This window comes from Vombatus ursinus, unplaced genomic scaffold (assembly GCF_900497805.2).
Source record: "Vombatus ursinus unplaced genomic scaffold, bare-nosed wombat genome assembly UNPS02009994.1, whole genome shotgun sequence".
In the NCBI taxonomy this organism is placed as follows: domain Eukaryota; kingdom Metazoa; phylum Chordata; class Mammalia; order Diprotodontia; family Vombatidae; genus Vombatus; species Vombatus ursinus.
Window position 1 is genome coordinate 24,979 of NW_020949772.1, and position 124,608 is coordinate 149,586.

The 124,608-nt window shown below is 40.2% G+C and overlaps 1 pseudogene; it reads right to left on the bottom strand.

Moving 5' to 3' along the window:
- Window positions 1–51,164: 51,164 nt before the first annotated feature.
- Window positions 51,165–102,682, bottom strand: LOC114036793 (annotated as a pseudogene).
- Between the last annotated feature and the right edge of the window lie 21,926 nt (window positions 102,683–124,608).

Sequence of the window (124,608 nt, forward strand, 5' to 3'; positions counted from 1 at the left end):
GGAGCTTACTGTCTAATAGGTGAGGCAACATGTGAGCAGTTATATACAAACAGTATAGAGATTGGATAAATTGGAGATAATCAACAGAGGGAAGGCAACAGAAGGAAGATTAAGGAGGACTGATTCTCATTCAACCATGAATTGAGTTGAAAAGCCAAGGTTTGCTTTTGCAGTCTTTCTCTTTAACCCTAACCTATCCCACCCATCTCACCCTCTCCATATCTTATTTTTCCTCCAACTCTCCCTTCCCCTTGTTTTCCCCATCTCTTTTTCCTTCTCCTCTTCTCCCCCTTCCCCTTCCCTCTTCCACTTTCTTCTCTACCCTTCTTCCTTTCCCCTCTTCCCTTTTTCTCCCTCTTCCTTTCTCTCCTCACTTTCCCTTCCTCTCTCTACCCCATTTCACCTCTCACTCCCTCCTTCTCTCTCTCTTCTCTTCCTTTTCTCTTCCCTCTCACTCTCTCCAAGCTGGGAGTCAAAATGACTGAATGTGCAGGCATGCCCAACTGGGCTTAGAAAAAAATCATTAATTCATTGTAATCCTCTTTGCAGGGCTAATTAACTGTATACCTCACACATTTAGGATCATTGCTAAGCATTCTATTTTCATGATACAGCAGTCATTTAAAGATATTTTCATGTTCATTTTTGAATTAATAGCTTATCTAGCAGACTGCATGCTTGGTACTTAAACTATGGCTAGATTGTTTTTTTGTTTTTTTTGTTTTTTTGCTAGGCTGAGAATTCTCCCATAATCCTTGTCTTCATAATCCCTTTTAAATTCCTCTTTTTCTTAAACATTTTGTGGGGTTCAGCTTTCTAGGCACATTAGGAGCAAGACCCCAAACAATTCCCAGAATAATGGCTACAACAGTTTTGGGGGGGCATCAAACTTAGCAGCTGGTGGAAGTTTGAGGGTTTTCTCTCTTCTAGCAGGCTGTTTTCGAGGTTTCCTTTCAGTTCTAAACACTATGGTTGTGATTTCATTCAGTTCCATTTTCTCCAAAGATGGTCCCTGTTTCTTTCTGTCCCTATGGACATTTAGCTGCTCAACTACTTTGCTATGGATGTCTCCAGGGTAGGGGTGTGTTACTTTCTATTTTTTTGTGTACCTTCCAGTTTGCCTTTAACCACACAGTTAGTAAGCATCAGGTATGGGATTTAAACCTAGATCTCTCCTGACTTCAAGACCTAAGTAGAGGAAGGATGGCTTGGGAATCAGAGAGCCTGGGTTCAAAGCCCAGGGATGCTACTTCCTATGTGACCTGGGACAAATCATTCAAACCTCATTGGTCATAGTTTCCTCATCTGTAAAATGAAGGGGAGAGATTAACTGACCTCTGAACTCTCACTTCTAATCTGACCCCTTTGAGCTCTAAGATCTAGGTGTCTAGGTGGCACACTGGATAGAGCCAGGATCTGTATTCAGGAAGGCTTGAGATCAAATTTAGCAAATCACTTAACTCTACTTTCCTCATCTATAAAATGAGGATAATAATAGCACCTATGATTCAGCGTTGTTGTGAGGATCAAATGCGATAATATTTGTGAAGCACTTTGCAAACATAAAGTGATATATATATATAAATACTAAGTAGTAGTAGCAGTAGTAGTAGTAGTGGTAGTAGTAGTAGTAGTAGTAGTAGTAGTAGTAGTAGTAGTAGTAGTAGTATCAGTAGCAGCCAGCTTTTTTCAGCACACCACATTGTCTCTTTATTGTAGACATGCTTAGTCCTTTCTTTTGTATTATGGATTCCTTGGACAATCCTGTGAAGCCTATGGACTCCTTTTAGCATAAATATCAGCATAAATTTTAACTATCAAAAGTAAAATACATAGGATTATAAAAGAAACCAATTATATTGGGATACAGTTGTCAAAACATTAAAAAACAAACAAATAGAACAAGTTTATAGACTTTGTTCAATCAAGAAATGACAAACATTTATTAAGCACCTACTATATACCACACATTGTACTAAATTCTTGTTATTCAGTCATATCTGACTCTCCATGAGTTTTCTTGGCAAAGAGTGGTTTGCTATTTCCCCCTCCAGCTTATTTTACAGATGAGGAAACTGAGGCACACACAGTTAAATGACTTGCCCTGGGTCACACAGCTAGTAAGTGCCTGAGGCCAGATTTGAGCTCAGGAAGATGAGTCTTCCTGGTTCCCAGCCTGGTGCTCTATCCCCTGAGCCACCTAGCAGTCCTTCAGAAAAAAAAGAAGAGAAGCAACCTCTCTGAGAGTTTTGTTTGTCTTCTCGATCCTCTTGCTTCAGCGGGAATCCCCCCGAAGCGCTGGTCAGTGAGCGGTGTGCTAGAGTCTGCTGGAATGGGCTTTCAAGCCAATTATTAAATTTCCATTGTGAACACTGGTTGTTGTCGTTATTGCTTGTCCACTGCTCTCAAACAGGACCAATGCCATCGTGAGGCCGATGCCTTGACTTGCCTAGGAATTGGATTTAAGTGAGGCAGAACTTGCATCACACTGTCGACTTCATTCTGCGTCAACAAATCACAAATCAGGGCTTGAATTGTTGTTTTGTTAATTGCCTAGACTTATGAAAAGGATGGAGAAAATGTTAATAATGCAGGCTAAATGGGGCAGCTAATTGGTGCAGTGGATAGAGTTGGCTTTGGAGTCAAGAGGATTTGAGTTCAAATCTGACCTTAGACACTCATTAGCTGTGTGACCCTGAGCAAGTCACTTAACCCAGTCACCTCTAAACAAACATATAATGCAGGTTCAACTTAAAAGTATGTCTTGTATACAGTTTTATTTTGGAGAGCCTATTGTTAAACATTTACCTGCACTTTACCTACTTTACACTCTGTTTAGAATCTTTGAGGTAGTTGTTTCACTGTGGGTATGGTAGTGAGGTATGTCAAAATGAGGTGGGAGTTGGAGCAGGGGTACGCTTAGTATTGGTACTAAAAAAACAAACAAACACCAGAAATAGGAAGAATGCAAAGGAAAAAGGGCCAAGGGGTAGCCTGGGGGTGCTTTTCCTCTCCTTCTAACCCCGCCACTACCCTTCTCTCCCCCCTCCCCCCCCGCCCCCACACCCTGCCGAGTTTTTCCAGAAGACAACCTTTCAGCCACTGAATAAAGATATGAGAAGCCACTAAGAGATCAACCTTGATCTATCCCAGCATTTGACAAATAGTTTCAGGCAGACTTGTGAAAGTGACCACTCCATGAAAGATGCCCCCTGGGCCCCTTTATAGAGTTAACTTTCCTGGATTGAATGTTCCTGCCTTCTTCTTTTGATTATATGGGGAAATCTAAAAGCCCCACGGAGACTCTTTTTCCTATAAAATTGGCTGACACCCCATAACTGGCTTCTTTCAAGTGGTTGTAAAGAGTCTTCCTGTTTCTTATTGTTTTTTCTCTAATTGAGGTTAAAGTGAGTCTTGTCAGTGGCTTCAAATGTTTGTCCCTCTCCCCAGCTTTGATCTGCTAGGCCCTTACATTTTCCTTACATCTTGCTCTCAAAGAGCCTGATGTCTTTCAGACACTCCATTTCAGCAGAGAACAGAGCAGAAGTGGACAAAAGGCCAAGGTAGCATTAGACTTCTGGTGGGGAACCTGTTGAGGGCAATGGGGAAGATTAGAGCTGGGGTGTGGCATGGCGTTCTTGTTTCTGAGAAGGTAGGTCTGGGGGAGGAGGGGATGATGAGATTTGGGCAGAAGGATATTTCTTTAGCTAGCAAAGCCTTTATATGTAGTTGATCCCCTCATGAAAACCCTGGGAGATAGGTGCTGTTATTACCCTCATTTTACAGATGAAGAAACTGAGGCTGAGCAAGGTTGGTGACTTGCCCAGAGTCACACAGCTAGTACACATCTGAGCCAAGATTTGAACTCAGATCTTCCTGACTCCAACACTCTAGCCATTGTACCATCTAGCTACTAAATTATGAAAAGCTTGATCTCAGGTCACCATGCACAACTGATTGTATTCCCACAACAGTAAAGGCTCTGATTCTCTGCCCACCAACTCATGTTTTGAAAACTCAGTAGATGATTCTCTCCCTGCCTTCCCACCCTAAACCAGTTCCACTTATCACTTCTCCTTCTGGTGACCTTTTAGTCAACAAATCCAATGACCTTTTCCAAGTCCTAATCCTTGGTGACCTCTCTCAAGTATCATCTCAAGTGAGATAATATCGGTAAAGTGCTGGTTACAGTGCCTGGTACACAGTAGGTGCTATATAAATGCTTATTTCTTTCCTCCCCCTCCCTCTTTCTTCTGACACCATTGCTTCACCATCTTGAAATTCTCTCCTTCTTTGGCTTCCAAGACACCAATCTCTTGGGTCTCCTCCTACCTCCCTGGTCACTCCTTCTCCAACTCCTCTACTGGTTTCTCTTCCCCCTTCCATAATTTTATAGATTCTCGCAACATTGTAAGACATGATGGAATAACTCTGAGTCTACTCAATCAATCAATTAAAAAAATAAATCTTTGAAGTGACTACCATGTGTTAAGTGCTATGTTAAGTACTAGGGATACAATGGTAAAACTGTCACATCCTTGATCTCAAGCAGCTTATATTCTATTGGATGGATACATGTGCATAGATAAGTAAATCTATAAGGAATTAATATAAAGTGATTTTTTGGGGGGGGTGGAAAGAAAATAGGGAAAGGCCTGAAGCAAAGGGGATAGAATAGAGACAGAAGACCAGCTATAATAATTTCTGAGACACAATGAGGATCTGTCCACTGATGGTGGTTTTGTGAGTGGAGCAAAGGGGACAGATAGGAGAGATTTTGCATGTGTGTGGCTAGAATCTAAAAGACCAGGCTACTCATTCAATGTTGGGGAAGGGAAGCAAGGGAGAGAAAAGAAGGATGACTTCCAATTTTCAAATCTAGCTGACCAAGAGGGTGGTAAGGTTAGCGGCATAAACTGGGGAGTTGGGCAGATTGTGGTGGGAGGAGATGCTGAGTTCTATAGTAGAATTCAGGAATACAGTGACTCATTTTTGCTTTTCTTTTCTCTTTTTTTTTGGAAAAGGAGGTTTTTCCAAAGCTCTGTTCCCTCTCCCGGTCTTATCTTTGTCTTCCCCAAACCTCCATGAGGTCATGTTGTTTGTTGCTACCACAAGGGTGAGGATTGCTGACTTTGAGAGTTGGCAACACTTTACACACATTATTGCATTTAGATCTCACAACAGCCCTGTGAAAATGGTTGCTATGGGTATTTAATGCTAAGGACTAGACTTGTAATTTCCTTGATTCAAATGAAGAGATTGTCTCTACCAAAGCAGATATGCACCTTTCCTACAAGTTGTGAACAGAGCAGTTAACATAATCACAAAATCAGAATCAAATAACCAGAATGGGCCAGGGATGGGACTTGAACCCAGGTCTTCCTGGCTCCAAACCCAGCTCTCTATCTACTATACTGTGCTGCCTCTCAGGAATATTATGTCTGCAAGTATCATTATTCCCATTTTGTAGGTCAAGAAACTGAGGTTCTGGTGGATTGAATGATTTGTACAAGGTCACGTGGCTAGTAATTAGACTGTCCCAAGATTTTTTATAAATGCATGAAAAAATGCATAGAATTGTAACAAGAGGGGGCAAAACATGAATACAGTTGATGTTCTCCTTTTTAAAAAATTCTCCTTTAAAGGCAGTGTGGCACAGTACTAGAGAGTACTAGGCTTAGACCACAGTTCAAACGCCATCTCTTACTATGTGAACCTAAGTGAGTTGTTCCATGTCTCGGAACCTCAGGCAACTCCCTAGGATTTATATAGGCCAGTTAGGTTGCTACCCCACTTAGTGGAAGGGAATTTCCCAGCACCTGGAGTTCCCCCAAATTAATCAAAACACTAATGTTGGGTGATCTGTGAACTGGTCTTTCCATTTTGGAAAGCAATTCGGAAGCACTCCCCAGAAAGTCACTAAACTGTGAATCCCCTTTGACCTGTCAATACCACTACTAAGACTATACCCCAAGAGATTAATGAAGGAAGAAAAGAACTTGTATGTACAAAAACAATTATAGAATCTCTTTTTGTAGTAGCCACAAACTAAGAAAATGACCATCTATTGGGGAATGGCTAAACAAGTTGTTGTTTAGTCATTTCAGTTGTGTCTGACTCTTCATAACTCCATTTGATATTTCCTTGACAAAGATATTGGAGTGGTTTGCTATGTCCTTCTCCAGCTTATTTTACAGATGAAGAAACTGAGGCAAACTGGGTTAAGTGACTTGCTCAGGATCACACAGCTAGTAAGTGTCTGAGGCTAGATTTTAACTCCTGAAGATGAGTCCTCCTAACTCCAGGCCCAGCACTTTGTGCACTATAGTGCCACCCAGCTGCTGCTGCTAAACAAATGGCATATGAATGCAACAGAATACTATTAGGTGTAACAAATCATGAACTAGACGGTGTGAGAGGAAATTGGGAAGATCACTGTTGCTGAGTGAAAAGAGCAGAACTGGGATAACAGTTTATACAATGACAGCATAATTGAGAAAAACATCACTGAAAGGCTTTAGAACTCTGATCAATACAATGATAAGCCATGAGTCCAAAAGAATGAAGATGAAATGTGCCACTCATCTCCCACCAGAGAGGGGATGGACATAAAATGCAGAAAGAGATATACATTTTTGCACATGGCCAATGTGGGAATTTATTTTGCTAGACTATGTATATTTGTTATGAAGGTTTTATTTTTGATTTTTTTGGTTTTTATTGTTCAATTGAGAGAACAGTGAAAGAGATCATAAACTCCTGTAAAGATACACATATGCCTATATAGAAAGAAAGAAAATGCATCAAGTTTATAGTGGTTAAACTCTCACTTTGAGGTATCAGTCCTGGAAGACAAGCCCCACCCTGGTAAGCCTGAATTTCTTTCTTATTTGGTGTCATTATCCTGATCTTTGCCCCTATTACCCTAGGGACAAGTTAATCACAGTCAGACAAAAGATTTTAGAGCCAGAAGAAACCCTAATACCATCTACTCCACGATTTTCATCTTATAAGTGAGGAAATCGTCCTACCCAAGGTCATAAAGGGATTAAGTACCAGAGGCAGCTTTTGAACCTAGGTGCTCTGATGCTGGAGCCAGCCCTCTTTCTACTGTCCCATGCTGCCTCTGCAATGGCCAAAGTCAGCTTCTGTAGAGTAAATATGGCAGGAATGAGGAAGTAGTCCTGTATATTGTTAAGAGCCTTGGATCTGCGAATAGACTTTGTTAGTCATTTTTGAGACATGCTCAACTCTTCGTGAACCTATTTGGGGTCAACAGGGTTAAGTGACTTGCCCAGGGTCACATAGCTAGTAAGTATCTGAGGCTGGATTTGAACTCAGGAAGATGCTGAATCTTCCTGATTTCAGGCCTGGTGCTCTATCTCCTGTTCCACCTAGTAGGCAGAGGACCTGAGTTAAAAATCTCACCTCTGATCCTTACTCCCTGCTTGATATTGGGCAAATCACATAATTTACCTGGGCTTTGGTTTACTCCTTTGTAAAATGAAAGAATTGGGCTAGATAACCTTCCAGCTCTAAATAAATGATCTTATTATAAATTGAGCATTTCACACACATCCCCCCACTTCAATTAATGTAACATAATCAGTATGAGAACTGGTTTTTTTTTTAGCCTATATTTTATTTATTTTTCAATCAGCAAAAATCTTCCTTGCCTCCCACCCACCTTGATCTCCATCCCCCAATTTAGAATGAAAAACAAAATCCTATGACAAATCTGTATAGTTAAATGAAGCAAATTTCTGCATTGGCCATGTCCAAGAAATATGTCTCACTCTGTACTCTGAGTCCTTCCCTTCTTTATATGGAGGTGGGAAGCATGTTTCATCATCAGTCCTAGATGTAGGTTGGTCATTAGCTGCTGAGAGTTTCTAATTCTTTCAATGTTGTTTTTTGTTAAATCATATTGTTGAATTGTATGTATTGTTCCCCTGGTTCTACTCTATTCACTGTATAGAAGTCTTCTTCAGTGTCTCAGCAACCAAACTCTCCATTATTTCTTGTAGCACAAAAGAATTCCATCACATTAATATGCTACATTTTGTTCACCCATTTTCCTAACTGATGGACACCTCTTCAGATTCCTGGGTTTTTTTTGCCACCTCAGGAAGAACTATAAATATTTTGGTATATCCTTAATTAGAGTTTGTTTTGGACTAAATCTTTTGTTTTTTGTTTAGTTGGTTCTAACTCTTCATGACTCTGTGGATCATAGCATTCCAATATTGTCAATGGGATTTTCTTTGTAAAGATACTGGAGTCTTTTGTTAGTTTTTTCTCCAGTGAATTAAGGCAAATAGAGGCTAAATGACTTTCCCGGAGTCACACAGTTAATGAACGTCTGAGGCCAGATTTGAACTCAGATCTTTGTGACTCCAGGTCCAGCACTCTATCCACTGAGCCACCTCAGTGCCTTCTTCCCTTTCCTTCATATTTCCCTGCTGAGTGAAATGTATTTCTATACCCAACTCTCTCTCTCTCTCTCTCTCTCTCTCTCTCTCTCTCTCTCTCTCTGTATTCTGCCCTCCTTTGACTAATTCAGATGAGAGTGAGGTTGAAGTATCAGTGGCTTCCTCCAACCTCCTCTTTCTTGCTTATAGATGACTGCTTGTGGACCCACATTATGTGAGATAATTTTCCCTTACCTTCCTTTCCCTCCCTTTTCCTTCTAGTGTATTTTTTGGGGGGCAATCAGGGTTAAGTGACTTGCCCAAGGTCACACAACTAGTAAGTGTCAAGCGTTTGGTTTGAGCCCGTATTTGAACTCAGGTCCTCCTGACTTGAGGGCTGGTGCTCTATCCTCTGCACCACCTAGCTGCCTCCCTCCAGTGTATTTTTCTCCTCTCTTTCCATCCTTTTCTTAAGTCCTCAAGACATAACAGAACCACTCACAGACCTTATCTAATTAGACTCCCTCTGTGACTTCTGAAGATGATAAGGTTCAGAGGAGACAAGTATCATCTCCTCACATTTGAATAAAAGCAGAGTATCCTTGTTTTTCTTTATCGGACAGCAAGGTGGCACAGTGGATAGAACAACAGGCCTGGAGTTAGGAGGACTCATCTTCAGGAGTTAAAATATGGCCTCAGACACTTACTAGCTGTGTGACCCTGAGCAAGTCACTTAATCCTATTTGCCTCAGTTTCCTCATCTGTAAAACAAGCTGGAGAAGGAAATGGCAAACCACTCCAGTGTCTCTGCAAGAAAATCCGAGATGGGATCACATAGAGTCAGACACAACTCAAAAATGTCGGAACAATAATAACAACAAAGTCCTTTGTCATTGTTCATTCAGTTTAACCTCTTTATGGTTCTTTTAAATTCTATGTTTGAATTTCAAAGTTTCTTCACAGCTCTAGGAGTTCTGGAAGTCCTCTATTTTCATTAAAGGCCTACTCTTCCTCCCCCCCCCCCCACTCCTCACTCTCCCGCCCCATATCCTGTAACACCATGCTCAGTTTTTCTGGGTAAATTATCCTTGGCTGTAAGCCTATTTCCTTTGCCTTCTGGAATGTGGTATTTCAAGCTTACTGATCCTTCAAAATGGTGGCTGCTAAACTGTGTGTGATCCTAACAGTGGCATCTCAGTACTTGAATTCTTCTTCTTCTTCTTCTTCTTCTTCTTCTTCTTCTTCTTCTTCTTCTTCTTCTTCTTCTTCTTCTTCTCCTTCTTCTTCTCCTCCTCCTCCTCCTCCTCCTTCTTCTCCTTCTTCTTCTCCTCTTCCTCCTCCTCCTCCTTCTCTTCCTCCTCCTCCTCCTGGAATTTCTATTTTGAGGTTTCCTTTAGGAGGTGACTGGTATTATTCTTCTTATTTCTACTTTGCCCTCTGGTTCTGAAAGACCTGGTAGTTTTCTTTTAAGATTTGTTGAAATATCATGTTTAGTCTTTTTTTTTTCTTGGCCATGGCATTCAGGTAGTCCAATGATTCTTAAACTTTTCTCCTTAATACATTTTCAGGTCATTTGCATTTTGTATGCCTTAATATTTTCTTCAATTTTCATTCTTTTGTTTGCTTTAATATTTCTTGTTGTCTCATGGTGTCATTGATTTCTATTTGGTTCATTCTAATACTCAGGGAATTGGTTGCTTGGGCAAGGCTTTGTGCCATTTATCCCAAACTATTGATTCCCTTTCCAATTCTTTCTTCCATGGCTGTCATTTCTTTTTTTATTTTTTCCCTCTAGTGCTATCATTTCACTGATAATACATTTTTAACTCTTTACAAAACTTGCTTTATCTCTTCTAGTATTTCTAAAATTTATCCCCAAGCTGTGTTTTTCTTTGAGACTTTGCTTGCAGATATTTTGTAATCTTTCTTTCTGGGTTTGTATCTTGAATATCCCTGTCATCATAATTTTTGTTATTATTATGTTGGGATTCTTTTTGTTGTTATTATTTGCTTATTCTTCTAGAGTACCTTGTGGTACTCTTGTGGAAAGACCACTGGCATGTCACCTAGAACTTCTATGGAGGGGACTTATACAATGTCATGGACAAGCATTGGCTGGAACTAGAAGGTGCGAATGTCTTCCAATCTCCCAATGCAGATCATGGATTGATTCATTGAGGAATCAGCACATTAATCAGCACTTTGGATTTGAATTTTAGGGCTGAGCTCCACATACTTCTAGGCTGGTCCTGTTGCTGTTTTCTTGGGGTACCAAATATTGTGTTATTACAGGATCTCAGGGACACTTAGGCTGGGCACCCAAAAGCTTTCAGCACTGCTAAAGTAGTCTGATCCAAGGCAAAATCTTATCACTGCTCCCCCTGTTCTGAGCTCTGCAAGTTCTTGACCTGGGTTTCGTTCTGAGCAACAGTAGACTACTGCTAGACAAAGTCCCTGTTAGCCAGCTGGAAAACTCTGTTGGCTCAGACCTGCAGAATTATAGGATCCTCTTTGGATCACACAATTTATTTGATTATATAGCACTTACTATGTGCCAGGCACTAAGCCAAGAACTTTATAAATATTATCTCATTTGATCCTCACAACAACCCTGGGTGGTCGTTGAATCATTTTTCAGTTGTGTCCTACTCTTCATGACCCCATTTGGGGTTTTCTTGGCAGAGATACTGGAGTTTGCCATTTCCTTCTCCAGCTCATTTTATAGAAGAAGAAACTGAGGCAAATAGGGTTAAGTGACTTGCCCAGGGTCACACACCTAGTAAGTGTCTGAGGCCAAATTTGAACTCAACGAGATGAGTCTTCCTGACTCTAAGCCTGGCGCTTTATCCACTGTACTACCTAGCTACCTAGGTGCTATTACCTAGACAGCTAAGTGGTATAGTAGTTCCAGTCCAGGAGGCAGGAGGATCTGAGTTCAAGTTCAGTCTCAGATACTAGCTATGTGATTCTGAGCAAGTCACTTAACCTCTATTTGCCTCAGTTTCCTCATTCATAAAATAAAGAAAATAATAGTACCTACCTTCCGCAGTTGTTATGAGGATCAAATGAGATAATTATAAAGTGCTTAGCACAGTGCCTGGCACATAGTAAGCATTATATAAATGTTAATTATCATTATCTCCATTTTAAAGGTGAGAAAAATGAGGTAGAAGACTGAAGTTAAGTGATTCACCCAAGGTCACACAGCTAGTCAGTGTCTGAGATGGGATTTGAATTCAGTTCTTTCAGACGCTAGGTCCATCATTCCACCTAGATGCTACAAAAGAAAGACCTCCAAGGGGCAGCTAGGTGGTGCAGTGGCTAGAGCACCATCCGTGGAGTCAGGAGGACCTGAGTTCAAATTCAGCCTCAGATACATAACACTTACCAGCTGTGTGACCCTGGGCAAGTCACTTAACCCTATTTGCCTATATTGCCTAGCCAAGAAAAAAAAAAGACCTCCGTCATGTCACCTAGAACTTCTATGGAAGGGACTTACACAATGTCACAGACAAGCATTGCATAGGACTAGAAAGTGCTGATGGCTTCCAGTCTCACAATGCAGATCATGGATTGATTCATTGAGGAATCAGCATGTTAAATTATAAAATCTGACATTTAATGAAACTGTAGCATGTATATTTTGGTTTATATTCCCCAACTCTGGTGTTTCCAAGAACTCTAGACTAATTAGTTCTTAATTGTAAAATTTAATGAGCAGAAAATGTGAGAGAAATGGGCCAATATTTATAAGAAAGGGGAAAAAACAAAGTGTTGGGTCAATATCGAAATCACATGTTTCTTTCTGATTCTACATAACCTCCTTTATTCATTTTACTGCCGTTTTTTCAATCCAAGTGCCATTTTATGAGGCAAGATACAATATGAAAGTACTCGATGTATTTTACAGAACAAGGCACTATTGACATTCCAATATATTAGATGCTGAGAGAGAAATGCATATTGATGATGGTGGAGCTGGTACAAGGGAATGAGGGAGAAGAATCCATTTAAGATTTTATAAGATATATTCAGGGTATTGGTTTACCCTCTTCGAATAAGGACATAAGGATTATATGCAACAGTCGATGACCAAGAGAAGAATGGGACTGGTACAGATGGTAGGCCCATGCTAGGCATAACATGGGACAATAATAACATTAGTAATGATGATGATAGCTCACATCTCGACAATGGTTTAGAGTTTGTGAAGTGATTTAATTATAACTGTCCTATGAAATAGATTATTCAACTATTATTTTGCAGATTAGGAAAGAGAAGGGGGAAAAAAACCAATTTATTAAGTACCCACTACATGTCAGGCACTGTGCTAAATGCTTTACAAATATCACATCTTAAGGAAGAGAAAGATGAGAGGCAGCTAGGTGGCACAGTAGATAGAGTGCCAGCCCTGAAGTCAGGAGGACCTGAGTTCAAATCTGGCCTCAGACCAAACACTTGACACTTACTAGCTATGTGACCCTGGGCAAATCACTTAACCCCAATTGCCCCCCCCCCCCAAAAGGAGGAGAAAAATGAGTAAAAAAAAAACAGGGTACTGGTAAGTCAAGGCTAGTAAGAACAAAGGAATGGAAGTTGGCTCTTTCAAGGTGATGATGGACCTGATAAAGAGGGAAAGCGACAATTCTGAAAGTGAAGACACCCACAAGCAGTTTGCCACATCTATTCTGTAGAGAAGCTACCAGTAAAAATGACCAGTTCTGGGGATCTCACTTTTGGTAAATATGGAGATAAAAAAGACTTTATGCCATGGTCAAGGGACTACTTTCTCTGCTTAGAGGTCAGGCTTCCCTGGAAGATAAGGTAAAGAGATTCAAGGAGAAATTCTGCTTTATTCTCCAGGTAGGGGCTTTCAATTTGAAAACAATCAGGAGACAGATAGACAAAGAGAATATGCAGGAGAAGAGAGGAGAATAGAACAAAGGAGAGAGGAGACTTCTGGCTATCTGTCTGCTCACCAGGAGATGCAGAAGGCAGAAGTTTCTGCTCTATTTTCCCCCAGGAAGAAAGATAAAGAAGAAAGCAAGCCAAAAGCTTTTGGTCTCCTGACCATGCACAAGGCAAGAGAGTAGAGTTGGGAAAGAGAACCCTAAAAACATTTGTCTTTTGAGTGCCTTCTCTTATTATTTTGGTGAAAAACAAGACCCATTCGTTCATAGGATCATAGATTTAGATCTGGAAGAGACTTTAGAGACCACTGAGTCAACCCTCACTTTATGGTCAAGGAAACCAAGGCACAGATGTTAAGTAGCTTGTTCAGGATCATGCAACTAGTAGGCATCTAAGGAAGGATTTAAACCTGAGTTTTCCAAGTGCAGCACTCCATTCATCGTGCTCACAGATGCCTTGAATTCTCAAGGGTGACTATGTCTTTCAAAACAAAAGTAGCTTGAATTTACATAATATATTATGCATATTATAGCATATTATTTTGCATAAATTATCTCATTTTATACAACAATCCTATGAACTGATTGCAGGCATTTCCATCCCCATTTAACAGCTGAAAAAACTGAGCTTCAGAGAGGCTAATTCCTTGCCTATGGTCATTGAGTAAGCATCTGAGGTGGGATTCAAACTCAGCTGTTTCCTAATACCTTTCTTACACTGATCCCCTAGACCAGCCCCCTTTTTCAGTACACCATGCTTCCCCTTGTGGCAGTGGCTTTTTCTTCCCTTTGATCATTTTTAATCAGAAGGGAAATGTTCAGGTCCAACAGAGTTCCCGAACCATGACGGTGTAAATGCCAGTGCTGACAAATTGTCCCGTTTTCTTCAGTTAAGCAAGAGCGACTGTCAGGATGTGGTTACATTTATCTCACAGCCATGAGTATTAATCTTTTTGAGTCGAGGGGTAATCCTTCTGGGCCACGAATGATCAAAAGTGACAATTTTCTTCAGTGGACCCATCTTTTCATAGCATGACAGGCACAGAAGCATGACTGACTAATTTTAAAAAACAAACAAGGCACCAGAAGCATTCCCATCAGTCAATTTTGTTCTAGGTTGCCCCCCGGGAAAAGATATGAAGTGCTTATCCCTGAGATCCTCTACTACCCTCATGCCCTATCCTGGCTCCAAGAGCCCCAGGGACATAGGTGACTTTTGGTACCCAGGTTTGGGTCTGCCGCAGAATGAATGTGTCCTGGGGATAATTAATACAAGACGTTAGTATTTAGTGCAGGGGTATGTATCTTGAGATATTCTTTGGGAAAACAATTTAGTAATCTACAAAAATGGCATCAGAACGTTATTGGAGAACTCATTATGGTTGCTGTTCCTAAGTCTTTCTCCCTCCGTGGGCCTCACTGACAGTTAATACCTGTTTTAAACCCCATCAAGGGAGTTCAGACAACTCTTGATTAGCTGATCTGATGGATATATGAGAGTATAGAGGACCCCAAAGCACAGAAAATCTAGAGACCCTTTCTGCTAGACTTTGAAATGAGTCCTTTGATCTTTAGAGGCAGAAATAATTCCTAGCCATGTTTTGTATGAGTTTGCATTCAAATAAATTTACATGACTGGGTCACAAGACCAGTGACACACAGCACTTAGAGACAGCCCAGGCATTTACTAGGTGACATGACATAGTGTGGTCATACAGAGAATCTCTGGTTTGGGGACCAGCCCTTCTTGAAGTTAGTTGGCAGTGCTCTAGATGTCCCCCCACCCCCATTCTTTTTCTGAAATTCTCCAATACTATAAACTTCCAGGCTAGAAATTTCCTAGACCTGTGACAATAAAATCACATTTGTATAGCATTTTAATGCTTACAAAGGAGTTTACATGCAATATATCATTTGATTCTCATAACAACCCTCCGAGGTAAGTATAATTTTTACCTCTACTTTACAGACAGGGATATATAACCAATATGTGTCAGAGGTGAGATTTATTTAATTTATTTTTTGGAGGCAATCGGGATTAAGTGACTTGCCCAGGGTCACCCAGCTGGTAAGTGTCTGAGGCTGGGTTTGAATTTAGGTCCTCCTGACTCAGGGCCAGTGCTCTATCTACTGTTCCACCTAGCTTCCCCAAGAGGTGGAATTTAAACATGTGACTCTGAGGCTGGATCTCTATCCATTATACCACACTACACTCAGTATAGTGAGTACTCAAGAAAAATATGTTGAATTTAGACCAGCTACTAATGTCTACCCTTTCCCATGACCTTCATTTACTTTCTATGTATCTAGCTACCTGGAATACAAGCTGCTTAAAGGCAGGGACTGTATTTTTTCCTTTCTTTGTATCCCTAATGCTTAGCAAAGTACCTAGAAAGCATTAAACATTTTATAAATGCTTATTGATTGATTATTGAATTAAGGATTTAATAAATTGAATGAGCAAATGAAGTGAGTAAATGAATGAATGAAAATAAATGGTCTTAGTTTTCCTCTCAGGTGAAGTTGCCCTTAATATATCTATCTATGTCCAGATTCACCTTTTATCTTCTGAATTTCCTTTTAGCTCAAGAGTCAGAAAGGAAGTCTCCATGACTCTCATGTTTTGTTGTTCAGTTGTTTTTCAGTCATGTCTGACTCTTTGCAATGCCTTTTGGGGTTTTCTTGCCAGAGATACTGGAGTGGTTTGCCATTTCCTTCTCCAGCTCTTCTTGCAGATGAGGAAACTGAGGCAAACAAAGTTAAGTGACTTGCCTAAGGTCACACAGCTAGTGAATGTCTGAGGTCAGATTTTAACCCAGGTCTTCCTGAGTTCAGGACTGGTGCTTTATCCACTGAGCCTCCCAGGTCCTTGTGTCTAGTCTGTGGCAAGTGCTTAATAAATGTTCATGGATTGATTGGCCGGTGGAAGGAGTTTTGTACTTGAAATTAGAACCTGGGCTCGGTTGTCAGCATTTCCACTCACTACCTTCCCTTGTTACTGTGGGCAAAGAATCTCACCTCTCTGAGCTAGTTTTTCTTACATTTGATACACATTCCCAATAATCACCTTGGTAGAACACTTTAGAGTTTATGACAGGCATGATAATCCTTGTAATTCCTACCTCAGAGGCTTTTGTGATGTGGAAAATACTTTGTAAGCTGTAGAAATGTGAGTTCTGATAACCCCAAGTTCTGGATGCAGAGCACATCAAAGGGGGCATTTAGTGTGTGTCTGATTCATTCTGAGAGTTGCGTATCTCACCTTCAATTCCTGGCTTAATCCCAATCCCTAGAGGGGGGACATCTAGCAAGGCAGGGAGGCATCAAGATATAAGATTTTCCAGCTACACATACATTACTCCATTTTCCTTGTAAGAGTAAAGTGACTTTAAAAAAAACATTTTTAAGTGCCTGATGTATGCAGAGCACTATATATCAGGCTTTATACAGAGCTTGGATAGCTCCATTGGGAGTGCCTTCTTGTTTTTGCTGTTTGTCCTTTGTTCTCAAAGAGGACCATGACATCAGAGAAGTGATGCCAGGGCTTGCAAGTGAATTGGATTTAAGTGAGGGAGGGCTGTGCAGAGTCACCAGCCTCACTCTCTCCTCCAGAACTATCTGGTTCAGTGGCCGGGCTAGATCAGGACAACTAGAGATGGCCCAGGATGCAGTGGGGGACATTGGCCTTTTCAAGCTAAGGGCTTTAACAGGTCTCAGGCTGATTGAGGCCACACCCATTCAGTGATAACGGATTAATAAAAAATGAGGCAGAGAATGGCCTCTTAATCCAGTCCAAAAAAAAAAGTTGGTCCAGGGTTTGAGTCCTTAATGAGGTGGGGGTAACATTTTATTAGAAGCAACATGGCTCAATCCTACCCCTGCCCCTTACTATCCCTGTGACCTTGGGCAAGGCACTTTCACTTTCTGAGTCTCAGTTTTTCCATGTCTATAAAATGAGGGAATTGGGCCAGATCGGTGGTATCGAACTCAAATAGAAAAGAGCATAATGGTCTCTGTAGGTCTTATATTGACTTTTCATATGCATTATCTATCTCCACCATTAGAATGTGAGCTCCTTGAAAACAGGGATAGTCTTACTTTTCTATTTATATCCCCAATCTTTAAGCCTTAGCACAAAGCTTTGCACATGGTAAGTGCTTAATAAATGCTTCATTCATTCATTCATTCATTCATTCATTCATTCATTCATTCTCTTCTCCAGCCTACAATTGCCTCCTATCATTAATGAGAAAATTGAGGTCCAGTGATGGGAATGGAAGAACCAGGGCTAGAAGCCAGGTGTCCTGTCTCCCAGGCGACTACACAGTGCTGCTTTGACATTCATTTCATAAGAGCTTCTAGTCCCTTTTAGCTTAAGATCTATGATTCTATGATTGTCCACCTGCCCAACTCCTGGAATCACAGAATTGGGGGAGACCTCAGCAACCTTCTAGGGCAACTGATACCTAAAAAAGAATCCCTTCTAGAACACATCCAAAAGGTGCTCAACTAGCCTTTTGTAGCAGCCAGAATTTAACGAAAAAGGACAGACTGAAGCAATTGTCCAAATGAGATAAACTTTGTTAGCAGGGGCATGTAGCCTGGTATCAAAGGGGTCTTATGGTTAGCCTTCATTTGTGCCAAAAGACATTGAGTGAAGGTCAACAGCCTTTTATACTTTGGTGTGCCTTCCTTCTGATTGACCTGACAGTACATCATTTAGACCTCCCCTGGATAACTTACAGTAACTCTGACCGGTGGACACTTTAATGAGGAGGTGGGTTAATAGTTTTGAGTTCCTACCTATTAAAAGCTGGCGCAAAAAATATGACCCTGGGGAGAACCTAGCTGATTCTCTTTATAGGGTAAACTAAAGCCAGAGTGCCTGCCTAGGTAGATGTCTTGGGGGCTAGGTGTGATTATCTTACTCAGTTATACCTTTCAGAAACTTCCTAACCTCCAGGTGTTAAATGTTGGAGGAAATGGATAGATTCACATAAAAACATTGGTAATAAATAATACAATCCAACAGAAATTTTCCTCACTTTGCTTGAAGTTTTCCAGTGAGAGGGAATTCATGAATTCCTGAAACAATGCAGTGTACTTTTGGCTAGCTTTCTTTGCTTGGTAATAGGGATTTTCCCCTATACACATTAAGTCTAAATTTGATTCTTTGAGACTTTTCAAAGCACTTATTGCTTGAAGACCTTCAATAGCAAAAAAAAACCCAAGAGGGAATTCTGCGGCTTCCCTGCACATAAGGATTATTCTCATGTAATTGATGGCAGCCTTATAAATAGTAAACAAATTCATCTTCCTGGCACCAGGAAAGGTGCAAGGTTACACTTCAATTTTTATGTTTTTTGGGGGGGCTTGACTTTGCCAAACCTCACAGGAAGGGGTACAAGCAAGCTAAAGAGGCAAAAGGACCCTTTAGTAGTTTTAGTGGTCTGGAATCATCCTTGGGCCCTTGTGTCAAGGGCTCAATGTGCTCAACTCCCAGGGGCCAAGGGGATGCTGAGTTTTGTCATTCTTTGGACTTAATGGACCTATGCTTTTATTTCTGATTTTAAATAAACATTGATTTATTTTAGTAAATAGAAAAATTTATTCATTCATCTTTTTCAGTGAACAAAACTATCCCCTTATTTTGATGAAGAAATGGATTTCAAGGTCCCTGAAGTCCCATCATCTTCGTTTATAGATGAGGAAGCTGAATTAAGTGGTTATGTGATTTACCAAAGGTCATACAGATTCTTTCAGAGACTGGATTTGAACTCATATCCTCTGACTCCATGCCAGTACTCTTTCTAAGGGCTTGCTGCTTCCCTTCTAGATTGGCAGGAATGGCTTCCTGGTTGAGTAGAGATGATTCTTTTGGCTTGACACCATCACTCACCTCTCTTTGTCTCAGTTTCCTAAAATGAGAGGGTAGTTTGGGCTAGATGATTTCTAAAGTCCCTTACAGTTCTAAATCCTATGATCATAATAAGAATAGCCAACATTTATGTAGCACTTTAAGGTTTTCAAAGTACTTTTGCAGACATTATCTCGTTTGTTGCTCACAATGAGTGAGCACCTGAGTGGTACCACCTGGAGGGCCCTAGCCAGGGCTCATGATAATTGGGCTGACTTTCCCTTTCCCTTGGTTGTCCTATAGCCCATTGGGATACCTGATGACTCCAGCTGTTTTGATGACAAGCAGAGCTTCCCTCTCCCACCCTAGGCCACCCAGATGTTACCTCAACTTTACTGACAATGTCCTCTTCCCTATTGTTTTCTGCCTGAACATTAACCACCCTCCCCAATTCCTAACCCTGCCTGAGGGAACCCTGAATCCCTGTTCTACTCCGATCTATAGGGACATTTGTATGGGACTCTCTCATCAATGACTGATATTGATTTCTTAATGCCCTGAATCTGTGTGAGGGGTGGGTAGAGTGAGTGAGAGCTAGAGAGGAGAGATCTTTCAGTGGAGGGGGGAGAGAAAAAGGGAGGGAGAGGGAGAGGGGAGAGATAGGGGAGAGAGAGAGACAAGGAGAGAGAGAGAATGCATGATCCCAACTTCTCTGCAGGTCTCTGAAGGGAGAAAGACACAGGGAAGAAGCCTACACTTGGAACTCTGATCATGTCCGTTTTCCTAGCTTGCAACACTAAAGACCTCAGGGAATTTCCCATTGGGTGAGATCAGGCACCCTGTTGATGGAACTGAGTGATCTTGCTCCTACGGGAGAATTCCTTCAGTCTTTATTGTCTGGTTTATAATCTTCTGTGTATACTTTCTCAGATTTCTGTTTTGCCATTGACTTGGATAAATTGATTTCTTTGTTATTTGCTATGTGTGTTCATTGTGCAAGTGACATCTGGTGCGAAGGTCAAGCCTCAAATATATCACTTGGGACCTTGATTTCTGTGAACAAAGACCAATCAGGAGCGTGGCTTAAACCTGAAAGCTATTTGCCCTAGACTAACAATATTTAACAGAGCAGATAGATATAATTCTAGCCTAGTTCCCAGGCAGCTAAGTGGTTCAAGGGCTACAGTGCTGGACTTGGAGTCAGGAAGACTTGAGTTCAAATCTGACCTCAGACACTAACTGCGTGATTACGGACAAGCTATTTAACCTGTCTGCTTCAGTTTCTTCAACTATAAAATGGAGATAGTAACAGCACTTATCTCCCTGTTGTGATGATCAAATGATATAATATTTGTAAAGAGCTAAGCAAGTGCCTGGCATGTAATAAGTGCTTAATAAATGCTTATTTCCTCCCTTTCTTCCAGTATCCCCTCTCTCTGAGGAGAGCAGAGTTGGCCAACCTCTGGCCCTAACCTTATGTTTTCCCTCCTGGCAGCAATCAAAGTCTCCCTTCCCTTGGAGAAGGGTGGGAAGGAGATGTTAGAGACCTATTGATTCTTGCCTCACTTTGAGCCATCTCCAGACTGACCCATGTGGACATATGTAACCTACATGGGCAAAAACAACAGCCTGCCCCACCTCCTACATGTGGGGGCTCCATGTGGAGGGATAGAGACGTGACTTCTGCTTGCTTATTTTTGCAAGATGTTCTTTGGGGCTTGTTGGTTGTTGCTAACCTTACACTAACAATGCCTCGGAAGAAACTAGCCTTGCCTGGATTTGAAATTTGTAGGTAGGATCCAATTATTCAGCACCATAGTAGACCATCTACAGGTACTTGCATAATCTCTCTCTCTCTCTCTCTCTCTCTCTCTCTCTCTCTCTCTCTCTCTCTCTCTCTCTCTTTCCCTGTCTCTGTCTCTGTTTCTCTCTTTGTCTCTCTCCCTGTCTCTGTCTCTCTCTTTTTCATTAGAAATATCCCCCTCTTGATTAGGTCATGTTTTGCTATCTGGCATTGCAAATTGTAAAAGTCCACATTATCCTCACAGCAAACAGGCTGGTAAGTGAAGCTTTGGGCCATCAGTAATTGGCTAAATTGACCCTTCCAGGAGGAAGATGCTTATTCTGCCGGTGACTGATAAAGTCTCGTCGTTCCCAGATCTCTGTGATTCCTGCAGGTTTTTTGACAAGGAGACTTCCTAATGTTCTTTCTTGAGAAGGGAATTAGGACAAAGTTGGGTTTGGGGGATAGTTTACATCTGCCACCATGGTTGTAAGAACAGAAGACCTTTCCTTGGAAGGAGAGGAGCAAGAAGGACAGTCACTCTGTGTAACTGGCCAATTTGTAGTGGGCATCAGTTTATTCCTTACTAAGCAAGAAAGTGAGCCTAATACCTCTGCCTTTCTTGCTATGGTGATGAATAGAAAATTAGCCATGGCAGCTGGCTAATGGTTATCATCATTTAACATCTGTGCTCAAAAATCTTTAGTAGCCCCCTATTGCCTATGGAGGACAGCTAGGGAATGCATTGGATAGGACACTGGGCCTGGAGTCAGGAAGACTCATCTTCTTGAGTTCAAATCTGGCCTCAGACATGTATTAGCTGTGTGACCTTAGGCAAGTCACATAACCCTGTCTGCCTCAGTTTCCTCATCTGTAAAATGAGCTGGAGAAGGAAATAGCAAACCACTCTTGTATCTTTGCCAAGAAAATCCCAAATCACAGATTTGGATACAACTGAAAAACAACTGACTACCACCACTACCACCACCACCACCAACACTTCCTATGGAATAAAGCTTAAATACTTTTCTCTGGTATGGTAAAGGGGTGCAACATCGTAACCTCTGACCCTGTGTCAGTTAGACTAGTTTTTCCTTAAAAGGTATTAAAATAATCCATGAGACTTTATTTGGTTTAGAGGAACATAGATGGCACAGTGGATGAAATGCTGGGCCTGAAATCAAGAAGATCTGAGTTCACATTTGACCTTGGACACTTACTTGTTTGACCTTGGGCAAGTCACTTAACTTCTTTCAGGTTCAGTGTCCTTATTTGTCAAATGGGGTTAAAAATAATAGCTACCTCCCAGGGTTGTTGTGAAGATCAAATCAGGTAATATAAGGGTTTAGCACAATGTCTGGCCCATTGTAAGTAATTAGTAGTAGGTGCCACTCTGCTCTTCTCAGAGAGAGGGAGTACTGGAAAAAAGGAAGGAAATAAGTGTTTATTAAGCACCTACTATGTGCTAGGCACTTGCTAAGATCTTTACAATATTATCTCACTTGATTCTCACAACTACTCTGGGAGGCAGGTGCTATTGTGTATTATATTAACAAAAACTTCTTTCCTTCCTTCTGAGGATTAAAAGTCAGTCAATTGATGTAACTTCTTAGTTACTTGAATACAAACAGAACAGTCACAAGGAACTTCAGACCATGATGACCAATTCAGGAAAGGAAGCTTATTTGGCTGAATCCATTCTGCATGTCCTCAATGTATATCCTAGTTAATATCCTTCTCCTGTTATAGTTAAGTAATCTCCTATCATTAATTTTTTAAAGTCCATTTTATTTTCATTTCAGAATTCTCTTCCACTATCTACTGAGAAAGCAAACAAAAAATAAACTAAAGACCAATACAAATATGTATAGTTGAGCAAAACAAGCTCCCCCATTAGCCATGCCCAAAAAATGTGCTTCAATCTGCACCCTGAGTTCAACATCTCTCTGCCTGGAGGTGGATAATAAGCCTCATCAAGAGTCCTCTGAGAAGGTGGTTCATTCCACTGTGCCAAGCAGAGTTCATGAATCTTTCAAAATTGCTTGTTTTTAACAGTATTATTGTTATTGTAGAAATTCTTCTTCTGATTCTGCTCACTTCACTTTGAATCAATTTATACAAGTCTTCCCAGGTTTTTCTGAAATCATCCCCTGCATCATTTCTTACAGCAAAATGGTATTCTGTCACATACATGTACCATGAGTTATTCAATCATTCCCCATTTGATGAGCAACCCTTCAGTTTCCAATTCTTTGCTACCACAAAAAGAGCTGTCATAAATATTTTTGTACATTTGGGTAATTTTCATCTTTCTTTGATCTCTTTGTGGTGTACATGTAGTAATTTTAATAGTTTTTTTGGGCATAGTTCCAAATTGCTTTTCAGAATTACTGGACAAGTTTACAATTCTACCGATAGTGGTATTAATACACTTGTTTTCCCATAGCCTTTCTAATATTTGTCATTTTGCTTTTTTTTTAAGCAGCTTTGCCAATCTAACAGGTGTGAGGTGATACCTCAGAGCTGTTTTAATTTCTGTTTTTCTGATTATTACTGATTTAGAATATTTTTCATATGGCCAGTGATAGCTTGGATTTCTTCCTTTGAAAATGGCCTATTTGTATCTTTGACCAGTTATCAATTGGGGGATGGTTCTTATTTTCTTAAATTTGACTCAGTTTCCTCTGTATCTTTGAAATGACATCTTTATCAGAGAAACTTTTCCCTGCTTGTTTTCTATTTTTAGTTGCACTGGTTATATTTGTGCAAAAACTTTTTAATTTTATGTATTCAAAATTGTCTGTTTTACCTCCTCCCTCCCTCCCTCCCTCTCTCTCTCTCTCTCTTTCTCTCTCTCTCTCTCTCTCTCTCTCCCTCTCTCTCTCTCTGTCTCTGTCTCTCTCTGTCTCTCTGTCTCTCTCTCTGTTTCTCTCTCTCTCTCTCGCTCATGACTTCCCATGTCTATAGGTAAGACAGGCAATTTCTTTCATGTTCCTCGAATTTATTTATGATGTTACTCATTACATCTAAATCATTTCCTCCTTTGGAGCTTGTCTTGGTATACAATGTGAGATGTTGGTCTATATCTAGTTTCTGCCAGATTGCTTACCAGTTTTCCCAAAAGTGTTTGTCAGATAGCAAGCTCTTGTCCCAATAGCTGGGATATCTGGGCTCATCAAACACTTGTTTAATGTACTTGTTTGTCAGTCTTTGACCTATGAATGTCTTCTGTTTTTCCAACATTGAACAGGCCAGGGGATTGGCCTGAGTCAGGCTCAGGCCAAAACACTTGGTATTGAGGGCCCTCCCTAATATATTTCCAGTCTGATCTCATATTATTGCCATCATTTACTCTATGCCAAGCCAAAAGATACAACTTTTTATCCTCCGATAGATCCTTCACTCAGTTTTCCTTATCTCTCAGTTTCCTTATCTCTATAGTATCATCTCATACAGAACTTGAGTTAGAAGGGAGCTCAGCAGCCATCTATTCAAACCCTCACAGGAAAGGGCTCCCCACTATAATATAACTGATATCCTCTTCGTCTGTTGAATTCCCCCCCACCCCCGGAACATCCATTATCCCCTATGGTCTTCTCACCCTTGAATATCCCTTCACTATTTTGGCCTCTTTCTTCCTTCTCCCATCAGTGAGTTCCTTTCAGAGTCTCCATTACAGAGAGGAGTCCAAGCAGGCCAGCCTTCATTCTCTTCTTGGCTACACTTGTGACTTTTCTGACTTCAGTACCATGCCTTCCTACCAGATACCTTCAACTCCCACCCTTAAAAAACCCCCAAAACCCTATTATATGTTGTCTTCCCCCATGATAATGTAAGCTCCTTGAGGGTAGGAGCCTTCTTTCTTTTTTCTTGTATTTTGTATCTCTTGTGCTTAGCCCATTACTAGACATATAGTAAGTACTTAATGAATGTGTGTTGCCTTGCCTTAAACAATTAACCAATCAAAAAACATTTCTTAAGCAGCATGCCTTTATAATCCAGCTCAAATACCCCAATGGCCAGGACACTTCCTCTGATATGCCCTATGAGTGACAACCTAATTCTTTGGACCTTTATTTCTTGTTCCTGTCTCTCTGATGCATTTATCATGTGATATTGTGGATTAAAGTTGAATGTGTTTGTGTCTTCTGCCCCTCCTAGACAGTGAGCTGCATGAGGTCAGAGAATGAGGTTTAGCTAAATTTAGAAAGTTCATAAGTACTCCAGTACTGTTGTGCTCCATACACAGGAGGCACTTAATAAATGTTTACCAAAAGCAATTTGTTGAAGGAAACTAAGAATATAATGGAATAGTATATGGGTACAAAGAGAAAGTTACATTCTGATGACTTCAGCTGTCATATTGAATCTGTGACACACTCCATCCCTGCTTAGATCCCCCCTTTTTTATGCACTTGATACCATACTGGTTAGCTGTTTTTGTTTAGATATCTTCAGTCCTGTCCAACTCTTTGTGACCCCATTTGAGATTTTCTTGTCAAAGATACCAGAGTAGTTTATTTCCTTCTCCAGATCATTTTATGGATTCAGAAACTGAGGTCAAGTGACTTGCTCAGCGTCACACAGCTAGTAAGTGTCTGATGCCAAATTTGAACTCAGGGAGATGAGTCTATCTTTCTCCAGGCCTAGTGCTCTATGCACTATGGTGCCACCTAGTAGCCCATAACCATACCAGTTCCACTGTACATAAACTAGGCTTTGAAATTCTAGAGCATATCACAGTTTACAAAGTGTTCTCCATTTCACAAAACATTGTGAGGTCTGGGAGACAAAAGGAGACAGACACATTGGGAAATACAGATGATGTAAAAATGTAACATATCAATAAAATATTATTTTTTGGGGGAAAAATCCTATGAAACAAGGAGTACAAGGATGTGATACTCATTTTAAACCTTAAAGTGTTACAGAAAATTGAATTATTATTTTCAAATATGAGGAAATTGCTTGGAAAAGAGAGCTAGGCTGCCCATGGTCTCATAGATTGTTGTTGAGTCATGTCTGACTCTTTGTGACCCCATCTGGGATTTTCTTGGTAGACATTCTGGAGTGGTTTGCTATTTCCTCCCTTACAGATGAAAAACTGAGGCAAACAGGGTTAGGTGACTTACCCAGGGTCACGCAGTTAGTAAGTGTCTGAGGATTTGACCTCATGAAGATGAATCTTCCTGCTTCTAAGCCCACTGCTTTACTCTCTGCACCACCTAGCTGTCCTTATCACACAGATACTCAACAAAAATTGCTAGCATTTACACAGCACTTTGAATTTTCGAAGCATTTTTACAGATCTTAACTCATTTTATCCTCACAACAATCCTGAGAAGTAGATACTGTTTATTATCCTCATTTTTGCAGTTGAGGAAATTGAGGCACAGGAGTTAAGTGACTTACTCAGGGTCACACAAACTAGTAAGTGTCTCAGTTATCTTTGAACTCAGTTCTTCCTTACTCCAGGTTCAGCGTACTATCCAATATGCCACATATATATCACAAATCGGAGGTAATCTCAGAGAAAATGGTAGGGGGAGGTGTTGGGGGAGAAAGGGACCAGGAAAGGACTCTGGCAGAAAGTATGATCCTCGCTAAGCCTTGAAAATAGGCCAAATGAATTGACTACTGCATTGATTTCAAGACCAATGCTTACATCACTAAATATGTAAACACGAAATTAGGATAGTCCTAAAGCTTTATCAACTTTCTGGAACTTGGCCAACCAGAATTACAGAATGTTAGAGTTGGAAAGGCCCTTAGACATCACTTAGAACAGGGATTCTTAACCCTATTTTGTGTGTGTGTGTGTGTGTGTGTGTGTGTGTGTGTGTGTGTGATGGGCCCCTCTGGCAGGTGTAAAACCTATGGGGCCCTTCCCAGAATCATGTTTTTAAATGCATATGACTACAAAGGAAACCAATGATATTAAAATATAGTTATTGAAATTTTCATCAAATTAAATTTAGTGGCATTAGAATTAAAAACTAAATTGAAAACAAATTAAAAAAATTTTTAGGCAATTGGGATTAAGTGACTTGCCCAGGGTCACACAGCTAGTAAGTGTCAAGTGTTTGGTCTGAGGCCAAACTCAGATCTTTCTGACTTTAGGGCTGGTGCTCTATCCACTGCAGCACCTAGCTGGCCCAAATTAAACAATTTAAAGAATTTAAAGAAGCCCTTTAAAAAAAAACAGAAGGAAACTGAGAGCAGTCAAAGGGAAAAGAGATGGTTGAGAGACAGAAAGTGATTACCACAAGATCTGTCTATGGACCCACACAGACTCCTAAGGAACATAGACACATGGAATCCTCACCCTCTCTTTCAGCCCATTGGCAGCCAAGCTGCCACCAAGTACCACCTGGTGAGACAGAAGGAGATATGAGGTATCCTTGGACTCCTGCAAAGGATCTGTTACTCCTCCATTCCTTTTAACCTTATCTGTATATTTGCTCTCTTCTCTCCCACACACACCTATACTGCAGAGTACAACACATTAAAAAGTGTCTGATCTGATGTCCCCCATACCAGCACAGTGTAGTGGAAAAAGGGCTACGCTGGAATTCAGAAGATTTGGATTCTTCTTCTGCTTCTGACACTCATCAGCTGGATGACCTCAATTCCTTAATTATACAATGAGATTACATTGGACCTCCAAGCATCTTTCCACCTCCAGCAGTCTGTGAGTCTATTAATCAATACAGATAAATGTAAAGTCTTGTACTTGGGTACAAGCAATTGTATGCTGTGGATAGACAATAGTTTTTCTGGGAAAAAAAAGGTCTGGGGGTTTTAGTGGACTGAAAGCTCAATAAGAGTAAGCAGTGTGACATGGCTATTGTTGTTTGTCCTTCATTTTCTAAGAGGACCATGACATCAGAAAGGTAATACTTTGACTTGCAAGTGAATTCTATTTAAGTGAGGGAGGGCTGTGCAAAATCACCAGCCTCACTTTCTCCTCCAGAACTATCTGGATCTACTGGCAAAATATAGAGCAGGATGACTAGATATGGCTCACCCCTCCCAATACGATTGCTAATAAAGCTAATGCAGTTTTGGGTTACATTCAGAAGATAACAGCCTTCAGGAATAGGGAGGTGAGAGTCCCATTGAACTCTGCCATCATCAGAGGTCATTTTGAGCATCATATTCAGTTCTGGGTACCACCATAGAAGAGACACAATGATTAGATGGAGATGGATCAGAAGAGGACAAGCGGGAGGGTGAAGGTCCTGGAATCCATGTTACCTGAAAATTAGTTGGAAGAACTGGGCATGGTTATCCAGGAGAAAAGAAGAATCTGGACGACATAATAGTTATATACAAATATTTGAAGGGATTTCATGTGGAGGAGAGACTAGAATTGTCCTCTTTGGCCATAGGCGACAGAACCAGGAATTATGAATAGAAGTTGCAAAGAGTCAAATTTAGGCTGAACTTCAGGAAAAATTTCCTAACAATGGTAGCTGTCCCAAAGTGGAATGGGCATTCCTAGAATGGGTGGTGGGTTCCCTCTCCATGGAGGTCTCCAAGCAGAGTCTGGACAATTCAGAGGAAGGAATATTATAGTATATGGAATCATTTCATGTATGAATTGGCCTACATGGCCATGGAAATCCCTACTAGCTCTCAAATTCTGCGATTCTCTGACTATGCTCAGAACCCTGGAGAGTGATAGAATTGCTTATAAGTACTGGTACTTCCAATCCAATGATTCCATTTCCATCATCCAATTCTACCCAGTTGTTCCCCATCCAGGGGGTTCTCTGATGTGCTTTTGCTCTCAACACTCTGCATATGCCTCTGTTCCTAAATACTACTGCAATTTTTCTCCAATGGAGGCTTGTATTTTAGTATTGTTCAACATGAACAATATTCCTTGATTGATTGATTCCTTTATTCCTCTATTTGGTAATTTGTTCTTCAATCTATTTATACAATTCATTTTCCAATAATTTCTGACATTTTTAAAGGAATGTTTCACAATTATAGCATGATGAAAAAGAAAGTACTCTCAGGATGTACAGTGAGCACCTAAGCAATCCTCGTAGCAGGTCATGCCCTCCTCAATGTAGACTGCCTTGCTCAGAGATTTCAACAAAGCTCTAGCTCCCGACATTATATCTGAACATCTTCTGTTACAACAAACACAAGTGAGAGAAACAGTGATACCTACATGGACTTCTTAATGGAAGCTCAATTTCTATTTCAAGGTGGCTGGTGTGATTGATTAAGAAAAGTACCCTTTCAGATCAGTGTGCCCCCCACTAGATATTAGGATAGACTAGAAATTTCTAAGAAATTTTCAGCAATAAGCAAATGCTATAGACCTGCATAGAGGGGGAGGGGACCTTATATATACATCACCCAGTCACGGAATTGCGCAATCTCAGTAAGTCTCATTATCAGAAGGCATCGCAGAATTCCTATATCTATTTCTGAACAGAAATTTCCTCTACAATATATCTCCTAAGGGGTCATACAGTCTCTGCCTGAAGCTCTCCAGGGAGGAGGAACCTACTCCATCCTGGGCCAGACCATTCCTCTCTCAGGCAACTCTGATAGTTATCAAATCTCTCCACACTACATTTAAGTTTTGCCCTCGAGAGTTAAGGAGAACAAATCTAATCCCCATTCCATATGACAAGGCTTCAAATATTTGATAACATTTCTCATTCTTAGCCAGAGTTTGAATAGCTCAGGGAATTGGTAGCACAGCAATCATTTAATCTAAGGCCTTATCCAGGTAGGGATGTCCTTTGATTAGAGACTGTGTGGTCCAGTCCTAGCTATACCGCTAATTAACTTGTGTGTCCTTGAGTAACACATATCCTCTTTCTCGGTCTTAGTTTGCTTGTCTATTAAATGAGGGGGTTGGACCAGATGGTCTCTGATGGCTATTTTAGTTCCAAAGTTATGATCCTATGGAGTCTTCTCTCTCTAGCTTAACTGTAGCCCAACGGCCTCATATTACTAATGGGGAGATTAAGGACTAGAGAGGAAAATGGACTTGTTAAAGCTAGTTCAGGGCAAAACCAGAACTGGAAATCCAGTCTACTGAACACTCCCCTAGTCCAATATTCTTCCCTGTATTAGGTGTTGTATGGATAATTATTTCATGTGAATTGGGGAGGGGGAACATATAAGGAGAGCTTATTTCTAAGACTACAGTGAGATGAAAGGACCATAGATTTAGAGCCAGAAGAAACCTTAGAGATCATCTAGTGAAACTCAGTTTGCACATGAGGAAACAGAAAAGTAAAGTGACTTATCTAGGGGCATACAGCTAATAAGTGGCAGAATCAGGATAAAGTTCACGTCCTCTGAGTCCAAATATAACCCTTTTTAGAGGCAGGTAGGTAACACAGTGGATAGAGCACTGAATTTGTACTCAGCAAGACCTGAGTCCAAATCTGGCCTCAGACACTTAACTAGCTGTGTGAGCTTGGGCAATCAATCAATCAATAAACATTTAAGTACCTCCTATGTACCAGAAACTGTGCTAAGCACTGGAGATTCAAAAAGAAGCAAAATACAGTCCTAGGCTCAAGGAGCTTACAATCTGAATGGGGGAGACAGCATGCAAATAAATACATATATATGTATATACATCAAGCTATATATGGGATAAATAAGAAATAATGAATAGTGAAGGCATTGGAATTAAGAGGGATTGGGAAAGGCTTCCTGTAAAAGATGAGATTTTAATTGAGACTTAAAGGAAGCCAAGGAAATCAGTGGGCAGAGTTGAGGAGGGAGATCAATCTAGGAATGGGGAAAGTCAGAAAAAATTCCTGGAACTGAGAAATGGAATGTCTTGTTCATACAACAGCCAAGAGACCTGTGTCACTGGATTGAAGAGTAAATGTTGGGGAAACTGGAAAGGTAGGAGAAGGCCCAGGTTATCAAGGACTTTGGATGCTGAAAGAGGACATTTTGCATTTGATCCTGGAGGCAACAGGGAATCACTAGACTTTATTGAGTAGGGGGTGTGGGATGGGGTGACATGATTGTACTTGTGCTTTAGGAAAATCACTTTAGGGGCTGAATGGAGGATGAATTGGAGTGGGGAGAGACTTGAGGCCAGCAGAACCACAATCAAGTATTGCAATAGTAGCAGCATGGGACGATGAGGGTCTATGCTAGAGGGGTGGCAGCATCGGGGAAGAGAAGAGTGTATTAGAAAGATGTTGCAATTGACAGGCCTTGACAACAGCTTAGATATGAGGGAGGAGAGATAGTGAAGAGTCCGGGATAATTCCTGTGGTGGGACCCTGAGGGATCAAGAGGATGGTGTTGCCCTCTATAGTACCATATTTCACCACATAATCACCACTACCTTACACCCTGTTTTTTCAGTCCAAAAATTGGTTTGTAACCTTTCATTGCATAATCGTCACATGGTATAATTCTGTTCATCACATCACTTAAAAGATAAACAGAGCAGCAATGTATTCACCAGTGGCATATGGATACACATTTATCTCTCGTGCCTTGAGCCTAGAATTCTCAGCACAGGTGCATTGTCAGTATATTTTTAAAAGCCGACTTGCATGGTTTGTTTAGAGCACTGCAGTATGGCGAAGACAATGGTATTGTCACTCAAACCAATGAAGGCGCGAAGCTGCTCATGTGATATGGTGAGACTTGCATCTTTCCAATTTTAATGTATATTCATGAGTATTCCATGCATCCTAATCTTGCACCAAAGACAGTTTAGTAATAAATGATTTTTAAGTAATATCAGCACAATTTTTAAAGCCTCACATAATGGTTGCACCCCATTTTTTGCAAAAAAAATTGGCATAAAATATGAGACGATTACGTGGTGAAAATGGTAATAAGCTAGGTAGGAGTGGGGAATGTTTAGGGAGTAAAGAAAATAAGTTCCATTTTGGATATGATTAGTTTAAGATGTCTACTGGACATCCAATTTGAGACGTCTGAAAGGCAGTTGGAAATGTGAGATTGGAGGTCAGTAAGGAGGTTAGGGCAGAATAGGGCAAGTCACTTAACCTTTGTTTCTTCAGTTCAAAACTGTAAAATGGGGATAGTAACAGCACCTACCTCCCAGGGCTGTTGTGAGGATCAAATACGATCATATTTGTAAAGTGCTTTGCAAACTTTAAAGTACAAGAAAAATGCCAGCTATTATATTTAACGTGCGATGTTGCCCTGGCTCCTATATAGAATAATGGGAATGTTCAGCTAAGGGACAGATTCCCTAGCTGGGGCTTTTCTTTGCCTAGATTTGGGAACATTTTGGAACATGAGGCCCCAATCACTAGTTCAGCCAGAGAGGGAAGCTAAGCTGTATTGCCAGGATGAATTCCCCATCTATACATCACAACTTCCTGCATTTCATATTGCGCCCAAATCCATTGAAATCGAGGGAGGGATGACCTGCATAGAGCTGGCCAACCAGATATCCCATTTTACTATGTAGTTCTTAGAACCTCTATAGACAGAGAGCTGTTTCCGTTGGGACAACCGTGTCATTGAACTCATCTCCTTCGATGGGGTGATTTTAAAGGTCACTGTTTGGTACCCTGCCTATGGACCTCATAACTCTGATCCAAATAACCCTAGAGTCAGACTCTACCAGAAAGAACCCTTAAGGGAGCAATTCAATTCAATTCAATTCAATTCAATTCGATTCTGAGGCAACAAGGTGTACTGGACTTAGGGTCACGGCTAGGTTCAAATTCTGATATGTGGCTTACTTAACCTCTCTGTGTCTATTTCCTCATCTATAAAACAAAAGGATTGGATTCCATGGCCCCTATTGTCTTTTCCAGCTCTAAATATATGATCTTACGTATTCAATCAACAGGCATTTATTTAGTGGTTGGTTGGTTGTTGTCCTTCATTCTCAAAGAGGACCAGAATGGTATCACCATTAGAGTCAAGTTACGGTGTGTCTGCCTGTGGCTGATCAGACCAATATGAGCTCAGAATGCTCTACCACAGGTCAGGCACATAAAAGTGCAGGTGAACATTTGGGTGACTTCTCTAAATTTGGGCATCTCACATTTCTTTTGAGCCACTTCAATTCTGCTTTGCTCATAGAGAACAGCCCCTTCTCTGATGAGCGCATGCCATGTGTGGAAACCCATGTGCTTAGTGGATATGAAGACAAAATGAAAACAAAGATAAAACTAGTGGTTGACCTAGAGGAACAGATATTCTCCTGGGTTGATATAACATATACATAGGTATCATAGATAAGTAAATATTTTATACATAGATATATGCATACATACATACGTACATGTACCATAAGTTCAGTCCCAGTTCCTATCCTATACTATGTGTGTGTGTATGTATGTGGGTACATGCCTATGCCTATATGCATAGGATCCTATTATATCTTATATGCATAGGATAGGAACTGGGTCTGAACCTATGGTTTCACTGATATAGGAGATTCCCACATGAGGAAACTCCTTTTAGAAATAAAAGTTGGCATCTCCTTTACATCTTATAGTGTTAGAGAATTAATTGCCTAGAGCACCGAGTTATGACTTGCTTGGGGTCAAACAGCCCAAACAGCCAGTAGGTGTCAGTAATACTAAGTAAAATGAAGTCATCTCAAGAGGGAGAGAATGCTAATGACTGAAAGAATGGGGAAAGGCTTTTTTTTTTTTTAACAAGGAGACACAAATTGTGCTTCGAAGGATGCTAAAACATTTAATGAGGTGGAGGGGAAAAGGGAATATATGCCATCAGACTGTGAGATCCTTGAAAGTGGGGACTGTCTTGTCTTATTTTGTAAGCCCGGCACTTAGTACGCTGCTTAACACATTGTTATTCAGTCATGGCCAACTCCTTGTGACCTCATGGACCATACTGTCCATGGGATTTTCCTGGCAAAGATCCTGGAGTGGTTTGCCATTTCTTTCTCCAGTGGATTAAGGCAAAGTGACTTGTCTAGGGTCACACAGTGAGTAAGTGTCTGCAGCTGGATTTGAGCTCAGGTCTTGCTGACTCAAGGCCTGGCACCCTGTCTACTGAGCCATCTACCTGCCTCCTAGGCAAACAGAGGTTAAGTGACTTGTCCAAGATTTTACAGCTGGTAGAAGTCTGAGACTAGATTCAAATTTGGCTCTTCTTGACTCCAGGCCCAGAGCTCTATCCACTGAGCCACCTAACTGCCTCATGACTGGCACATAATAGGTGCTGAATAAATGTTTATAGATTGATTGATTTCAGACATGGGAAATAATTTATGCGAAGGCATGGGGTTGTAGATAGCATGTCCTTAATGGAGACAGCTAACAGGTCATTTTTATTGGAATAGGTAGCCTACAAAAGGAAAATATGAAATTAAAACTGGAAAGGAAAGGGGAGATCTGGAGTATAGTGGACTTTTATAGGGATTTGGTATTTGATCTTGGGGGATATGTGTTAAATATTGATATGAATGCATTTTCTATGCTACCATTCAGTTGACTGTTCTTTCCTGCATTTGCTACTGCTTTCTCTGAGATCATAATTGCTAACCCTTTTTCTTGAATTCATCTGGAATATAGTCAGTTTTGCTCTGACCTCTTTTTTAATTTTAAAGGCAAAAGAGAGCCACTGAAGGTTTTTTGAGTAAGATGAGGGTGTGACGTGGTCAGGTCTGTGTTTTGGGAATGTCATTTCTGTGACTGTGTAGAAGATGAGTTGGACAAAGGGGAGGGTAGTGTGATATATGAAAAGTTCAAGAGACATAGTTTCTGAGTAATTAGTAATTTTATTAATTATGGTTAGCAGATAATTAATAAAATGGTTATTGGCTTTCTCTTGCAAACTAAAGACCCCTGTTTTGCAAGAGAATATTGAATGCTTAAATATATTTGAAAAAGGGGGGAGTGTTCCTGAGGGTAGAAATCAACTCTGATTGGTTAATAGTCAATAAGGGGGTCAAATGTTAATGAGGAGGCTGTCAAAGGTTTTCAGCTCCTCCTGCAGAGAATGTGACCTAATCATGAGAAGGTGGAGTCTTTAAACTTGCACATCTCACATTTCTTTTGAGCTACTTCAATTCTCTTTTGCTTAGAGCACAGACCTTCTCTGATGAAGGCATGCTATTCTGGGTGGTCCTGTGCCAATGTCTCCTATATCACACAATCAATTCCAAAGTTCTTAAGAGAGACTTTGAGAGTGTCCTTGTATTGCTTTTTCTGACCACCATGTGAGCACTTGCTCTGTGTGTATGCTCCATAAAATAATCCTTTTGGCAAGCATACATTTGGCATTCAAATAACATGGCCAGCCCATCGTAGTTGTGCCCTCTGCAATAGAGTTTGAATGCTTGGCAGCTTAGTTTGAGAAAGGACTTCAGTGTTTGGTATCTTATCCAGTCAGATGATCTTCAGAATCTTCCTAAGACAATTCAAATGGAAGTGATTCAGTTTCCTGGCATGGCATTGATATAAATAAAGATAAAGAGACTGACGTGAGACATGTCACGTTGATACAGCTTAAGACTTGGCACCTGGTTGGATATGGGGTTGGGAGAAGAGGGAGGGAGTATAGATGGCTATGGTTTTGACTATGGATGACTGGATAGTGGTGCCCTTAACAGAAGTAGGTATATTTGGAGGAGGGATATTTTTTTCTTGTTTGTTTTTTGGAAATAGGATGATTTACATTTTGAACATGTTGAATTTGAGATCACTATGGCATACTCAAGGAAGATATGTCTAATATATATTTGGTAATACAGGACTGGGGTTAGATTTTGGATTTGGATAAAAAGATCTAGATTAGGTTCCATCTCTGCTCTTTTCTTGCTATGGAATCTTGGGTAAGTCACTTCTACTCTTTAGGTCTTCAAATCTGATCTGTGAAATGATTGGATTAGAGTAGATGATCTCTGAGTCCCTCCACTGGCAATCCTGTGATTCTTTCTTTCTTTTTGCATTTTATTCCTAATCCATTCTGAATTCTCTTGGTGTTGTCATGAGGCTGGGAGTACATAATTAGTTAAGGCTGCTAACATTTTTCTCCCTCTATACTCCCAACTTTCAAAGCAGTTGCCTGGTTCACTGAAATGGCAGAAAATTGACTGTGATTTATTTGTAACCAGAACCCCATCTCCAGGGGCTGGGCTTATAGTCACACCACTCCATTATCTGAGGATGTCAACATTTAGCTCATTATGCTATTATTTGGTTCTATTCCTGGCTGGGCCTTTGTTAGTTTTCCTTTCTTTATACTCCAGTCTCTGTATTTCTCTGAAGAATAAAAACTTCACTTCCTCCTGGACCTGCTCTATCCTTTAAGCTCTCTCTGATGCACTCAGGCACTTAATGACATTATGTAGTACCTTTAAGGTCTCCACCAGGTAAGTATATTGATTTTACTGCTTTGATGCTGTTTCCATTTAAAGGATGATGAAAGATGAGATCGAGATTGAGCCTACAGCTTCCCAATCTGACTGTGTTCCATAAGCAGTTTACCCTTTCCCCACCACCAGCCTCAGTGACATTTATCATTGTCAACTCTCAATAGACCGACTTTCTATCCCCACCCCCATTCTTCCATGGGTTCTGTCTTTGCCTGTTCTTTCTCACATACATTGTTTCCTGTAAGACCCTTCTGTGGATAATTGGCAACTACACAACTTCCAGCTACCATTAAAGACAATTTGCCATCATTAGTCAGCAAGTTTTCCCGTAGGGAGATTCCTTAATAGGTTTTAAGACTTTTGGAGTAAGCACATTAACAAAAAAATGTCTACTGGGCTAGCTTGGAGATGCAATCATCCCGTTAGTGATCAATAAAGACTTTGCATTTGTTACTTTTCAAAGAAAAAGTATTCTGGACTAGACAACCAAAGTATAATCTAGAACATTCTAGAACTTACTGATATGTACTCATCTACAGCCTCAGCTTTATTTTTCATAATAGAAGACTCAGTTAATGTTTTCATTCAATTTGTCAGCTCATCAAGAGCAGGGAATCCCTTAGTCATTAAACTGTATATATTGTATATCAGACAGGTTCTTAACCTGGGGTCCATGAACTTTTAAAAATATAGAGAGAGATAGATAGATAACTATATTTTAATGTAATTGGCTTTCTTTATCATCCTGTATGTTCTGTTTCACACATTTAAAAACATCATTCTGAGGGGTCCAGATTGTCAAAGGAGTCTATGATACAAAAATAGTTTATTTTATATGATAGGGACCATATTTTACATGATAGGGATTGCAACTGTGATTTCATTGGCATTGGGAACGCCCATTTGAGAAAATTTCCTTTACTAGTCCAGGTCAACACCTCTTCTGAAATTTATAATCTTAATCAATCAATCAGCAAATATTTATTAAAAAAAACCTACTGTGTCCCAGGCACTATGCTAAGTGCTGTGAATACAAAAGGAGGCAAAAAACGGTCCCTGTCCTGAAGGAGCTCACAACCACTGAGGTTAAATAATTTGTCTGGGTTCACACAGTCAATAAATGTAAGAGATGGGACTTGAACACAGATTTCCCTGATTCAGAGAGTAATGCCACAAATTCAAGTACAGCCTCAGAGAGTCCTGGCTACAAAGACCACCAGAGTCCCTGGGATAAATGAAGTGAGAGATAGAAAATGTCATGTTAAGTGGAATATCAGTGAAGAAGAAAGAATGGCAAAGAGAATTCCTAGCATAGATCAGATTGCTTGCTGTCTTGGGGAGGGAGGAGGGGAAGGAGGGAGGGAGAAAAATTTGGAACTCAAATTTTACAAAAATGAATGCAAACTGTCTTTACATGTAATTGAAAAAAACATAAAGTATGGTCCAGAGAAACCTTGGGGGTCCCAAGGTCAAAATTATTTTTATAATAATTCTAAGATATCTTCATTTCAAATATGATAAACAGTAATAGTTATAACTCACATAAACAAAAACTTTTTTTGGGGGGGAGGGAAAAGATTGAAGAGTGTAAAGGGGGCTTGAGAACAAAAAATTTGAGAACTGCTGCTGGTAGAGAAGATAGAAAGCCTCCATAGGAGTCTAGAAGTCAGGTTTGGCCTCTGACACATGCTGGCTGTGTGATGGCAGGCAAATCAGTTAACTCCAGCCCCTACTGCCAAGCGTTCAAACTCTACTGCAAAGAGCACAACTTCCATGGGCTGGCCACATTGTTCAAATGCAAAACATATGCTTGCCAAAAAGATTATTTTATGGCGAACTCACACAGGGCAGTCGTTCACATGGTGGTCAGAAGAAGCGATCCATGGACACTCTCATGGTCTCTCTGAAGAACTTTGGAATTGGTTGTGTAACATGGAAGACATCGACACAGGGCCACTCAGCCTGGCGTGCCCACTTCAGAGAAGGTGCTGTGCTCTATGAGCAAAGCAGAATTCAAGTAGCTCAAAAGAAATGTAAGATGCACAACTTTAGAAAATCCACCCCAAATCTTTACATGGGCTATTTGCACCCAACTTGTGATAGAGTGTTCTGAGCTCTTATTGGTCTGATCTGCCACAGTTGAACGCGTTGTAACTTGACTGTAAGCATAGTGATGTCATTTTGGTCCTCTTTGAGAGTGAAGTACAACCAAGACTCTGAGTTAGAAAAAGGGCCAATTTGCCTTGGGGAAGAGAGTTTCCTTCATTGGAATTCCCTGAAGTCACAGGTCTAGACCAAAAATGACCAAAAAAAAAAAAAACCAACCCAAAACAAACTGCTAATACTTTTATGTGACACTGCTGTGAGATTTATGAGATACTGTCAGATTATGTGAGATTTTCACAAACCTCTTTACGGGAAGACATAAACACATTGAAATCATCTTTCCTTATTGTGCCAGAATGAATGCTCATAAGGAAGAAAGGGACAAAGAAATTCTATTCTTCTCCTTTTCCCCCTCAAACAAAAAAGGAATTCATGAACCTTGCCTCTCTCCCTGAATTTTATCTAAGTCTGAATTCCTGGAAAATCCTGGTGATTGTAAATCTCTCCTCCTCCTCCTCCTCCTCCTTCTCTCTCATCCCCTTCTCTCCTCCCCTCCCCTCCTCTGTCTCTGTCTTTCCTTCCCTTTCTCTCTTCTGTCTCTGTCTCTCTCCCTCCTCTCTTTTTCTCTCTTTCCCTTCCTCCCCTCCTCTTTCTTTCTCTCTTCCCCACCTCTCATGGGTTCACTTTTTAAAAAGCTGTTGTGATAGCATGTCTCATTTAACCCTCCGCAAGAGCAGCTAAGAGCTAAAGCTAGATACTTTTTCCCTTTCTTTGGTCCTTCTAAGCTTCCATTACATCTATTATAGGCTAGAAAACTGAACTGAAGTCAATGGGCCTGTGTATTGGGAATTGTATGGGGCTGTTATTAAATGGGCAGAGATGGGGAGAATCTTGCCACTGCTATGGGAGGGGGACAAGAAAAATGGAATTGTGCTTGGTACAGAGGTTCAGAGATTTAGAGAGGGGAGAAACCTTAGGAGTCATTTAGTCCTACCTTCTCATTTTAAAGATGAGGAGACTAAGTCCCATAGGGATAAGATCACTTGCCCTAGGTCACAAGGTCAGGGCAACAGAGGTGAATTTGAACTCAGTTCTTCTGTTTAGATATCCAGCAGATAACATGTACAGCTCTTCATATACCTTGAAGTGCTTTATAAATGTGAGTTATTTATTATTATTGCTATTTATTATCTACACTGAATTATGCATCTTTCTAGTAGAAATGAATTAAATTTAATTCAGCACATATTTGTTAAATATTTACTAGGTCCAAGGTATTGTGTTAGTCTGAGGATAAACAACTACCTTGAAAGAGTTCATATCCTATTGGTGTGAGTACTTGGATGAGTAAATACATAGTATATGTAAACAAAATAATACAAAGTAACTTTAAGAGGGAGAGAGTAATAGTAATTGGGATGTGGTCAGGGAAGACTTTTTGTAGGAGGCATCACCTAAACTGTCCTTTCCTGGTTCTTCCCACTGAAATTATTTTGTATGACTATAACAATTCTGAGCTTGGTAAACACCAAATAAAAATGAGTATTTCCATATAATAAAAATAACATTTATATAGCACATTAAGGTTTGCAAAGGTATTTACAAATATCATCTCATTTGATCCTCACAGCAATCCTGGAAGATAGGGGCTATTATTATCTTCATTTTCCAGATAAGGAAACTTGGTAGTATTTTTATTTGCTTTGTATACATTTGACATACATACCTGTGCACATTATGTTCCCCCTAGTTAAATGCAAGCCCTTTGAGGACAGCAACTATTCCATCTTTGTCTTTTTATCCTTAGCTCCTAGCATAAGATCCAGTTCCAAATAAGTGCTTCAGATGATTATTAAATTGAGTTGAATTGACTTTGGAAAAAGTCTGGGATTCTAAGAGGCCAAAGTGCTGAAGAAATATGTTCTTTTTTCCATTTTGATTTCCACAGCAGCAAAACTCCTTGCAGTGACTTGGTTTTCTCATCATGCTTCTTCAGTTATGGACACTGGCTGACTGCTCTCAAAGGCCAATTTTGCAAATCAGGCAGGACAAGGGATGTCAGAGTGCTTTCCTCCCCCAAAACCTTTGGCCTTCACTGAATGGATAAGATACTCATAACCAATAACACACCTCAGCTTGTGGACCTTTATGAGCTTGACAGCGAGGTCTTGCTTTGCTGCAGATGACCAGGTGAGAAGGGTGCTTTTTAAATATTTTCTTCCTCACACATACAAAAGCTAAATTGCATCAGAAGGAGGAAGGAGGTCATATGACTATAAAGGAATTTTTAAAAGAAGTTTTATTAATGCTTTCTTTCTTCTTTCCTTCCCTCCTTCCTGCCTTCCTTCCTTCCTTCCTTCCTTCCTTCCTTCCTTCCTTCCTTCCTTTCTTTCTTTCTTTCTTTCTTTCTTTCCCTTCCTTCCTTCCTTCTTTCCTTCCCATCACTATTGGTTTTTGGTACTACTCCATCTCCCCAAAAGAACAATTCTTTGCAACAAATAAGCATATGAAAATAAAACAAATAAATGCATTGGCCATTTCTTAAACCTTATGCCTCATTCTCCATTCCTGACATTTGGGGCTTTCTTTTAATCCTGGACATGCCCTTATCCTTGTGGCATCCTCCTCTTATTGGTGAGTTACTGCCTGGAATGTACATTTGAGGAAGTATCTAAACCTGCCATACTCACGTGTCTCCAGTCCACCACCTTTCTGCCAAGTCAGTAGTAGGTGGGGAGCCTGCTTCACCCTGTCATCTCAAGTCCTAATTTATCACTGCACCAATCAGAGTCCTGAAGCTTTTCAATGTTCTTTTCCTTTATATAATTGTACTCACTGTATAAATTATTCCCCTAATGCTATTCCTGTCTCTTTTCATCAGTTCCTGTTAGTCATCCCAAGTTTCTTTGAATTCTTGATAAGTATTCTTGTCCTTTTTGATAGCAGAATAATCCATTACATTCATATAATGCAATTTGTTCAGTCGTTACCCTGGTTATAGGTGACTACTTTGTTTTCAATTTGTTGCTGCCACAAAAAGTGTTGAGATTATACATATGTATGTATATTTTTATATATGGGACCTCTCTCTGTTTGACCTCCTTTGTTATCTCCACGCACAGCTGGTTTTCTTTTTATTTAGATCAAACTTTTTCCTCCAGTTTTTGGTATATCTTTCATTTAATTGATTGCCTCACTAAAGTCTGGGGGACTTTCTTGTTCAGAGTTAGACCCCTGGGCCAACTACTTTGCCTTACAATGGTAGAAAACTGAACTGAGCAACTGAGCAAAATAGCCTGGGGAAGGAAGGAGACCCATTCTTTGCAATGAAGAACTGAATCTGGTCACAATTGGTTGCTAGAGATGCTCTCCTTTCACTGTAGGGAACTGCCCCCAGCCTGAGGAGTCATTTCCCCGGCTGCTGGGAATACTTCTAATTAGCCACCCCTTGTTCAGGAGTGACCTCAATTCCAGCTCACCTGAAAAGATGAATGATTCCCCTCCTGGCCCTGAGCTGATAACCTTGGTGTGCATGATGGAGAGAGGGCCTGCTGGAGGGCAAGGAACTGAGGAGCAGCTGACTTGGGCAAGTGCCCAGAAGGAATTCCCTTTCATATTTGGGATGGAGGCAAAGCAGTTGGTGCCTGACCTACCTTTTCCTAGCATCCTGAAATAAATTGAAAGCAAACACTGAATCGATACCTTCTGCTAATCACCTTCTGCTAATTAAAGGTTTAAGTCCAGTTATGAGAGAAGAATTATGTTCCTTTCTTTTGGAGAACTCAAGGCAGCTGCAGTCTGTCCACGGGGTGGAAGTCTCCTAAACCTGCACCCTAAATTGAACTTTAATAGGCCTGTTGCAATCCCTACTAGGACAAGAATTGAAATTTCAGAAACTTTGGAGAAGAGTCTGTAATAAGAGGTGTGAAATTTAAGGGAGAAGGCATTTAATATAATTCATTCAAGTCAACAAGCATTTATTAAGAGCTTACTATGTGCCAGGAACCATGAATGAAGGAAAAAGCATTTATTAAACTCTTAACTATGTTCCAAGCACTGTGCTGAGCACTGAGAAAACAAAGAGAAAAAGACAGCCCCTGCCCTCAAGGAGCTCTCATTCTAATGGCCTAGTATGAGAACTGCCTAGGTGTTCACTGCACAGCTTGAAAGTACATTCTAAATCAGAGAAGGGGAGAGCCTCAAAATAGTCTTAAGAATTAGTGATTAGGGAAACTCCTATTTTAAGTATGTGGAAGATGTTCTATCCTTTATGAGATCATATGCTGGAAGGTAGCATTGACATTGAAAAGGAAAGTAAGATGAACAAGTATCAGAATGCTGGTCAATGCAGGGAGCAGTCATGACTTCAGAGGACTCCAGAGAAGGCAATGCCTCACTACTCTGAGAAAGAGACATGGCACACTGTAGTGTGGGATGCTTACTATTGTCAGACATGGCCAACATGCTGGTTTATTTTGCTTTTCTCAACTTGATTACCAAGGTAAGGGCAGGGAGAGGGAGAATAATGGTTATAATAATACTAACCATTAATTTAGCATTTTAAGGTTTGCAAAATACTTTTAAAATATCATATTTTACCCTCAAAACAACCCTGAGAGGTAAATGCTATTGTTATCCCCATTTTTCATATGAGAAATATGAGGCAGTTGGAGGTTAAATGAATTCCCCAGGATCACACAGCTAATGAGTGAGATAGGGTCTGAACTTAGTATTTCCTGATTGCAAGTCTAGTGTCCTACCCAATTTGACAATAGTGTTTTAAAAAAGCATCAATAAAACATTTGTATTATTTTAAAATAAAATTTTATCTTTTTTATCACCTATGTTTCTTAATGCATAATTCACCTTCTCTTCTCACTCTTCCTCCTCCCAAAGAGCCTCCTTTCTACCAAAAGAAAAATAACAGAAAAACACCAGTTCAGTAACACTAACCAACGCATTTAAAAAGTCTATCACTGTGCCGTAAGAAACAATGAAAATGATGATTCAGAGAAACATGGGAAATATGTGAAGACTTTTTCTTTTTAAAAAGAGGGTCCTGCAGTTAGGGTTGTTCTTGTACTTATCATCTTCACTTTCATGGTACTGTCTTAAGGTCCTATGGCAACATCCTCCCCATCCCCATTCCTGTTGAACATTCTCTAAACCAGGAACGAGGAGCTCAGGTATCCTCAGTTCACATACACAGCACAAGACAAGATGGTTCTCAGAACCTTTTCATCCTGGCATGCTCCCTGCTGACATCAGCTCTACGGGGGAGGACTGGGGCTCTAGAAGTTGGGTCATATCCTAACCTCTTGTATACAGACCTTCTCATTCCCCAACCCAGTTCACAGCTGGGCTCCCAAATTTCAAGTTCCCCTGGAAAGTACTGTCCTATTCACTCACTTCTTCTTTTTCACAGAACCATTTGAACCTGCTCTTCACATCCAACTCTCTAATTTCACCAGGAATATGCTGTCACTGACTGCAACGTATATACTCTCATCATTCTTTCAAGTCCTTGATTACCACTGTCAGGACAGACTCTCAGCATCGCAGCTGACCACCAGCAGCCTTTGGGACTTGTGGAGTTCCAGACACCTGTATCACCTTGGAACTTAGGGTGGTGGTGGTGAGGAGACAAGTATGTTTCTCTTTCCTGCCTTGGCCCCACAGCCTTCCAAACTCCTCCTAAGCATTATCATACTTCACATTTGTATAATGCTTTTATGATTAAAGTGCTCTCACATGATTCATTTCATCTGATCGGCACAACTATTCTATGGAACAAGCTGTATTCTTCATGGATCTGACCATGTTACCTGTCTGCTCAAAAAGGTGCTGTGGCTCCCTATCACTTCTAGGACAAAATACAAACTCTTTTATTTAGAAGGACAGATATAAGTATTTAATAAGTACCTACTATGTGCCAGAAACTGTGTCAAGAACTTTATAAATATTGTCTCGTTTGATCCTTGCAACCACCCTGGGAGGTAGGTGCTATTATTATCCTCATTTTACAGGTGAGGAAATTGAGGCAAGCAAAGGTTAAATGACTTGGCCCAGGGCACACAGCAATTAGGTGTCTGAAGCTGGATTTGAACTCATGTCTTCCTGACTCTAGGCCCAGCACTTTAGCCAGTGTACAATATGCTACTTAGCTATACTTAAAGCTCTTTTGAAAATATCACCATTATCCTCATTTTTTAAATATTCATAGCATTTTTCAAATTTATAGCTGGATTTGGGGGCTTAGGTTATTTTCTTTCATGTACTCTGTATTCCAAGAAAAAAAATATGATGTTCCATTTCCCATCTCCATGCCTTTGCTCAGGCTGTGGCCCATGCCTGAAATGTGTTTCCTCTTCACCTTCTCCTCTTAGAATCCCTAGCTTCCATCAAGGCTCAGCACAGGTACTGCCTTCTACATGTTTTTTTTTTTTTTCTGATTCCTCCAATTGCTAGGGCCCTCCCTCTAAAGTGACTTTGTATGCCCTTTGTATATATTTCATATTTACTCATTAGTATACATTCTATTCTCCCCACCAGAACGTAAGTTCCTAAAGATCAGGTCCTATTTTGCTTTCATAATTGTGTCCCCAGCGCTTAGAACAGCACCTGACACATAGTGAGCACTTGGTAACTGGTTTTTGAATTGAATTGAGTGAAGAAGTCTCTGGCAATGGGCCCTTTCTTTTACTATCTGTTGTCAATATAAGTGCCTATATAACTTATACAACTGGTCAAATCAGTAGCCATTTCTTAACCACCTGCTTTGTGCTATATGCAGTGGTAAGTCAAATGAGATAAGATCAAATGAGATAATATCTGGAGAAGAAGGAGGAGGAGGAGGAGGAGGAGGAGGAGGAAGAGAAACCTCCCCGAAGGGAAGAAGTGTTTTGGCTTTTATTTGTATCTCTAGGACTTAGTAATTATAACAACAATCATCACTATTATTATATAATTACATAATAATAACGTAATTGTTATTATTGGTTTTTTGTTTGTTTAGTTGCTTTTCAGTTGTGTCCTACTCTTCATGACCCCATTTGGAGTTTTCTTGACAGAGATACTGGAGTGGTTTGCCATTTCCTTCTCCAGCTCATTTTACAGAACAGGAAACTGAGGCAAACAGGATTAAGTGACTTGCCAAGGTGGTACAAGTAGTATCTGAGGCCAGATTTGAACTCAAGAAGCTGAGTCTTCTTGACTCCAGGCCCAGCACTCTATCCACAGTACCACCTAGCTACCCTTATAATACAATTATATCATCATAATCATGATAATAATAATGTCATTGTTCATTATTATTTTATATTTATAATATATTATATAATAATACATTATCATATATTTATATATTATATAATATATAATGATACAATTTGTAACACATAATTATTGATTATATATAATAATAATAATTTTTATTATTACATGCTAGAGATACAAAGAAAAGTAAAAACACTGTTCATACCCTCAGGGAGCTCACATCCTAATGGTGGAGACAGCATGCAAACAACTAAGTACATGCAAGATATTTATGTGGTAAATGAAAGATAGTCATAATGGGAAGAGAAGCAGGGGGAGAGGGGAAGGAAGGCTGGGAAAGGTGTCATGTAGAAGTTAAGATTTAGCTCAGTCTTGAAGGAATCAGGGAGCTAGCAGGCCTGGGTGAGGAGGAAGAACATTCAGGCCCAGGAAAACTGCCAGTGAAAAGCGTGGAGGTTGAGAGAACTGTCATCTATGAAAAAGCACAAGAATACCAACGTTGCTGGATCAAAGAGCATTCTGCAAGAAGACTAGAAACATAGAAAAGGGCCAGATTGTGAAGAACTTTAAGAGTCAAATAGAGGATTTTATATTTGCTCCTAAAAGTCACATGGAGCCTCCTGAATTTATTGAGGAGAGAGGACCTGGGTTATTATGAACCTGAATTCTGGAATGGGCCAGTCACAGGGTTGGCAGAGCCATTTGAGCAAAGACACCATCCCAGAAAGACCAAGAGGCAAGTGGGAGGCACAGGCAGCCAGCCTGTGTCTGCTGAGCTGTATGCATTGAACGCAAGCCCTGTCTTTCTTCTCAGTTTTAGCAGTGAGCTGATGAGGAGACAAGAACTCAGATTGTAAATGGGATCTCTGCAGGAGGTCACAAAGGAGGCAAAGCCTGAGAATGGGAGAGGAAATTGAATCTGTCTGGCACCCTTGCAGAGAGGGAAAGATGGAGAGGGCAAGCCAAGACAAAGAATCTGGGAGCTGGAAGGCATTTCAGTAGCTAGCTAACCCAGAATAAGAAAGCCCACTATAGTATCCTTAACAAGTGGGTATCTACCCTTTTCTTGAAGATGTCCAGTGTGGAGAGATCTAACCAGCTGGTTTGACTTTTCAATCACTCTAGGTACTAGAGAATTTCTTTCTTTCTTTCTTTCTTTCTTTCTTTCTTTCTTTCTTTCTTTCTTTCTTTCTTTCTTTCGTTCTCTTTCTTTCCTTCTTTCTTTCTTTCATCCTTTCTTTCTTTCATCCTTTCTTCCTTTTTTCCTTTCTTTCTTCCTTTCTTTCTTCTTTCCTTCCCTCCTTCCCTCCTTCTTTCCCTTCTCCCTCCCTCCCTTCCTTAATTTTCTCTATTTTATTCTGAACTTAAGAAATAAAACAAGCATTTCCAGAACATAGTAGAATAGAAAAAAAAGATGATTGTACATGAAACTGCAAGTCTATTATGTAGAACTTGCTATTTTCTTGAAATAAAGCCTTACTTTGTCTCTTTTTGACTTCCACCCTTTACTATTGGTTGCATCCTTCGGGGCTAAGTAGAACAAAGTTATTCCTTCTTTAATATGGCAGCCCTTCAAATACTGAAGACAGCATCATGTCCACTTTGAGTATCCTCTTTTTCAGTCATGATGGTGATCATGGCTCATGGTTCTGTGGCTTTGGAGATAAATGGGGACCAGGTGTGGATCTAGGGAAGTATGGAGAAAAGTCACCTTTCACCTGTTGAAATAATTCAGAGAAATTTCCCAGGACAGAGAGGAATAAGTCAGGGACCACAGAAGACCTGCAGGTGCTAGAACTACTAAAAATTCTGAGAAGATAGAGTATAAACTCATCAAGTTCAAGGACTGTTTTTATTTTTGTCTTTTTTTTATCCCGGGTCCCTATCACAATGCCTGGATGGTGGACTCTGGCTTTGTAGTCAGAGGAACTGGGCTTAAACCCTGCTTCTGTAACTAGCTGTATGGCCTTGGGTAAGTCAAGTCAAAAAGCATCTAGTAAGATCTAAGTATATGCCAATAACTATGTTAAGTGTTGGGTTAGCTTTAAAGAAAGGCAAAAAGCATTACCCCTTAAGGAGCTCATTGAGAAAAATAATAATTAATAACCAATGATTTGGGGAGATTCAAATTTGCCCCTTTTTCATTTATCCTCATTCCAAGACCTCAGGTGGGACAGCCGTTGTGCTTTGCTCAGGTTTGGGTGGAGATAAATTCTTTGAATAGATTGCCTAAGCTGCAGATATCAGAAGTAAATGACATAATAAAAGTTCATGTTCAGCCCCTCATTTTAATATTCATTCTCTCATTTATTGTTAACCAATCAGAGTTGATTGCCTCCCTGGGACTTTCTCTTCCAAAAGGGCATATAAGATGTGAGCACAGAGCACAGCCATGATTGTCTTGGTCTAAGAGAGAGGCAGCCAAATGACCATCTTTTTATTAAAATGTTGGCATTATTAACAAAATAATGAAATTACCCAGAAATGATGTCTCTCAAACCTTTTAAAATGTCACATTATGTGCTTATGGGGGAGACAACATGCAAACAACAATACACACATTATCTCTTTCTCTCCACACACACACACACACGTGTATACACACACACATATACAATAAATGTAGGAAAGGCACTAGCAGCTAGAGGGACAGTAAAAAACCTCTTCCAGGAGTTGACATTTGAGACAAATCTTGAAGGAAGCCAGGGAAGCCGAGCTGGAGGTGAGGAGAAGGAAGAGCTTTCCTGGCACTGAGAGAGAACAAAGATAGAGAGGTGGGAGGTGGGGTGTCCTAGAGAGAAATGGAGCTTTGGATCTCTCACAACACCTACACCCAGCAGTATTCTGGGCTCAGTAGGTGCTTCAAAAATGTTTACTATGTTGTATTTTATTGATTTGGGTGAAATTGAATCAAATTGAAGGTGAAAAAGGCTACTCACAGAAGAGATGCCTTGGGGGTGGTTAGAGATGGAGAATACATTTTTGGCTTTAAAAGCTTATTATATGGAGTGCGATGAGTGACTGGCTTTCTCTTGGCTTTTCTCCAGTTCTTTAGGGAATGAAATAAGAAGAAATGGCTTGAATCTCACACTTGAATCACAGAATTTCAGAGTCCAAAAAGACCTGTGTCTATCTAGTCTGACCTACACCTGAAAAATAATCCCCCTGAGAATTCACGCAGCAAATAACCATTGGGCTTTTGCCTAAAGACCTCTAGTGAAGGAACTTGTCGAAGTGATTCATTTCCCTTTTGGATAGCTCAAATTGTTCAGAAGTTTCCTAACATTTTATCTCAGCCGGAGGGAACTTGTACCCCAACATGGGCAATTGCCCAACACCAGTCCAGGCTACTGACAAGGTGGACTCTTGGTTCTATTTTCCAGATTTAAAAAAATAATTTAGTGGCCCACCTCTCCCTAGGGATTAGGGTGGAGGTCCTGAACCCTGAGCAGGGAAGAAGTCACACATCACCTCATAGGGTTTTTACTTGCTGATTCTCTGGGATACCCCACTTCCTAGTACTCTCCAGCCAGGCTGGGGCCTGCCACATTCGTCCTCCTCTCCTGGTCCTTTCCTGACTGTATGTGGTATTTCTGAGTTCCTTGGGAAGAAGAAAACAGAAATTTAAAAAAAGAGACCATGTACCACAAAGAAACACATAGATTTTAAAATAAACTTTGTCAACTAGAGAGGCTTCAAGTCGGGGCTATAGCTAGAGGCCTTTCAACAATGCACGTGGCACCTTTTCCATGCAAACCCGAGAGACACCAGGCAGCTGCTACTGACGTCTCCAGTCTTTTGAAATCCAGAGGGGACTTTGCCTGATGGCCTCTCTGTGGCTCAGGAGGAAAACAGAATGCAGAGATGTAACTAGGGTAGAGTGATCAGAAGTTTAAGCGGACCGGTACCAAGGTAAGTCGATAAACATTTATTATGTGCCATGTACTATGCTAAGCATAAAAGGCTCTTCCTTCCCACAGCTCACCATATCACCACTACTGGCTGACTCCCTTCCCCCTTTACTCCTCTGAGAGATTGGGGGATACAGGACCACAGGCTAGACTGTCTTGGGGGTGGGACACCTCCCTCTCCTGAAGATAACACAACTGACCAAGATGGACAGTATCATGGGTGTCATCTCTGGGCAACCATCCTTCTTAACTGAATTTTCCCCAGGCAGATACATTCCTAGTTCCATAACTCCCCCTGGACCATTCCCTATGGCTTTCTACTGTCTATAGAATTTCACCTGAAAAGTAAATCCAAACATGAGCTGGCTTCTTGTTTTTCTTACTTGCCCTGTCTCTTTTCCTGGGATCCCTACTCTCCAAGAGTGCCCCCTTTCTCTTTTTCTTTATCTCATCAATCAGACATCTTCCTCCCCTCATCTCCTCCTTCATTTCAATTTCCCATGAAGAGATGCCCCTTCTCCTTGTCAAGGCCAACCCCTCTACAAGCACCTTTGATCTCATCTCTTCTCAATTCCTCTAGCAAATTGCCCCATCAACCCCCCTCTCTTATTTTCAGTTTCTGTCTCCTTCCCTTCTGCCTATGAACACTCCATATTTCCTCCATCCTAAAAAAAAACACCTTTGTTTGATCCAGCTATCCCCACTAGCTACTATTCTAACTTTCTTCTTCTTTGATAAATTCTTTGAGAAAGCTGTCTACAGTAGATGCCTCTACTTCTCCACCTACTCCTAAACACTTTCCAATCCAACTTCTGACTTCATCATTCAAATGAAACTGCTCTCTCCAAAGTCATCAATGATCCCATCACTAAATCTCATGTTCTTCTTTTCTTTTGCTTTTGGCAGGAATCTGGCTTTATTTCTGGATAAGTTTGTTTATATACTGTAACGCTGCCACTCAGGCAGGGGCAGGTGTGGGTACAGGCTCTCCTGAGTTCCCAATATCCCCATTCCACCCCTCTTGGGGCCACTCCCTCATTGTAAGAGCCTGGGGGAGGCCCTTTGGTTACCCTTAAATAGAAAAAAACCCTCTGTGGAGCCCTGGCTGGCCCAGCCTGGCCCCTGGGGGGGGCATGCTATATACATTATTCACAGACATGGTACCCACAGGGTCACTTCCAAGAGTAAAAGTGAAATGCTACAAGTGAAACCCAGTTAGCAGCAGGGATATGAGGATGTGTGAGAGAGGGAGGGGTGTGGGAGGCAGGGCCTTGCTCCAGCTGAGGCCAGGGTCACTGTCAGTCTTATAAGGTGCAAGTTAAAAACAACACACAGGACACCCCCGGGACCCTGGAGACCCCATCACCCCTCCCATGCTGACTCCTCGCCCAAGCCCAGGCCCCAGCTCCAGCAGCTTCTTTGTCTTTGGTCCCCTTCTTCCTCTTCTTCCTTTTCCAGGGGGAAAGCCCTGGAGGGTCTGTGGCACTCCTGGGGTGGGGGGCCCTGGGATGCCCTGGCTTGAGGACAGAGGCATGGTGCAGTGCTCTGGAACTGGGAGCAGGCCCTTAGAGGACTTCTGTGACCTGGGGAGTTGGCACCAGTTTGTTTGTTTTTTTGAGGAAGGCCTCGGCCTCAGCAAAAGGCAGCAGACACTCCCCAGTCCTGCCGAGGGGGCTCCCCTTTTCTCTAGGGGTCCCATTGGGGGTGAAGCCATTCTCCTGGTGCCCAACATCTGGTTGCAGTCCATTCACCAGCAGCCCTGCCTCTTTCCCCTGCATGCTCCACTGAAGCTCTGGAGGAGCTGTCCCTCTCTGGGCAGAATCTCCTTTCCCTGGCCCTTGGCCACCTTCTCAGATTCTGGGCTGGAGTGGTCTGCTTTGGCCTCCTTCCCATTGAGAATCTTCCGATCCCCCTTCTCGGACTCAGCAGCCTCAGATTTCCTAGTCCTCCTCATAATCTCCTCTAGTCGCTTCTTTCTCTCCAGCCGCTGCCTCTCTGCCTCTTCCTGGGACCTTGCTTCAGCCTCCTCTTTCTGCTTCTGCAGCCTCTCTAGTTCCTCCAGCTCAGCCTGGGCCTTCTCCGGGGCCTCCTGCTCTTCCCGCTGCTGCCTGTCCTCCTCCTGCCGCTGGCGGGCTGCTGCCTCCCACTCCACCCTGGCCTCAGCCTCTCCAGCAAGCTGCTCCTCTCTGCCTCTTGTCCCATTTTGCCCACTCTCACTGCTCTTGGGGTTGGCATCTCCACGTCCTTTTTCCAATCCTCATCCTTCATGACCTCTGCAACATTTGACACTGTTAATCATGTTCTTCTTTTTGAGGGAGGATGGAAGGGGAAGGAAGGAAGGGAAAAAAGGAGAGAAGGAGGAAGGGAAGGAAGGAAAAACAAATAATAATGAGGAAAATACATGGATTCAATTAAAACAGCTGGATCCTGACTTAATTCATTTATCCTAAAACTATCTCTTTCAAGTTTCAAAGAGTACCCTTCCTATTTGGGTACTTCGATGGATATCCTGATGGTTGTCCATAGTGAGTACATGTGAGCACATGTGAGCTTATGAGGAAGTCAATGTTTACTCTTCCATCTCATTCATGAATCTAAAGAATATAACCAACCTGGTGGTAGGGTCCAGTTCATTTCTGTCTTTGTAATGCCCCCATCTAAGAGGGTGCCTAGCATATTTGTTGTTTGGTCATTCAGTCCTGTCTGGCTTTTCATGACCCTGTGGACCAGAGTATGCCAACAATGTCCATAGGATTTTCTTGGCAAAGATGTGGGAGTGGGTTGTCACTTCCTTCTCCAGTGGATTAAGGCAAACAGAGGTTAAATGACTTGCCCAAGATCACATAGTTAGGAAGTGTCTGAGGCTGGATTTGAACTCAGTTCTTCTTGACTCCAGGCCCAGTGTTCTATCCACCAAGCCATCTCCCTGCCTCCAATCCACAGCCTTTGCCTGGCTTATATAAAGTGGTAAATATATGATTGTTAAATTGCATTGCATTGAATCATACCTTCTCTTCCTTTAACTTCTGTGGACTAAGTTAGTCTTATTTATTTTAGTCTATTTTTATGCAAAAAATCATAGGGATCATAGAGCCAAAGCTAGAAGGGAGCTCAGAATCCACTTAGCCTAACCCCTACATTTTGAAGCAAGTTTTTTTTTTTTTAAGGCAATTGGGGTTAAGTGACTTGCCCAGGGTCACACAGCTAGTAAGTGTCAAGTGTTTGGTCTGATGCCAGATTTGAACTCACGTCCTCCTGACCACAGTGCCGGTGCTCTATCCGCTGCACCACCTAGCTGCCCCTAACCCCTTCATTTTGAAGATGAGAAAACTGAAGCCCATGGAGGATAAATGACTTGTCCAAGGTCACACAGTCAAAGCAGAGTTGGGATTTGAAACCAGACCCTCTGACTTCAGAGTTTTCTTTACATTGTGCTACTTTTATCCCAACTGCTTCACATATTATGAGTGTTTAATAAATATTTAAATTCATTCACTCATGCATTCATGCCTACTATGGGTATAGCCCTGCACCCACTTGACTTCTTAAAGCTACCATACTGTAGACATTTTCTTACTTCATTATATCCTTCTTGAGATTCCAGGATTAGAGGTGTCATAATTATTCCAAATGAGGATTAACAGAATCATAAATTGAATTTGAAGCCACTTCAAAACCATCTTGCCCAACCAGTACCTGTGCATAAGAATCCCTTCTATAAGAGGTGATTCAACCATTGCTTAAAGACTTTCAGTGATGGGAGACCTACTGCCTTCCTAGGTAGGCTAGTCCACTTTCAAGAAGGCCAATACGTGCGACAGCTATGCAGTACGGTGGATAGAGCAGAGGGTCTGGAGCCAGGAAGACCAGAGTTCAAATTCGGCCTCAGACTGTTACTAAATGTGTGACCCTGGGCAAGTCATTTCTCTTCTTTTTGTCCCAATTTTCTCATCTGTAAAATGGGGATAATGATAGCACCTATCTTCAGGGTTGTTGTGAAGATCATTTGAGATAATAATCATAAAGTGATTAGCACATTACCTAGCACAAAGTAAGCACTATATGTTGTTTGGTCATTTCTGTTGTGTCCAACTGTTTGTGAGTTCATTTGGGGCTTCCTTGGCCAAGATATTGGAGTTGTTTGCCATTTCCTTCTCTAGCTCATTTTACAAATGTGGAACTGAGGCAACAGGGTTAAGTGACTTGTTCAGGTTCACACAGATAGTCAACGTCTGAGGTCAGATTTAAATTCAGAAAGAAGCCTTCCTGATTCCAAGCCCAGTGCTCTATCCACTATACCACCTAGCTACCCAGTAAGCACTACATACATGTAATCTATTTATCATTATTATCATCAATATTATCATCATCATTATCATCATTGTCATCATCAAATTATTCACAGCCTTGGACAGTGGGAGGATCATGTCTTCTCTCTTGTTTCTAAAATCCTTCCTTATGAATCCCAGCTCTTTGTCATCCACTTGGGCCAGAATAGCATATTGGACTGATATCTTATGTCAAAGACACTGTATTATTTTTATCTCCAAAGCTCACTTTTATCTCAATTTCTTGAACAACACAGAAAATGCCTGCCAAGATTTTGGAAGCCCAGTTACCTTGAATTTATCCATTGTTGGCAGTACCTATACTTCAAAAAAAGGTCATTGTCTATATGAATGAAGTTCAATATTTGAAATTCAGTTATCTTGCAATGAATAAAATCCAAGATTCAAAGTCAATTTAGCCTTTCCATTCCCTGCTGTCTGGCCAAGGCAATTAAGATGCAGTATTCAGATTTAAGTTGAATTTGCCCTAATTGAATGAATTTCTTTCCAAGCTACCTTAGTATGATGTTACCTCAATGTTCAATTTATATTAATGTGGACTCGATCCCACTCTCCTAATACAAGGAGAATTTCAGGCCCATTTCCAAGAAAAGCTGCCCTGGCATAACAATCTGACTCAAAGAAGAGAGGGTGATTCCGAAGAATTCCATTCTGCTGACACAGAAGAAAACCCCAGTTAATGGCTAAAATTGTTTTTTTTTAATACTCAATTTACTCAGGACATTGTCTCCAATCCATACCTCCCCGTCTAAGGATTTACTACCAATCTTCCTAGGCTCCAATCCATCCTTCATACCTGCAAGAATAATCTCCCTTATGTGCAGTAATATTCTTGCCATTCAAAAATATTCAGTGGTTCCCTATTGTTTATCAAGTGAGTAGAGAAGAGGAAGTAGATAGGATAGCCTTAATCATTTAATTTTCTCTGATTCTAATTATATATAATTTTGTATTGTATTGTATATATAATATAATATTATAGAATATACTATATAGTATATTGTAGTAATTTTGTTTTCTCTATCAAGTGAGAAATTCTATAGTTAAGCTTGATAGAATTAAAGGCTGGCTATCCACTGGATGTCGGAAAAATAATCAAGACCCTGTTGTTGTTGTTCAGTCATATCTGACTCTTCATGATCCTGTTTAGGGTTTTCTTGATAAAGATACTGGAGTGGTTTGCCATTTCCTTCTCCAGCTCATTTGACAGATGAGGAAACTGAAGCAAACAGGGTTAAATGACTTGCCCAGGTTCACACAGCTAGTAAGTGTCTGAGGCTGGATTTGAACTTAGGTCTTCCTGACCCCAGGCCCAGCAATCTATCCACTAGGGCCCCTCAAGACCCTAGTATCCTTTTATAAAGCAAAGCACATTTCCTAGGAATTTAGTCAAGGCAAGAGGCAGTTCCACGGATGTGAACTCTATGAGTCGAGAAGAGAAACAGTTATGGAACTATGGAAGAACCCAACCCTTGGGAGCAAAGAATTCTTTGCTGAGGGAAGGGGTCTTCTTTTTTCTCCCTCTTCCCTTTTCTCCTTCCCCTATTAGTAATGATGACTTACTGTAAAAGGAAAGGAAAGGAAGAAACATTTCTTTTTCCCCCATTCATAAAACTTTTATTCACATCAACTTGATGCACATGTTCTTAACAATTGTGCTTGGATTGTTCATGAAAATTTGATAAGACATTAAAAAAAGCTAGTCATCATCTCAAGTTATTTCTCTGTTAACTATCTTTTACAACACATGCATGTTAGGCAAATATAAAAAAGCAAAAAAACCCTAAAAAATGTTAAATACATGTGTTATTTTTATTTTATTGCTGTGCTTGATATGCAGTGACTTTATGAATATCAATTAATTTTTACTACATGTTTACTTGTACATTGGAACAAGCATTTATTAAGCACCTACTATGTGCCAAAAAATATGCTAACTTCTTTATAGACAAGATCTCATTTGGTATTAAACTAAGTGAGGAGTAAACTTCCCTACTAGGAGACACAGCCTCCAGCAGGGAGCAGACCAGTTAGTGGAAGCAGGAGACTGGATGAGCCTTGTGAGTTGAGAGTTAACCCCGGCTGTTGAGAATAGAGCTGGGGAACCAAGTCCAGGAAGCCCAGATGAGCAGCCTTCTCAGCATAGATGCTGTACCCAGAGAATAAAGTATAAAGACACCATTAAAAATAGAGAACATTAGGACATGCCTGCACCACATGTGTTCCCTACATACATGCCTCTTTACCAATGTCTTCCATGTGTATGTCCACTCTTTCCACTTATATGTATTTGTGGGAGTGCATACCCCAGGTTTATGAGAGAGGGATGTTTTGTAGCTACTGTTCTTACAATGCCATTTCAGTAAATGCCTTATTTTTAGCTAATTGTGTTCTCTGGTTGACTATTTAGCAGTGTGTTGTAGTGAGCACCAGTTGGGGCTCATGAGAGATATTCTAAGGAATTTAGACCCACAGAATAACTCAGATTAGGATAATTTTATGAGTGTAATTTGAGGTGGTAATCCAGAGAATGTGCAAACACCTTAATTTCATGTTTTAAGTCTCCACAGTCTGGCACTTTTCTACCTTTAACCCCACTCTTTCTAGGCACCCAATGTTCCATCCAAAATGAGCTACTTAACATCCATACATACGCAATCAAATTCAATTCAATGAAAAAAATTATTAAGTAGATATGATTTTTGCAGCACTATGCTAGTAACCAGTCAGTGAGTAAATGTTAAATACCACGTGTCAGAGAGAACAGCTAGGTGAAGCAGTAGATAGAGTGCTGGGTTTGGAGTCAGGAACACTCATCTTCCTGAGTTCAGATATGACCTCAGACACTTACTATCTGGGTGACCCAAAGCAAGTAATTTAGCTCTGTTTGTCTTAGTTTCCTCATCTGTAAAATGAGTTGGAGAAGGAAATGGCAAACCACTCCAGGATCTTTAAAAAGAAAACCCCAAATGGGGTCACAAAGAGTCCCAATGTGTAAGCTATTCATCCTAGACATTTTCCAGAGCTCTCTCTGTGCCAAAAGGAAAACAAATAGTTTCTTGACTTATCTCACTGATAATTTCATCCTTCCAAAGGTGGTAAAAATAGCTATGGGGAATTCTAATTTGGATGGAATTCTCATCAACTGGGGAAAACTCACTGCTGCAGTGGAAATGATGGAAACCCTGGGGGAAAGTGCCCAAAAAATCCCAAAAGATATTGACAGCCTGGAACATTGGGATAGGTCTATTAAGACAAAATTCAATAGGGATAAAGGTAAATTCTTGTACTTGGGTACAAAAAAATGACTTCATGGAATTATGGAGGCATAACTAGGTGGTAGTTTTTTTTTTAAATAATCTGGGGTTTTTAATGGATTTTAAACTCAATACAAACCATCAATATGTTGTGGCAGTTAGGGAGAAGGTGGTGATGATACTGCTGGATTCCTTCTTAGTTGAACCCCATATCTTCTAAGCATTCTCTTATCTCCCTCTTTTCAGTAAATGCATCACTATCCTGAGAAAACTCTGCCCTGGGGCTCTCTTTTCTTCAATGGTAAGTCTCTCCCCAGAAGCAACATTTTAGGAAGGAGCTCAGATGTATTTCACCTCACTTATGCCTGGTCTCTCTCCAGGACCATCCTTCTTGTTGTTTGTTTGCTGGATTGCTTCACCCCTTCCTCTATTTCCAGCTACCCTTCAGATGTTGTCTTCTCTCATTAGAAGGTAAGCTCCTTGAGGGTCGGGGTCATTTTGCTTACTTATATTTGTATGCTCAGTTCTTGGCATAGTTCTTGACATATAGCACACACTTAAGAAATGTCCATCCATCCATCCATCCACCCATCCATCCACCCATCCTTCTGTCCAGTTACCTATCATTTAAAAATACATTAGCAGGTAAACGCCTAGAGAAAGACAGCAAGGGTGCCTTCCTTTGGTCAATGTCTGATGATGATGATGATAATGATGATGATGATAGGTAACATTTATGTAGTACTTACTATGTTCCAGGTACCATGCTAAGTGCTTGAAAATTATTATCTCACTTGATCCTCACAACAACCCTGACAGGAAGGTATCATTCTTATTCTCATTTTGCAGGTAAGGAAACTGAGGCAAAGGTTAAATGACTCTCTCAGGCTCACACAGCTGGTAAATGTCTGAGGCCCAATGTGCTACCTAGCTGCCTCTATATAAAATGAGTTGTTGAAAGATCTGGATATTTTTAGCCTGGAGCAGAGAAGATGAGGGATAGGAGGACATGAAAAGGGAGGAGACATGATAGTTATCTTCAAGCATTTGAAAGTTTTCCACACCTGGATGAGGTATGACATTTGGTCTGTTTTGCCTCAGAGGTCAGAACCAGGAGCAATGGTGGGAAGTTGTGAAGAGGAAAATGTAGTCCAGCTATTCAGAACACCTGCTAAGAGTTAGAGATGTTCATGAATGGAATGAACTGCCTTCCTCCTTTTCGGAGAAGTGGAGGCTTCCCCTTCCTTTGTAATTTCCAAGTAGAGCTTAGATGACCACTGATCCAGTATGCTGTAGTGGGGATACCTTTTGGAGGGGATTTGAGCTGTACTTTATGGCTACCAAGGTCCCTTATAACTCTAAAATACCAAGATGCTATGATGTTGTGAAATCACTTGACCTATCTTTGTCTTGGTTTCCTCATTTGTAAGATAAGGGATTGGATTAAAGGACCCTTAAGATCTCTTCTGGTTCTAAATCTATGATCATCTGAACCCAGGAGGTTAGTGGTCTTCATGCCATGACAGGAGGAGGAAGGAAATGTTAACAAGGGTAAACCAGAGATGGGCCATGGATTTGGTATATACAGCTCTCCATCACTCCTTAGAGTTGAAATGTGGGATGGTGACAGTGCATTGATGTCCACAACAGGGCAGCTTCTTAAGGCAGAAGAGATAATATGTTTTTTTGGGGGCAAGGGGTTCTCACTCAGGTGTTTTCCCAACTTTTATGTTACAAACAGGAAGATTATGTGGGACTGGTCCAAGGAAAACTGGAAACAAATGGGAAAGGCAAGCTGGAAAGTGGGGGGAATGTGGACATTTCTAGAAATGGTAGGACAAAAAGATGCATCCAGAGTAGGAGCAGCTTGCTCCACACAAATCTTATGGGTCTCAGAGAGCCCCACTAAATCCAATGTGTTACTTGTGTATGTGTGTCTTTACTATCATTAGTCTTTGTAACAGCAACATTCACACATGTGGAAATGAGGTGGGAGCAGGAAAAGTTTAGCCTCCCTTTCTCCATGGAAAACAGGAGAAAAGATTGACTGTGTGTGTTTTGGGGCTGGGGAGAAGGTTCAGGAGAGTGTAGGGAGCTCTGCCAGTGAGTCAATTGCCTGCTATCTTGTAAATAATAAATGGATGTAGCGCTACCCATGCAGACCTCTTCCTCATGGTAAATTTTCTCAGGATGGCTCAGACAGTCAAGTATTTGCACTTTATAATTGGATTCTGCCACAGTGTCCATCGAGGTCCAGAATCCTAAAGCCTGCTTCATTTGCCTTCCCTTTTCTGTGATAAGACCTCAAGAGCTGTGAGTTACCAGAAGCATAGGGCTACCACTCCGCTATGGTCTTCCTAAAGCAAGGTTAAGTCACTGAGTAACACCTGTCCTTCCAACATCTTCATGGAAACTCAGAGTAGAAAAGAGTGGGCCTTTTCATTGTCATTTCCATTTCGATGTTTCTCAAATGTCCAGGGAGAGCAAGAGCAAGCTCTAGGCAATTCACAAAATGAAGGCTGTTGGATGTATTAGAATTGGTCTCCAGCACAGTATCAGAGCAGGGCAGCTGTCCCGTCCTGCGGGACATCAACGGAGGTCTGGACCTGTAAAAGAAGGAGGGGAGCAGGGGACACAGGAAATGGAGACAAGGCAGGCTTTCTGATCAAGTCTCGTTTATTGAAGGCAAGCTCAGGGTAGTTATACACACAGTAAGAGGGAGTGGGGGAGTTCCACCACCGGTATAGGGGCGGGGTATTCCAGGAAGAGGTACAGCTTTGTCCGTAATTTGTTCTTATCACAAGGAGGCCTTGATAGCTGCAATGCTAGTAATTTTCCAGAGGTCATACTGGGCCTGTGGTCCCTTACAGGCAGCTAGGTGGCTCACTGGAAAGAGGGCTGGGCATGGAGTCAGGAAGACTGGAGTTCAAATCTGGCTTCAGACACTTACTAACTGTGTGATCCTGGGCAAGCCACTTAATTCTGTTTGCCTTAGTTTCCTCATCCATAAAATGAGCTGGAGAAGGAAATGGCAAACCACTCCAGTATCTTTGCCAAGAAAACCCCAAATGGGGTCTTGAGGAATCTGACATGACTGAACAACAGCAAATAGTCTCAGAGATGTGAAATGGAAAAGCACCACTGAAAAATGAAAAGAGGCAACAGAAGATTCAGATGACCAATTTCTTGCACGTAAATTCTTTTTTTTTGTATGTAAATTCTTAGGCGGGGAGTGGATAAAGAGTTGGAATGATTCTTAGTTATGGGGGACAGACTCTTGGAGAACAATTTGCTCTTCATCTGCTTTCCAGAAGGATAGAGATATAGTTGCCTCCAAGCCCCTCATAAGGGAGATTTTGCTTTTTTTTTGGTTACATCAAAAGGCTCAGACATTCAGAAATTAAAAAAAAAATGCCTCCAAGATTCCAGCCTCTCCCCCAGTCTCTTCTTCTGGGGTACATTTTTCTTCTAAATATACTTGTCATGCTATATATTTCTAAGGGACTATTCTTTATCTCCCTCTTCCAACTATCTCTCTAAAATAGAGACATCAGCACATTTTTTTGATCAATTCAAGTGTATCATGCGGATACACAAATAAAGCTTCCTATCTCCCTGCTCCCCAGTGACCCTTTTCTCTGTTGGGGTGGGGTGCTAAAAGTAGTGTCGAAACAGGGCCACTGTATCAAGGATTAATGTGTGGCCCACTTCCTTTTGACACTGCATTCCTAAGGGATAATTTGTTACAAATGAAATCTCAGGATTATTTGTAGTCTATCTTCACTTTAAAGAGCATTTCAAGTTATGGCTGTCATCTCTGAAATAAGTTTGAGTGTCCTAAATGAACCATATTATAAATCAATGAAGCGAACTCTTAAATACACTTGGGTAATTTATTAGTGTTAGGTAAGGGAACAAAATTTCTCCTACAAGCTCATCCTTAATATATGATTCTATCTCTGACTAGGAACTCTCATATTTTCCCTTGTTTGATATGTTGGCGATCAAACATCATGAGATCATAGATTTAGGGCCAGAAGGGACCTTAGTGGTCATTTAGTCTGACCTCCTCATTTGACATTTGAAGCAACTGAGCCTAACAGAGAGGGTAAGTCACTTGTCCAAGGTCACACAGATAGTGGTAGAGTATTCTTTGGGAGATAACCCATTCTAGGGTACTCTTCACTTAGAAAGATCAAAGAAATTTCAAGGAAGGGTTGTGATAGCCATCACCAAAATGAGTCTATCTGATGAAAAGATGCTATTTGGTCATGCTTTGGCCTAGGGATAAATTCTTTGGAGACTCTGAAATGAAAATTCATCAGTGATATAAAGAGGATGAAATGTATTTTGAAGAGAAGAGGGTTCTATGTCAGGCTATATTATTCACCATTTTTCATGAGAAGCAAGTATTGGAAAGAGCTTGTCTTTGCCTGGGGCTAGAGACTACACAAAATTTCTCAGAAAAGGCAAAAAAACCCCATTACTCTCATATGAAACATTCACTGTAACATTTTCTGGATCTCTATACTGGTTGACCTCTCCTTCCTTTCTTAACTGTTTTTTTTTATATCTTACAGTTATACCTTTCTAAAGACTTCTAAATCATATTATCACATCTTTATAATAACTAGACAGTCACACCCAAATTAGTTTTGGTCTCCACGACTCCAAAGCCCTACTCTACCAGCCTCTCCCTCTTATCAATCTCCTGGTTCAGGAACCTGCCCCACCTTCTAACCTCATCCACCAAATTGTTTTATCAGCCAATTTATTCTATTTTCCTTATTTTCCTTGTAACTTTTGCTTCTCCTTGTGTCCTTTTGTTTGAGTCCTTCCCATTAGGTCCTTGCACCTTAGTCTTGCTTAATTTTCCTTCATCCTGCTCCTTCTCCTTCAACTTTCTTTTACAGAAGTCAGATATAGAAACTGGTTCTGGAGATTGTTCATCATTTTCCTCAATTGCTCCCCAAATTTTACAATCCATCTATCTTTGGTTTTCATAAGTCCAAGGCTATCTGAATAATCTATATGATTTCTTTTTCCTTTTTATTCAGCTCAAGTCTCACTCTCCTCCCACTGTGGAGTTTCCAGAGGAAGGTCACCAGGATGAAGATCCTAGAGTTAATGTCATAAGAGGTTTGGTTGGAAAAACCAGAGATGTTTAGCTTGAAGAAGAAAAGACTCAGGGGAAATACGGTAGCTAGCTTGTAGCATTTAAAGGGATGTCATAGAAGATGAATTAAACTTGTTCTACTTAGTTCCAGAGAGCAGAACAAAAGACAATCGTTGGATGTTGTCAATGGGCAAATTGGAGCTCAATATCCTAACAATTAAGACTGTTCAAAAATAAAGTGGGCTTCTTTTGGAAATGGTGTGTTAGCCTTCAATGCAATCTTCAAGCAAAGACTGAATGATCATTTTGAGGGTATGTTATAGGCTAGATTACTTTTATATGTGGGTTGGCCCCTACGAGGGTCTTTTCGATTTTGAAATTCTGTGATTGTAATATCAAATGCTTAGCACAAAGAGATGGATGGGAATGTTCTTTGATTCTCTCAGGGAAACAGTTTACTTCTGGGAAGAAAACAATTTTGGCTTATTTTACTTCCTGGGTCCAAGTGAAGGAAAATTAAAATTATGGAGTTGGCAGCATAATCAGTTCAGTCTCAAACATTTATTAGGCAGCCTATCTCAGCTGCCTTATCATCCAGAAACTTCTCTAAGTGCCTGGAGACTTCTTGCCCTGGAACATTACTTGCAACTTTAGTCTCCTTCTACCTTTGGTGAGTTCCTCCATTTTGAGGAAGGGTCAAGGCTGGCCATGATTAATCCCCCTCCTGGCTCTGTTTGTGACTCTCAGGAATTCACCACCATGCCCTTCACCATGACCATCCCCTTTTGTTTTTCAGTTCCCTTTTTTATTGCTTTTCTCCACCAGGAAGGAAGTTCTTTGAGGGCAGGATCTACCTTTTTCTTATATTTGCACCCCCGCCCAGTGCTTAACATAATGCGTGTACATAACAAGCACTTAATAAATGCTTTTTGCTCACCCTGTCTGTCTGCCAAACACTGAGCTAGTTGAAAAAAAGACAAAGACAAAATAATGAAACATCCCCTGTCCTCGAGAAGTTGACATTTTACTTTGAGGGATAGAACCTGCACACAAACATGGAAGTATTTAGAGGAACAGAGAACTAACAGCTGGCAGGGACCAGGAAAAACTGCTGAGGGGTGTGACACCTGCTTTGAGTCCTGAAGGAAGATGATTCTGAGAGGCAGGAATCAGGAGGGAATACATTCCATATGCAATGTAGTATCTCTTTCAAGTATGTTGTGGAGTTAAGCCTGCTCACACTTATAAGAGAAACAGCATCCCTGAGTGATAGGCTGAGGACTGAGGCTGACTGAACAACCAGTTCAGTTTTGAGACAACCAGTTGCTCAATTTTAAATTTTATATGCTGTAGAGATATGGACACTGGAACTGGGGACAGCAGTAACATACCTGTTTATAGAAAGATGATGAAATTTTTATTACTAATTACCATCTAAGGTACAGTTGTTTTCATAGAGGAGCCACAGTCTGAACCTAGAAAGAAAAGAGGAGTGAGAGGGAGATAAAAGGACAGATTTTAGATCTGTGTAAGTAAGTGTGAAGCTGGAAGTGATAGATACTATATTTGCTATTGAGGTGTAAGTATAGCTGAGCTGAGGAACAGTTTGAAAGGAGAGAACTAGAAAAGTCATTCAGCAGATTGACTAATTTAACTGAGACATCAATCACACTATAGATCAACATCTTAGCAGTGGAAGTATCTATTCAATGCAGAAGCTTCACTCATTAAGGAACTTTTATGGACACAAAAGAGGCACAAAGTTCTGAGCACTATCAATTTATTGACAAAGTGTGAATTTGCCAATAAACAAGGTCTCAGCCCCCTCAGAAAATTTGAGACCCTGAAAGAGGGGGGCATCACTCTTTTAGAGACAAAAGGAGGAATAGAAGGAGGTTCATATAGGAGAAAACAGTATAATTGGTTACAAAACTCATAGCATAATAGAGGAACAATGTGATTGGCTGGAAATTGAGAAGGAGGGGCTAGTAACAACCCCTCCTTCCATCCTATCACTAAGAAATGTTCATGGTTTGAGTCCACCTGCAAGGACAGTTTAGTGATAGTGTTCCAGGCCATTTGAATAATAGACCAGACTCCTTGGCATCTACCTGCATCCTTCAAGGATAACAGATTTTTTTTGAGGCAAGAATAGAACAGTGATTAGCAGGAGAACTGAGCTTCTAAACTTAACTTAGAGACAATGAGTAATCAACAGAAAAGGTAAGTTTCCAAGCTTAACTCTGAGACAAATGAAACATGACTTATGAAGTTACAAAAATGTTGACAGTGATACAAAATGAAATCAATAACAAAATAGAATCAATTTGATTTTCTCTATTTTCCATTACCTTTTTTGATCAATGGGAGACATTTCTCCCACAGATCTCTTATTTATAAGCTAATTCAATAAGATTTTTAACATAGTTGTGAATTTTGGTTCAAGTTTAAAATAGGCTTTAACATAGCAACTAATGCAAAATCTAAAAAAGAATAATTAGGCAAGGAACAATGAGAGTCCATTTACCAAATATGGCTAACAGGCTGTTTCCCTGTAGCCAAGTGAACCAAGAAGAGTGATTCCACTAGGGGTCACTGGATTGGGTAATTGTGCTCCTGCTATAACTTGTTGGATTTTATAAATAATTACAAATATAATATATATAATACATAATAATATATAAATATTATATTATATAATATATACTATATATATTATATATTACGGTTATAATTTAATAATATATTACATATTATGGTTATAATATAATATATTATGGTTATAATTTCCCCTGAACAGTTAATATAGGAACAATGAGACTGATTAATCATAACACTAGCCCCTCCCTGAGCTGCAATAAGAATGTCTAGGACCATTTGATTTTGCAAGGCCATTCGAGCTACTGAATCTGTCTCAATCTGGAGGGAAGAGATTGATTGACTTGTGACCTGAACCAAGTTCTCATTCTCAAAGAAGAGTTTTTTAGTTGCTTGTTCTATTGCATCAAGTTCTAAAAATGGAAATTGGGACCAAAAGAATTTCATTTCATTTCTAAGTTCTTTAACAGAATTTGAGACTAAAACTATGTCCTCATTAGCCTTTGACATTTGTGCATTACATTTCAGGTAGACTTTCCACCACCAGTCCTTTGGTATGATTAAAGACAGAAACTGGTGGGGCCAAATAGGCAAGTCCACAGATACCAAACCAGTTTGGAGGCAAGGAGGAATAGACTTTGTCTGTATAAATAAAAAAAACTGGCTTGGGGTCATGAAGCCCCATGGAAATTTAGAAGTGGAAAATTTATGCTCACCATAGGGCTTTGATAAAAATGGTCACCTGTTATACTACCAGTCTCTGATTTCATCCACATGAACCAACTAGACTCGCTGTATGTAAGGTTATTTAGAGAAACACATAGAGGAGTATGATCATTTGTGTCATTATAGAGAATAGCTTCAGCATTGGATAAATGTATCCCTTTATGAATATTAGGGACAGGAAGAGTATTGATGCAGTTATCTATGTTTCTTAAGTCTGGAATAGTGCTAGGGACTTTCTACTTCTTTATACATGAATGGAAACTTGGGAAGGGAGTAGCAATTTTTAATGAGAGGCCCCTGACCTTAACAATGCCATGAGACTCATTGAATTTGAGAGTGATTTGGTTTTTTCTGAGGGGGGTTAAAGGAAATGGCTTTTGGATCTTCTGGTACCTTCTTATCAAGAATATTAAAAATATAGATGGTTAAAGCAAAAGTATAATAGCCCCATTTAAAGGTGGGGAGGGGTCATACTCTGGCGATAAAAGTCTTCTGCCTGTGGACGGGTTTGCTTTTCAGTAACGGAAAAGATTTCTCATGGGTCAGGGTTTCTCTGGTGATACGATGACAAACCCAGTATCTATGAGGTTCAATAGTGTTGAGGTGGTACAAAATGTGTTCCACTTCACTATGGAAATTGCTAATAACATTAAGTCTTTTCCAATTTTCTTGTGAGGATTGGATGGGAGAGGAGAGGGATATGAATGGGCTGGGGGATAACAAACAAAGCAAAAACATATGAAACAGTATGAGGAGCTAGTTTCACATGTAGTTCCTGTATATTAGAAACAACAGAACTATCTCCTTCCAGGAAGAATGTATACACTGGGGGAGAAGGTCTGACTTGGATGGGAATGGGGATGTGTGCCAGAAAAACATTTCAAAAGAAGATACATGTAATCATCCCCTTGGTCTTCCATGAAAAAGGTCAGATGAAGGATATCAGATGATTTCCTTGAATATCAAAATGCCCCCTCCCTTTATGAACAGACATACTTGGTTATAGAAACTCAGGGAGGAGGAGTAACTTGTTCTTCACAGTCACTCAGACCCCAGCAACTTGTTTAGCCTTAAACTGTTGTATCCACTTCTCCGTTTCAGAGTCATCATAGTAAAGAGAGATATTGTCATTACAAGAAGGAGAAAGATCAAAAATATGTTCAGAGTCTTCTTAAAGTTAGGGAAGCCTCTCCATCATCTGACCCCAGTACCCTTTATCCAGGGAGGCTACTGAGGGCATTTCACCAATCACTGACTCTTTAAGAGACCAAGATATTATAGTGCCCTGCAAATCTCCATGCAACATGCCAATTTTCTCTGTTAAGAAACCAAAGCCAGCATTTTGTCTTTGCATCAGCATGGTCATTTCCTTAGGATCAGTTTCACCAGGGTGGGCAGAGCACTAGCCAATGGCCAAGGCAGTGGGTAGCTTCAGAGCAGATAAGATATCTTTGATGAAATCTGCATTTGTAATGACATTACCAGCAGAAGTCAAAAAATCCCTTTGTAAGCAAAGAATTCCAATAGCATGATAGACACTAAATGCATATGGTTAGTCAGTATAAATTGTGGCACCTTTTTCCTTTGGCAAAGTGATATATTTGGGTATGGGCTATGAACTCAGCAGCCTGAACACTGAGACTAGAAGGTAGCAAAGCTGCCCAGATATTGTCATAGTCAGAAACTATGGCAGCACTGGTGTGGTGAGTACCATCTCTCATAAAAGAAGACCCTTAGTATGCAAAATTTAATCAGGATTGTACAAAGAGGGACAAGAAAGGTCATCAAGGTATTTTTCAGCCAAGTCCACTGTGGAGGTAAAGTCATGTAGTGATTCTCCAGAGCCTGACAGATCAGGAAGCAGTGTGGTATGATTTAGAATGTCATAGCGCTTGAGAGTGATAATTTTTTTTTTGCCAAGCAAGATCACCTCATATTTGGCAATCCTTTGATCCAAAAAGGTCTGAGTTCAATGGTGAAGTAAGAAAGCCTCAACTTCATGGGGATCCTGCACTATTAAGCGGGACCCCAAAACCAAATCACAGGCCTTCTCTACCAAAAGGGCAGTGGCAGCTACAGTCCATAGGCAGGGAGGTATTCCAGCAGCCACAGAATCAAACTGGGCAGAATAATAAGCCACTGAGCACAGAATGGGTCTGAATGTCTGGGTTAGAACACCTGAAGATATCCCATCTTGCTGGTGTATAAAAAGAGAGAAGGACTTACTATAATCTGATAGGCCCAGTGCAAGTGACAATATCAAGACCCTTTTGAGGTTTGCAGGGGTAGAGAGATGTTAATTGTCAAGCTGTAAAGGTTCCAAATAGAGTCTTTAGACAGAGACAAGGAAGAGGATTGCTAATCTCACTGAACAAAGGAATTCACTACCTGCAGTATCTGGCCACTCCAAGGATGGCATGCAGCTACTGCGTTGTGGTGTGTACAGAGTTGCTGTATAACCTGAATAAATTTAGAAGAGACAGAGTAAGTCCCAACACTAAAATAAATCCCAGATATCCCACTTGTGGAAGATACCACTGGACTTTTGACTTTGAGACCTCATGGACCCTTTGGTGAAGCTCAAATTATAGATGGTAATGGTCTTCCCAACAAACCTCAGAATCTGGAGCAGCTAAAATCAGGTCATCCATGTATTGAGCCAATGTGGGGTCCTTAAAAGGGATGGAAGTCAAATCAGGACCTGGCTTTGGTTTCTTAACAGAGAGGATTTGTATGTTGCATGGAGATTTGCAGGGCACAATAATAGCTTGGTCTCTTAATGAGTCAATGATTGGCAAAATGTCCTCAGTAACCTCCCTGGATAAAGGGTATTGGGAGATAGATGATGGAGAAGCTCCCCTAACTTTGATGGTAATAGGAACAGAAGATTTTAAGAGTCTCACATCTGAAGAAAAGAAAAGGCCTATAGGGAGTTGAGAATGTTAGAAGGGAACCTAAAAGTATTCCTGACAGACTCTTAGACATTCTGAATGAGAACAGGGAATAAGGAGAAGTAATCTCAAGTAGTTGAAGGGACAGAGAATCACTGGGGGAACAGGAAATAGTGGCCATAAGTTTGCATAAGAGATCATGTTCTAACAGATTCAGAGGGGATTTGGGCATGAGGAGTAAGGACTGCCAAACAGAAAGGGGACCAATGTGTGATGACACAACCTTGGAACATTTAGAGGCTTTCCTGATTCCCAACTAGATTTAAAGATCTGATAGAGGCATATTCTTATTAGGTTTACTTATTAGGACTGAATTAGAGGCACCAGTATCTAGCAAGCAATCACAGATTATATCACCAACTTTAAGGGTGACATGAGGTTCACCAGTATGAGAAGAGAAATGAACTGGAATGACCGAGGCCAGAACATCAGATTCAGGGAAACTAAAAGAACACTTTCCCAAATCTACAGCTCCTCTCCCTCCACTTTCATGCATTAGAGTTCCACTGGGAACCTCTAAGGTCACTTTTCCCATATTTGATGTCCCATATTTTCTTTCTTTTCTATAGTCTTGAGCAAAATGACTCCTCCTTTGATAGTAAAAACATTTATATGGCTCATGAGGCCTGCATGATTATTGGAGGTCTGAAACAGCTTGTATAGGAGCAAGGATGATTTTCACTGGAGCCTGTACAGAAGCAACGGTGATTTGTTCTATAGGTTTCTCTTTCTCCTGTTTTTCTTTATCCTAATCCTTTCCTTCATAAAAATATGGGGCAATACTCTTAAGTTGGCCAATAGGTATTTCATGCTATTCAGTACATCTTTTATGGAAATGCTTTTATATTTCAGGCAGGGATTGATTAATAAAGTGTGTACCAATAATATATGCATTTCATGGGTTGAGTGGGTCTAATCTTGCATATCACTTAGGATTTAGGCCAATCTTATATATATACACATATACATATATATATATATGTGTGTGTGTGTGTTTATGTATGTATGTATGTATGTATAAAACACCAAAGGTTTCTTTTTCTTCTTGTAGCATCTTGGAATTAACCCAATTTTCTGGTCTTATGGTGCAAGCTTCCATGTCAGCAATTAAGGTATCCTTAGTATAATAGGCCTGAACACTGGGATTCTAATGGGAATCTTGCAGTGGCCAATTAGGAAGAATTGTAAGATCTGAAGGGCCTCTTCCAATGACGGGCAATCTATTAGCTGTCTTTGTGATGGTAGTTTTTTCTCCAGGGTTAATGAGTCTCCATAAAGTCAGTGACATCTCCCCAAGGGGATTATAACCCCTAAAATAGGTTATAACAGCCCCAGGGCATTCATCAAATTTTGGGGTGTTCTTGTTCCTCCAGATGGAGAAATCTGAGGTACTAAAAGTCTGATGGTGCCTATGAATAACTATGTTTCCCCCAGGGTCATAACTAAGCCTTTCTTGAAGCAGGAAAATACCAGTAGGCTGTCCCTCATTTTCAGAAGAAACTAAATCTCCAGCCTTTACAAGAGGAGAATAATGTGGTGGCACAGTTGGGGTGGGGTGGAGAGGAGGAAGAAGATAAGGAGAGAGAGCTGCTGGTGGGGAAGGGAAGGTGATAGCAACAGGAGAATAAGTAACCAAAAGGGACTGAAAGGAGTGGGAAAGGGCATGGGCAAGGCAGGATAGAGAGAAGATACTTGCAAGTTGGTTGGGCATATGCCCTTTCCCAGGGCTGCACAGCAGAAACAGAAATCCATCTCACTTGGATGTTTATTTTTAGCTAGCCTTAAGTCCTTCAATTTGCAGTCCTCAAAGGTACCAAATTGAGGCCAAAACAAATTATCAACTGGATCTCTAATGGATTTAGACCAGATTTTATATAACTTAATTTTGTACTTCTTTGTCATTCCTGGCTCTCCTGGGAACTCCCCCTTGTCCCATGCTACAAGAAATTTTTCCACAGGGGTTTCTTTTGCACACAATAATCTAGCTTGCTATTATTAGTTCCCATTATTCTAGGTCAGGCTACAAAAAAGAAGAACACAACTTATAAAGTACAAAATCACAGATACTCAGAAATACAGATAAACAGGCACAAGGCTGATGGACTTCTGTGGAGCATCCCCCATGAGTCCTAGTCAAAGCAACAAAGGCAAGAATCCTTTCCTGATAACTACATGAGGCCAAATTTACTTCTTCTTTTTGGCAACACACCCTTTCCACAATGCACTTTCTAATTCAAAGATTTGTATAGCTAATTGTATAGAGAGATGCAGCTTCTAGAATTGACCTGTTAGGGTTTTACTCATTGATCAGGAATCCTTAACAAACACAGCCCAGTTACAGACCTAGTCCTCGGTTCAGTCATCTAGAAGTCCAGGAAATTCTAACAGGAAATCCCCCTGACAGTTCCAATAGGCAGCCTTTGATTTCAAGATAGCTCAAGACAACCTTCAGGTGGCTGCTGCTGATCATAGTACCGGAACTGAGAGTCAGTTTATACATAAGGAAAGGCTCCTGGGTGCAAAGAAGACCCTCCTGGAAGGACATAGGGTTCCTCTGTTGACCTTTGTTTTCTACAACTGGGTTCACAATGCCATACTCCCCCAGTGTAGGTGCAGCTGCCAATGAATTAAGTCCTTGTCTGGTCACTCAGTTTATGACAAGATAATATGAGGGCAGAACCTAGAGACTGTCTCTCTTTCTTTCTCTAGAAATTAAGTATAGTGAAATGAGGGAATTTTAATATAAGACATTATGCATAAGTAATGAAGCTAAAAATTCAGCATGCACAGATGAAAGTCCCTTTTTTTTGGTGGGGCAATTGGGGTTAAATGACTTGCCTAGGGTCACACAGCTAGTAAGTATCATGTGTCTGAAGCTAGATTTGAACTCAGGTCCTCCTGACTCCAGGGCTGGTGGTCTATTCCCTGCACCACCTAGCAGCCCCCTGAAAGTCCCTTTTTAAGCCAAATATGGGGCTCTTATATCTTTTAAACTAATAATTTTGGTTTTTCCCCTTTTTACTAGGAAGAATCCACCACTGGCTTATTAGTTACTCATCAACTATGGTTATTTGTGCCTGTTGGCCATGCACTTACCAAGATAATGGTTACTTATGACATGGTGTTTCCCCAACCCCTTCTTGAATCGGAAGCATATCTGTTTCTTTGGTACCCCCTCAATTTTCTGGAACAGAAGCAGGCAAGTTCCCTAAGAGGTATACCAATTCTACAGTACTTTCTTGAAGGGGTGTCTATTGGTCCACACCTTATTAGTACTGGGAACCCTCTATGAAGAAAATTTCTCCGAGGGTCTTAGTCACTAATTATAATTCCTGAGTTTTCTATTGAAATTATTACCAAACAGTCACACTTAAACACAGGCAGGACACCAAGACAAACAAGAAAAGTTGCATCTTCCCAAACAATGTTGGGGTTTACTCTGGCTCAGAAGATTTGTGACTGAAGGGAAAGTCAGGTGTCTGGTGCAATCCTCAATGGAGAAATTCCTCAGGGAAAAATTTTCCAGAGTTCTCAAAGGTTTTACCCAAGAGAATGCCCCAAGAACTAGCCTTCTTTCCTCAATCCCTTCATGGTTGCCAAATTGTTGTGATCAAAATCAAGGTAAGCTAAGGCACAAAGTTCTGAGCATGAACAAGTATTGACAAAGCGTGAATTTGCCAATAAATAGGTTCTCAGCCCCCTCAGAAAAGATAAAAATCTAAACTTTTGCCTACTTTACAGACAAAAGGAGGAGCATTCAGAATAAAAGGCAGGTTCATATATGGGGAAAACGGTATGATTGGTTACAAAGCATGTGGCATCATAGACATGATGAACAATATGATTGGCTGGAAATTGAGAATGAGGGGCTAGCAGCAAACCCTCCTTCCACTATGTCACTAAGAAATGTTCATTGTTTGAGTCCACCTGCAAAGACAGCCTGGCAATAGTGTACCAGATTACCTTAGATAACAGACCAGACTCTTTGGCATCCACATGCGTCCTTTAAAGATAACAGATTTCCTTGAGTCAGAAATAGAACAGTGATTAGCAGGAGAACTGGACTTCTAATCCTAACTCAGAGACTATAAATGCTTGACAGGAAAGCTAAATTTCCAAACTTAAGTCTGAGACAAATGAAACATGACTTAGGCAGTTATAAAAATGTTGGCAGTGAAAAAAGAATGAAATCAATAACAAAATAGAATCAATTTGATTTTCCCAATGTTCTGTTCCTAACAGAAAAATAACACTGAAATGCAGAGTTTCAGAGTTGTGAGCTACCCCAAACACATGGATTTTCCTTACTTATGTACCTCTTTGGCAAGCTTCTTTAAATGTTTGTCCACTCTCCCACACAGATGCCGTCTTCATCTATGTGAGAGTATAACGTAAATGTATGTGTGGATTATGATGTATTTCTTCCTCATGCATTTGCTTTATGAGTAGATATGATATTATTATTTCTTTTGCTTTATTAACAAACAAATGATTGTATTTAAGACCCCAAAGTGTCATTATTATGAGTCATTCACTTTATAAATAGAAACTTAGTGGTGAGGATTTAAGAATTAGCATGGTGAGTAGGGGGAATATATCCTTTTGCAACAGGATTGCCCCTAGGACCTTGAGAAAATTTGAGTGTAAGTATGTGGTACTGGTTCCTATTTGGGAACCTAGACTTACTATACTGAGAACAAGTGTTAGTGAATGAGTCAATTCAGATAGTAAGCAAGTATCCATATGGCCCTGTGAAAATTTTAAACTGTGATCATGTGGGTTTCCACCCCATATGACTGGCACGAGGAACAGCCAATAGAAAGACACAAAGGTGGGATATGGAATGTGGAACTGCAGGTCAGTTTGTCTGGAACTATAGTTTACACAATCATTGAATATCACATGGAAGGAGACATCAAGGCATGCTATTCCAATCTTTTGCTTTGAGCGGGTGAATGTTGTACCACTTAGGATATTAAAATAGATATGTTGTTGTTGTTGTTGTTGTTGTCGTTGTTAAGACTCCAGAAGCCTCCTTTGGTAGTAATGTTTTATCATATTAACAGTAAAGAGGATCAGATTCTGATAAAAATTACTCCCATTTTCTCTTTCTCTTTTAAGAAGAAGACAACTCCTTAAAGAGGGCTAAAATTGGGATCAGCGGAGACCTGAAGTTTCTACTGTTTCCTTGCAAAATCTCCATTGATTTATAATTTCAGGCTCCCTAAAGAGAACCTTTTTTTGTAACAACTCTTGGCAATAACCACTAGTAATAATAATAATGATAATAATAATAATCTTATTCTAGAGAGTTCAAATAGAAATGTTTCTAAAGCATGCCATGTGTCGCTATTTTTCTTTTATATTTAATGCTCTAGAGACTATTTGCATAGGTGGATAAAATCACTCTTTATAGTTAACTGAAAATGTTGGAATGTAAGCTTATTTCTGGAGACACACTGAAAGCATCCTTGCTATGTGTCCCAGTAGTAGAGAGGAAGGTAGGGATAATATGTGCCTCATTCTCTTCTCATGTGATTTTGATTTCTTCTCCCAGGTCTCTGTATTTTGAAAGTTCTTTCGTTTCATACAACTTAGAGCTTATGAGTATTAGATACGGTGATATCCATTAAAAACATTGTTTTAAGGTTTTTTTGGAGGGGAAGGGAGAGGATCAATGTTATGTTTGAGTGCCTGTGGGTGACAGTTTGTTCTGTGGTAGTACTCCAGTTCTAGGAAATTTTATTGATTGAGTTCTCCAGAGCATTTTGAGGTCTGTATTCATTGTATAGGGATATATCAACTGTCGGGCCATGAAAGAGAGCTAGTTTCTGATATATAATTATATTCACCAAGTCACATAGAGTATGGACCAAAGTCTTAGTACAGTTTTAAATTTATTAATTGCTCAGTATTTGGAAGGAACTAAATTTATACATTATCCAGTAATAAGTTGCATGGTTACTATCATTTTCTTGCCTTATCTACATTGATTACAAAGTCTGGCTTCATCAAGGATAACTCGTCTGAAACTTCTGGTGGCAATTACCTCATCCTGGATTGTCATCATCATTATTGTTGTTGTCTTCATCATCATCATCATGATGAAAATAATTCTTTCATCCTTTTTTGATGGTGTTCAGATGGAAATAGTCTAAGGACAAATCAGTCCTCTAGGGATTATCTTACTTCATCATGAATTATTGCATGGTTATTTTACAAACAACAGTTTGGGGGTTTATGGTGGGAATACTTCCATGTGGATTTTGTAAGATGTGAGATATAAACTTAAACATTTTAAAACATGGGAAAAATTCCAAGTTGAGGTGGATATTCTTACTCTGTCCTATTATCTTTTAATATTTAAGTCTTGCAGACAACTATACTGGTGGATAAAATGATGACTTTTGTAAATAAATAAATGTATTGATTATCTTTTTTTTTTGCTCCTAATGAAAACTTTTTATTTTCACTGAAAGAAAGCATTTTCTTGTTGTTGGTTTCTCATTTGGAGTTGAAATGTGTATCATTTAATGAAATCCTGCAAGAACTTTTCATTTCCTGAATAGCCCTGAATTTGTAAGGTTAAATTATGAATAGTAGATAAAATCTTGATACTAAATTATGAAATATAGCTCCTTCTTAGGAGAGAGGTGTTGAACCTCATGGAATGAGGCATGTGCTGTCAGACATGGTCTTTGTGTTACTTTGTTTTGTTTATCTTTGGTACAAGTGTGGGTTCTATTATTGATGGGGTGATTGTTTGAAAGGGACAGAGATATTACTACTACTACTACTACTACTACTTCTACTACTATTATGACTGCCTCTACTGCTGCTGCTATTACTACTACATAGCTAACATATAGCTATATGCCAGGTACTAAGCTAAGCACTTCACGAATATTATCTCATTTGATTCTCACAACAACCCTGTGAGGTAGGTACTATTATCCCCATTTTACACATGGGGAAACTGAGACAAACAGAGGTTAAGTGACTTTTCCTGGTCACATAGCTAGGAAGTGTCTGAGGCCTCATTTGAACTCTGGTCTTCCTAATTCCAATCCAGCACTCTACCCACTGTAATGCCCAGCTACCTCATATAGATGACTCACCTGTGTATGAATGAATGGGTGGATGGATGGGTGGATGGATGTTTAGGTGAATGAATGAAAAAAAATTTATTAAGCACTCACTATGTATTGTTATAAGGATCAAATGAGATAAAATATGTAGAAAGGCACCCAGAATAGTGCCTGACACATAGCAGGTACTATGTAAATGCTTATCCCCTTCTCCTTCCCTACTATGCTTCAGACACTGCATTAAGTGCTGGAGATACATATGTAATAAAGCTGAGTAGTCTCTGCGTTCATTCTACATTATCATGGGAAAGGACAATCTATAAAGAGAGCCAGAAAGCAGGGGGAGGATGGTATGGAAATGAGCATTTATATACTGGCACTATATGCCAGGCACTGTGCTAAGTGCTTTATAATTATTATCTTGAGTGATCCTCGCAGCAATCCTGGGAAGTAGGTGGTATTTTTATCCCTATTTTACAGATGAGGAAACTGAGACAAAGAGAGGTTAAGTGATTTGCCCAAGGTCACATAGATAATAAGTGTCTGAGACAGAATTTGAACTCAGGCCTTCCTGAAGCTAGGCCTGGCTCTCTATCCAATACAGCCACTTAGCTGTTTCTATGGGCGAGATCTCTAAGTTGGGTGGATTTTTTTTTTAAACCTAAAACTCAGAAAACAGTGGTGTCAATGTGAAGTCTTAAAAACTCCACCAGTAATTCCTGCGTTTAACTTTTGAGCTGAGCTTGACACACTCTTTTTCCAAAATACAATAGATGCCTGGAGGCTTTCATAAAATTTTCACCCAACCCAAGCTGCCACAACTTCCTGTTGTTTTTGCACAGTTCACATCTGAAGTCACTTATGTGAAATATTTCCTGGAAGAGTTGCCGGGAGCAAAACACTTTCTGTAAAGGTACCAGACTCAAAGACAGAATCAGAAATTGGGGGGTTTGTATGGTAGGAGATAGAGAAGTTTTGCATTCTGTTCCTGTCATGTTTCTTGGCCAGCCACCCTAGTGACCACTTGAGTGACCAGACAGGAGATTCAACAAGGCAATTGTGGAATATGTGGTTGGGGATGTTGCTTCTGCATATCACTCAATCAGGGGTTGAACCCTACGTGACAGTATTGGAGTCAGTTTAAGCTGGGAGGTAATGTGAAAAATAGTTCGTTTTTTTTTTATTTCCACAAAAGTCAAGTGGAACCTAAGGAATGCAATCTAAAAGGCTTGGTGGAAGTTGAACAAAGGAAGCTATATTAGAATAAGAAAATACTTTTGGTGGTGAATAGACTAAAGGTGGAAAACCAGTTCTGAGGTTAGGTATACATTAACACACCCGCATCCCAAGCAGAAGGGATATGGGCATAACTAAATAAGGGCAAAAATAAATAAGGGCTGGGGTGTCTGAATTGTGGGGATTGGGAGATGTAAACAGGAGTGGGGATCATAATAGGGAAATTAGGTGCTTCAGATAAGTTGCAACTTCTATAGTACCCAGCCAATGGGGAAACAAGGGAAGGAAATTCGAATGGGGAATAGGGAATAAAAAAGTATGCATCTGTCAACTCTTGCGCTCTCACATGAATGCTCTCACACATGCCAGACAATCAGCCCTACCAGGTTGTTAATAAAGCTTCTTCCTGATTCAACAATGGCTTCATGGAATTTTTGATATAGATAACAACAGTACAAATCAAGAGTCCCATTCTCACTAATGAGTTAGCTTTCTGCTCCCAGAAATAGAATACTCACTCTTACCGCCTGAAATCTACTCAGGTTGAGGCAAGATATTCAATGAAGTCTTGGATAATTCTGGCCTCTTTGGCAATATCAGACTTGAGTGATGCCAGCAGAGTACTTTGACACTTCCAAGGTTATGGTAGCCTCAGCTGGGCTCTAAAAATTATTTAACATGTATGAAGTATTCATTGGCTGATGGATTATACTAAGGGAGGCTTAAACGTAAGAGTGGCTGTGTATCTGAAGCCTTGTAGCTCAATGGTGGTATTTTCAGGTTGCCACAGGGCTCCTGGGGGTGGGGGAAGAGGAAGCTGGAGTCGCTTCTAGTTAATTCAGAAACAAGAGGCAGTAGTAAGCCACCCAACCTTGGGAGAATCACTGGAAGAAAGAAGAATAAAACTGGCTCATTGGTTGTTTCAGCCTAGATCTCTCCAGGAGGGTCCACTCTCATCTTTATGTAATGTTCATCTATTCAATAAGCATTTATTAAGCACCTACTGTGTGTTGGTATTACAGTAGCTCAAAAGAAATGTGAGATGTGCAAATTTAGAGCCATCTTCATTCCAAATGTTCATATGCACTATTTATGTTTGACCTATGGTAGAGCCTTCTGAGCTCTGGTCTGATCAGCCACAGTCGACATACTGTAACTTGACTCCAATATAGTGATGTCATTTTGGTCCTCTTTGAGCATGAAGGACAGCCAACCAACCAACCAACCACGTGCCAGATGTTGTGATAACTTCTGGGAATACAAAGAAAAAAAAGTGACCTCAAGGAGATAACATTCTACTGGGTTGGGAATGGGAAAATAATACACAGAAAATAAATGAAAAACATACAGAAAGTAATAATTTGTGGGGGAGGGAGGGAGATCAGGAAGAACCTCCTGTAAGAATTGATACTTAAGTTAAATTTTGAAGGAATTTGTGGATTCTCAGAGTTAGAGCTGAGGAGGGAATGCATGGTCAGCATAGGGAACAGCCTGAACAAAGTCATGGAAATGAGAGAATGCCTTGGATGGTATGTGGCAAGTAGGACACTTTGACTAGAAGGAGCATAATCCAAGGAATGGTCTCAAGGTTCACATGTTCAGAAACTTAGCTGCTCTCTTTACCCTGGGGTAATCATGCTAATCTAATTTAAAGAAATCACATGTCTCAGGGGTGGAAGGAACTCCAGAGCTATGTACTCCAACATACACCTGATCAACATCCTTAACAAGTGGCCATCCAGTCTTTTCTCGAAATAAGGAGCCCATTTTCTCCTGGGGCAGCCCCCCCTCTTCTGGAGATTGGAAGGGCGGCAGCTACCATGGGCTTAATCCAACTGTTGATCAGCAAGAAAACTTTGTTTTATCTGCTTTGTTTTTCTGACCTAGGATCCTCCTTAGGTAGCCTGGTGGCCCTCTGGATCTAACACTGACATGTAATTAAGTTTGTTTTTAAATTGTTTTTTTTTTTTTTAACTTGTGCCCAACTCTCCATGACCCCATTTTGAGTTTTCTTGATAGAGATACTGGAGTGGTTTGTCATTTCTTTCTCCAGCTAATTTTACAGATGGGTAAACTGAGGCAATCAGGGTGAAATGACTTGCCTAGAGTCACAAACTAGTAAGTGTCTGAGCCCAGATGTCAATACAGGAAGACAAGTCTTTCTAGTTCAAGCCCAGTGCTCTATCCAATGAACCACTTAGCCTTACTGAAACTCAGAACCCCTGAACTTAACTATTCAACCAGCCTCAGCCTCCCCCGCAGCAGGGACCACAGGCTTGAGACACCACACCTGTCTCTGTTCCACTTTTCTATAGCTATTATTTCTAGGCAGTTTTTGCTGACACCAAGTCTAATTTTGTGTTTTTGCAACTTCTCCCCATTCTGCCTCATTACCTCACAATGAGGAAAACAGACACACCATGTGAGACCAATTTTCCCATCATGCACATGAGAACATCCCCTAATAACTCTCCACTTATTTCTACCTTGGGGACAGGTAGAAAAAAAAATCTAATACCTCCTCCACATTACACCCTTTGGAATACTTGAAAGCAACTATCATACCTCCTAAATCTTCCCTTCTCCAGACTAAACATCCTCAATCAGCATAAGCCAAAGGTCCTTCACCATATTAGTTTCCTCTTCTTCCCAGCCTATCTCCCATAAAGTGGTGGCCTTACTCCTTACCAAGGCCAACCACCCTACCCACAAAAGTGATCCCATTCCATTCTGTCTCCTCCAAAAGGTTGCCTCTTTTGTCACCCTGACTTTATCAATTATCTTCGGTCTCTATTAGCTGCTTCCCTACTGCCTACAAAAATACTGATGTCCCCAAATACTACTGCCTACAAATATGCCCATCCTCAAGAACCCCTCATTTGATCCTTCCATCTCTGTTAACTGTCCTCCTATAGCTCTTCTGCCGTTTGTGGTTACACTCCTTGAGAAAGCCACCTATAATAGATGCCTCCACTTTCTCTCTTCTCCCTCACTTCTTAACCCATTACATTCTGGCTTCTGACCTCATTCTACTGAAATTGCTCTCTCCAGTTACTAATAATCCCTTAATTGCCAAATTCAATAGCCTTTTCTCAATTTCCATTCTTCTTGACCCCTCTGCTGTTGATCATTTTCTTCTCCCTCCCCTTCCTGGTTCTCCTTCTACCTATCAGACTGCTCCTTCTCAGTCTCCTTTGCTTGACCTTCATGAAAGGTCATGCCTTTCAACTGGAGTTATCCCACAGGATTCTGTCCTGTGCCCTTTTCTCTTCTCCCTTTGTACTATTTCACTTGGTGAGCTCATCAGCTCCCATGAATTTAATTATCATCTTTATACTGATGATTTTCAAGTCTACTTATCCTTATACAGGATAAGTAGACCTTTAGTCATAACCTCCCTGTTGATCTCTAGTCTCACATCTTCAACTGCTTTTCAGACATCTTGTATTAGATGTCTAGTAAAAATCTTAACCTCAACACATCCAAAATGGAACTCATTATCTCTCTTCCTAAATCCTCTTTTCCCCCACTCCTAACTTTCCTATTTCTGTTGAGGGCAACACCATCCTCTCAGTCCTCCAGGTTCACAATCCAGTCATCCTGGATTCTTGACTATCTCTCACCATCCCCCTTATCCAATCTGTTGCTGAGGCTTGTCCATTTCACCTATGTGCCATCTCTCAAATATGCTCCTTTTTCTCTTACACCAACCTGGTACAGGCCCTTATCATCTCATGTCTGAACTGTTACAATAGCTGCTGGTGGGTCTGCCTGCTTCAAATCTCCTTCCATTCCAAAACATCCTCCATTCAATCACCAAAGTGGTTGTCCTAAGGTACATTTCTGACTGTTCAGTGATTCCCTATTGCCTCCAAGAACAAATACAAAATCCTCTGTTTGGTATTCAAAGCCCTTCATAACCATCTCTTCCCCACTTTTACAGTCTTCTTAAACCTTAGTCTCCAACATACGCTCTTTGATCCAGTGACACCAGCCTCCTGACTGTTCCACCAAGACCCTCCATCTCTTGGCTCTAGACATTTTCTGTGGTTTTTCCCCATGCCTAGAACATTCTCCCACCTAAACTCCAGCTAATCACTTCCCTGGCTTCCTTTATATGCCAACCCAAATCCCATCTTTTACAGGAAGTCCTAATTCATCTTAATTCTACTACTTTCCTTCTTCTACTTAGATCTGATTTATTCTGTAGATAGCTGTTTACTTATTGTCTCCTCCATTATATTATGACCTCTTTGAGGGCAGGAATTCTCTTTTGCCTCTTCTTTTTTCTATCTACAGTGCTTAGCACATTGCCTGGCACATAGTAGGTAGTTAATAAAATTTTTATTGACTGACTCCAGTCACTCTCCAAAGTATCAATGTCCTTTCTAAAATGTGGCACACAGATGTGGCTGATCACAGTCCTCTAGATGTGTCATACCTCTACCATATGCCAGTCCTGGACTCTGTGACCATATTGTTCTTTGTTGTTTTTCAGTTGTGGCTGACTCTTTGTGACTCCATTTGGGATTTTCTTGGCAAAGATGCTGGATTGGTTTGTTATTTCCTTTTCTAGCTCATTTTACAGATGAGGAAACTGAGGCAAACAGGGTTAAGTGACTTGCTTAGGGTCACACAGCTAGTAAGTGCCTGGGGCCAGATTTGAACTTGTGAAGTTGAATTCCTGATTCTAAACCCAGTGCTTGACCCACTCCATCACCCTTTGACTCCATTAGCTAGCATTTATATCCATAGCTAGGATTTATAGAATAAGGTTTGCAAAGCACTTTATATCTCTTATCTCATTTGACCTTCACAACAGTCCTGTGTGGTGGGTGCTTTTATTGTCCCCATTTACAGATGAGGAAACTGAGGCTGAGAGGAGTTACATGCCTTTCTCAGGGTCACAGAGTAAGTGTCTGAAGCAGGATTCATACTCAGGTCTTCGTTACTGCAAGTCCAACACTATTTACTATCTAACCTAACTTGCATACAATGAGGGAAGAACTCCATCCATTGGCCTGATTCTGTAGCCCAAGCCATATCATGCCCAGAGTAAAATTATCTGATGCTCAAATGCATTAATAAGAAGGGTGCTCATTGGTCACAGAATTAGAGCTAAAAGGGATTGAATGGTCTTGAAAGATACTTTTTTTTAATGCTTTGACACAACCCAGAGAAGTCACCCTGTGCCACACCTTTCTAGAGACCAGAATATTTGTCTACAAGGTACATATCTCTCTGTCATGAACAGAGAAGCACATAAACTCTTACTCTCTTTATCACCTTATTCTAGACTCTATGCAGAGCAGGGTACCCCCTTCTGCTTGTTTTCATTATTGCAGGGTTCCCCTTGCTTATTTCAACTGACTTTTTAGGTATGCTATAAAATCTCGTTTTGGGGGGAGTGATTTTCAAAATGAATTCAAGACATTTAGAGCCTGTGGATACCTTTGTGACTTCTTAAGTTGGCTATTCCCTGATGACAGGTGGAGCTTTTTCATCTTACTCATCATCCTCTCTACATTAGACTCTAGGATTTTTTTTTCTAAATAGGTTTGTTTTAAAGAGCTAATCCCATCCATAGTGCAGAGGTTCTGTTAGTTTCAGTTATAGTACATGAACCTTTTTGATCTCAGGCTTCAGTTTATGGACTCCATCTTCTTGGTCCCCTAAATCCAATAATTATAATGGGGCTCTTGTTCAAGAATGCATGCCCTGTGTGATTTGGGTAATCTCTTGTTCCAGTGATAAGCTTCTGATCTCAGCATTGCGGAAATATTGAATCATATTTTTCAATTTTGTTTATCCAACTTTCCTCTGGAGTGCCTCAAATGATGAAAAGTATTGTGGTATAATGGAAACAAAATTGGTCTTGCATTCAAGACACCTGGGTTTGAACAGAATCAGGGTAACACTCCAGAAACACTGCTAGGTTTGGACTCAGAAGACCTTGCTTCACATCTTTAATCTGTCCCCTTATTATTTCTTTTGACCTTGGGAAAGTCACTTATACTTTTGTGATTACTTTGGACAAGCAGCAATTTTGACATGGTTTCATTTTGTGACAGCAATGGTGATATATTTTTACTTCTACTAATACTAGGCTGACTCAGGACAGCTGACCTTGACAAGATGAAATTATATTGAGTTAGTTTCTCTAACTTTAGTTCTCCATGAGTGAGTTGAGTGTTGGATTTTGTGCATATGCATGTGTTTCATTGCTCTCTTTTGTTGAGTTTTTAATTATGTGTGTGTGTGTGTTTTAAAGAATTGATGTTTCTACAAGGACACATGCAAAAGCTGTAATGCTAGAAGCACACTACAATGACTGCAAGAGATATTACAGAGGCTGTTGGTGTGAGGAAGTCAAGCATTTCAAGGATCATTCAAATCCACTATATAACAGGATTCAGTCACATTGAATTACAAAGGAAAATGGTAAAAAAAAAACAAACACAAAGAACAACCTCCCCCCCAAAAAAAACCCCAGGAAATGACATCAAGAAATGACAAACTATTGTTGCACAGAAGCCTAATTAATTCCCAGAAAAAAGCCTAATTAATCCTCAAAGGCAACCAAAGATTTTCAGAGGGACTTGGCAGTTGGAGAGGCTATTATTGATTCTTTCATGGTGTGATATATAGGCATCTTGAAGTTGGAAGAATAGGGAAATAACTGACTAATGATACTGTTGACTAATCACAGGCCCTCTCACTGGAACCTAAGCCTCTATTCCTTGAATTCTGTGCTGTGATAGTGGGTCCTTCATCTCATTGTACCTGGGACCATACCTCTGATGAGGTCTAGAGGTTTAAGGGTGCTGGGACCCCGAGATCACAACACATGGGCCCTGACTGAATGAATTCAACCCAAATCTTCTTTCAGCCAGAGAAAAAGTTTATTAGAGGTAAACCATACAGGCCAGACTCTTAAGGAATTTGAATATTAGTGACACCTGTAGGGATAAGCAGGCCTGAGAAAGTCTCAGCCTTCAAATGGGGACCAGGGTTAGGGTAGCTAGGTGGCGTAGTGGATAGAGCACCAGTCAGGTGGTGCTGAAGTTAGGAGGACCTGAGTTCAAATCTGGCCTCAGACCAAACACTTGACATTTACTAGCTGTGTGACCCTGGGCAAATCACTTAACCGCAATTGCCTTAAAAAAAAACACACAAGTGAGGGCCAAGGTGGATCTTGTATACACACTCAAGTAATTTTGGGTGACCAGAGGAGGGACTGGGAAAAGGGTCTAGGTGACTTAGGGAGAATTCTGATTAAAAGGTCTGAGAGATTGAATAGACAATGGGAATAGATAATGAAGGGAACTGGGAGGAAGAAGTTTGAAAGGATCAGAAGGTGGGGCTAGGGCTTTCAAAGGGAGATAAGTAGAGTCCATAAGGAACCATTTGAGACCAGAGTAAGAAAAGTTCAAGGATTTTCTGGGGCCCATAGACAGATAGGAGCCAAATTCTTTTTCTGGAAAGGGGCAAAGGCCTAGGCTTGGGCGCATATCCCATCGCCTCCACACTACTTTCAGCTCCCCTTTATTTGCTATCTTTCTCCATTAAAATGTAAGCTCCTTGAAGGCAGGGACTGTCTTGCTTGTTTTAACTTTTGTTTTGTCCCCAGCATTTAGCTTAGCATCATAGTATATAGTTAATGAATTCTCCCCACTCCCCCTTCTCTCTTCCTGTGTCTCTGTGTCTGTCTCTTTTCTCCTTCCTCATCTATCCAGCCATATAGCTAGGAAAGAAACTTGTCATAGGCAATACAATCCAAAAATTGGAGTACTGAAGATGGGGATAAAGGTAATTCCTACTGACAAAACCTAGTTTTTAACTCAAGGCTAACCCCAAACCACTGTTAGAGTAATTCCAGGTGAGCCTGTAAAATCCAGGTATTTTTTGCCAGACTGTAAAACACCCATAGGTGGATAGAGCAATGGGCCTGGAGTCAGGAAAACTCATCTTCCTGAGTTCAAATCTGGCCTCAGACACTTACTAGCTGTATGACCCTGGGCAAGTCACTTAACCCTGTTTGCCTCAGTTTCTTCATCTGTAAAATCATCTGGAGAAGGAAATGGCAAACCCTTCCAGTATCTTTGCCAAGAAAAACCCCAAGTAGGGTCACAAAGAATCAGACACCACTGAAAAATGACTTAACTTCCTGATTCCACATGAGTTTGCATTTATACAGTGCTTTAAGATTTACAAAGTACATTATAAATATTATCTTATTTAACCCTCACAACAACCCTGTGAGGTGTGTACTTTTATCCCCATGTTATAATGAGGAAACTGAAGCAAACAGAGGTAAAATGACTTGCTTAGGGTCACAAAGCCAGTAAATTTCTGAGACCAAATTTGAACTCAGGTCATCCTGACTCCAGGCCTGGCATTCTATCCATTTAACCACATGACTAACAGATCCCAGGTTAAGTAATCCTAACCTAAAGAGGCTCCAAAGGTGGGCAATCAGGGTGATGAAGGGACTGGAGATTACAGGAGAGGGGAGAACTCATTTCCTCCCAAGGCAGAACATTCTATCTACTTTTGTTATTTTTTTAAATTTAATTTAAATTTTCAATTACTGAGCATTTGTTTCCTTTCCTAGCTGCTCCCCGCCTCCATCCCTGCCATTTGAAAGTAAAAAAGAAAAATAATGCCTCTGTAATAAATAAGTGTAATGGAGGACTGGCACATGGGTAGAGTCCAACGACTAGCTAAGGTTAAGGCTGGTGCCAAGTTCTCATATAGACAGACTGCAGAACCTGCTTCTGGGAGAGCTGTGGTGATGCATAATAGGAATGCCTTGGAGAGCTGTGGAACATGCTACTGGTTTGGTCTACTAATCATGTGCTTAGGAGATGTGCCTTTTTTGACTGGGCATGTAGCCAGAACTAGAATAGTCTTCACAAAGATCTTAATTAGCTTCTTCCCCTCTTTTCATTGTTCTGCTCATGGTTTTACATCTTCACTGATGGCATCCAGTGAGAGACAGAGCTGCAAGGAGTAGGGACTTGGGACCTCTCACCATATGGTCCCATGAAAAAAAGGACCCTCCAGTCCTTGGCCTCTACGTTTTTTTCTTTTCTGTTTTCAATGAAAGGATGAGAGACTCTGATCTCATGAATTTTGAAAGGTCCTCCTTGGGACCTCCAAATCCCTGCATCCCTCAGTGCTTTCCCAGATCAAAAGAAAGTCAGCTTGGAGACTCTACATGATGGATACCATCAGAGACTAGAAGAAAGCTACACATACCTGAGGACACTATGGAGGGAGAAAAGGACCTTCAGAAGCCAAGAGATGTGAATGACCTCTTCAAAGACTCCTTGTGCTCTCTATGATTGTGGCCACTTCCCCCAGGGACTGAGTATATGCCAAGAGAAGAGTAGGCCCTGGTTTTTTGTTTCTTGTTTTTGGAGGGTGGATAGCTTGTAACAACTATTCCTACTATAGTAGTAATTTCACCTTAGTAATCCTTCTATACCACCCATTGCTAAAAGCTAATTATCTCTGGTTGGCCAATTGATAATCAATGGTAAAAAGACCAGATAGGGTTGGGGCTTGTGTGTAATAACCCTAAAAAACCCATTACCTCCTTGGGGGTCACTATTAGACCCAGAGAAGGAGAAGTAGTAAGCTCCCTTCTGGGGACCCAAGCTGCCCGTCAGAATGAGAGTTAGGGGAGGTAGTCCTGAGGAGTGGCTACATGGGGATGGGCATGCATGTGCATGTGTGCATGTGTGTGTAGACATATGAAGCAAGGTGAATTTGTGGGGAGGGCACTAGAGGTTGGGAGGGATCTGGAAAGGTTTTCGGTAGGTTATACTTGAGTTGAGTCTGGAGGAGACTAAGAATTCTAAAAGGCAGAGATGAAAAGAGTATGCATTCTCAGCATGGGAAACAGTCAATTCAGAGGCTTGGAGACATGATATGGAGTTTCATATAAGGGGAAGAACAAGAAAACCAGTTTGACCAAATCAAGTAAATTATGAAGGGGAGTAATGCATCACAGAATACAGGCTTCCAATTGTCCCTCCTTTCTGCTTCTTAATGTTTCTTTTTGACAAGAAGAAAGAATCTAGGCACCACCATATTCCCTTTTTGCTCAATTTGCACCTTCTGCCTGCTTCTTCTGCCCATGGAATCCCAGTTGAGTCAGGGTAGTATAACAGAAAAGATGGGAATTGTTTTTAAAGATGGGAATCTGGATTCAAATCCCAGCTGTGTAACTTTGGGCACCATATTTTGCTTTCTGGGCCTCAGTGCCCCAATCTGTAAAATGATAAAATTGGACCAGATAATTTTTAAGGTTCTCTGTCTCATGTTTATACCTTCTATGGCCCCGATATGAACTCTGGGAAGAAGTGTAGGCCAAAGGGAACTTTTCTTCCCAAATGGCCTTGTTCTCAAAGATCTTCTGGGCAGGCTAGCTCCCTTATATATATTTCCTTTCTCACCAAGAGACAAGGAAGAGAATCTCAGAAGATTCTCTCTCTTTTAACAGATTGTGGAATTGTGAGACAATCTGAAGAAATCATGACTTTAAAACTTTTGCTTTTATGCTCCAGGCATTTTCCAAAACTGTGAGTGTGCACACACAGGTGCGTTAAACTCTCTTCTGTAACAAAAATGTTAAGGAGGACGAACCAACATGGCAACTGTCTGATGGTGTGGGCAATACTCTGCACCTGTAGTCCTCTACTTCTCTGAGAACAGAGAGTACTGATGTACATGTCAGTCCCCACTACATTCTTGTCACATTGACCTACGTCATCTGATGTGATAGAAGGCACCTACTAAATCCCAGCAGACTTGGCTTAGTACAGTAGCCAAGTCTTTTCTTTGGGAAGCAAAGTGATGGAGATATGAGGGCAGGGGATAGTGATAGATATCCAAAGAAAAAGAGTGTCAATAAAATCTTTTTTAAAATGAACAGAACAAAAAAACAAAAAGCAAAAGGGGATGCAAACAAATTGAGCAATTTCGTTTCTACCTTTTCAAATGCATGTGTGTATGCATGTATGCATGTATGAATATCTATGTGTGTATTAAGAAAATGACTATACAACAGAAACTCAGATTCTCACTTAAAGCTTTCTTGTTCTTTGTAAGTTGAAATGTTTGTTGATTATCACTGAGTTCACAATAAAAAAATATAAAAAATGAATTGAATTTAGAAAAGACAATTTCATACTCAGGAATCCAGTGCCAGGAGGATCCCAGTCAGGGGTATGCTGGCAAATGTTTAACAATCAACGCCCTGGGTCAAAAAAATGTATGCAGGACACACTTTTAAATTTAATCTGCACGATGACCATTCTCTCCATCCTTTTGTTCGGACCACCTTTAGGTGCGAGGGCCACACTTGAGAACCTAGAGGTTCCCCACCCCTGCACCTTCAGCTGAATGTCCTCTTTGCAGTTCCCTGTGCCCTACATTCCATCTCCTGTCTAGACATTGCACTATGACAATAGCTTCCTAACTGCTCTTTCTGCATCCAGTCTCTTCCCTTTCCAGTAGCTGCCCGAGTGATAACCCTAAAGCAGAAGTCTGATCTTGTCACCCTCGCCAACTCTCACCCAAGAAGCTTCAGTGCTTCCCCGTTGCATGTAGGGTAGAATACGGACTCCTTCGTTTGGCATTTGGAACCTTTCACAAACTGGTTCCAGCCTGTCTTTGTAAGCTTTTTACACATTACTATCCTTCAGGCATTTGTCCTCTGTAAGTTTCAATCAAACTGGCTTGCTTGCTCTTCCTCATATGTGCCATTCTATCTCCTGCCTGCTCTCCCTCCTCACCTTGACCTTTTGGAAAACCTAGCTCCCGTCAAGGCTCAGCTCATGTTCAACTTCTTGCAAGAGACCTTTTTTGATCATCCCTCCTTTTGCTCACCTCAATTACTTGGTATTTATCTATCTTAATATCTTTATTCTTCTTAATTTTTTTTCTTTTTTATGGTAAGCTTAACAGTGATCAGCCAACATTTCAATTTAAAAAAAAAAAAGGAAGAATCTTGCATAAGAAGCTGTGAACTGTCACATGCAGTTTTTAGAAAAAATATTAATAAATCAGAGTAGTAACAAAACTGCCCCGTTTGCCTGTATCCTCTTCTATGTATTTTGTTTTCTTCTGAGCACTTAAAAGTACTTGTTTTTTGTGATCACCTATCACTGCCTACTAATGTACCACTCCCAGAAGAAAAACCCTTGCCTGTCACATTAACCATGTCTTAGAATGTACATCACTAGTGTATTACTGTTTTGTCAAGAGGTAGGAAGAATTTGTTCTGTATATATCCTGTATTTACTTATCTGGGAATATACTGTACCCCTACTAGAATATAAACTCCTGGAGGACAGGAGCTGTCTAATTTTTACATTTTTATCTCTAGGGCTTAGTACGGAGCTTAGTAAATAATAGACAATGCATATGTTTTTGATTGATCAATTGCATGAAATACACATACTCACTCATGGTTCTAATGGCCTGAACTAAGCAAGAAGACCAGGAGGATTAAAATGGCTTCATAGCTTGGAAAATGTCATCCTTGGAAGTAGGAAAATGACACTTCACTGCTAACTATTTAATGCAGTGTTCAGGGCAAACCCAGAGTCTTGTTTCCAATTTTGGCTGTTTCTCCGCTAGCTGAGCCCTGCCAGCCCCTGCCTCCCCCAGTCTGCCTGTCATGTACTACTCTACAGACCCAGCATAAGCAAAAGCCTCTGCCCATCCTGTCACTTAAACCAGATTTCTGTTAAGTTGGTAAATAATGATAGGAAGACGTGGGGTGTCAAACGTGCTTTTGGCATGCATGGTGCCAGCATGTGCTGCTCCATTTGGGTGAAGCTGCTCCCATCTGGTTTCCATATAGAGACATTGCCTTCCCTCCAGATGGTGCTGACGCTCTCCTCTGATTGCTCTCTTTGTATGGGAAAGCACACAACTCCATCTTGTCTAATGGTGAAGCCCTGGAAAGGGAACATCTGGATTGACTCTAGGTGCCTTGTTAAACACCTTGCAAGTTCCCTGTGTAAGAACTGAATGAGTCTTGGAGCTATGACAGATATGTTGTGGGCCAAATTATTTACCTGGCTGGATTCAAACACATCAGAGCTCTTGGAAGGTGGGCCAGAGCACTTTGACCCTGGCTTCTCCCTCAACTTCACAATGAAGAGCAGGTGGCTTTCAAGAGGGGACATAATGCCCTGCCCATCATGAAGGAGCCCCTCAAGCTCATTCATTCATCTAGCATTCCCTGCCCTGCCTTGATTCAGCTTTGAAAGATCAGTCTGCCATTCATTAGGAGACTGAAAATGAGTAAAGGGAACCAGCCAAGCTAGCCAACACTTTCCAGGATGCTGTGAATTCAGCACAGCAGGGCTGTATTTCAGCATCATGAATCAGAAAGAATGACAGCTGACCTCTTAGAATATTATAAGCTTTACAAAAGAATTATGGCACAATAGCTAGAGAGCTGGTCTTGAGTCAGGAAGACCTGAATTCAAGTCCTCCTTCTGATACTAACTGTGACCCTGAACAAGTCATTCTTGAGTACCCCAGGCAACTGCCTAAAATCAATTTCAGAGCAGGTGTGACCTGCATTGGTGGAAAGTTTTTCCTTATTGGGAGGAACTTGGAGCAATGAAATCATAGGAATGATTCTCTCTGCCTGCCCCTCCCCTTCAAAAAAAATTACAAAGCACTTGACATCATCCTCTCTCTCATTTGAACTTCACAGCAGCCCTATGAGCTAAATGCTACAGATAATATTACCCCATTTTTGCAAATGACGAAAATGAGATTGGATTTGAACCTTGATTTTTCTCAACTTCCAGTCCATGGCCCTTTTCTATGATATTCCTCTGAAAATAATAATGTATTTGGAATTAGAAGGTTCAAATAGGTCTCTCTGATCTATTGCCTGTGTGACCAGGGACAAATCATTTTGAAGCTCAATTTCTGTATCCATAAAACTAAGGGATTTGACTAGATAAGCTTTAAAGTTTCTTCCAACTCTAAATCGTGCAATCCTTATGAACACAGATAACTAAAAACATCAATTTTGAAAGAATAAGCTGGAGAATCTCCATTTATTTTCATTTTGCTTCAAGGATATTTAAGATTACATAAATATTTATATCTATATATACACATACATACATTTATGCATACATATGCTTGTATATATATGTAGATATGCATATATCTATATCTATACACACATATGCATGCATATATCTTCCATTAGATTGTAAGGTCCTTGAGGGTAGGGACTTTTTAAAAAAATATTTGTATCCTCAGCATTAATGTAGTGCCTGGCACATGGTAAGTACTTGATAAATGTTTATCGACTGATTGATTCTATATGAAATATTTATACCAATGTATTTACAGTATATAATACATTTATAGTACATTTATTTTGTCTGATCATACTTTATTCAAGCTAATATTAATTAGTTCTCATTCCCTAAACACTGTAATTCATTCATTCAACAACATTTATTTATTAAGTGACTATTATATTCAAAAAACATACTAGGAATTGAGCATACAAATAAATGAGACAGATATGTAATATAATATGAGTAAAAACAAAGAAATGTACACAAATAGAATCTAGTACCAGAGGCTTCCTCCTTATCTAAAGGGCCAAAGCATACTTTGAAAAGTTTTTACTTCATTGACTCATTGCCATCACCTAACTATTTTTGGAACTTCAAAATTTAATTTTTATACTCCTTACTCCTCCCTGCTAGAGGAGTATAATCACCAACTCCTCTTAAAAGCACTTAAGTTCACAAGGCTTAAAGCATGAACAAGTCTGTTTACAGGTGAAGGACAATGAATAGAATTCATAGCAAAACCTCATGAAAATTATGACACCTACCAATGAGCAATCATTTCCTAGAGATCTATGGAGTCATTTATGTGTTGTCCTCTACAGCACTCCAGCAATAATGCCTGGTTTTTCTCTTTCTTTTTATCACTGTACAGGTCATTTTCTCTGAAATTTATATGTAAAATGCCTCTTTTATGGCGATACTGGTTCCCAGTGTGGTCATTTATGCTGTTCTCTGTTTATTGGCTCATAGTTCCTACCTCCTATAGTTTTGCATTACTAGCAGGTGGCAAATGTTCTCTTTCCTGCTCTGCATCTCCACAATTTCTAGAAGTCTGTGTCACAGATTTAAAATGTATGCACAAGTATCTTTATTTCAGAAATCTTCTCTTTTCCTTCAGTTTCTACAGCCCTCTAGCCTCACATACATAATACTTATAGGATTGGGATTATATTTTTTTTCCTTGAACCACTGTCCCTAATACCAAATTGTCTTAGAATGTCTTATCATGAGTTGATATTCTTTCTTCTCCAGTTTCTGTGAATTGTATCTTTATCAGAGCCTCTCTTGCATCTAGGGGCTCAAGAGAATACCCTAATATCACTTCAAGTTGTCTCTCAATGTTGTATTTGAACCAGGGGTGTGCTTGTGCTAGTTTGAAGTGGCTTAAGAGAGCTGATTGTTAAATTTTCAATGTGAACATTTATACTTCAGACATAAGGACAAGATAGAAATCAGGGCTTAATTTATTGCCTTGTTGATTGTCTAGATTTAAGAAAGAGAAGAAAATGTTAATCATACAGACCAAACTTAAAAGTGTGTTGTCCATACATTTTGGGGGAGCTTGTTGTTAAACATGTGCTGGTATACCCCTATATGTTTCCCTCTGGGGCACCTGGATGAAGTTAGTTAAAATAGCCAGGGCTGCTTCCTAAAGCATCTAGGTAAGGGAAGGGGAATCCTACATTGGCCCCAAATTATCATGCATTAGGAAGGAACAGATTTGTAGTCTCCATTATATAAATAATGACAAAAGGGAAAGTGAGTTAAAAAATGCAAAGATGAGGTCCAAACAAAGGTGTTATAAGAAATATGAGGGAGGTGAGATCCATTTGGCCTGGAAGGCAAGGGGTAGAATTGGGCACAGAAAACTTCATGGAATTGTGGGCCTCTGAGTTGACTTTCAAATGACATCAACAGATGTATGTAGACAATGTGTGCTGGTAAATGTTTTAACAACTGACTCTTTGGGGAAAATCTATGCAGGACACTTTTTAAGTTTAATCTGCATTATTAAAGTTTTCTCCATCCCTTTCTTAAGCCTAGAAATCAACAAAACAATAAATTAAGCCTTGGTTTAAAACATCTGCTGACTGTTGAGGTGTAAATGCTTACACCGAAAATTTAATCGTGAGTTGACATGAGCCCCAGCTTCAGCATATCACTGGGCATATATTATAGGCGTGGAGCATAGTGTGAATAAGCACACAAAGATGGGAGAGGGCAGAATGAGAAGAGGGAACAGAGAATGGCCCACTTTATCTTGAACATAGGACTTATAAAGGATGAGGGTTTAACATAGAGTTGCACAGGTGGACTGCACCCAAATTGTGGATGACTATGAATGTCAGGAATTTATATTTCATTAGGTAGTCCATGGGGAGCCACTGCGGATTTTTGTAGAGAAATGATGTGACAATGGTGATACATTAAGAAGGTTACTCAGACACTGGTATGAAGTAAAGTACCATGGCATGATGGATAGAGTACCGGAGATGGTATCAGGAAGACATAAGTTAGATACTGACTTTACAAATACTCCCTTTCTGTAAGCAGCTAGGTGGCACAGTAGATAGAATGCTACACCCAGAGTCATGGACATCTGGGTTCAAATCCAGTCTCAGACATTTACTAGCTGTGTGACCCTAGGCAAGTCACTTCACCCCTATTTGCCTCAGTTTCCTTACCTGCAAAATGGGGATAATAATAGCACCTACCTCCCAGGGTTGTTGTGAGGATCAAATGAGATAATACTTGCAAAGTGCTTAGCACTGTGCTTGGTACAAGGTAGGCACTTAATAAATTCTTGTTTCCTTCTTTCCTTAGTAGCTCTGCGACTGTAGGCATATCACTTAACTTGTAGGTGCCTCAAATTCTTTATCCAAAAAATGGAAATACTAATAGCAGAAGTTTAAGAGGATTTAATAAGATAATTGGTATGTAAAATGCTTAGCAAATCTTGATGTTCTATATAGATATGAGCTATTATTATTAAGTGTAGACAAAGCAAAATAGAGGCAAAAAATCAGTTAAGAGTCTATTATGATAGTCTAGATAAGAATGGATAAGGATGTGACTTAAGGTGGTTTGAAATTGGTGAGGCTTGATCATAGTTTAAGTTGGAAACACTTTATTGGAGGGAGATTTCTCAGTGGAGCCCTTTATCTGTGGGAATCGGATTTAAATCTAACTCATAAGCCATTGATAGCTGAATAGGACATGGCCATCCGGATTAGATGTGAGTGAGAAGTTTCTTTATAAATGCCTATAGTTAATTTCTAATTTCAGAATTAAACATTACTGATGACTTTAACCTCTAGTTGCAATTCCAGTCGGTACAGTAGTAATAACAATGAGACATTCAGCATTTTTCTGTACATCCTTCATCCAAGGAAAGATAAAAAGCTGCTGGTCTGGCCAACAGTGACCACAAATGACTCCAAAAGCTAAGTAGGGAAAAACTTCCTAATAATTACAGAATTATCTCAAGGTAGAATGAGTTGCTTCCAAAGGTGATGAGTTTCCTGTCATTAGAGGTCCTCAAGCAAGGGCTTGATGTGTTGTTGATGTGGTAGAAGGGTTGTGGTAGATGGACTCTCAGGCCCCTTTTCACTCTGAGATTCTGTGATTCTGTGATCACTTCCTCCCATCCTCCTGCTAGGTATACAGCCTAAATGAAAAGCATCCCTAAATCTTGTTAGCTGTTAGGTTAACCCAGAATATTTCATCAAAAAGACCTCAGTAAAAGCTTATTATTAGGGAATAATAACTCAAGTGTTAGATGTTAAAAGAGTTTGGTGCCATGCCATGGGATGAGCACTAAGATGCCAGACATCCGGAAGAAAAATGAAAGGTCTTTTCTCAGAATTTCTATACATCTGGATTTTGAGTTTGTTATAGATGTGACATCCAGGTAATTGACTAAATTTATTGCTCTTCATCTCTATGTACCAGCATCATGGAGGTATAGCTACAACACCCAAAGCTCCCTTTGTGGAGTTTTTGCAAATTTCAGCCTGAAGGATTTATGTTTCTGAGAATAGCTCACTTTGACAAATTGACTTTATAAGCTGAGGCTATGTTTAGGTAAGTGAACTGGCTCAGATGGTACTAACTGGTGCCCAGGAGGCTAACAAAGAAGGCCTTCCTATTGTCCTTCACTATAGTCCCCAAACACACACAGATATCACTGGGAAAGTAGCTGGCTAATTTGTCTAGGAATGTGCATACAGACTTTTTGGCAATGTAGCACAATTTCTCTCTGTCTCTGTTTCTCCCCCTCCCTCTTTCTCTTTTTCTCTCTCCTCTCTCTGTCTCTCCCTCCTTTCTTCTCTGCCTTGTTCTTTCTCTCCTATGTTCATCATACTGAATTAGACAGTTGCCTAATAAAGGGTTCGGTCTCAATTGCTTTTTGATGAAGAAGGTTAGAAACCACGAATATCAGCAAGTTTTGTATGTTAATCAATTATCCATAAACAAATTAGGTATCTAAATATTTTTAAGTAAGACTTTCTCCATGGGAAAAATAGAGTAATGTGACATATAAAAAGTTCAAGAGCGAATTTCTAGGTTATCATTTTATTAATTATGCTAACAGATAATTAATAAAAGGGGTCAGTGGAGCTCTCAAATGCCAAAGATCCCTCATGGTACCCACTCATTGCTTATATGCCCTTTGAAGAGTGGGTGTTCCTGAGGGTGGCAATCAACTCTGGTTAACAAGTAATGAGAGAATGAATATTATAATGAGAGTGGACCCATTCTCAGGAGGGGCTGGGGGGTGTGACTTTGATCCCTCTTTCTCCCAGACTACCCCCAGCCTCAAGCATTCTAGACAAAGGTTCTACCCCACCCCCAGCCTGAGTAGAACACAATTAGCTTCCTGACTCGGGTAGGGTCTGAACAAGATGGAGGAGAAAATTGATCCAATCTCAGTAACAACAATGTCCTTCTGATGATGACTTGGCCCAGTAGATAATGAGGAGATAGAAAGAAAAAAAACCCTGGATCTCCCCAATAATTGGCTATTTAGTAATCATTTTTCTCAGTAACATTCACTATATATAACACTATAAGGTTTACAAAGTATATTAGATAAATTGCTGCAATTGATAGTTCTAGAAATGAATTCAGGATCATCTAAGTCAAGAATCTATGGGGAAATGTCAGAGGATGCATGGAGTTGGAAAAGGAAAAAACAAACAAACTTGAGTTTCACCAGCCACTAACTGAAATTTAGCATTTCCTTTGATTATGAATGCAGGCAACAAACCTCAGTGGGATTAGTGGTATTTGTAACTTTGCCACCAGTAAAAATCACAGGTATTTTCATATGACATTGTAAATATCTCAAAATATCATTTACAGTCATCACTATTTTGAAGTTCCTGAAATTATTAGGCCTAATGCTAGAAAATCACAGGTGATCAAACTCTTTCTATTTACAGAATGTATTTCAATAAAATTTGTTTCCTTTGTAATCCTGTGTATTTTATTTTATCCATTTAAAAAATATTATTATAAGAATGAGCCCATAGGTTTCACCAGATTGTTAAAGGGGTCCATTACAGAAAAACATTTGTTACATTTGTAACCAAGAACAATTCTCTTTTAAAAAATATATTTTATGTATGTCTTTTGTTTTTACATTACCTGCATTTCCCTTTTTATAATTCAATTACTGACTTTTTTCTTTATATCACAATTATTTCAGAAGGTGGGTGGAGGCATGAATTTGTCTACCTTTAGTTTGAATCTTCCCTTATAACAAAAAACAACCACAACGATGCAATACAGTGATCATATCAGACAATACAAGATATCAAAAAAACTCACTGCAGTTTTATGAATTAATTACTTTAAACTGCATTAAGGCTTTTAGGATGCTCTGTATATATACTCCCTGTGCTCCTTTTCTCCCCCTTACTTTAGCAATTCCCCTCCTCTTAGCTATGAGCAGGGAAGAAGCCATTCTTTAGGCCATCACTGTTTTTTTTTTTTTTAAGTTACTCAAGAGTTTGCCTTCCTAAAAGGAAGCTGTACAAAATTTAAAGTGCTAAAAAAAAAAAAGTGTTACAATTTGCACCAGCATGAAAGATACCTAAGTGCTTATTATGTGAATAGTACTTTTCTACAACATTGTGTGTCTTCGACAATGATGCAGATTAAACCTCCTCCGAGCCTCTCCACTCTTATCTGTGGCCTCAGGTAAATCAGCCTCAGGGGGTCCATTGAATTTGAAAACCTCCAGTTGTAAGGAAAGCATCTTTCCTGAGACAAACCATTTCACTCTTGGACAGCTCTAATTGTTCAGGCTTTTTTGCTTTTTTTACCCCCTTCCATATAAAGAGCCTCAATCTGCTTGTAGAATTGTACTGCTAGGCCAGTGTGCATTTCCTGAGACTGATTCAGCCCTGTGATACAAACAGAATGTCAAGGGGGAGTTTCTGGTCTATGGAACAGCTAGATTTATGTCATGCTAGAGTTAAGGGGACACTAATTACTAGTAGCCCCTGTCATGTAGGCAGCTAGAGCCAAAGGTTTCTTTGTTTCATTCCTAGCAGAAGGCTTTGTTTGCATTGGTGATATGGTATCTGGAATCTCCACGGACCCATAAAAGACATTCAGTGAGAGTACCTTTAATTCCTCAGACCTGGTGCATGATCCATAAGTGAATAAGCTGCATGCACCACTTCAGGAAGAAAAGGGAGATAAAGGGAATGTCATACTACTCCACAAAACCAGATAAGAGGCATCAAGTTCTCCTTACCCTGTGTTTGACAGCTTTATTCTTAGAATTTAAGGCAGACTGGAAGACTCATCCTTGTGAGTTCAAATCTGGCTTTAGACACTTGCTAGTTGTGTAACCTTGGGCAAGTCACTTAACCTCTGTTTATCTTAGTTTCCTCACCTGTAAAGTGAAGATAGAAGTACCAGCTTTTGAGAGTTATTCTGGGGATACAGTGAGATAATATTTTCGCTTTGCAAACTTAAAAGTGCTGTTTTTGTTATTTCATTAATTTGTTATTTAATTGGTTTTCAGACATGTCTGACTCTTTGTTGACCCCATTTGGGCCCTTCTTGGTAAAGATACTGGAGTGGTTTGCCATTTCCTTCACTTCATTTTACTGATGAGGAAACTGAGGTAAACAGGGTTAAGTGACTTTCCCAGGGTCACACAGCTAGAAAGTGTCTAAGGCCACATTTGAACTCAAGCAGATAAGTCTTCCTGACTTCAAGCCTGGCTCTCTATGCACTATTATGCCACCTAGATGTCCTAAAGTGCTATATAGATATCATTATTATTGTTATTATTACAACATGCTCCTTGCTTCTGTTTGGTGAGTCATTTATACGTGGCTACAAGCAGCCTTCCTATGACAGGAGCCAAGCAGAACAAGTCTAATCTCTCATGAAATCAATCGATCAATCAATGTTTATTTATTAAGTACCTACTGTGTGTCAGGCACTATGCTAAGTTCTGGGGATACAAAAAAAGGCCAAAGACAGTCCCTGCCCTCAAGGAATTTACGATCTAATGGATGACCCTCATATGTAAAAGATAATGATATGTCCTCATTGAATCTTTTCTTCTCCCCAGTTTCTTCAGCTGAGACTCATAGTTTATAGATGAAGAAATACACTACTTTTTGGTACTTAAGAATCAAGGTAGCACAGAGAAAAGATTGGAAGACGTTAGAGATCCCATAGCCTAGAGGTTCTTAATGTTTTTGGGTCATGGACCCCTCAGGCAAGTCTAGTAAAGGCTATGGATGCCCTACATATTGCTGCCTACATTCAAAATTGAAGGAGAGACCAAATTTAAGTTAGATATTGATGACAATAATAAACATAAATAAATTAATTAATTAAATAAAAATAAAAAATAAATTTTTCCCATGCAAGTTTAAGAATGCTCTGAAATCTATGTTCCTGGACCCCTGATTAAGAATCCTGTTTTTATACAGAATATGAAACTGGAGAGATGAGGGAGGAAGTTACTTGCTTGAGATCACATAGGTAAGCATGAAAAGAAGAAGTCTTTAGAATACAGGTCTCCTCATTCCCAGTCCAGTCTATTTTGTCTGTCAGATCAAATCTTAAAATATGTGATTGAATAGGGATACATATAAAGTCTAATATTTTGGTTTAAATCAACTTCCATAAATTAAAAAAAAAACTGAAAAAGACGCGACAAGATTGTTTGAAAAAAATATGGGGGGGCAACTAGGTGGCGCAGTGGATACAGCATTGGCCCTGGAGTCAGGAGGACCTGAGTTCAAATCCGGTCTCAGACCAGACACTTGCTGCTTACTAGCTGTGTGACCCTGGGCAAGTCAATTAACCCCAATTGCCTTGAAAAAAAAGATATGGGGGATGGGATGGTGATTAATGGGAGGTAAGCTCAGTATGAGCCAGTGGTGTAAATCAATAATCAGAGAGGTTAACACACTATTGGGCTACATTAAGTGAGGTATGGTGCTGTATACTGTATACTGTACCCTGCCTTGATGAGACCTCTCCTGGAGAAAGGATTTCATTATAGCTACATCATTTTAGGAAAATCAGTGATGAAGGTGGAAAATGACCATGGGAGGGCAATCAGGAAGGAGCGGGCCTTTAGATTATGCCACAAGAGGAGAGATCCAAAGAATTGTTGTCTCTCCCCTCCCATTAGACTGTGAGCTCCTAGAGAGCAGAGGCTATCTTTTGCCTTTTTTTTTTTTTTTTGCATACTTAGCACTTAGCACAATGCCTAGCACAGGGGTGGGAAACCTGCAGTGGCCCTGTGTGGCCCCCTAGATCCTCAGATGAGGCCCTTTGACTGAATCAAATTTTCACAAAGTCAGTCAAAGGACCACACTTGAGGACCTAGAGGACCACATGTGGCCTTGAGGCTGCAGGTTCCCCACCCCGGCCTAGCACATAGTAGGTGCTTAATAAACATTTATTGATGAACTGAGATATTATGTCTGGAAAAGAAAAGACTACACAGAAAGGTAGATAGCTATCTTCAGCTATCTGATTGGATGTTACCTACGCTTTATGTGTTGTCTTCTCCCATTAGAATGTAAGCTCCTTGAAGACAGGGACTGTTCTTTTGCAGCTTTTGACTCTCCAGCTAAGCACAGTGCTTGGCACTTAGTAAATGCTTAATAAATGCCTGGTGAATAGAAGTACTTGGTGTTGTTTGTCTTTTGTTCTCAATGAGGACCATGGCATCAGGAAAGTGATGCCATGACATTCAAGTGAATTGGATTTAAGTGAGGGAGGGCTATGCAGAGTCACCAGCCTCACTCTGTCCTCCAGCCAGATATAGATCAGGATGACTGGAGATGGCACAGGATGTTTGGTGACTTATATGGAAATACTTAGTAAGTGCTTAATAAATATTTGTTAGTTTATTAGATTCTGTTTAGTCTCAGAGGGTATAACCAGGAGCAATGAGTAGAAGTTATGAAGAGGTTAATTCAAGTCTTGTACAAGGAAGAAAAAAAAACCTGCGTAATAGTGCTATCCAGAAGTGGAATCAATTATTTCAGGGGGAAGCAGGCTGGACGATCACTTATTAGATATGCTATAGAGGACAAGGACAGCTAGGTGGCACAGTAGGTAGAGCACTGACCTTGGAGTCAGGAAGATTCATCTTCCTGAGTCCAAATCTGGCTTCAGACATTTATTAGTTGTGTGAGCTTAGGCAAGTCTCTTACCCTGTTTGCCTCAGTTTCCCCACCTGTAAAATGAGCTGAAGAAGGAAATGGCAATCCCCTCTAGTATCTTTGCCAAGAAAACCCTAAATGGGGTCATAAAGAGTTAGACATGATTGAAATCACTGCCCAACAACAATGAAAGGACAGGTTTCTGAGGAGGTAGCTGAGATGTGCTGATGTAAGATAAGGATTCTAAAAGGTGGAGGAGCATCATATTTAGGGTGGTTCCACCATATTTAGGGTGTATGGGGTGTTCAAAGAGGACCAGCCGTCTGGTGTGAGAGCTTGCTGAGCCCTTTCCAGGGCTGTTCATTCACCTTTTCAGGGCTGTTCATCCACTTAACTCTTACCTGTGCCTCCAAGAAGCTATAGCACATAAAACTGCCACACACTGGTAAAATGGTCTTGTCTAAATCAGGTTCCGGGTAAGTGACAGGCCTCAAACTCATCAGTGAGCTAGGGGGATATCTACCACAAGCGTGGGAAGATTCCCTCCCATGGAATAGTTGGATACGAACAATTGGAGCACTTAGAGCTTGGTCAGACATCAGAGATGTCAAGGTCACCCACTGCAGCCCAGGCCATCACCAGCCATCTTGACTTTTGTCCTGTCACTGGACTTCTATGACTGTGGAAGAGAGAGTGAGGCTGATGACTTCGTGTAGCTCTGCCTCACTTAAATCCAATTCACTCACCAGTCAAGACATCACCCCATGATGTCGTTGGTCCTCTTCTAAAATGAAGGACAAAGAACAACATGCTGTAGAGGGAAGAGAGATTACAAATTGGGAAGAACCTTAGAGGAACCAAAGGGAGACAAGATGGATGTATTAAGGACCGTCGTGAGGAAAGGGCATGATGCTTCTTCTGCTTGACTAGAGGGTAGCTAGGTGGTAGAGTGGATAGAGGGCTGGATCTGGAGTCAGGAAGACCTGAGTTCAAATCCAACCTCAGACACTGTGAGACCCTGTGTGACCCTGGGCAAATCACTTACCCTCTCTGTTTCTTGGTTTCTTCATCTGTAAAATGAGAATAAGAATAGCACCTGCCTCCCAGGGTTGTCATAAAGATCAAATGGGTTAATGTATGTAAAACACTTTGCCAACTTAAAGCACTAAACAAATGCTAGCTATTATTAATTTTTATTAACTAGGAACAAGGAGTGGAAGTTGCAGAGGAACAGATTTAGTCTTGAAGGTAAGGAAAACTTCCTTTCAGCCAGAACTAGCCCAGAGTGGCATGGGCAGATTCAGGAGACGGTGGTTTCCCCCTCCCTGAAGCTCTTCACATTCCCTAGCCATCACACACATATGTATGTATGTATGCACACATGTATGTATATATGCTGTCCAGTAGCCCTGCACGTGACTCAGTGCCTTACAAGAAGGGCTTCAGAATAAATGCTTTTCATTTATTCATTCATGTGTGATCAGGTGTGGCTGGCCCCTGATTTCTTTTCTATCTCTGACATTCTGTATTTTTCCACTATGCTGGAGTCTCTTTGAATTTTTTTTCCTAATTTGATTTGGTTTTGATTTTCTGTTCCTACACCAAGGATTCTCTCTCTTTCTGTCTCTCTGTCTCTCTGTCTCTCTCTGTCTGTGTCTCTCTCTGTCTGTGTCTCTCTCTGTGTCTGTCTCTGTCTATCCCTGTCTCTCTGCTCCTCCTCTCTCTGTCTCTGTCTCTCTGTCTATCCCTGTCTCTCTGCCGTCCCATCTTTCTCTCTCCCTCTGTTTCTCTTTCTCTGTCTCTGTCTCTGTTTCTCTCTCTCTCTGTCTCTCTGTCTCTGTCTCTCTCGGTCTCTCTCTCTCTGTCTCTCTCTCTCTGTCTCTGTCTCTGTCTCTGTCTCTCTCGGTCTCTCTCTCTCTGACTCTCTCTCTCTCTCTCTCTCTCTCTCTGTCTCTGTCTCTGTCTCTCTCTCTGTCTCTGTCTCTCTCGGTCTCTCTCTCTCTGTCTCTCTCTCTCTGTCTCTTTCTCTCTCTCTCTCTCTCCTCTTTCTCTCTCTCTCTCCCTCTCTCTCTCTCTCTCTCTCTCTCTCTCTCTCTCTCTCCCTCTCTCTCTCTGTATGTGTCCTTGACCCCTTTGGTCACCACATAGGGCCTACGGACCTCTTTGTGATAGCTGCCATCCCATCACCCAGTTCTCAGCTCTAACATATAGTCGTTGAGAAGCAATAAAGGATCAACAAAAAAAGCACCATCTGTTTTCCGGTAGCTTTCAGATATAAGCAACGAATTCACACTATTTGCAAGATAATTAATCTCTGAGAGAGGTTATACAATCTATCGGCTTACAGAGGAAATCACTACCATATATAATGTTTTCTATCACTGAAAAAGATGACACTATAGTTCCCCAAAGGGAGAAGCAACATTTAAATGTTTACTACATTCCGGGCACTGGGGTAGGTTCTGGGGATGCAACGACAAAAATAAAACCGTCCCTGTCCTCGAGGAACTTGCATTTTAATAGGAGAGACAATACGTATACAAATAACCAAATAGAAAATATATACACAGCAAATACATAGTAATTTCCAAGATGGCAGCATTAGTGTTAGCTAACGGGGTCAGTAATGACCTCCCATAGAACATGATTCTTGAGCGGGGCTTTTAAGGAAGCTAAGGATTCTAAGAGGTGGTGATGAGGGGAGCGTGTGCTCAAGGGATGAGGGCTGACCTATGTATAGGCATATAGACAGGGTATGGTGGATTCTCAACCCAACAGAGTGAAGATGGGATGTGAAGAGTCTGCTAAAGTGAAAAGGGAGAGCTTGGGCATTTTTAAAGTTTCAGTAGCACTAATAGAAGTTGCCTATAATGCACAGAGCAGCCCAGGTTGTTGCAATCTAGATGTGGGTCAGAAAACTGAACTTCCTGATTTGTAATCTGGCTCAGTCATGAGGCAGCTAGGGAGTGCAGTGAATAGAGTGTTAGACCTAGAGTTAGCCAAATGTCTGAGTTAAAGTCTGGCTTTGGAAAATTCCAATCACTTAACCTCTTTCTGCTTCAATTTCTTCATATGTAAAATGGGGATAATAATACCATTTGTCTCCCAGGATTATTGTGATGATCAAATGAGATGATATTTGTATTGTTGCTGTTTCAATCATGTCCAACTCTTCATGACTCCATTTGGGATTTTCTTGGCAAAGACATTAGAGTGGTTTGCCATTTCCTTCTCAGGCTCGTTTAACAGATGAGGAACTGAGGCAAACAGGGTTAAGTGACTTGCCCAGGGTTACATAGCAAGTCGGTGTCTGAGGCTAGGTTGGAACTCAGGTCCTCCTGACTCCTGGGCTGGCACTCTATCCACTGTGCCATCTCCCTGCCCCAGACTGAAAAGGATAAGGAGATAAAACAAGAAAGCAATAGAGTTTTAAGGATGGAGGGCAGAGAGGAGGCAGTGGTCTGATGGTCAGTATCATGCCCTGGACCTAGAGTAGAACTCTGTGCACTGCTGATACTAAATAAATATTCACTAAATGAATGAATAGAAAGATGGAATTTCCAAGAATGAGAAGCACAGTCATTAGGAAGAAGATGGACATGCTTTCCCAAGGTCATATAAGATGTGACTCTGCTGTCATGATTGTCTTTGGCATTTGAGAGTGCCAAATTTTAAAATGCTAGCATTATTTTAAAAAATGACAAATAACCACCCTCAAAAAAACAGACTGTGTGGTCTATCAACAGTCCTATTTATCCCTAACCTTTCCTCCTTGGTCAGGACCTGCCATAACTTGACTTCCATTGGCAAAGTCTTTTCCAGAATCATCTCTACACCATGATGAATGATGACAGGAGAATTTTACTGGAGTTCTTGATTTTTTTTTAAATGAATACATTGTTATTGTTACATATTGTTATGTTGCCTGAAATTTCCCCTGTATCCCTTCCGCCTACCTCGAACCATACCTTATAGCAAAAAAAAAATTTGTAAAGGAAAAAAGAGAAAGAAAATAGAATTAGCAAAACTAATCAATACATTAAAAAATGATAACATGTGCAAAATTCCATGCACATGGACCCCTCTTCTCTGCAAAGGAATGGGGGGAGATGTCTTCTCATATTTTTTCTTTGGAGCTGAGTTTATTCTCTACTTTCACAACATTCAATTTTCATTGTTTTGTGGTCATTCTTTACTTGCTGTAGTCATTGTATATTCTCTGGCTTTGCTTAATTCATTCTGCATCAGTTCATATGAATCTTCCCATGCTTTTCTGTATTCATTGTACTTGTCATTTCTTATAACAAGTCAGATTCCATTCCCTTCATGTGTTTAACCATTCCCCAATCTTCATGCTACCCCAAGCATGTGAAGACTTCCCCTTGCAGAATGGGCAGATGAGAACAATTTGTTCCAATGGCCATGAAGATGGTCAGTCATCAAAGATGGCAAGGTCCTCCACTGCATCCGGGGACATCGCCACTTGTCTTGACTTTTGTCCTGCCACTGGACTTCAGTGACTCAGGAAGAGACAGACAGAGAGAGAGAAAGAGAGAGAGAGAAGCTGATGACTTTGCTCAGTTCTGCCTCACTTAAATCCAATTCACGTGCAAGTCAAGACATCATGCTGCGATGTTATTGGTCCTCTTTAAAAACAAAGGACAAACAACCTAGTCCAAGAGCAGGGGCTCTTAATTCATTTATATGTCATGGGCAATCTGGTGAAGCCTATGGATCTTTCCTAGAATACTGGCTTGTTTCCTACATTCATAATTGAAGGAAATGCTAAATTTTAGTTAGAAGTTAGTGAAAAAAAATGTGTATGTTTTTCCAACCCAATTTCATGCCCCCCCCCCCCCACCAAAATCTATCCATAGAACTTGGGAATGTGAGGTTAAAACTATTCTCAGAGAATTATCTAAGTACTAGGAGGTGACATGTATTACCCAGGCTCACACAGTTAAACTGAGTGAAAGAGAGAATTTGAATTTAGTTTTTCCTGTTTCTAAGCCAGCTATCTATCAATAACACTACTATCATACAAACTCCTAGCTTCCTTTTAATCTTAGCTAAAATCCCACCTTCTACAGGAAGCCTTTCCCAATCCCTGATTATCTCGAGTTTATTCTGTCTAGAGCTTGTTAGTACATGTTGTCTCTCCCATTGGGCTCTGATCTCCTTTAGGATCCAGACTCTGTGTTTGTCTTTCTTTTTATTCCTAGAGCTTAGTCCGATGCATGACAAACAGCGGGTGCTTAATAAATGTTTGTTGGCTGACTATCTCTAGCATGGTAGAGTCATGTATTTAGAGATGGAAGGGAGGTCATTGAGCCCAATCCCTTGACTTTACAGAGAAGGAGATTGAGGTCCAGAGAGTTGAAGTCTCTTGAACATGGTCTCATAGCTAGAAAGTGTCTGATGTGTTTCTTCCGCATGATATTCTATCTCCTATCTCTGCTTGTTTGCACAGGCAACTGATCCCCTCCCCAAACCCCACTCCCACATTTGGAATGTGCTCTCTCTCTTTGCCTCCCTTCTGAGAATCCCTAGGTGTTTTGTTCCCTAAAGGTCAATCCAAATGCCACCTCTTTTCCCTCCAGATGTCAATGCTTCCTTTCTAAACTACCTCGTGTTTACTTTGCTTTTATTGTGTATGTAACATCACCATTCTGGCCCTACTCACTCAGGGTCAGGTCTCTGCTACATCTCCCTATAGGGGGGATGTTGTTTCTTTGCTGCTAGTCACTAGAGCCCCCACCAGCGGTGTGCTTTCATGTTTATGAACCCTGTGACTAGCACTTCAGGTCCATTTAATCATTTAACATTGGGTAGCATTTTACAAAGGATTATTTACTTCAAAGATATAGCAAGAGCACACCTACAAGCATTTATCTCTATACCTGGCATGGGGGTGGGAGATACTTTCTCCTATCTCACCTCAGTTCCAGAAGGAATAGGCTCAAAACTTGGCTTAGTTTCTAATTAACATTGGCCCAACCGAGTTCTTGTTCTGATGTCTCTGTATCTTGTCTTTCCCCTGAGCTAGAGTCCCAAAAGTCATGGGGCATTGATGCTGAGTTGGCTCCCAAAACTGACCCTGATTCTGACTCTCGAGTTCCTGTGGTATGCATTTCTGGTGAAGGTTGGAAGCTCTCTTTCCTTTACCTAGAATGGAAATTGCAGTAAGGAAAAGAGTCAGAGCTTCCCCAGAGGCAAATGAAGCAAAGAGGTAGCCAAAGGTGAATTGGGCCTTTTTGAAGACTGGCAGTCTTGGTTTTTCAGCCAATTAAAAAAAAATCTCCTTTCAACTTCCTGGTTAGCCAAGTGAAACCACTTACGGAGTATCCAAGTACCATGCCATAGTCTCTCTAAGGCATATCCCTTATGTAGCATAATGATTCTCAGTTCTTTTCAGCATCCTTAGAATGGAGGGGTTGAAATAGTTGTGCAAACTGATGTAATCTGCACGTTTGTAAGACCCTTTACATGTATATATTTGCATGTTGTAAACCCATATTGTCTTCTTTCTTAGAATCTAAACTCGCTGGGAACAGGAACTTCTTTCCTTTTATTCCTATATCCCCTGTGCCTAGCACAGTGTTTGGAACACAGTAGGTCCCTAATAAATGCTTACTGATTAATTTTATATTTATCTATGTGTATGTTGTTTTGCCCCCCCCCCCAGAGGTATGTAAATTCTTTACAGGCAAACTGTTTCTTCTTTGTATTCCCAGTGCCTGACACATAGTAGGTGCATCATATATTCTTGAAGAATTGAATCGCTAGCCTTAATGAGCCATGATAATGAAGTCAGCAAAGCTTTGCCAAGACCTCCTAAAGCTCAGGGCCTGGGAAATGGAGAAGAAAATCCCTATACATGAGAGAAAGCAACCAATTCTTTTTGAGACCAACAAATGCCTAGAAAACAAACAGAAGCCCCAAGAGGCTCCCTGATCCTCCTGCTACTGGAAGATGATAATTCATCACCATCAAAATAAACATCCATTTTAGGCTTGCACAGAGATGAGGATATTCTGATTTGCATAATGATGGCGATTTGCATGAGATGAGAACGCGCCTGAGTGAGTCTTGAGCTCAAATACACTCAGATGGGATACGGTCGGCACAATTTTCTCAAGGATCTCAATTTAATACTATTTATCTAATGAAAGGGAAAAAAATAAATATTGGCTGTAACAACCCATTATGCTAGAGAGCTGGCTTTAAATTACATTTGAGCAAAGATACGGGGGGAGGGGAAGAAGTCTGTATTTCTTTATAGTGCATATTAGAAAATTGAATGCAGAGAAGTTGTCTTTGGGTAGGTGCTAGCTTTGCTGAGGGGCACTGCAATTCCAAACCCAGGGTGAACTGCAACCCCAGGAAGGGTTTCCTGTCCCATAGTCAGGACTTGGTTATGGAACCCTGCTCTTCCTTGTTGAAGAAGCCTTCATTATATATTCATATAATCTCTCATTATATTATAATCACATAATGGTTGGCATACTGAATCTGGAGTCAAGAAAGAAGGGCTGCGTCCTAATCTTGCTTCTGATACATATTAGCTGCGTGACCCTGGTCAAGTCATTTGAACTCTTTGAGCTCCACTTTCAGGTAGGCTTAAATGAAGTAATGAATGTAAAGGGCTATGAAATTTTTAAAGTACTACAAAAATGTCATATTTGGATTTAAAGCTAAATGGGACCGCTGAGATCATTTAGCGCAAATCCCTCAGAAGGAACTGATAGGTGAAGGGATTTGTCCAAAGTCACATAGGTAGTTAAGTAAGAGTGAGGATTCAAACCCAGGGCCTCTGACTTCAAATCCAGTAATCTCTCTACCATATCATGTTGCCTCCCCTTTGTAGCAGTTCTTTTTGAGTTAAAAAAAGAAGTCTTATTTAAGAGGTGGCATTGAATAATAGATGAGTGCTGGACCTGGAATCAGGAAGACCACGGTTCAAATGCTACCTCAAAATTTGCTAGCACTGTGACCATGGGCAGGTTGCTTCATTGCTGAGCCTTAGCTTCCTCATCTGGAAAACGGTTGGATTGGGGTGGGGGTTGCCTTTACTATGAAAAGGCAGTATGACATAGGGAGTTGAGAGCCATTCGTAAAGTCAGGAAGACTGGGCTCAATTCCCTGTCTGACGTACCATATGGCTATATGACCCTGGGCACTTCATGCCTCACACAACTCCCTAAGGCCATAAATTGCAGAGCAGATGCCAACCTGAGCTGGTAGAAGTTGTTTCTTCTTAGAGAGTTCCTTACACTAATGAAATCACAGGTCCAGCCTCATACTGATTTCCATTATCTCATAGAATTGGTATTCTAAGACACAAATGAGATAATGGATGAAAAGTGTTAAGAACATTTTCAAGTGCTATAGAACTTGCTGATGATTTGCTGAGATGCTTCCTGTCCTGGATTGTGCTCCCTTTTACTTGAGTGAGACAGACCTTTCCTGCTGATCTTGCAAGTTTTTTGGGCTCCAAGATTGTTTCATACTGTCTTTTTGCCGGTTTTGCTGCTCCAGGATTTGTTTAGGGGTACTATTTATGGTTGTTTGGAGGTGAATATGGGATCACTGTGGTGATTTACTATTTACTCTGCCATCTTGGGTCCTGAAAGTCAATCTTCTCAAGTGCTGTAGAAATGTTGCATATCATTAGATAAGTTTGCTCTGATAGGTGGTGTTTAGCCAGGGGTATGCTAGTAAATGTTTAACAACTGGCTCCCAGGAAAAAAAGTATACACAACACACTTTTAAGTTTAATATTGATTATTAACATTTTTCCATCACTTTTTAAAGTCTAGTCAATAAACAAAACAAATCAAGCTCTGATTTGTAATATCTGCCAATTTCTGAGGTATAAATGCTCCCACTGAAAATTTAATGATAGGCTTTCCCAAGCAAGAGGTTAGAATTGGTTCCAGCATAATCCTGCCTTCATCTACCCCTGCCTATCTCCCCCAGGCTTTTACCTCCTTTTCTCTCTTCACAGTCAGTAACTGCAAACTACACACCTGCACCTGTTCCTTCCAACCCGCTCCTTTCTCATTCAACCTTTTTATGTTGTCCTCTCATTCTCAGGCAGCTCTGGAGAATCAGACCATGGAATGCTCACGTAGTGAGGTTCGGTTTTGTTGCCCAGCTTAGCAATTTATTTTCCCTTATTCCCTGGGTCCTTTTGTATTTCATGTGGCCTGGAAAGGTTGCAGGAGGATTCTGACTGCTTCATTTTCATTTCAAAGGTAAAGACTGATTGGCTTGGCCAGAATGGGAATAACATTGGTTCCATGCCGAAGGCTCAGGGGAAAGGACTAATCTTGGTGTACAATTCACAATTTGTGCCACTGTCCTTCCCACTTCAAACTGCTGTGACCTAGGGAGATCACTCTCTGGCTTTGTATGAGCATCTGTTATGGAAAAGAAACATTCTAGATTTGAGGAACAGTCAGCTCCATCCCTTCACAATTCAGGCTAAATGCTTATCAGACAATGCTAAGGAAACATACAGAGTGAAGCAGAGTGAGGTGTGACGGAATGGCAGCTGGACTGAGCGGGGAGAGTCATGGGTTCAAAGGTCCAGACTAAAGGCTCAGTCTTCTTTTGCTTGATCTCAGAAGGCAGAACAAGGAATGATGGGTTTCAGAAGTTAAAAAGTGAGAGATTTAGGTTTGATAGAAGGAAAAAAAAAACTCTTAAGCAGTTACCCAAAAGTAGAAAGAGTGCCTTAGAAGGTAATGGTTTTCCCCTCAATGGCAGTCTTCAAGCAAGGAATGGATGACCTCCTGTGAGATGTCCTGTCAAAAACATTCTTGTCCGGGTATGGGTTGAATGAAATGACCTTGGAGGTCCCTTTTATCTTTTAGATTCTGTGAATCTCAACTCTGATAATTGCAAGTCACTTATCCCTCTCTGAGTCTCATTTACCTCATCTATAAAATGGAGTTTAATAATACTTGGACTATTTACCTCACAAGCTGGTTGCAAGGAATGAGTTTTGCAAATTTCAAGACACTATAGAAATTCAGTTATTCTTAAAATAGAAAATTAACAGATGTGACAAAGAGCAGGCAACATAGTCTGTGTGATACAACATAAAGGGCTCTGACATGGAGGACTTGGGTCTCCAATCTGGCTCTTCCACTTACTCCCTGTGTGGCCTTGGGCAGATCATTTCACTTTCTTGGCCTCGGTTTCCTCAACCATAAAATGAGAGTATTGGACTAGATGACTTTTAAATTCCCTTTCAGTTTTGTAGCCATGATATTTTCCCATAGATAAAACTTACTTAAAAGCAGGGGTGGGGAACCTGCAGCCTCAAGGCCACATGTGGCCCACTAGGTCCTCAAGCGCAGTCCTTTGACTGAATCCAAACTGTGAAGATTCAGTCAAAGGCTGCGCTTGAGGACCTAGAGGGCCACATGTGGCCTCGGGGCCACAGGTCCCCCCACCCCTGGTTTAAAGTCTTAGCCATAAAAATTTGGATTTTCAGAGTTCATAAATACTGGTATTGGAGTCAGAAAGATCTGAGGTAAAATATCTGCTTCAGATACTTACTAGCTGAGTAACCCTGGGCAAGTCACCTAGCTTTCTTAGCTTTAGTTTCTTTATCTGTAAAATGGAGATAATAATAGCATCCTCCTCATGGGGTATTGTAAAGATAAAATGAGACATATCTAGGTCTTTATTAGTATGAACAATGAATCCCCTGAAGTGGTCTCATGTATTCGAATTTACAAGATTTAAAGTTATAATATGTTAAATATGGTAATTAGTTCCAGCCCAATGGAACTATGAAGTGCAAATTGGGATAATTCAACCACTTCAGGGGATTCAGTATTGCACTAATGGGGTTTAGCTGTAATGTATGTAAAGTGCTTTGTAAACCTTAAAGCACTATCTAAATATTAAGCTAGTATTATTATTATGTCTTCTTTTTAATTACTTATCACTATACAAAGCCAGACCACATTAGGTCATCAGCCAATTATAGGGGCAAGAGAAGGGAACAGCATTTATTGTCTACTGTTTGCCAGGCATTGTGCTAAATGCTTTATACATATTATCTCATTTAATCTGCACAATAACCTTGGGAGGTAGGTGCTATGATTTATCCCCATTTCCTAGAAGAGAAAACTGAGTCAGACAGAGGTCAAGTGATTTGCCTGGGGTCACACAGCTACTAAGTGTCTGAGGCTGGATTTGAACTCAAGTCTTCCTGACTCCAGGTCTAGTGCTCCATCCACTGCACCACCTACTAGTTTAAAATGTGCTAGCCCCTACATGATAGTAACAATTTTAATTGGGAGTTTCAGTCATAAAGAAGTTTGGTGACTACATCTAAATTATAGAAGATATATTGGGATTAAATTCTAAACCCAGGATCCTCTCTGGCCAAGAAGTCTTAACATAAAAAATATAATGTGAGAATATTCATTGATTAAACAAATAGTCACTTGGGAGAGTCTAGTAAGATGTAATTTAATACCAATAATTCAATATTGATAGTAAAGTTCTATGCTCAGGTTAGAAAAACCAACTTCACCAGCATAACATGTAGGAAGTGTGATGAGACTGCTGTCTATCTAGGAAAGATTTGAGGGTTTTAAAAGTGAAATGTCAGCACAAAATGAGTCAACAACAGCACAAGATTGATAGCAACACAATGACAACAACAATAACACAAAACCTAATGGGATCTTAGGATATAGTGTTTATAACAAGGGAAATAATAGTCATCCTATATGTGACATAATCAGACCACACATATGGATTATTAAAGTATTCAATTATGGACATGATATTTTAGAAAGGACTTTGATGCTGGAATAATTCCAGAGAAGGGTGACCAGGAAGATGAAGGACTGAAAATTATGTTCAGTATAGACTGGCTGAAGAATCTTGGACTGTTTAGACTGAAGAAGAGAAGAGGTGGTAGGGGAATGGAGGCAGTAGTGAGTAGAATGCCAGCTGTCTTCTAGGATTCTGGATAGTCCTCTGGAATATGGATTAGACTTTCTCGGTTTTTCTCCAAAGATCAAGAACTATGTATGCATAATGGGTACAAGTTGATAAGATACATTTTTAGCAACATTCAGGGAAAAAAGAAACCTTCCCAAATACTTGATTACCCATTTCTTGTTCCCAAAACTGAACATCTACAAAATACAATCCTCATTATGCAACCTCTCTGAGATTTAGCTATCCTTTCCTATTACGACATTTGATTTATCTGAAAAGAGTACCTGAATGGAAACAAAATGAATATAGAAAAAAAAAATTAAGTGGAGATGATTTGGCCTCATGATTATTCAGGGAAAAGAGGAATTTATTGGACTGGAATCCAAAACCAGAATGGTCTACCTTCTGAGTTCTTTGTCACTGAGGGTCTATAAGCAGAGGCTGGTTGATCACATTTAGGGTTTTTTGTAGGGAAAACTAGGTGATGTAGTAGATGAGACCCTGAACCTGGAATCAGGAAAATGAATTGAGATCCTATCACAGACACTTGTTACTAATATAACCCTGGGCAAGTAATTTAACCTCTGTGTCCTTATCTGTAAAATAGGGATAATAATGGCACCTACTCCATAAGGTCATTGTGAGGATGCATTATATATACACATACATACATATATACACACATATGTACACATATACATACATACAGTGATTTGTAAAACTTAAAGAATTATATAAATAGTATGGTTGTTATTGCTATCATCATTAGAAGGGCTTCTTGTCTGATATCTGTTTGGCTTAGATTGCCTCTGAGCTTTCTTCTAACTTTAAAATGCTGTGTCTTTGGGCTCAGTTTAGAAAAGGCTCTCTAGTTCTACAGAGAGCTAAGTGGTACAATGGATAGAGTGCTGGGCCTGGAGTTGGGAAGACCTGAGTTCACATCTAGCCTCAGACTCTTGCTAGCTGTGTGACCCTGGACATGTCACTTCACCTCTGTCTGCCTCAGTTTTCTCATCTGCAAAATGTGAGTCATGATAGCACCTACCTCCCTGGGATATTGTGAAGGTCAAATGAGATAATATTTGTAAAGCACTTAGCACAATGCCTGGCACATAATAGGAACTTAACAAATGCTTGTTTCCCTCTTTCTACATCCTGTGAAACACCTTCTTCCTGTTTGTTGGTTAAGAAGAAGGTCGCATGACCTAGAGTTCATTCAAAGGCTCCTAATGGATAGTTGTAGCATTTCTATGAAAGATGTGTCCTCATCTCACAAATATCATGATGTAAATGTGTATGTTATCTTTTTTTCTCCATCAGACGTCTGAGGATCTGCAATCTTATTACATACATGCCTGCATTGAAATTGACTATTTGCATGGCAGGGGCTTTGTCTGTTTCATTTCCTCTGTGACTTTCAGTGGTAGAGAAAGCGACCAACCCCCCTCTCCATTCCCCACCACCACCAGTCTTTTCTCCTATATAATAGCCTTGGGAGATCAAGTAAATGCTTTTGAAGAAACCATTTCTTAAAAATCCCTTAGTACCTAAATTATTTTATTCGATAATAATTATTTAATGGGAGGAGAGGGATCTGTGATTTCATTGGTGCAAGCAACTCTCTGTCATAATGTGGTTGAGCTTCTACTTTGAAGCAAAGTCTTAGAGAATACCCTGGGGTCCTGAGAAGTTAAAGGCCTTGCCTGGCATCATACAGTCAAAATTTGTCAGAGTTGGAGCTTGAACCCAGATATTCCTGAAAGTTGAGTGTCACTCTTCATCCACAAATGCCTTGCATTCACTGCAGACAATCACGGAATAATAATTCTTTAAAAATACCATTGTATTTCAGGCCATTAATTATTAAAATATGAGCCATGCTTGATAGAATCTGGGTTACCTTTTAAAACTCTGCTTGGCTAAAGGTTCCTGAACACTCTGGATGCAAATGTTCCTCCTTCCTCCCATAAGCCAAAGCAATAGTAATTACTTATTAATGGCATTTATTTAATTTGATACCATGGCTGTGTTCTGTGCAAGTCTGATGCCATTGGGGCCTTCTTAAATGACAAACAAGACCTCATTTTCTATTCTTGCGGCTACACAGGACAGATTTGTCATTGAATTATTGATGAACTCTTTATTTTGAGGTGGGATAATGATGACACTGTGTACACCAGTCACCCTTTCTTCCTTAAGGCTTTGGGAAGTTAATTTATCAACAGGGAACTTGGGACATTTAGACATAGAGCAAAATATGACCGAGAGTCCAATAAATTCCTCTTCTCTCAGGATAATCATGAGGCCAAATCACCTCCACTTAATTTTTTTTCTATATTCTTTTTTTTCCCATTCAGGTACTCTTTTCGGATAAATCAAGTGTCATATCAGGAAAGGATAGCTAAATCTCAGAGAGGTTGCATAATGAGGGCTGTTTTTGCATATGTTCAGTTTGGGGAACAAGAGTTGGGTAGAACAATTACCATTCGTCTCTGTCCCTGGGAGATTCAGCAGTGCATCCTGGCTAGTGGTATGTTAGGCCTGGTTCATCACACACTCTGGGATGGGTAAAACTAGAAAACTCAGAGAGTTTTTCTAGAGTTAGTCACTTCTTATTCAGTAAATCCTGAGGATTCCCTATGGGCAATTTGTGAAGAAGATAGGATATCAGACTCTAAATCTCAGAGGTGGAAGGGGCCTTAGAGTATCATAGGACCAGAGTTTCAGAGCTGGAGGGGACTTCAGAAGCCTTGTTCTCTCCCATCATTTAGCAGATAGGGGCCCTGAGGCTCAGATAAGTTAAGTCATTCATCCATGGTCAACCAGGAGTCTTCTTGTACAACTTTCTTCCAAGCTGCAGAATCTCAACAGATGTATGTTTAGCCTCTCCTTTAACACAGTCTACTGATAGATAGTGATCTTGATACTAAAAAAAGATTATTGTTAATTCTGATTATTGAGATGTTTCTTCCTTGCGATGAGCTGGAACATTCCTCTTCTCTCTTGCTAAGAAGAATATGCCTAATCCCTTCTCCCCATGGTAGCCCTTCAAATGCTTGAATGAACTTTTCACCTCCCGCTCCAGGCTTTCCACCAGGATTTCCTTAGAAACCAGAAAAAAGATAAACTACTGTAATGGTTTTAGTGCTAACTCAAACTAACTGGGTTTGAATCTTGTCGCCACACTTACTGTTTGGCCATGGGAAAGTCTGAGCCTCAGTTTCCTCCCATGTAAAATGGAGTGATAAATATTTGTCCTTACCACAGTAGGTTGTTGTAAGAGGTAAAGGAGATGATATATTCAAACTTCATAGGATCACAGATTTGGAGCTGGAAACCATGTTGGAAGTCATTGAGTCTAACCTCCTCAGTTTAGAGAGTAGGAGACTGAAGTACAGACAGGTTGTGATTTGCCCAGAGTCACACAATGTGTAAGTGTTTGAGGCAGGATTTGAACCCAGGTCTCCCGAACTCTATGTCTAGCCATACAAGATGATATGGCCTGACCTGTGATTTCATTGGTGTAAGGGGCACCTAGTGAGAAAACTCTTTCTTCCAAAGTAGATTTGTAACTGTTCTGCAACATAATGCTTAGAGATCTATCTTGAATACTAGAAGATCAATGACTTTCCCAGGGTCACATAGAGAATATATGTAAAAAAAATAACACTTAAACTAATTCTTTCTAACTCTGAGGCTACGGCTTCAACCATTAAAGCCACACAAATCCTAAAGTGCTACAAATTGTTAGTTATCATCAATGCAGCCATGAAAAAATTAGGAAGTTGCCTGTTCTGCAACAATGCCATTGTTTCTATTTTATCTGGGGTTAACCTCTCTGGGGAACCTCCCTTTTAACCTGTACTCAAAGGTTGTGTTCCCTGAGGAATGAGTACCCTAGGCTCAAGGTACTCTAAGGCTCTGCAATTTTAAAACTAGTTCACAAGCTCCCACTGATGCATTTACCTTAAACAATCAGCCAGAAGACACAAAAGGCATTTACTGAAATGACATATTAAGAATAGTGGCCCCCAAAATTTCTTCTCCATAAACCTAGGGGCATGATCACTCACAAAACATCATTATCACATAAAAAACAGCAACTATGGCAAGAATGTACAGACATACAAAGTTCACAGGAAGATACGCATATATAGGAACACAAATGGCCAAAGCATTTTATACTTCTGAAAATCTAGGGCCTATCTTTTCAGACTGACCCAAGACTGCTCCCTCTGCATAAAGTATCTACTAGGCAGTCCAGTCTGTGAAACTCTTTGGGCTTGTTCCTCTCTTCAGCTCAATTCAACTATACAAACGTACTTTCTTGGTATGCTTTGTATGGAGTACGTCTTTTGTACAGGTGAGCTCCTTGATGGAAGATGCTATTGCTGATTGAGGGTGCCTATGGTGGAATGAATTCTCTCCTGTTAAGGGGAACAAGGGAAAAAGTGAAAAGTGATTTTCTTTGAAGAATTTGGTTTTTTTTCCCCTTAGAGCTATCTCTTTTCTCTGGCACCAAAATGACTTCTCAGAGATAATGTGTCTACAGAATGGCTAGCTTACCTTTGAAAGGCCATTTCATCCAGTCAGTGGTTCCTTTCCCATCCCCAACCTCCCATTCCATGAAATTGTTGGAAGAATGCCTTTAGACCTTCTAAAGGAACAACAGAATGTAACACTTCATTGCCCTTCTTTACAAGGTATGATTAGGCCACTCTCATCTTCACACCCTATACTATCTGTGAATAAGTCACTCAGAGTGAGAGCCACTCAAGGTTTCACACCCTTTACAAGCTGTGAATGCAACCAGTGTGTAAGTGATAAAAACCTTCACAACTTCATTTCTCTGTTACCTAATCCCTCTATCACGGAATTTTAACAGTGGGTTAGGGGCACCAGTTGACCCTGACCAGTCCCACTCTCTTTGCTCTACTACATACCTAACTCTGAGGTTCTATGATGTAGTGATTAATTACTTATCCATATTCTAAGTTCTTTGAGATGTTGAAAATTTAGGACATATTTTCTCCATCTAAGGAGTTTCTGGTCAAGTTGGGGAGATATAATTCAATTCATAAAATGGGAGTAGAAAGAAAACCAAACAGAATGCCTTTGCTAAGGACCAAATGCAGCTAATAAGTATAATTCTGTGGGGCAGAGTGCCCTGTGGACTATAAACAGCTGAATATATAGCACCCAGTACTGTCTTCTACATTCTCCTGTTCATCATTCCTCCCATCCTTACCTTCCCAATTTTTTTATTGTTTTCTGATCCATTCATTTTCTCTATTTCTTCTTCTTGTTACTACCTTCCCTACCATCTAGCATACTCTCCTGATACCTGGGCTTCAATGTGTCTTCCAACCATAGCTTGGTTTCCTGCCAGTCAGTCTTCTGAAGTTTGTTTATTTATCAGAGTTAAACCATTTATAAACATATCCATTTATGTAGGTTGAATAAAAAGTGTCCTTTTGCATCAAGAGTAAAAAGATACACAAAATGCAAATACAACAGGGACCTATTACTTTTTTAAAAAATTAAAATGCTTTATTGATATTTTTGTTGTACATTGAAGTTATATCTGGATGCAGGCTCACTTACCCCTACACCATCACATACAAACCATGAGTCCTTCCTTGTAACAAAGGAGGGCAGCTAAACAAGCTAAGAAGGTCACTCTGTCTTATGGTTTATGCCATGTTCTTCACTCATGGTCTTCCCATCTTTCTATTGAAAGGATAGTTGTTGAAATTGTTGTCTATTCTCTGGGACCAAGACAGAGCATCACAATGATTCAAAGTTTGGCTTCCTTTCGGTATGCTTATCTGTATACTGTATACAGTATACATCAATGCAGTCTTCATGTATATTTTTCTAATTCTGCTTATTTTGTTCTATATCAGTTCATGCAAGTCATATCACATTTCTTTAAATCCCTCGTATTCATTATTTTTTATGGCACAATGATATTTTATTATATACATGTACCACATTTTGTTCAGCTATTCCCAAATCAATGGATATTCACTTTGTTTCCAGTAACTTATTTTGAGATTAACAATAACAAAACCAGTTACACTTATATTTACCATCACTTAGACTTAAAAGACTCTTCATACAGTTATCTCTAGAAATTTATAAGTCAATTCCTCTAGGTCCTTTCTATTGTCTTTGTTGATTTACCTTGCCTTTATATACATATTTTCCTTTTCTGTGCTTGTTCTTTCTCTCTCTCTCTCTTTCATTTCCCACTTCATACAATTCTTTAATGGATAATTTAAGTTATCCATTAGGGCTATCCCAAGAAAAATGTTAACTACAGTTATTTTATTGTGTGAAGGATATTTTTGTCTTTGGGTACAGAAGGAGACAGAAAGACAGAGAGAAAGAGAGAGATAGGCAGAGAAATACACAGAAACAAAGTCAGAGAGAGAGTGAGAGAGAAGGGACAGGGAAAGAAAGGAGGAGGGAAGAAGAGAGGGAGGAAGAAGGAGGAGGAAGAAAAATGAGGGGAAAGAAGATCTCAGGAGAAGGAGACAGCAACAGACAGTTAATTATAGAGAGAAGAGAAGAGAAGAGAAGAGAAGAGAAGAAGAAGATGGAGGAAAAACCTAGAAAAATAGGCAGTTAATTAGCACTTTTTAAATGCCTTCTATGCACCAAGCATTGTGCTAAGCACTAAGCAGATGGAAAGAAAAGGACGGAGAGAGAAAGAGGAGAAAAGAGATGGAGAGAGGAAAAGAAGAAGAAGTTGCCAACAGATAGAAATAATTGGGGAGAGGAGAAGAGAAAGATGGAAAGAAAGAAGAAAAAGAGATATGGATATAGAAATATGTATGTGCATATATAAATATGTATATATCTATATATAGACAATACATATATCTATATGTATATATTATATATGTGCACACACATATTCATATCTATCTGTATATATTATCTATGTGTATTTATTATAATTGAGGGCAGCGAGGTGGAGTAGTGAATAGAGTGCCAGACTTGGAGTCAGGAAATCATCTTCATGAGTTTAAATCCAGCCTCAGACACTTAAAAGCTGTGTGACCCTGGGCAAGTCACTTAACTCTGTTTGCCTCTGTTCCTCATCTATAAAATGAACTGGAGAAGTAAATGGCCAACCATTCCAGTAGCTTTGCCAAGAAAACCCCCAAAAGGGGCAGCTAGATGGTGCAGTGGAGAGAACACTGGCCCTGGATTCAGGAAGACCTGAGTTCAAATCTAGCCTCAGATACTTGACACTTATTAGCTGTGTGACCCTGGGCAAGTCACTTAACTTCAATTGCCTCACAAAAAAAAAGAAAGGAAAAGAAAAGGAGCACAGATTTAGAGCTAGAATAGACCTTAAAGGCTCATGCCCAACCCCCACATTTTACAGGTGAGAGAACTGGCTCAGAGACACTGAGTGATTTGCCCTAAGTATCAGGACTGGAATCCAATCCTAGGTCCTCTGATTTTAGGGCTAGTGTTCTTTCCACTGAGACAGAATGAGCTAGAACAAGAGGAGACAGGAAAAGAGGGAGACAGAGGAAGTACAAAAAAGGAAAGAAGAGGTGGGAAAGGAGATGAAAAGACAGGGAGGCATGGGGGTTCCAGTTGGGCATGTTCTGTGTCTGCGGGAAGCTGCTAAGCTCATAGCGCCACTCCAGAGCAATCCGTTGGGAAAACAGGAGACAAAGGGAGTAAAAAGCAGAGGAAATCCACTCTATTCCTGAGTGTCTCTGAGGGTCAGCATACGAATGCTTAAGAGTTTGATAAACAAGCCTCTCCCACAAGGACATTTCCCGGCATCCTTGAAGAGTTGTCACACTATAGCGCTGCATTTCTCAGATGAAAACTTCACCCCAATCTCATTTGCTAGAGAACTCAGAATAAATAAGTGCACTTGGAAATATAAATGTGCAATAAATAAAACAAAAGTGGCAATGAGACATAGTTTACCTTGTGCGTTATCCCCTCATTTTAATGAGACATATTTTATTACACCATTTACCAGTGGCGTATTCAATCAATATAGAGCCTTAATAATGTAACAAGATTCCCTGGAACATTCTGATGACACTGGTAAATTTGGAGGGGATTACTACTTGCTAAACAAAGATTAAATGTGGCTATTAACAGGCTGCACAAGGACTTCGAAACCACTTTATTTCTGCCATGTACATGAAATGGGCTCTGTAGCAAAGGCTTCTTCTGATACACTGAATGCTGTTGCTGCTTACTGAAACTGCATTGTTGCAAGGAAGTTAGTACTGACAGAAAAGCTATTATTTTGTGTAAATAGCCTTGTAAGCCTGGGGTGGAGGAGAGGGGGTGTGTAGAGAGGAAAGCCCACCTCCAAGTCCATTGTACTCCTTGGGAAGGCTCACAGACAATTGCAGATGAAATCTACATTTTGGGCATTAATTACATAACTTCATTGATAGTTTGGGATTGAAACCAGATTGCTGCTCGGTACTGATTATGACTGTGTGGAGTCATGGGCCTCTGCCCAAAAATCAAGGTCTCAAATCTGAGCTGAGACTGATCACCTTTAAATGATCCAGATGAGTCATTTCGAGCTTATGACTCTCATTGAACAAGTGTGCAGCTGAATGTGAGTGGATTTCAAAATGATCACAGCCATTGCTCTTCAATTTGGGGTGGGGCAGAGGCTCCTTGATGAGCTTAATTGAAATGTGGATTACAGAAAAGGAAGTATTGAAGGATGCTAAAAAATCATCAGTAAAATCACAAATTTAAAGCTGGAAGGGACGTTAGAGGTCATCTAGTACAATTCCCTAATTTTTTATAGATGAGGAAACTGAGGCCCTGAGAGGTAAGTGACTTGTCCATGGTCACACAGGTAGTAAGTGGCTGAGATGAGATTTGAACTCAGGCCTTTTGATTCCAAATTCAGAGCTCTTTACAATGAACTACCATATAGGATTTCAGACAAATCAATGAGATGAATGAGGCAGGGATGTAGTGAGTAGAGTACCAGAGAAAGGAAAAAGTAATTCAGTAAGCATATGCTATGTGCCAAGCACTTTACAATTACTGTCTCATTTGATCCTCAACAATGACCCTGGCAGGTCCGTATTTTACAGTTGAGGAAACTGAGACAGATAGAGATTAAGAGACTTGTCCAGGGCCATACAACTACTAAGTATCTGAGGCTGGATTTAAACTCAGGTCTTCCTGATTCCAGGCCCCGTGCTCTATCCATTGTGCCATCTAGCTGCCTCCACTAGACTTGGAATAAGGATGACCTGGATTCAAATCCTGCCTCAGACACTTATGGCCATGTGACCCTGGGCAAGTCACTTAACATCTTTGAGGTCACTTTTATAAAATGAAGGGATTCAAATGCATAACCTCTATGGTCCCTTCTGGCTATAATTCTATGATTCCTTCACAAGTGAAAGGCTAACTTATGGAAGAGGGATTAGGTTTGCTCTTCTTTGGCTTCAGAAGGTAAACTTAAAAATGATGAAAGAAAGTTGCAGAGAAGAGACTTAGACTTGCTGTCAGTGAGAAAAAACATTTCAAATAATCAGAACCATCTAGAAATAAATGGACTGCTTCAGAAGTAATGGGTTCCTCCTCACTCCAGCTCTTCAAGCAAAGGTTAGATAACCGCTTGTTGAATGGTAGAGGGTGTTTTATGGGGAGGTATGGGTTAGACTAGGGAACTGTTAAAGTCTCTTCAGACTCTAAGGTTCTGTGATTCCATGAACATACTTGGATTTTAGGGCATCTTAACTTTGCCAGGGCTGGGGGAATGATATAACTGGTAATACAGATACAATTCTCCAGTGGATTGAGGTGATCAGGTTTCTTGAGACTCCTAGGAAAATTTCATAGCTTTACCACAGTACTTCTTCTGCCATAGAGACTTGGGACATTACCGGTTTTATTTTTTTTAATTACTTGGGCTCCCACTGAAAAACAAGGATAGTAGACAATTGTGAGAATGTGTAAGCATCTTTTTTCTTTGGTCGTTCATCATGAGCTTCTTTGCAAGCTGCTATCCATTATGTTGCTTTATTGACAAACATCTTGTAGAAATCCATTCAAGGACAAGAACTCTGCATCATTTTCACAAAATGATGCACCCATAGGATCATTGAATACCAAGTCAGTATATGGCCTGATTAAAAAAAAATGCCTCCAATGACCATGGGTCACACTGTGTTATGGGAAGAATAAGAGTAAACAATTTTTAACACAAAACATACAAATTAGTTGTAGACAGAGGGCTGGAGTCAAGAAAGCTTCAATTTCAAGTTGTACCTCAGACACATACTGGATATGTCACAATGGTTAAGTCATTTTTATTTCAATGCCCCAGGCAAATCTTCGTGTGACTACAAGTTACAGTGCTCTATCCACTGTATATGAATTTACTCTACAGGAAGGTAATACATGAGCTCTGTACTACAGATTGTTGGAGAAAAAAGGGCAAAGAGATGAATTGTTGAGATGCATGGAGAAAAATGCTACATTGGGAGTTCCCTACACCAATCAAATTAGATATCAATACTTGCCCTGTAAAACATACCCTAAAAAAGAAAAGGCACCCCCAAATTCACACTGATATAATGCTTTGAGGTTTGAAAAGCATTTTTCTATAGTAGTTAGACAAGAAAGAGAAATCAGGGGAATATGCATGTGCAAAGAAGAAACAAAATGATTGCTTTTTGCACATGACTTGATGAGTTACTTAGAGAAAACTAGTCAACCAAAAACTTAATTGAAATAATAAAATCAGCAAATCTGCAGGATATAAAATGAACCTATATAAATTACCAGAATTCCTATATATCACCAACAAAATACAGCAGCAAGACCTAGAAAAAGAAAATCCATTCAAAATAACTACAGAAGGTAGAAAATATTAAGGAAGGTATCTATCAAGATACACCAAGGAAATATGTAAATCCAATTATAAAATACTTTCAAGAAATATAGACAGATATAATAATTGGATAAACTTAAGTTGCTCATGGGTAGGTCAAGCCAATATAATGAAAATGACAATACTACCTAACTTAATTTACTTACTCAGTGCTATACTAATTAGATGTCCAAAGTATTATTTTGTAGAGCTAGAAAAAATAATAATGGAATCCATGTGTCCATTTATATGGACAAAAGTCAAGACTCTCAAAGGAAACAATAAAAAAAAGTGGGAAGGGCCTTTCAGCATCAGATCTAAATCTGTACAACAAAGAATAAATCATTAAAAATTTGTTACTAGTAGTGAAACAGACTGGGTACACAACACATTAGAGGCAAGTGAAGACAATAGCCTAGTGTTTGATGAACCCAATTATCCAAGTTACTGGGATAAGAACTCAGAATTTGTTAGAAATTGCTGGGGAAACTTGAAAGTAATTTGGGTACTCATCAAAATCTAATACAATATATAAAGCTAAACTTAAAATGAATGCATGACTTAGACACAAAAAATGACATCATAAGCAAAATAGAGGATCGAGGAAGATATTACCTTTCAGATTTGTGGATAGGGGAAGAGTTCATGACTAAGTAAAATATAAAATGGATCACAGAAGATAAGATGGACAATTTTGATTATGCAAAATTGAAAAGCTTTTTGCACAAATAAATCTAATGTCATTGAAATTAGGAAGGTAACCAGTAACTGGGAAAAATCTTTGAGACAATTTTTTTCTGAGGAGTGTCTCATATCCGAGATATGAAAGGAATTGATTCAAACTTACAAGACTAAGAGCCATTTCCCAATAGATAAATGGTTAAAGGATATAAATAGGCAGTTTTCAAATGAAGAAATCCCAGGGGGCAGCTAGGTGGCACAGTGGATAGAGCCCTGGCCCTGAAGTCAGGAGGACCTGAGTTCAAATCCGGCCTCAGACCAAACACTTGACACTGACTAGCTGTGT